General features: G+C 38.5%; 13 protein-coding genes and 2 long non-coding RNA genes across 39 annotated transcripts; 6 read left to right on the top strand and 9 right to left on the bottom strand.

The window, feature by feature from the left end:
• The first annotated feature begins 18,218 nt into the window (after positions 1-18,218).
• Positions 18,219-19,986, top strand: LOC109147708 (putative GATA transcription factor 22). Its single transcript, XM_019295349.1, has 3 exons — positions 18,219-18,539; positions 18,835-19,254; positions 19,428-19,986. Exons 1-3 carry the CDS (start codon positions 18,312-18,314, stop codon positions 19,797-19,799), a joined length of 1,020 nt encoding a protein of 339 aa, XP_019150894.1. The 5' UTR covers positions 18,219-18,311; the 3' UTR covers positions 19,800-19,986.
• Positions 19,987-30,033: 10,047 nt separating this feature from the next.
• Positions 30,034-32,185, top strand: LOC109147683 (thioredoxin-like 2, chloroplastic). Its single transcript, XM_019295310.1, has 4 exons — positions 30,034-30,444; positions 31,128-31,310; positions 31,460-31,624; positions 31,866-32,185. The coding sequence occupies exons 1-4, from the start codon at positions 30,250-30,252 to the stop codon at positions 32,004-32,006; spliced, it is 684 nt and encodes a 227-aa protein (XP_019150855.1). The 5' UTR covers positions 30,034-30,249; the 3' UTR covers positions 32,007-32,185.
• A 3,498-nt stretch (positions 32,186-35,683) lies between these two features.
• LOC109148080 (cytidine deaminase 1-like) lies at positions 35,684-37,466 on the bottom strand. Of its 4 annotated transcripts, XR_002048759.1 has the most exons (3): positions 36,372-37,466; positions 35,866-35,982; positions 35,684-35,818 (listed from the first exon to the last, which is right to left on the bottom strand). XR_002048759.1 is itself a non-coding variant. In XM_019295843.1 (2 exons), exon 1 carries the CDS (start codon positions 37,357-37,359, stop codon positions 36,373-36,375), a length of 987 nt encoding a protein of 328 aa, XP_019151388.1. In that variant the 5' UTR covers positions 37,360-37,466; the 3' UTR covers positions 35,684-35,982; position 36,372. The 4 variants fall into 4 exon arrangements, 3 of the variants coding, with proteins under 3 accessions (XP_019151388.1, XP_019151389.1, XP_019151390.1); XM_019295843.1 differs by having other exon boundaries at positions 35,684-35,982; XM_019295844.1 differs by having other exon boundaries at positions 35,684-35,985.
• A 5,993-nt stretch (positions 37,467-43,459) lies between these two features.
• On the top strand, positions 43,460-59,738 carry LOC109148081. The gene is made up of 10 exons (XM_019295846.1): positions 43,460-43,897; positions 44,253-44,320; positions 44,494-44,641; positions 44,731-44,811; positions 44,947-45,033; positions 45,237-45,322; positions 45,465-45,585; positions 45,985-46,058; positions 50,109-50,114; positions 59,726-59,738. Exons 1-9 carry the CDS (start codon positions 43,613-43,615, stop codon positions 50,110-50,112), a joined length of 954 nt encoding a protein of 317 aa, XP_019151391.1. The 5' UTR covers positions 43,460-43,612; the 3' UTR covers positions 50,113-50,114; positions 59,726-59,738.
• LOC109148079 (K(+) efflux antiporter 4-like) lies at positions 51,133-57,650 on the top strand. 6 transcript variants are annotated; one of them, XM_019295837.1, is made up of 22 exons: positions 51,135-51,324; positions 51,362-51,639; positions 52,032-52,075; positions 52,236-52,294; positions 52,466-52,541; positions 52,719-52,780; positions 52,915-52,990; positions 53,196-53,270; positions 53,633-53,704; positions 53,789-53,872; positions 54,069-54,137; positions 54,786-54,863; positions 55,125-55,213; positions 55,347-55,443; positions 55,520-55,573; positions 55,834-55,929; positions 56,176-56,364; positions 56,482-56,559; positions 56,743-56,787; positions 56,877-56,966; positions 57,076-57,184; positions 57,226-57,650. In XM_019295837.1, exons 2-21 carry the CDS (start codon positions 51,417-51,419, stop codon positions 57,154-57,156), a joined length of 1,737 nt encoding a protein of 578 aa, XP_019151382.1. In that variant the 5' UTR covers positions 51,135-51,324; positions 51,362-51,416; the 3' UTR covers positions 57,157-57,184; positions 57,226-57,650. The 6 variants fall into 6 exon arrangements, 5 of the variants coding, with proteins under 5 accessions (XP_019151387.1, XP_019151386.1, XP_019151382.1 ...); XM_019295840.1 differs by having other exon boundaries at positions 51,135-51,639; positions 57,076-57,187; XM_019295839.1 differs by having other exon boundaries at positions 51,135-51,639; positions 57,076-57,187; positions 57,229-57,650.
• Positions 58,730-62,695, bottom strand: LOC109148078 (inactive protein kinase SELMODRAFT_444075). Its single transcript, XM_019295836.1, has 9 exons — positions 62,092-62,695; positions 61,554-61,708; positions 61,389-61,483; positions 60,214-61,229; positions 59,861-60,021; positions 59,628-59,704; positions 59,409-59,556; positions 59,162-59,314; positions 58,730-59,060 (listed from the first exon to the last, which is right to left on the bottom strand). Exons 1-9 carry the CDS (start codon positions 62,273-62,275, stop codon positions 59,031-59,033), a joined length of 2,019 nt encoding a protein of 672 aa, XP_019151381.1. The 5' UTR covers positions 62,276-62,695; the 3' UTR covers positions 58,730-59,030.
• Positions 62,696-69,085: 6,390 nt separating this feature from the next.
• Positions 69,086-72,390, top strand: LOC109148047 (protein EFFECTOR OF TRANSCRIPTION 2). 2 transcript variants are annotated; one of them, XM_019295786.1, is made up of 4 exons: positions 69,086-69,319; positions 69,567-69,938; positions 70,843-71,889; positions 72,044-72,390. In XM_019295786.1, exons 1-3 carry the CDS (start codon positions 69,197-69,199, stop codon positions 71,887-71,889), a joined length of 1,542 nt encoding a protein of 513 aa, XP_019151331.1. In that variant the 5' UTR covers positions 69,086-69,196; the 3' UTR covers positions 72,044-72,390. The 2 variants fall into 2 exon arrangements, with proteins under 2 accessions (XP_019151331.1, XP_019151329.1); XM_019295784.1 differs by having other exon boundaries at positions 70,843-72,390.
• Positions 72,391-72,857: 467 nt separating this feature from the next.
• On the bottom strand, positions 72,858-91,165 carry LOC109148054. The gene is made up of 3 exons (XR_002048755.1): positions 91,154-91,165; positions 82,792-82,793; positions 72,858-73,098 (listed from the first exon to the last, which is right to left on the bottom strand). It is a non-coding gene; the product is annotated as an uncharacterized LOC109148054 (long non-coding RNA).
• Positions 73,318-79,278, bottom strand: LOC109148053. The gene is made up of 3 exons (XR_002048754.1): positions 79,264-79,278; positions 77,374-77,377; positions 73,318-73,441 (listed from the first exon to the last, which is right to left on the bottom strand). It is a non-coding gene; the product is annotated as an uncharacterized LOC109148053 (long non-coding RNA).
• LOC109148052 (inorganic pyrophosphatase 3) lies at positions 73,447-75,816 on the bottom strand. The gene is made up of 4 exons (XM_019295804.1): positions 75,535-75,816; positions 74,687-74,808; positions 74,376-74,574; positions 73,447-74,015 (listed from the first exon to the last, which is right to left on the bottom strand). The coding sequence occupies exons 1-4, from the start codon at positions 75,673-75,675 to the stop codon at positions 73,743-73,745; spliced, it is 735 nt and encodes a 244-aa protein (XP_019151349.1). The 5' UTR covers positions 75,676-75,816; the 3' UTR covers positions 73,447-73,742.
• Positions 85,253-88,641, bottom strand: LOC109148046. Its single transcript, XM_019295783.1, has 5 exons — positions 87,787-88,641; positions 87,365-87,417; positions 86,900-87,066; positions 86,665-86,816; positions 85,253-85,936 (listed from the first exon to the last, which is right to left on the bottom strand). The coding sequence occupies exons 1-5, from the start codon at positions 88,589-88,591 to the stop codon at positions 85,482-85,484; spliced, it is 1,632 nt and encodes a 543-aa protein (XP_019151328.1). The 5' UTR covers positions 88,592-88,641; the 3' UTR covers positions 85,253-85,481.
• On the top strand, positions 88,872-91,588 carry LOC109148051. Its single transcript, XM_019295803.1, has 7 exons — positions 88,872-89,169; positions 89,633-89,743; positions 89,986-90,054; positions 90,575-90,706; positions 90,820-90,897; positions 90,982-91,113; positions 91,199-91,588. The coding sequence occupies exons 1-7, from the start codon at positions 88,960-88,962 to the stop codon at positions 91,382-91,384; spliced, it is 918 nt and encodes a 305-aa protein (XP_019151348.1). The 5' UTR covers positions 88,872-88,959; the 3' UTR covers positions 91,385-91,588.
• Positions 91,541-101,622, bottom strand: LOC109148049. Of its 16 annotated transcripts, none has more exons than XM_019295799.1 (12): positions 100,575-101,622; positions 95,378-95,766; positions 95,159-95,247; positions 94,970-95,072; positions 93,887-94,283; positions 93,457-93,752; positions 93,259-93,335; positions 92,919-93,110; positions 92,295-92,418; positions 92,094-92,183; positions 91,906-91,985; positions 91,541-91,783 (listed from the first exon to the last, which is right to left on the bottom strand). In XM_019295799.1, exons 1-2 carry the CDS (start codon positions 101,374-101,376, stop codon positions 95,396-95,398), a joined length of 1,173 nt encoding a protein of 390 aa, XP_019151344.1. In that variant the 5' UTR covers positions 101,377-101,622; the 3' UTR covers positions 91,541-91,783; positions 91,906-91,985; positions 92,094-92,183; positions 92,295-92,418; positions 92,919-93,110; positions 93,259-93,335; positions 93,457-93,752; positions 93,887-94,283; positions 94,970-95,072; positions 95,159-95,247; positions 95,378-95,395. The 16 variants fall into 16 exon arrangements, 15 of the variants coding, with proteins under 15 accessions (XP_019151344.1, XP_019151343.1, XP_019151333.1 ...); XM_019295798.1 differs by having other exon boundaries at positions 92,295-92,455; XM_019295788.1 differs by having other exon boundaries at positions 92,295-92,786.
• Positions 101,623-103,357: 1,735 nt separating this feature from the next.
• LOC109147872 lies at positions 103,358-104,743 on the bottom strand. The gene has a single exon (XM_019295531.1). The coding sequence runs from the start codon at positions 104,741-104,743 to the stop codon at positions 103,358-103,360; it is 1,386 nt and encodes a 461-aa protein (XP_019151076.1).
• Positions 104,744-130,307: 25,564 nt separating this feature from the next.
• Positions 130,308-132,071, bottom strand: LOC109147873. Its single transcript, XM_019295532.1, has one exon. It carries the CDS (start codon positions 132,069-132,071, stop codon positions 130,308-130,310), a length of 1,764 nt encoding a protein of 587 aa, XP_019151077.1.
• Between the last annotated feature and the right edge of the window lie 10,209 nt (positions 132,072-142,280).

Here is a 142,280-nt window from a genome sequence, read left to right on the forward strand (position 1 = left end):
TCGAAGGACACTGGTAGCAAAGTAGTGGGGTGAAAGATAGGATACATGTATAGCTAAGGTGAAAGGCTAATGAAGACCGCACACTTGAAGAGGAATATTCGGACACTAAATAAAGGTTTCAGGTCTCCCTTTAGACATCATTCCTATGTTTAGTACATCCTAGCTAGATTAGTGGTGTCTTGTCCTAACTTTCTACACAAGGACCATGGTTTGGTTCCTAGCAACTAGATATATATGGTATTAATACTCCTAGTCCATTACTTAGGTTATAATAGTTATTATTTATTTATTCTTTGGGTCCCTAGTGTGAGTCCTTATCACGGTTCACGGGTATTATATATATTCTTTTGAGCCTAGCGTTCGAACAATAATATTATTATTTTTTTACTCATATTTTATACATTTATACCGTTTTAGGATAGATCCGGATCCTATAAAACCATCAAAGAGCATTACTGAGAAATCCAAAGTTGACTGCACAAGCATAGTTAAAACTAATCAAAATGAATCATGAGATTAATATATATATATATATATATATATATATATTAATAGTAAAACTTTTATAATTTTAGTCAGCAAAAATTTATAAATTATCAAATCAAATTGTCCAATTACTCAGCTGAGTTGTACATCTTTGTTGCTTGAATACTTGTTAGTTGTTACCAATCATTAGTGCTGCCGCGGATTGGCTCAAGGCGAAATAATGAAGCAAATGTGTTGCTTTTGCTTAGCTTGGGCATTTTATCACAGAATTCTTGCATGAAAAGAAAACATGGCCTTATTTCATGGCTATGGAAGGTATAAAGAAAATGCTCATAAGTTTAAAGCAAAATTCTATCAATTGGTATGACAACTCTTTATACCTAGTACCAACCCAAGCAAAAGGTAAATGCAATGGGTTTGTGTCGAGTAATTCTAGGTACAAACTCAAAACTTTAAGACTTTATACTAAATACAAAGAGGCATGATGCTGGTCGACATTATAGTCCTTAATTTAAATTCTAAATTAAAAATTTTGTACATACAAAATAAATATTTAGTTTGATTTTAAACCCTATTAATGCGAGGATTTAGTATAGTTAACATGAACTCATGAACAATTAGGTTAGAGTTTAATGTGAACAAGGTTGCACTCCTATATGGGAGAATGTGGATTCGAAGTTTAGTAGAGGCAGTATTGGTTCTTTGTGTTTCAGTAGGTTGAGAAACTAGTTATGAATAAATATTATATTGTAATAGAGTCAATAGCATTCAAAAAAAGGTTAGAGGTTAGAGTTTAATGTTAACAATAGTACATTAAAGTAAACAATGGAAAATGAGAAGAAGAAAAAAATGTATTCCTTATTTTCTTGGGCTACTGAAAGAAGCCCAACAGAGCATCCAGAGCAGCCCATCAGAGATTGGAATCGGCCCACATATGTTACTATGCAGACGTTATGCCATGGAACCGTGTTCATCATTCATGGTGAACACGGTTCCAACGGTGTTAGTACACCGTTATCTTTTTTTTTTTCTTAATTAATTGTGTGACTTTTTTTCTTTATTTTCACATTTTGCGGTTTCACTTTAATTTGAGGTGAACAAAGATTTCAGACATTCATAAATTATGAATTCATGCCTGCACATTTACTTTGGAACCATGCCTACACATTCCCGTCCGAAATTACGGACATTTATAAATTATGAATCTATGCCTGCACATTCACTTTGGAACCATGCCTACACATTCACTTTGGAACCATGAGATTATGAATTTTCAGTTATGAGATTATGAATTTTCAGTTATGAGATTATGAATTTTCTGTTATGCGATTATGAATTTTCTGTTATGAGATTATGAATTTTCATTACATTCATAATTTCGGACATTCATAAATTATGAATTCATGCCTGCACATTCACTTTGGAACCATGCCTACATATTCCCGTCCGAAATCACGGACATTCATAAATTATGAATCCATGCCTGCACATTCACTTTGGAACCATGCCTACACATTCACTTTGGAACCATGAGATTATGAATTTTCTGTTATGAGATTATGAATTTTCTGTTATGAGATTATGAATTTTCAGTTGTGAGATTATGAATTTTCTGTTATGAGATTATGAATTTTCATAAAATTCATAATCTCATAACAGAAAATTCATAATTTGATCAAACGCGCGCTGGTAACTTCACATCCGCGAAAATTTTTTTTTTTTTGCCTAAAAACGACGTCGTTTTGCCTTGTGTTCACCATTCTCGGTGAACACGATTCCATGGCATAATTTGCGGTTACTATGCAATCCGTTCAGTTCCGCCGTTTTCATGTCAGGAGTCTAAGACCCAAATTTCCAAAATAGGAAGTTTCTCAATAGCATAATAATAAAATCATTATTCTATGGAATATACTTCGCACAACTGTATAAACTATGAATAAAATGTACATTTATAATATATTAAAAATATATTATTTATATATTGAATTTAAATTATTTAAAAATAAATTATTTAAGTACTGAAGATACATTATTTTATATATTATCAAATAATATACATTCAATATATAAATAATATATTTTTAATATATTGAAAATATATTTTTTATTCATGATTCACAGAAAAATTTGTACCTACCAATCGACCAATAAGTAAATTATTCTGTGTACTCGAATTTAAAATACACAATTTACATACTAAATGCTCACAATCTACATACTAAATGTTCACAATTTTGTAAAAAGTAAATTGTGTATGTAAATTATGAATATTTAATATGTAAATTATATATTTTGGACTCGAATCCACTTTACAAGGTGGATGTAGTCTATGGTATAACAAATTAACAACTCAACTAATACTACTCCAATAGTTATGCTGTGCAACCATGTGCACCATGCATGGTGCACACGGTTGCAAAACGACGTCGTTTTGACTACTCTATATCCACCAAGGACGCAAAGAGTAGTCCCACACTCAAATACTCAAATTGATGGCCTAGATCTCTTATTTTAAATTGAGAATATCATATTTGATTTTCGAACTTTAATATATATTTTTTGTTTGATCACAGATTTTTTTGATTAGTCTAATTACTTGATAAGTTTATTTGGTGAATTGAAATATTGAGTTTGACGAATTTATAGATTTGTGGATAAATATTGATTAGTTGTAGAAAACCATCATAGTACGTGATCCATTCACTCTATTAATGGACTAACAATACCATATATATCTTTCTTTTAAAAAAAATCCCAAAATGTAGCTTTGATGAATTCTAACTAATCAAACTGCCGTATACTATCTAAAATCTAAAATCTTTATAGGTGTGAATGCATGTTATGTATTTGGTTTATGCTCGTTTGTTGTGCTGGGAGGTTTGTACACTGCTCATAAAAAGTTATACTATATATTTTCTTGAACAAATATATCATCAATGTTATAACTTCTATTATATCTTCAATTATTGTTGATTATGTTAGAAATTTTGAATTAAAATTGTGAAGTTTTGGAAGAAAGAATTTGGGAGAAAAAGTGTCTTGTATCTGTATATTCTATCAACCTTACAAAGAGAAGAGGAAGAAGCTATATACATGAAGCTAGTAGTCTGTTAACAGAGGAAGAACAAACTAAACAAACTAACTGTGATGTTTAACTGACTTTGCTGACTTGGCTATTCTGATTCATCTCTTCTAATATCCCCCCGCAAGCTGGATCATACATATTATGGAGACCAAGCTTGGATATGAAGGCATTGAAGGTGACTGGAGTGTGTGGCTTAGTAAAGACATCAGCCAATTGATTGGTGGAGGAAACATACAGTAGTTTAAGTACCCCTTTTTGCAGTTTCTCTCTAATTAAGTGGCAGTCCAGCTCGATATGCTTGGTTCTCTCGTGGAAAACTGGATTCTCAGCGATGGCCATGGCTGATTTACTGTCAGTGAATAGAGCAGCAGGTGATTCAAGTTTCACTTCCAGAGAGTCAAGCAAATAATGCAACCATTGAATCTCACATGATGCAGCAGCAATGGCTCTATATTCAACTTCAGAGGAGGACCTAGACACTGTTGGCTGTTTCTTGGATTTCCAGGAGATGATAGCTGATCCCAAGAACATACAGAAGCCAGACACAGAACGTCTAGTATCTGGGCATGCAGCCCAATCTGAGTCAGTAAATCCCTTCAACCTGAGCTGGTTATCTGCTGGAAAAAATAAGCCCTGAGCAGGAGCACTCTTAATATACCTTAAGACTCTATGAGCAGCCTGTAGGTGAATGTCTGTGGGGCAATCCAAGAATTGTGATAACTGTTGGGTTGCAAAACTGATGTCCGGTCTTGTGATGGTGAGGTATAACATCTTGCCAACCAACCTTCTGTACTGAGTTATGTCAGCTAGGATTGTGCCACTCCCTTTTGTCAGTTTTGTTGAGGTGATCATAGGGGATTTAACTGGTTTGCTATGCATGAATCCAGTGTTATCCAACAACTCCAGTGCATATTTCCTTTGGTTTACTGAGATCCCTTTCTTGCTTCTAGCAATTTCCAGGCCTAAGAAAAATCTGAGAGGACCTAGATCTTTTATTTGAAAGACATTGTGGAGGTGCTCCTTAATTCTCTGTATTTGTAACTTATCTGGGCTGGCTAGAACCACATCATCCACATAGACTAGAAGAGCAATGAAGGTGTCACCTGTCCCTCTGATGAATAAGGAGGAATCTGCCATAGTTTGTTTGAAACCAAGCTGAATCAACTCTGCAGTAAGCTTGGCATTCCACTGCCTGCTGGCCTGCTTGAGGCCATAAAGGGATTTAGTTAATCTACACACCATTCCTGGTTTTGGAGCAACAAAGCCTGGTGGTAATGTCATGTACACTTCTTCATGTAGATCTCCATGAAGAAAAGCATTGTTTACATCTAATTGATGTAAATTCCATCCTTTGGCAGTAGCAACAGCTAGTAAAGTCCTAATGGTTGTGACTTTAGCAACTGGACTGAAAGTGTCAAGGTAGTCCAATCCAGCTGTTTGTGTATAACATTTGGCTACCAATCTAGCCTTATATCTCTCAATGGTGCCATCAGATTTTTGCTTTACTTTATACACCCATTTGCACCCAATAGCTTGCTTGGTGGGTGGAAGGTCAGTAAGTGTCCAAGTTTTGTTGGCTTGTAATGCCTCAATTTCAGCAGCCATAGCTTGTTTCCAGCACTCATGTCTTATTGCTTCATTGTAAGTTTTTGGTTCCTTGATGCAGGTGATATTCATGACAAAGGTTTGATAAGTGGGAGACAGCTTATCATGAGATATAACTGCAGCTATGCTATATGGAGAAGTTCTGCCATGCTGACAGTCATAATCTGCCAAGTAAGCTGGTACAGCCCTTTGCCTTGATGACCTTCTCAAATCTGGAGGTGGAGGCAGTGAAGGAGCTTCAATGGCAGTGTCAGGTTCCCTTACTTCTTCCATGATATTATCAAGCTGACTTGGCTCTCTCTGATTATTCTGACTGACCATAGGCTCATAACCAATGTTAGCAGCATGCTCAGTAGGCATAATTGGCTGATCCAAAATCTCCTTAGCCACATTATCTGTTAGAAAAGGGAAAGAATTTTCATAGAACATTACATCCCTAGAGATGATGACCTCTTTGGTTTGCATATCATAAAGCTTGTAACCCTTAGTTCCATTTGTGTAGCCAATAAAGACACACTTCCTTGCCCTGGGTGAGAATTTTGTTCTATGACCCCCATGTATTGAGGCATAAGCAAGACAACCAAAAACCTTAAGGTGTTGGTACTGGGGCATTTTACTGAATAGGATCTCATAGGGTATCTTATTACCAAGAGCTGCTGATGGTAATCTATTAATGATGTAGACTGCTTGCATTACACACTCTCCCCATAAATAGTCAGGTACTCCAGATTGGAACTTAAGAGCCCTTGCCACTGACAGGATATGCACATGCTTCCTCTCAACCACACTGTTCTGTTGGGGGGTATACACACATGAGGTTTGGTGTATTATTCCTTTCTGCATATAGTAATCAGGCATTGAAAATTCCTTCCCATTATCTGTTCTGATGCATTTTACTGTTTTCCCAAATTAAGTGTGAATTAGAACACAAAAACCTTGCACCAGCTGTCTCACTTCATCTTTGCCCTTCATAAGATACAGCCAAGTAGCTCTGCTAAAATCATCTACAATTGTAAGGAAATATTGATGTCCAGACAATGTTTTAACATGATATGGTCCCCAGATATCCATGTGCACTAAGTGAAAACAATCAGTAGTAGAAGATTTACTAGGAATGAAAGGCAGTCTTTTTTGTTTAGCCAAATGGCAACAATCACAAACATTCTCTTTTCCAGCATCTACATTTACATTCAGAGATTGTAAGAATCTTATCTTTGCATGGGAGGCATGCCCTAATCTAGCATGCCAAATATTACTACTCACAGAATTCACTACAGGAATGCAACTTAAAGTTGAGCATGTTGACACATCAAGGTGATATAGGCCATCTCTTAGTTCAGCTGTACCAATCATCCTCCCAAGGTGTGGATCCTGTATTACACACTTATTAGAATGCATCACCACATGATAATTTAATGTCTTGGTCAGTTCCCCTACTGAGATCAGATTATAACAAAAAACTGGAACACATAAGACTCCTTTCAGCACAAGCCTACTAGACAGATGAACAGAGCCAAAGTGTGTAGGGGTGGGAATAGGCCAGGCCCCTTGTAGGGGCCTATGTCATGGCTTAATTAAAGCCTAGTTAGGCCTAGCTCGTTTAGTAAAAAGGCCAGGCTTAAGCCAATTTCAAAGCCTATTAAACTAAACAGGCCAGGCATATATATACCAGGCTCGGCCTTCAGGCCTACAAGCCTGGCCTATATATGTATATATTCTATTCTATACCTAATATTTTTATATTTACAATATAACCCCAAGTATATATAATTACCAAACCATAACCCTCCACCTCCAAAATCACATCCTAAATTATGATTCAACTATAAACATTGATGTTAATCCTGCTATAAGTGTTCTTATTGTGTAATTTTTTTATTAACTGTTCTTACTATCATAATATTTAATGAAATGTCGCAACTTAATTATGTGAGTTGATTGTTAATTATTTATGATACTATATAGGATAACAAACAATAATACAATTGAATTTATTTCTAATCAAGTTAACAAGCATGCTGAAATCGTGACTTGTTTTATTTTATTTTATATTTATTTGCTATTATGTTTGCATTGTAGTGATATACTTATGTAATTATGTATTAGTTTTGTATTAGATACATTTCTTATATTATTTAGATATACTAAAGTTTTTAAAAAGCCTTAACATGTAGGCTTTAATAGGCTCAAGGTAGGACTTACTTTGAAGCATTATTAATGACCTAAATATTAAACAGGCTTTTAATAAGGCTTCAGGCCAGGCCAGGCTAATTGCAGGCTCAGGCTTGAGCCTAACAAAAAGCCTACATATAGGCTCAGGCCCAGGCCTAGGCTTTAGATTTTCGTAACAGGCCCAGGCCTAATTTTCCAAAGCTCGGCTCGGCTCGGCCTATTTCCACCCCTAAAAGTGTGTGATTGCAGCCTTATTTCCATTTGGTAAGGCCACATATTTTCCATTTACCTTTGTGGGATTAGTCAGAAGTTTTTTGTCACATACTATATGGTGTGTGGCACCACTATCAAGAATCCATATGCTTTTATATTCACTGAAGATCTTAGGGATAGCATTACCTTCTGTTTCATTGTTAGGAACAAAATTTGCTGCTATAATGTTGGCCTGAGGGGTTGTTCCATTGCATCCAATGTCCAGAGGAGTACTTCTTTCCCTTTTCATGTATTCAAGAAATTCAAGGTACTTCTTGTACCCATCTTGGTTGACTGTCAAACTGCTTTCCTGTACACTGCCTTGGACCTGATTTGCTGATCCCACATTTTTTCCTCTTGGTTTCCATCCGGGGGGGTACCCATGCTTCTTGTAGCATTTCTCTATGGTGTGGCCTGTGTAGCCACAATAACTGCATACTAACTTGGATTTGTTATTAGGATAGTGTTTATCACTCCTAGCAAGCATTGCACTCCCAGCCAGGTTATCATTCTGATTTATAAACTGATTTATAGGGTTGTTGAACCCAATTGAGAACTGTCTTTCCTGTTGAGAGATCATGGAGAAAGCTTCACCTGCATCTGGCAAGGGTCTCATCAACATAATCTGATTCCTTGCTCCAGTATACTTCTCATCCAATCCAATGAGGAAGGCACATAACATGTCATTATCAAGGTTAGTTCTGGCTAGATTCAAGAAATTTTCACTACATCTACATTTTTGAGTGCAAATGCAGGCAGGTGCAGGTCTCAATATGAGGTACTCATCCCACAGCAACTTCAACTTGGTGAAATAGTCATTCACACTGTTGTTACCTTGCTTAGTTTGGAAAATTTCAGCCTGAATTTCGGCTATTCTGAACACATCTTGTTTGCTGAATCTCTTCTTGAGATCATTCCAGATTCCTTCTGCCGTGTCGATCCACAGGACGCTCCTTGCTATGCTTGACGACAGAACACGGATTATCCAAGTCACAACTATGTTATTGCAGCGTTCCCAGAAGAAGAACCTTTGATCTTCTGTGTTTGGCATCTTGATGGATCCATTGACGAATCCAAATTTATTCTTCGAAGACAAAGCTACTTTCATCGCCCTTGCCCATTCATGATAGTTGCTACCATCCAGCTTGCACGATACCAATTCTAATGCCGGACTTTCATTCATATGCAGATAGTACGGACTAGTGTTGTCATTTGGATCAAAGTTGATTTGATTTCTTGTGTTCGATGTGTTCCCTGGAATTGTGGAAGCTGGAATCGGAGCAGGATCTGCAGCAATTGGATGAGGTATTGTGTTGGGACCTGTTTGCGGTCTGATGGTGTTAACGGAAGGCATATTCCACGCCATTGATGAGCGTTAAAGCTCTGATACCATGTGAAGTTTTGGAAGAAAGAATTTGGGAGAAAAAGTGTCTTGTATCTGTATATTCTATCAACCTTACAAAGAGAAGAGGAAGAAGCTATATACATGAAGCTAGTAGTCTGTTAACAGAGGAAGAACAAACTAAACAAACTAACTGTGATGTTTAACTGACTTTGCTGACTTGGCTATTCTGATTCATCTCTTCTAATAAAAATGGCATTTAAAGTGATCATTTTGTAGCATAATTTTTAATGGGATCCACTTCATATATGATTTGGGTAGGGTCAAAGTTGATTTGAGTTCTCATAATTAATTTGCTATATTATATGCACAAAATGGATAGTGAATGAATTAGAATTGATTTTCAAAGTGTACCCATTTAATTTGTGAAGAGTTATAAAGAACTATTGTCCCACATTGAAAAAAAAAAAAAAGATTTTGGTTTGTACTAGTATATATTTCTCGCGCGTAGGAGGGTATCTAGACTTACATATATGACCAACGAAACAATTAATTTTAATTTTTTACCTACAAATTAACTTTATTTCTCCTATAAATACATGTCTTAACTATATTGTCAGTAATTTATTTTATCATGAGAACTGACGGCCTGACGCTATAGGCTCCTAACATCCTTGGAGATAGCGAATAAGTTATAATAAAAATGTTTGAATTTAATTCCTCGAATCTGACCGTTACGTTCTATTTGTTTGTATATATATATATATATATATATATATATATATATATATATATATATATATATAAACCCTACTTACACATTCAAATGGCAATTTTCACGAAATGGACTTGAAAACATTTCAAAATCAAATTCAAGAAAACTAAAACAAGATTCATGTATGAAAAGTTTTGACCATATATAGTTGTATACATTATACAACACCAACTTTTATGTTAATTAGATTGCTAAGCGCGTGCAGTGCGCATGAGCGTGTGGCGTGGTGGTTAAGACTTTTGACTCAATCAACAAATTTGATTTAACATCATGATAATGTCCTATTTAGTAACATAGTTTGTTCATTAATCTATTTTAATTTATTTGACGACCGTTAGTTGTTTGATTTGGTTAAACGGTTAATATGTTTATTTGATTAATTAATTTTTGTAACAACTTATTGTCTTAAAACGTTGAAATTTAAAAATGTGCTCAAAATAATTTTTTAAGAAAATCATTTTACAGGTAATTAACTATAAGCTAACAACTAATTTATCAAACATCTCTTTACAATCAGCTAATATTACCAACTAGTCAAACTTACTATCCAATTAGCTAACAATTATTTACCAAACATCCAAAGTTGTTAAAAGACCCATCCGAACGAACTCATTAAAAATGAAATTTGTATTTTATAAGCATTCAAAAATCATGAAATTAAAAATGCCCATAGATCTTGTGGATAAGATTTGTAATTTGTTGTCTGGTCTGCAGATAAGATTGAGTTAAGATGGACTAACTAGCAAGATTGATGGCCACTGCGCATTTCTTCTCCCAACGTTCTTGTGTACGTAGCTTATTATCATCTTTAATATGGATAATGATGATTGGATTGGGAACCTTTAGCTCGAACTTGTGTTAATGCACGCCTAGGGTTGACTACAACCTTTGCATTAAATTTGCTGTCAATTCACATTTAATTCACATGATTACATATACTTGATCTTGCAATAATATTATTATTATTTTATACAAGTATAGCGAATTTTTTAGGTGGATGACACCCACTATTGTTGTACGTACTGGATTATTTTTATCAATACAATTTTTTAAAAAAATTATAAATTTTTTCTGAGACTAGAACAGAAATTAAAGTGCAATTAGATATGACAACAAGATAAACAGCTCTAGCCCTGATGGTTATGGTGATTTGATGGTGTAGGACCCTAAGTTTTGGAGGTCTAATTTTTTCTCATTTTTAGAAGCTTAATTTTATGTGGCTTCCATACTGATCATATAATAACATATGTTGTACGTTATTTAAGTTGTAAATATACAGTTCTTTGCATTACCAAGTTCTAATAGTGACATTACTAATCAAATTTGAGTCAATTAGTGTTAAATGGGGATACTAAGTTTAATTATCATCCTTAAATATTTGATACTTAAAAATGAATATATTACAAATAGCATGATGAACTTGACTGATGATATATACAAATTGGTAGTGATAGCTGCCCCTCACCAATACCATACTTTTAAATCAAATGAGATAATATACATATATATATATATATATATATATATATATATATATATGCCCATGGAGTGGCTGCTCTGCCTGTAACTCCATAGCTTATTATCTTGAAGATCAGAAAGGTGTTGGGTATTGGGTGGGGGTGGGGGCGGGGGGGGGGGTGTGGGGAGGGATGGGACCTTTTTGACATTGAAAATTAATGTCACGTAGTAGAAAGGACATGGACCCTAAGATTATGAAGCACAGTCACATGAAAACTACATCATAATTTTCTTCCCAAATGTCCTTGTCCAATGTCTCCATCTCCTATACAATTACAGGACTGATTCTTAAGCCTCATACGTAGCCCCTTTTTCCATCTTATAAATTCTCATAATTAATCCATTACCTTTACTCTTTTAATTTTTTTTTTCTTGTTTCTTTTTTATTTTTTAAATATATTCTCATGTATTAATAATGCCCATTTATATTTTTTTTTATTAGTTAGTCATTATATATATTGAATTCAGGAAAAACTAACTAGCAAAAGTAGTTATATAAATTGAGTTAAACCGTGTAGTGCAACTCTCTTAGAGTCTATAACTGGGGAGGACATATAATCAAACATCGTTTTGAGGACCAAGAAACTCATATGGGATCTGGATGACGAGTCTTGGGCTAAAAGAGGTCATCCAATCACACAAAAATTCGCTTTAAGATAAAAATTGACATTTGATTAAGGATGAATTATTTTCTTCCATTCGTCCACACCTAGGTTGCTATTTCTTGATCTAAATATGTTAATTTTGTGGTTATGTTTTGGATATTTTTGGCAAGCTAGCTAAGGGCTATTCCAGCAGTTACTCATCAAGTATGCATTGATTACAAAAATTTGTTATACATTACATGCACAAGCAGTTTTCACGAAAGAATGAAGAATATTTTCATCAATGTTGATAAGGACATATCTTTTACTCTATTTTGTTGACTCCCAAAATAACAATACATGCAGTACAAGGAATCCTAGGGCTTTGTGTATATGTATATACATATATAGAAGCTATTATATATAGTATGAAACCAAGTAAATAAAAATAGCTTTAAAAAAAAAAGTAAATAAAAACAATATTATAGGTGCATAAAAATGCCACAAATAGTAGAGCATTTATGTACTTACATAGTAACTTTTATGAACTAAATTTATGTACCTAAAATAATAATTTAATGTACCAGTAAATTTATTTTTAAAAAATCAATAATGTATCATTTAAAATATCTCAAATGATATTTTTTAATATTAATTTTATTTTATAAAAAGAAAACCAAAAAGAAAATAAAAAATTAAGGAGGTAAATTTTTTGTACCAGGATTCACTTTGCAAAATGGATTATGATTACGATATAACTACTAATGTATAGACGTTCACACACGAAATTCCACCTACAAAAATGTTATATATAGGAAGCAAGTGGTTAACAAAAAAATAATTTCTTTTCAATCCTATAGGTTAGTTCAGTTGGTTCGACCAATCACTTTATTAAAGTCTTACTTTAACAGTAGTGTGACTTGACTAGGCAACTCATGAATTACCTCCTCCAGAGGCTCTAGAGACTTAGGATTAGTTTAACATAGCTTGTCTCACATGTTTCAGATAGTCTAACCATCATTCATCACTTTTTACAGTTTTACTAACCACCGAACCCGTCAAGAGATTAGGGTGGTTATTAGTAACACTGACCATTAAAACTTGATTAATTAGATTAGCATGTATGTTGATAATAAGCTAATTTGATGATCCAACATTTTCAAACAACCATGAGCATCGGCCAATAATGTTTTTGCCCTTGGGCAGAACCCAGAAACTAAAAATGGAGTTAGAATTTACTTATTCCTTTACAGAAACTTAGAAAATATAATTTGATGTAGAAATTACATAGTGACGTTAACAAGAATAATGACATTAACGTGGGAGTGGGGAGGGAAGGCTGTCCTTAGCCTGCAATGCATTGAATGCAAAATTTGGCAATACTAAGGTGGCGAAGGATATGATATCTCATCTTTAATTTATATTATTGCCATGCATATATCTCAATGCACAGCTAGGATAGCCCATCCCATTTGCTTTAAATTTAATTTTCATATATATTTATCTCCGGCCAATACTAAATCCAAATTCCATTAATTTCATCTTAGGTGGAGCTAACATATAATGCACACTGCCTCTGCTTGCTAGCTACATCACTGCAGCAGCGATGTGCAGTGGTACCAACTCATTTCTTCCTAGCTAGTAGTGGAGCCCGGCCTGTAGTACTGTACTGATGATCCACGACCCAACTTGCATGGCGTATATATGTGTTCGTGATCAAATCATATATAGTATCTAGTTGTGTTAGGAATAACCGCTTACCGCTACGCCAAAAAAGTTATAGTTCGTAGTGGAAACATGGCTTTTTTTTCTTGTACTATCACATTTTCGAGAAGCATGGTGTTGAACTGAGCTATTCAGGCTCCACCCAACAATCTTTAACCACCCATTGTTGAATTTGGTCCTTCACTAGTCTCTGCCCAACAAGTTGCCACCACAGAATATATCACTCAAAACTACTATAGCTAAAAAAACACTCATATGTTGTGTAAAGATTTGTATATACCTAATATTAATTTTTGTCAATTTCAAAACTAATCTTTTAATTTAAACCAGCAAATATACATCTCAAAAGTGTAAATAAATAATAAAAACACACAATAAATCATTAATTAATTAGTCAATGGAACTAATAAAACTAAAGCATGCATATATCTCAAATTTGGAGATTTTTTAAATTAAATTGGATACTTGATGCCCTCCATTATTAAAATATTGATAAAAGAAATAAGCTACATATACAAACTACTACATCAGATAGTACCATAATCTAAGCCCCTAGGGCTCAAACCCACCACCTCCCACATAAGGGAGCAACTTGGTACCAATGGACCACAAGGTCTTTGGTTACTTTGAGTTCATTTAATATAAACATAATAGATTAAAATTAAAAAGACATGGAGGGGGCAAAAAGTGTATTTTATCCCTATTATATTAATATATATACATACATATTTACTAAAAATTTTGGGGTTGAAGGGGCCAAGACCCCCTGATAAGGAATATTCCCCAAGTATACTGTATACCTCCCTCTACGTACTGTGTACCTGCTCGGTATTCGGTCAAGTCACCGAGAGGAATCATTCCTGACATTGACCGATCATTACCTTGATATTCCCGACCTAAATGGTACAACCGAGCTAAAATCACGGTCGTAGTAGTACTTCGTTGTCTTGGGACCATAGGTCGGGAAGGTTATCCCGAGTAGGGTTGCTTGAGGATTTGGGCCTAGGCTCCTAACTTTAACCCGACCACTTCATTCCGTGGGTGGTCAGAAATATCGCTATACGTGGCTAACAGGGCACTGTTCCCGAACCAACCGATTGCATGTGTGACACATGGCGGGAGCCCAACATGCATGTGTCGCCCTTTCTTAGCTATAAATACTGCATTTAATGCTAGAAGGGAGACTTTTTTAGCCCGTCTACCTACTACGATATAGCTCGGGACCCTCTTGTTGGATATCCGTTGGTGAAAAACAAATAATAATCCCATAAAATAAGATTATTATTTTTCTGGAAAAAAAAAGGGAAGGAAAGATGGAGAATTTGGCTAGTGTTTGGTGTTGGGTTGTTAGCAAGAGTCAAGCGATCACTCTTTCCTTAAAACCTGATTTGCCACCTCCCAAAAGTGCTAGGAGCGTGTTAGCCTAGGCTTCCCAGGATAAAACTTACTGTGATTCAATGTTTGAGCACCAAAACAAGGAATCCGGCGAACAAAGCAAGATTATGAACACACTATGGCTAAGAAAGAGTAGGAGCATAGAGTTTTGAGGCTGAAAAAAAAGAACTTTCTTGTTGTGTATAAATCTCTACTGCCCAACTCCTTCTTATATAGGGGTGGGAGATTAAATAGCTTTTAATAGGCACTTAAGGACACCCATCCACCTTCCTGTAACAGCAACCATTAACCTGGGTTTCAATTCAAAAAATTAAAATTGGAATTAATTCAAAGAATTAACTCCGTAACAGCTGAATTGACCACCCAACGGTCACAACAGGACAGGTTCGTGCAGGCCGAAACTTTCAGTTTCCACCACCCGGGCGAAACTGGAAGTTTCGGCCATGGGCCCTATCCAGTCTCGGCCTCCAAAGCCCAGCAAAGCCGAAACCACATAAGTTTCGGCCACATCCAGTGGCGTGTGTTGGAAAAATGATACCGAAGTTTGGCATAACTTATGCCCGCAGGTGCCGACGCACACGAGCTCGGGCTTGAATCAATGTGGGACAAAAGCTCACTTTTTCCCTTCATTTTTCCAACTCAAATGGGTCTACTTTGAGAATCAATATCTCATTCACCCATTATCCGTTTTGAGCGTACAATATATCAATCTCTTCGTCTCACTACGAAGAATCCGAATCCACTTTGACCCGATCCAAATCGGAAGTGGATCCCACTGATAATTGTACTACAAAATAGCCACATAACATGCCATTTTAAGCTATTTTTTCCAACACCTCTGACCTCACGTCTTAACTCGAGCTCGAGACTTAAATCAACAAGCAGACTATAACAAAACCTGAATACGATCCGACCTATCATTCGTACTTATTTGGGACTTCACAACGTATTTATGTTATCACCCCTACCCCCAAATGTAACTCCACCCCTGGTAATATATATCATATATGATAGATCGAGAGTAAATTAGACTAGGGTAGAGGTTTAGAGTTACGTTATGTTACATGATAAAGAACAGGAGATGAGAGAACGAGTATTAATAGGTTAAATAAGAGGTGATTGGTTGCTAGCTCGATCAGGAACTTGGAGTTGTCCTATCAATCTATAGTACGAGTGCTACTATATATAAGTGATAGTATGAAGTAGGAGATGATCAGAGTATATTAATTCCTATATATGGTAAGAAAGTTATGATCTGACACTATAATTACTGTAAGAAAATTAGTTCCTAGCTACTACATTTTGCACAACCATAATGGTATATCTGATGCAGATCATCATCCCCAAGCTGATGATCTACCAATCCCATATATATTAACTAGAGGTGGATAAAACGTGATTATCGTATCTATCTAAAGATCATGAATTTGATTATTGTCAACATCTTTTCGGTCAAGTTTATTGTGCAAAGTTTTCATAGTGTGATATGATTTACCTTTAATGTATGATTTGTGGGCCATAACACAATAGTAAGGTTTATCCGCTGTACACCATTGATTAATAGTCGTAGTTCTCCTTATCACGCACCCAAAAAGGCGAAGAATATTATATACATACACTTCTCAATTCATGACTAGGAAAACAACAACCATTCGAAAACGAAGAATATTATATACATATATACACTTCTCAATTCACAATTGAGAAAAAATCTTATCAACTTGTAGTCCCAATTTGGATGAAGAGTGCCTTATAATCTTAGTTCACAAAGGTCCAACTTACCAAAAAGCAATCGTTATGCCATGGAACCGTGTTCACCATGTCCCAACAGTGTTAGTGCACCGTTACCTTCTTCTTCTTTTTTTTCCTTAATTAATCGCGTGACTTTTCTTCTTCATTTTCACATTTCGCGGTTTCATTTTAATTTGAGGTGAGCAATGATTTCGGACATTCATAAATTATGAATCCATGCCTACACATTCACTTTGGAACCATGCCTACACATTCCCGTCCGAAACCATGGCTGCTCCTCTGTAGCGCAAGCTTCTTCAACATTCATAAATTATGAATTTTCTGTTATGAAATTATGAATTTTCTGTTATGAGATTAGAATTTTCTGTTATGAGATTATGAATTTACCGTAAATTCATAATCTCATAACAGAAAATTCATAATTTAATAAATGTTTTTCTTTTATGCGATTATGAATTTACCGTAAATTCATAATCTCATAATAGAAAATTCATAATTTAATAAATGTTTTTCTTTTATGCGATTATGAATTTTCTGTTATGAGATTATGAATTTACAGTACATTCATAATCTCATAACAGAAAATTCATAATCTGACCAAACGCGCGCCGTTAACACCACATTAGCATTTTTTTTTAACGTAAAAACGACGCCGTTTGGACCCGTGTTCACCATTCATGGTGAACACGTTTCCAGGGCATAATTTGCGACCAAAAAGCTAATTAAGATGTTTGGTAAATAATTTTGTTAGTTAATAGTTGTTAGCTAATTGGGTTAGTTGGTTTGACTAGTTGATATTATTAGGTGATTGTAGAAAAATGTTTGATAAATTAATGGTTAGCTGACAGATGATTACATGCAAAATGACTTATTTAAAAAACTACTTTTAGCAGCTTTTTAAATTTTAGCATTTGAAGCAATAAGTTGTTACATAAAGTTAATTAATTAAACACTTATATTGGTTGTTTAACCAAGTCAAACAGCTAATAGTAGTCAACTAGTCGCTAACTATGTTACCAAACAGAGCCATAAATAGTCCGATCTTATCCATAGTTAAACTTAGAATCTAGCTTGTGATTATTTAGCTAATTGTTTGATGAACGTAATTTAATTTGGATTATATATATATATATATATATATATATATATATATATATATATATATGTTTCTGTTTGTATGCTGTGTGGCTGACACAATGGGAGATGAGGCTAGCTAATCCAAGAATTATACTACACTGTTCTACAATCTCATAATAATTTTGTAGAATTTGTATACATATATAAATAATATTTAAAAAATGCGGGATGGAAAAACTGAAACGTTTGAAGATAGGGTTGTGTACATTTGGTTCTGATCTGCTCTTCTCCTTTTTCTTCTCTTGTCTCTTTTATTTCGTTTCTTTGGTTGTCATGAAGTCACGTGAACATCTAGCCCCCACACTCTCCACAAAAGACTAATTTTACAACTGTATCTCTGTCTCTGTGTATATATACACACTCATTACCCCCCCTTTAAAACACTACTTTTATTTGCAACTATCCTGCACCCATATATCTTCCTTCAATTCAATTCTCTGATCATAAACCCAAATCTCTGAATTCTATTGGTCTCTCTTCCCCATGATCCCTACTTACATGACTTCTTCTTCATCTTCTCCTTTCCCTTTTGACCTCAATTACACCACTGCAGATCAGTATGATGATGATCAAAACCCCAATCTTTTCTTTACTTCATCATCAAACTATCAAGCTGCAGCTTCTTCATCTTCCAATAATAATCACCCTTCATCTTCCCATCTTTTCTTGAACTATGATCCTCAATTTTACCAGCCACCGGCCCCAAACGCGGTATACTAATTACTCGATCTCTTTAATTTGTCTCTTTTGTGTTGTCGCTGGTTAGGATAAGCGCTTATGGCTAGTAGCTAGCAAAGGAGAAATTTTATTTTCTTGTACTTGCATAACAGATTAATTGGATGCTGGACTTGGCTGTCTGAGTTGTAGTAGTGTCCAGCATCACTTTAGTTTTGATTTTTGAGAAAGCTAGCTAGGTTTATATGATCATATTATTAAATAGTTATGTTGTTTTTAATTTGATTTGTAGTATTGATGTTTTAATTGGTTTCTTGGATCATGTGTACAGAATGATAATTGGGGATCATATGATAATATGGAGGCCAAGAAAGGGCAGGCAGAAAGTGGGCATAATAAGTGGAGGAAAGAAGAGGAGAAATATGAGAATGAAGGTGAGAAAAGTCCAGAGAAAGTGATGATGATGCCTGCAAAGATGAAGTTGGTGAAGAAGGTGAGGAGTAGTTCAGATCGCGCAAACATGGAAGTGGTGAAAATTAATGTTAGTGCAACGAAGATTGAAGATCATCATCAAAAGGGGCCATCATTATCTTCTTCCTTGGAAACTGATCACAGCAGCCACAGCTCCTCCTCCAACAATGGCGGAAATGGAAATAATAATAATAATAATAATGTCCTCATAGTTAGGGTTTGTGCGGATTGTAACACCACCAAGACCCCTCTTTGGCGAAGTGGTCCTAAAGGCCCCAAGGTATAGTAACAACAATCATCTCATCCAAACCTCATCAATATAAACAATTCTTCATTTCTGAGTGATCGTCACAACCTAATCTTCATTTTTATTTTGTTCTTGTTCTCTTAATAATTAGTCACTCAATCTATAATAAGAGAAACTCATCTTCGTTTTTGTTTGGTAATAATTAGTCGCTCTGCAACGCGTGTGGAATAAGGCAAAGGAAGGCGAGACGAGCCATGGCGGCGGCAAATGGCGGCGCAAACGGAACCGCCCCATCTTCACCGTCAACGTTAAAGCTGAAGGTGCAAAAGACGACGGTGGCGAAGAGCAATAATAACTACCCAAGTCATCATCAACAACCATTGAAGAAACGGTGCAAATTCGTGACGGCGGCGGAAGCGTCAGCAGCGCCGTCGTCAAGCGACGCCGCAAAGAACGGCGTGGAGGATTTCTTGAAGAAGCTAAGCAACAGCTTGGCGCTCCACCGCGTGTTCCCGCAAGATGAGAAGGACGCCGCCATCCTGCTAATGGCCATATCCTGCGGCCTTGTTCATGGCTAGCTACTTCTTAGCTTTTCAATTTTCTGCTTTTATTTCCATTCAGCAAATTATTAGTGAGTTAATTATTATTATTATGATGAATTAGTGATCGAGTTTGAGCGTGCAATTAAGGAACAGCAAAACATTATTAATCCCAGGTTTTAGTTGTTCATGAATAATATAATTATTTTAAGTTTAATTTGTGTAATTGTTAACTGTAATGATTTTGGAACATGATTATGAGGACAAGTCTTCTTTTTGTGTTGCTATTTTCAGTAATACTCTAATTATGTTAATAATAACTTTATTTAATTGGTACGTAGAGTCTAATATGTATTTAATTTATATTTAATATGAAACTAAAATCAATTGCATAAATCATAATGTGAGATTACAATATATAATCAATTGTGATTTGTGAGTACGTAGAGGTCCAAGTGTCCACAACATTCACCATTTAAAGAAACATTAAATTAATGAAGTTTAAAATAAGTTAATAATGACTTAATAATTTTTTACGTTAGTTATTAATCAAGTTTTTAGATGTTTGTTCTAAAGGCAACGTTATAAATTTAAGGCTGTTATGCTTTATATCTAAAGTTAAGGATTGAATCCTTAAGATATATTAGGTTAAGGATGAATGAATCTATCTCTCCCACTCAACCACACTCCAAATTAAATATTCTCGAGTTAATACAGTAACACTTTTACTGTTTTTTACGGTTTGATTAATTTGATCCTTTGTGAGTTGTTTGTTTCTCATCAGATTTGTCTCAGTTTCTTCCAAATCAGTCCCTTTCTCAATCTTTTTCTCTTCCCATATATAGTTACCTCCCCACAATATATATCTACCACGGTACCATTACCTCTTTTCTTTTTATAACTTTTTTTAGTTATAAGAGAAAATTTACAATCACTATTCGAAAATGTACATTCATTTTTTGTGTAACAGTTCGCAAAGTACATAAGAACATTAAAAAGGCCCTATATAACGAGTATAAGCTCAATTGATAGGGTATTGATTAAAATTGTACATATTTGATTTTGACCATCATGCTCTTTCCCTTCCCGCCACCACTTTCGAAGCATTTCTCTGGTGCTTTTCCGACTTCAATTCGTGAAACAATATCCTGGACCTCATGGACCCACCTAAAGCATATGAGGAGATAAATCAATAGCGAATTGTACTCTAGCTAGCTTATGCACAAAAGAGCAAGAAGCGAACCCCAACCTGTCCATCGAAATAAATTTTAAGTGAAGTTTTTCATCCACTAGACCAATGCCTTGAGGCACTGGTGCTTTTATCATTAGCTTTGCGATCTACAAGTTTTAGCACTTTTAATTTGAATAATAAAACATGATGGAGAAAATTGATTTCTCTATAGATAAAAATGAATGATATAGAGTACGTGTTTGCAGGGAATAAGAGAATAAGTATGACACAAAGATATAACGTGGAAATCATATAACAATAAAAATCACAGCCGCCAAGATCCACTACATATAATGTATAATATATGTACATAGGTAGCCATGGTGCATGGAGTGAAAGGGAGAGAAAATTAAAATACTTAGAATAAAGATTATTTGGAACTAAAGTGAGCCTCTCCTCCTACTTTGTTTGATTCCTGAGTCATTATATAAAGTCTTGCTAACTTCCACTAACACTAGGTCATCACATAATAATCTTTTCTTTTTTTTTTTTGTTGACTCCATCTTCTTTGACTATCCCATTCTTAATAAATAATGAAATATAATATAATGTAATATTATTCCATCAAAACCTATGGCCAAACTTTTGATTTGAATATATGTTTCTTCCTAACTAAATCATATTCTTAATAAATAATGAAATATAATATAATGTAATATTATTCCATCAAAACCTATGGCCAAACTTTTGATTTGAATATATGTTTCTTCCTAACTAAATCATAAATTAAATACAATTGTCTTACTGTCTATGTGCATGCACACACATTAAATACAGTTTCTCACTCAAATCGATCTACGAATGCATTTTTCCGTACACATATTAATTGAGAAAACAATCATTATTCAATTATTGCACTGTCATACAAATTAGCATGAGGTACAATTATCTACAGAACACCATCACGCATGTAAAACTTGTGCACTCTACTAAACTAAAATTAGGCAAAAATGTTAAATATGCTACTGAACTTTTACATATTGTGTAATTGAATTATTGAATAAAAAAATGTACAATTGGATCATTAAAAACTTAAAAATTATACAAATAATATTTTTTACATATTACTTTTAAGTTTCCCTTAAATATGATGTCATAATGTCAAATTATATATATATATATATATATATATATATACAAAATATTTTAATTATTATTTTTAAAAATCAAAAGAAAAAAAATTAAAAAAATTTCAAAAGAAGGTGGAAGTAGCCATGACTATCTCCCCCTTCATTCACATGAGACAAAGATGGCTGCTTCCACCTAGCTTCTTCTGAAATTCAAAATTGAATTCAGTCATTGTAATTTGTAAAAGATTCGTAAGTCTTGAATGCAAGAATTACCTAAATGGTTCTTACTCAATTTTAATTGAATTACTTATTTGGCTTATGTTCTGTGTCGGACACAGAGACAGATTGCCGACATAGGGGCAAATTATGCTGTGCATCCGTATGCATCATGCATGGTGCATACGGATGCAAAAACAACGTTGTTTTATTAAAAACGCGCGTCACCCCTTAAAATAAAAAATTTAGGTTCGATTCTCAGCAACAACATATGAACTAAAATTCCAGAATCGATGAACTATAATTCCATAATCTTATCTATGAACTAAAAATTCCAGAATATGAATGAACTAAAATTCCAGAATCTATGAACTAAAATTTCAGAATCGATGAACTACAATTCCAGAATCAATGAACTAAAATTCTATAATCTATGAACTAAAATTCTAGAATGAATGAACAAAATAATGCTGTTGCTGGGAATCGAACCTGAATTTTTTTTAAGGGAAAACGCGCATTTTTTATAAAACGACGTCGTTTTTGCATCTGTATACACCATGCATGGTGCATACGGATGCACAGCATAACTACTCCGACATAGGGACACAGCAAATTGTTAACGCAGTTCAGAAAAATCCTCCTAAGTATGCGAGGCCACCCAACGTAAGCCCAAATTCACTAGATGATCACCAAGATTACAGGCTTACAGGTGTTGAAAAGATCTATTCATACACACTATATATGGCATTAATCTTTCACACCAACTCAATCTTCATCATCTACTAGAGTTGGTACAAACGTGCAAACCAATAAACACTTCAACCTTCAATCACCATGATCACGTTATGTGATAGTCTTGTAGAGCCTTTAGAATAAATCGTAGATAAGAGATAATAATAAAGTAAATAGTTTTGGATAATAATCAGATTTAGTGCAACTCGATTGTTGAATTCCAGGAGGCTTTACGCCACCTTTTATAGGATATTGAATTCTTGTAACCATCATATCTGTTGAATGTTTTTATTGCATCGATCGATCTCTACTTTAAAACCTCGTCAAATATAATACTTAGCTTGTATGTATAATGATGTTCACATACAACAAAATTAATTTCATATCTCATCACCTGATGATCTGATATGAATCAAACCTTAATAATTACATCCTACGGCTAAGAATGGTTGAAAGAACGTGATGAAGGGTGTAGGGCATCTGATCTGATCTGATCTACAGCATGCAGGTGTACTAGTTGATTGTCATGGGATGGAAGAAAGTTTTGAAATTTGTAGTGTATTGTCAACCCCTGGGTGATGGGGTAGCCCTTTGAATTTGAGCAATAATTGGGCTGGCCTGCCTGGGGACTGGGGCGTGTCATTATACGCGACAACGGCTCATGATGTCGTGGTCCACACCTTCTGTTCACCGCCATTCTGCGTACGCCATTGTTTCAGATCAGACCACCCCAGGTTAGCTTTCAAAACTTATACTGTTCGTTTCCGGTAAACTTTCACGCTTCCCGGAGTACTGTATATATTCTATATTCTAATTTCGGTATATATATATATATATGCAATGCTCTACCGCTAGCTGAATCCAGATTCTTATCATTATTTTGGGATCATTGACTATGTTAAATAACTTAGTTGGCCTGAGTTACCATGCACTCTCATTCTTTAAGATAGGTTAAGACTTCAAAACCTTATATAAATAAAAAAAATTAATACGTTCAACAATCGTTATGCCATGGAACCGTATTCACCATTCATTGTGAAGTCCCAAACGGTAAGGGTGTTTACGACACCGTTATCTTCCACCAATCTTTTTTTTGTTTTTTAATTAACAGCGCCACTTTTCTTCTTCATATTCACATTTTGCGGTTTCACTTCCTCTTCGCGCAAGTTTCTTCAACACTCATAAATTATGAATGTGCAGGCATGAGGCATGGATTTATGAATGTGCAGTTATGGAATTATGAATTTTCTTTTATGAGATTACAAATTTTCTGTTATAAAATTATGAATTTCTGTTATGAGATTATAAATTTTCTGTTATGAGATTATGAATATACAGAAAATTCATAATTACATAACTGTAAATTCGTAATCTCATAACAGAAAATTCATAATTTAATACGGAGTAAATGTTTGAGATTATGAATTTTTTGTTATGAGATTATGAATTTTCTGTTATGAAATTATGAATTTTCTGTTATGTGATTATGAATGTACAGAAAATTTATAATTACACAACTATAAATTCATAATCTCATAACAGAAAATTCATAATTTAATTAATGTAAATTCATAATCTGAACATATAATGCAAAACGCCATTAACAACACATTAACTATTTTTTTTTCGATAAAAATGATGCCGTTTAGGACTGTGTTCATAAAGCATGGTGAACACGTTTCCACGGCATAATTTGCCTACGTTCAAGTGTCAAGTCATGGGCTAACCAAAAAAAATTTACAATATTCGGTGACTATATTTAATGCATAGTACTTATCTGTCGAGAGATGAAAATAATAATGAGTTATTGCTTTTGTTCATTCATTTTTCTTTACCTAATAAAATGTGTATACATGATGAAAATTATATTACATAAGAGTACATATATCATTTTCCACACTGATAAGATATTGAGTAAGGGTATTAGAAAATTGAGCATCATAGGCTTGGCGGTCCAGCAAGGGGGCCGTGGACATGGCATGCTAATGGAGGTGTCCAAGTCATATTGGATCACGAGAAAAATTTGGATATAACAAGTAGAAAAATATCATTTTGGACTTACAAAATTTACTCATAGATTTTACTCTCTTACAAATTTTTGTTATAGACATTTTTATTGAGACCCACAAAATATAATAAAAGATAATCAATCAATGTTTGCCAGGAAGTAAAAGTGAGGGAGTATGTAGAATTTCGGAGTCTATGTAATAGAACTCGAGCAAGTAATAGTAGTATCACAAGATTGCATTTTTTTAATTATTGAAATGATCCATTGATTATAGTGAAATTATAAATTTGATTCTTGATAATATTTTTGCCTAATTAAGTCCTCAACTTTACAAATTTTAACCAATTTAGTCATATGTTTGTATAGTCGTCAGATTTTAGTTTACTCGGGATTAATTGGAAATTTTGTTATAGTTAAGGAATCATTTCGGTCATCACATGTACTATTTCCTCTCCTATTAAATCAAAGAGTTAATTATTGAAATGGTCCATTGACTATATCAAAATTATCAATTTAGTCCCTAGTAAACGAAAGTCTAACAACTAAACAAACGGATGACCAAATTGATTAAGATTTTTAAAATTGATGACTTAACTAGACAAAAAAATAATCAAGTATCAAATTTATAATTTCACTATAATCAATGGATCATTTCGATAATTAACTCTTAATTTTATTTTGGAGAAAATTTCAATTTTGGTCTTATAACTATAGGAGCTTTGTTAATTTCGGCACTTAACTTTCAAAAGTGTCAATTTAGTACCTTGAGTATGTAATTTTTGTCAATTTTGGTCACTCCGGCCAAATTTCGCCGAAAAATTTTAATAGGTAAAATAATGAGGGTATTTTAGTCATTTTACCATTTTTCCTTTCTTCTCGACCAAAGAGAGGGATTAACAAGACCGCGGTGAGGACGGCGGCCACGGTGAGGACGACATCTCTTTCTTCTCTGACGAGTGGAATAGCATTGGCCGGCCGCACGGAGTCCGCCGAACACCTTCGTGGTCCTTGGAGTGCACCGGGGCTAATATCACCGATATGCCGGCCACCTCGTACTTCTTCGGTTGCCTGGTCGGCGAACTCGCACTCACCACGTTCGCCGACACCTCCATTGGCCGAAAGAAAATGCTAGAATGGCTGCAGAACCTTCGATTTGGTCCTCCACGATGGTTCCCCCAACGTCGGTGGTGCTTGGTCTAAGGAGGCTACCAATCAAAATGCTTTGGTCATTGATTCCGTTAAGCTTGCAAAAGTGGCGTTTAGATTTGTTTTGGTTTTAAAAGTGGCCTTGAGCCGCTTCGTCTGTACTTTTGAAGCCGGTAGAACTCGCCGGAAAAAATTGAAACATGATAGACTCGTCGGAGAAGAAGAAAATAGATGTGAAATGACTAAAATACCCTCATTATTCAACTATTAAAATTTTTCGACGAAATTTGACCAGAGTAACCAAAATTGACAAAAATTACATACTCAAAGTACTAAATTGACACTTTTAAAAGTTAAGTGCTGAAATTAACAAAATCCCTATAATCATATGTCCAAAATTGAAATTTTCTCTTTTATTCTGTTTAATTTTTACTTTTTTAGTGTGATGAATCGGGCCACGTTGTGACGAAATGAATGATAATAACCGTATCTCAATCGTTATACCCTACACCACGGCGCACATAGTATTGTGCGCCGCGCGCCTCCCAAAACAACGTCGTTTTGGGAGGCGCGGTAAGAAGTTGCTGGGATTATGTGTATTTGTTCACACAGTTATGTGTATTTGTTCATACAGTTATGTGTATTGGTTCATACAGTTATGTGTATTGGTTCATACAGTTATGTATATTTTTTATACAATTATGTACATTCTTTTTATACAATTATGTACATCCGAATCAGAAAATTTGTGTGTATTATGTTAATAGTTGATGTGTATTATGTTAAAAGTTTATGTTTATTATGTATTATGTTAGATTATGTGTATTATCTTTTAAAAAGAGTATGTATATTGTGTTATATAATTATGTACATTCATGTATACAATTATGTGTATTCTAGTATAACATTATGTACATTCTTGAACAGCGGGTTTTTTTTTTAAGGAAAACTACTGCCATTCATTGGGGCGGAAAATTTCAAAAAAAAAAAAAAATTAAAACGACGTCGTTTTGCATCTGGGCGCATATTGCAACGCACACCGTGGTGTAGGATATAAATTACCACCGTATCTCTTAATCCGAATATGGGCCTAGAGTCGAATCCATTTTGAGACATTTGGGTATGGCCCAATTTGTGAATTTCTCATTCTAAATATTAAATTCACCTGAGTGCACACGTAAGTTTATTAAAAAATTAAATTCTAGCGTCAAGTACATTTAAGTTTGTCAAATTATTTTTTATTAGAGTCAACCAGTTATTAGCAATTTAGGTTGATTTATATCTTTATAAATTTTTACTAGCTAGAGACCTAGAGTCACATTCTTAAATAATGATTTTAGGTTTTCTTCGGCACTTACATGAGCGAGCTATTAATAAAGTCTACACGTTTTCATAGAGTAACTAGTTCTCATATAATCTCGATTATATATAGGTTTAGGATCAGGTGTAAAGAGAGGCTCAAGTAAAACATGCGGATAAATTTGAACTGTTGATATATCCAGATCAACGACTCTAAAAAACATTACGCTTAATTCTAATCTATTGTATTTACATTCTGTTCACATTTGGAAGGATCGCTCAACAATATAATATGCACTGGAAGGTACAAAATGTTCATTAATCTTCACGGGGTTATTAATCCCGTTTCTTTCCCTCTTTCACGGGACTTAACAATGGGTCGGTTGAACATGTTAAACCAACATGTTAACAATGTGCACTGGAAGACACAACAATGTGCACTCGAAGGCAAAAAAATATGCACTTAGCAACGGGTATATATATATATATATATATATATATATATATATATATATATATATATATATATATAGAGAGAGAGAGAGAGAGAGAGAGAGAGAGAGAGAGAGAGAGAGAGAGAACCGTAATATTCAATATCTTGATTCTTGTATGCGAACAAAGGTATGGGAAGAGCTGCAGTATGGCCATTCTGCTCATTGGCCTGTCTTGCTCGATGTCATGCCTTTTATTAGACAATAAAAAATTAAAAATAAAAAAATAAAAAGACATGTATTTGCTTACTTTATTAAATTAGTGGACTGTTTAAAATATATTATTATTTTTGTTGTATTAAATTTAATATTAAAATAGTAATTTTGTATACAATGAATGGGTTCTAAAACATCAATGTTATATATGCGTACACATCTAAATCCATACGAGGAAGAATCGTCTTTCTATTATCACTCCTTAATTATGACAATGGCTCCATTCTTCTTTATTTTTGGACCAATTGCATTTTTCTAAAAGTATGATGTGTATTATTAAAATAACGTTACAAATTTGACCTAAAAATGACTTATTAGTCTTCTTAATTGAGTAAATACCCAAAATGGTCCCTCGACTATAGCCAAATTCACAAATTGGTCCTCAACTTTCAATTTTAACCAATTAAGTCCTTAACTTTGCAATTTTAACACGATTTGGTCCTCCGTCTATTTGACCGTTTGTTGACTGTGATTTTTGAGGATATATATGTAATTTCATGGTCCATCGACGATTTTTTAAGGTTCCGGTTGTTTTTTCATACCACACTGTTACAGTTGGATCCACCGCTGAAAGCAATCTGCCAAATCCTGTCGCATTTCTTCATCCTCCCTTTGGATTCAATGTAGTTGAGTTCGTACCAGAGTGAAGAAGACAACATGTTTCCGAACCGGTGCAACGTCATCCTTTAGGCCTCCATGTGCTCCGATGAGAGTTGCAGGTTCTTCTGGAGATCGTCGATGACGGCGCGGGCGCGGGCGTTAATGCAGAAGTGTTCGAAGGACCAAATCGTGTTAAAATTGCAAAGTTAAGGACTTAATTGGTTAAAACTGAAAGTTGAGGACCAATTTGTGAATTTAGCTATAGTTGAGGGACCATTTTAAGTATTTACTCTTCTTAATTTGAGCTAATTAATAGTCTTTTAATTTTGAACCGATCCGTTATAAACAACCTAAGCTAATTTCCCTTCTTATAATTTTTTTGTCAATTAAGATCACAATGCAAAGTTATCATGTGCATACTCACAATAGTAACTACCGGGTTCTTTTAGGGACGACTCAAAATAAAAATTACTAAAAAACAAATTTAAATATAAATCGTAATTTAATTTAATGTTAAAAACATATATATTATTTTTAGTCGCTCGACTATAATACATGTATCAATTTCAGTCCTTAACTATTTAAATTTTCAAATTACGTGCATGAGTATTCAATTTGTATTACATTTGGTCACTATTAACATTTTTAAATTAAGTGCATGACTATTCAATTTGTATCACATTTGATCTTGCAGTTAAATTTTCCGACCAAATTTTCAACAAAGTCACCGTTGACCGTCTATTTTTTTTAATTTTTTTTTAAATTTTAAATAAAAAAATTAAAAAATTAAAAAAAAAAAATGATAGCTGCCCCCACCCTCCTCCTTCGTCCCCGCCAAGGACGAAGGAGGGGGGCAAAGAGAACGCTGATCACCCCCCTCTTCCTTTGTCTCCGGTGGAGACGAAGGAGGAAGGGGTGGGGTGACCGGTGTTTTTATTATTATTATTTTTTTAAGGTTTTTAATTTAAAAATTACTAAAATAAATTTTAAAATAAAAATTAAATAAATTAGTCGGTCATTTGAAAAATTTAACGATAAAATCAAATGTAATACAAATTGTCAAATTGAATAGTCATGTACCTAATTTAAAAATTTTAATAATGAAAGACTAAAATTAATATATTATAATCGAAGGACTAAATTAAAAAAACTTATTAATTGGTATCAAAGTCGAATGTTAGTATTGTCTTTTAAAAAAAATCGCGATTTTATTATTCTTAATTGATCAAAAAATATCTTGAACTTTTTCTCCAACCTTCGCGCACCTCTACTGTTCTGGTACAATATGGTTCACACAAATATTTCGCAAACTCTTCTGGTGAAGCATTTGAAAGCTATTACACTCACAGCAGTCTTCTGGTGAAGCCTTTGCAGGAAATCAATGGGTTTCATTGTGGGAGTGGGAAATAACTGAAGAAGAGAGAAGTTCAGAGAAAGAAGAAGGCTCACTCTCTCTCTGTGTTTCTTCTTTCTCTGTTCCATGGCTGATGCACTTGGATTTTCTTTCAAAACCTCTTTCTGTTCTGCTGCGAGAATCGCCAAACCGAGGCTTGCTTTTTTATCCAACAGGAGTTTTCGGAGAAGGGTTGGCTTTGCTGCGGATTCTCCTCGTGCTTCCGTTGATTTTGTTTCCAGAATATCCTTCAGACCCACCAAGAAAGTTCCTTCGTTTAAGGTAAAGACTTCAACTTTATTCTGCTAGTTTTCCAATTTTGTATATATACTCGATGTTGGCTGAGGGAGAATTCATAGGAAGGTAGGATAAAAGAACTTTTTTTCCCTTTATTTTTCATTTCAATTTGCTGTGTTCCTTTTTCTTGAAAAAATTAAATAATTATATCTAGAGTTCTTAGAGCAGGTGATCTCTTATGAGTGTGTTGGTGTTCTTCAATTTCCTGTTTGATTCAATGTTCTATGGACTGAGGTATCTTTTCAGTGTGGATTTTGCCCTTATAGCCTTATAGAATCATTACTTATGATTGGTATGTATGCCCTTGCCCTTTTAAGGTGGTCTGTAACTCTTATAAAACATGAAACCTTTGTGGGGGAAAAAGCATTTTAGATAATGTTTTGTTCCTACTATTAGTATACTACTATGTAAAACTGATATCAATAGTTGTAATGAACTTTGCGCTTCAAATTTGACTTCTGTGAAGCAAAGGTCTGAAATTTATATAATTTTTCGTTATATGGATTGAACAACAAGTTGTCACCTCTCAGGCTCTCAAACGAATGGGTGTTTGATTTATGCTAAATGCATTAACATATGCTTGTTTCCTGAGAAGTACTTACGCATGTTCCGTATCTATGTATTTGCTGAAGAGCAATGCTCATGACTTTTTTCTGCATATTGCTCAGGTTCACGCAACCATTGATCAAACTGAGGCTCCAAAGTGGTGGGAGAAAAATGCAGGGCCGAACATGATTGATATTCATTCTACAAAAGAATTGTTGGATGCATTAAGTGAAGCTGGAGATAGACTAGTTATTGTTGAATTTTATGGGACGTGGTGTGCTTCTTGTAGAGCATTATTTCCCAAGGTAACTTTTGTCTCTTTGCCAAATATTGAACTTCGTATAGTGCTTTTTTTTTTTGAAAATTTATGTTGGTAAAGTTCATAAAAGGGTATCAAGTCAACGTCCAATGGTTTTGTTTTTATTGACATTTAATTTGATATTGGTTTTGTCAGCTTTGTAGAACTGCGACGGAGCACCCTGAAATTTTGTTCCTAAAAGTCAATTTCGATGAAAACAAGCCAATGTGCAAAAGTTTGAATGTAAAAGTCCTTCCGAATTTCCATTTCTATCGCGGAGCTGATGGACAACTGGAGTCCTTCTCTTGCTCACTTGCCAAAGTAAGTAAAAGCTCTCAAAAATCATAATTCGTTTATTTTTCGTTGCTTGCACCTTTAAAATCCCGCTTAGACCTGAATTGGTAGGAAATTTGTGGTTATAACTTGGGACAGAACTTGTGGGAACTTTTTCTATTGTTCCATTTTGGCATCTAAGAGAAGTTGCAGCAACATCTTAACATAGAGTCTCCAATGATACATACTAAGTTGTTAATGGCCACTTGTCTTGCTTAACCGATTGCAGTTCCAGAAAATTAAGGATGCTATTGAATTACACAACACGGCTCGTTGCAGCATTGGTCCTCCTAGAGGTTTGGGAGATCTCAAACTCGAAACGCTTTTGACTGCCAAGGATGTCCCGGCAGGATCCTCTTCCCCATCGTAGTTTCTTGGTTCAGTGATCTCTGCAGCATTATATGAGAACATATTTTTTTTTTCTGTATTATAGAATCAGTCATTGAGTGTATAGTTCACTTGAGATAGTCTATTCTTATGTAGTTTATTGTTCTTTTCTGTCAGTAATAATTTACATGCACTAAATTAAACAAAATCCTTTCATGGTCACTGTTAGTCCTTTGTCTTTTGCCAGGGTAAATTGGTATCTTACCGAATTTGTCTATTCTAACTTATTATGGAGTAAACTGACTAGATTAGCTCCTGGGTACAATTCAATTGATTGACCAATTTAAAGCAAAGTTAATAGTTTGCATCGTAATCACATTTGCAATTTCAAATCCTATCAAGGGTGGAAGTGCAACTTGAGATATTGCAATTTGTTCTTTCGCCAAAGTTTTAGGTCAAGGGCATGTGAGGACTCTTGTTTCTCTCAGTGTGTGGACTTGAATCTTAATCGAGGCAGAAAGTATGGATAGATTGCATTGTTTTTTTTGGTAAAAGGGAGGGACCGATTCCCGATCGCATTGTTAATACTAGTGTACAAATATTTGTACATTTCATTAAAAAAAATGATTTTTTTATATCAAAAAATGAGGACCGTTGAAAGTGTGCACAATTGAATCTTAACAGGGAGAATAGTACGGATATGCTCCATTGTTAATATTAGTGTACAAATATTTGTACATTCCATAGAAAAATATGATTCTTTTTATTGAAAAAATGAGGACGGTTGAAAGTGTGAATTCGAAAAGCCGATTTTACATTTTTACACATTCTACACGTTGGGAGGAAGAAAGATGAGATTTGATCTGAAAGTGAAAGTTTGGTGGGACCTTAAATAATTTTACCAAACAATGAAAGCAACCCAGTTTGACAGCATAAGGAAATGACAGTGGGACAAAATCACAAAATGCATGAAATTGAAGGGTTAAAACTCAAAACCTGTAGATGCTGTACAGATCATGCATCAAGATTCCATGTCTCTTTCTTTCACCAAACACCCATTTACCAATTGGACTCAAAGTTACTCAAATTGAAAAGGTTAAGTAAATAGCCCTTCAAAGAAAGGTAGCCAAGAATATATATTTTTTGAAACAAGCCAATAATATATATATATATATATATATATATATATATATATATATATAGTAGAGTCCAGGTACGGTCACGCCTTAACGTGCGGTCGCACCAATAGTTATGCAAATATGCACCAACAATGATTGACAATGCACAATAAAAAAAATGTACAAATTAGGTATACATCACCAAAAACGCACCATTTGGTATGCATAAAAACATCACACAGTGTTCGAAAATGTACAATTAGGGATGAGGAGTTATGATACATTTTTTAAAAAAAATTAGTGTTGTGCATTTTTTTGTGTATTTGTGCATTTCATTGATGTGTACTTTCCTAACAGTATTGGTGTCTTTTGTTAACACTATTGATGCTTTTTTTCAGCGGCTGCATTAATTGCACGGAAAGGCATGATCGCATTTGAGTAAAAGTCTATATATATATATATATATATATATATATATATATAGAGAGAGAGAGAGAGAGAGAGAGAGAGGGGGGGGGGGGGGTTGATGGTAGAGGTTAAGGAAGTGAGTTTCAACCATAGATTGGACAATGTAGAGTCATATCAAGAATCTTGAAGAGCTAATGGATTATTTTAATTGAAAGTTGAGAGAATTGCACGCAACAGAGGAAGTTCCGTAGGATCAATACATTGCACACAAAGTCTATCATGAAGTTCCATGTATCTTTCATTGCTTTAAAGAGCAATCATAATATGATTTTTGCTCAATTTTTTAAAAAGAAAAAACTAGAAATTGAATTTTATCTAATGGAAAAAGAATTTATTGACTAAAAAATTTTATCCTGTAAATATAATTTTTGGGTAGAGTCTACTTTTAGGGGAAAGAGAAAAACTTGTGCAGATTATTGCGCGCTTAGAAAGCGTGTGCATTGTATGCGCCTTTGGGGCATAATGCATTTAGTTTTTATTTTATTTTATTTTTTGTTGAAATTTATTATTTGTCTTTTTTGTCCCATTTTTTCCTTTTCTCACTTGCTTCTCTCTCCTACATGACTTGCAAAAAACTTACAAAACCTACCACTATTGAGATTGGTCTAAAATTCATTAGCATTTAAACGCGATTTTATTAACTATTTTTATGCAATTGGTTTACATTGGGAATTTCTAAGGTGCCAAGGTGTCATTTTTAACGGCACAACCACTCATGATATCACAAATTCACAATATCATCGGTTTGCACCATGTATTGTAGAGAGTAGAGATAAGTATTGACAATTGACAATACTTAGTACAGTACAAATAGTATACATGATTGTAGATGGTGCGGGGTAACCCAAGTCAAATTGACTAAAAATACAAACTTGTAATCATAAGGTTGCGGGTTCGAATCCAAGCTTTTTTTGTTTGAGCCGATTAGCTATAGACAACCTATGCTAATTTACCTTTTATGAGCCAACTAAAGTCACAAACGAGATTTACTCAATGCACACATCCTTAGTAGTGACTGCTGGTTTCGCTAGTCAGCATAGGGATTCCCGTTTTACATATTCAAATGTTGATAACGAATTGTTAATTTTATCAAGCATATATGTACAAACAACTTTACAATCAGCTAATTAGAGAAGCGTAGGGGATAATCACCAAACAAGCTCAAAGATATCTTCACACACATTGGCAAAAGCTGAAAAGCAGGATGCAGAAAAGATAAATTAGAGCCCCTCAAGCCACAATTTATTTAAAGTTTAACCTCAAATTCTTTGTCATCAAATGAGCAATTATTAGCCATTTGAAACATTAAAATACTCAAAAGAGCCACAAAGTAAAGGCAAACCTAAACAGCCCCCATAAAGAGAGGTAATAGGGGCAAAGCACTGGGCATTGGTGGAGTAGTGCTGTAGTGGTCCATGAGATTCATAAGACAACAGTTTCTGCAACTCAAGAAAAGCAAAAATGATGGGACTGTCTTTTATAAAGTCTTGATAAGAATTGGAGTTCCATCTCAGAATGCTCCATCCTCGAACCATTTATAGCACAGAAATGCATGAATGCTGTATCAAGAAAGGTGATTATGCTTTTTTCCTCTGCCTTTCTGACTCAAAAAAGTTAAAATATGGAAGACAACAGGAGAAAGCAATGCCAAAAATGAAAAAGGAAAAGAAGAATCCAGCAAGTATAACAAAGTAGCAATAGTTGCCCGCACGGACATCTCAGTTAGTTCTTGGGTTGTAGATTGTGGGCAAAGAATACATTATCGAATTCTGACAACCACCTAATGGACCACCATAATGAGCCGTTGAGTCATCCTGATTTACCCCTCCATTATCCTATCAGACCGGGGTGTAGTCTGTAGGGCCCTGGGAGCGAGAAAATTTCACCTTTATGGGCAAAGTAGCAATAGTTATCCAATCCACATGTGGTGGGCACCAAACACTGGTCCTCCTACCTAATGGACGACTTTAATGAGTCACTGAGGATTTACCATTATCCTGTGAGACTGGGGTGTGAGAGCCTTAGAGGCGAGGGAATTTCACCTTTATGGGCAAAGTAGCAGTAGTTATCCAATCCACATCACCCAAAGTGCATGTGCTAACAACAACTATACAGGCAATAAACTACAAAAGGATGCACAATAAATGTACCATTCATTCTGAATATAAATTTGGTTCATCCAGAAGATGGCAGAGGTCTTAATTAAACAACAAATTAACAGCATGCTTCTTTTCTCCCATACCTTGTTCAACAGCCAGTATGCATGGCCCTGGGAATTTTATATTCATGAATTAGGTGTTGACTCTAATTTAAAACACCATTGCTATTCCAATTCATAGAATCTAATTGATCGCTTAATCCCAATCTAGCTCTTGTCGGCCATATGCGTTATGCAGTACATTTCTCTGTTCATCTCCTGTCCAGATTCTTGAGCTGCTAAAATATGCACCATATATAAGTCAATATAGGACAAAAGTTTAGATATACACATGCTTAATAAATATGAGAATCTTGCCACCCTCATCTAAGCGGTCCCACAAAATTTGACTCTGGTGCCCACAAGGACTACATCGGGTGTAACTTTGATCTCAATCTTGAGTTGTTGCCCACAATCTAACACTCATAAACTAACCGAAATAATTAAGGTCATGCAATTATTTAGTGCAATGTAAGACAAACAAAGAGAAACCCAAAGAACAAACTGGATTTATTTCTCTTTTTTTTTTTAGTCATTGATTCACAATTCTGATTGGTACTTGTACAATGTGAAGTCTAGAATAGCAGAATATTGAACAGAGGAAGCTAGTGGCAATCAAACTCACATCAATTTGGAGCCTTTTTACAGAAATTTGCAGTGGAAGAAGAGCAGTGGAACACCTTGAGTTCACACTTTGGGGAAACAGCCTTCAACAGCAGCCTGGCAGTGTCTTCTTGCTTCACTTTTGCCTCTTCCTTTTCCACCAGAGCCGCCGCCACAATCTGGTCATATCCACCTCCCCCTCCGGCCACAAAGGCAATCAATGCCGCCTGAAATGGGCCCAGTGTCGGATTATATGCCGCCGATTCAGCATAAGAGCCCTTGTAGACTTTCCCTTCACAGTCCATCAATGCCATCCCTGAAGGGCAATTTGTGTACGGCGCGTGTGATTCATTGGCAGCCTCCATAGCTGCGGCCTTCAAAAGGGCTGAATTGTTGCTAAACCCATTGCATAGATTATGGTGATCGTTCTCGGAGAACCCATTGCAATTGCTGAGATTTTGATGGTTTTCTCGATTATCATCGGAAATGATGGGAGTTAAAGACAAGGCATTGTGGTGAGGCTCGAGAAGGAGGGGGGTTTGGTCGTCGAGGAGATCATAGGGCCCGAACTGGTTGGGGAGGAATTGGGATAAGGGTTTGAAAGTGACATCAGAGATTTGTTTGTTTTGGGATGTGACGAGGATTTGGATGGCGGAGGAGTTCCGAAGCTCTTGGAAGAACTGGCGGCAGTGGCCGCAGGGGGCGGCGGAGACAGCGAGCGCGAGCAGGCGGGGACAGCCGTGGGCTTTGAGGCTGGTAACGAGGAACTGCTCGGCGTGGACGGAGTGGTGAAGAGGGAGGCCGGGGAACTCGAGGTTGACGCCGACGAAGACGCGGCCGTCGGAGCCCAATCCCACGGCGGCGACGTGGTAGTTGGAGATTGGCGGCCTGGCCAAGGCCTGGGCCGGACGCACAAGCGCCGGGAGGAGGTGGCGGACGGAGGGGAGGGCTAGTGATTGGGCCATGGACTCAGCCTCAGCTGCTTCAATCACAAATCTGGGCTGATCCATTTACACAAACTATGATATGATTGTAGTGATTAAGATTTAAGAAGAAGATCAGAATTTCTCAAAAGAAGAAGAATATCAGAAGATGGAGCAAGGGAGGTTATATACATGGAGGGACTGGAGAATATATAGAGTTGGTTGCACATGAAGGAAGTTCTACTTTTCCTGTTACATTATTTAATAATTATTATTCAATTATGGGGACTATATTTTTGGTGTGAATGAAATCGGGTCAATAATAGGTATTCTTTATTGGATCGGATACCTATATCTATATAATAATAAAAAACTTATTGTCCAAATTTATGATCCAAACTCAAAGACATGATAAATTATTATGTGAATCCGGATCCTGCAAGTTAGATATTTTATAAAATGTTTATAATTTACATATTAAATATTCACAATTCAAATTGTGAACATTCAATATATAAATTGTATATTTTCGATTCGAGCCTATCTTACACAATGGACCTAAATCTATGATATAAATGGACATTTTAGTGAAAACACTTATTTCATTAATTAATCATATATATATAATTTTTTATTATTTTCAAGTCTCCATTAACACAAAAAATCAGCACAAACTTAACCATTGATTTCATTAATTAACACACACCCCTCCCTCTCTCCTCCCCTCTCTATATATATATATAAGGAGAAGTACAAGTATATAATTGTGTTCAATATTACTTACACATATATTATTAAAAGTTCTTATTTTATTGACTAATCAAACAAATTTTAATGTTTTTTTATTAGGAGTACAATGTACTTGTACTTCTCCAATAATGATGGAAAAATAATAATTGCCTTGTCCGTTATGGGCTCCTTGTGAATCATAATTCTTTTCAGAATCCCAACTCTAAGACCCTCACACTCCGACCCAATAAAGTATTTGGAAGAATGTAAATCATGGTAACTCAATTGAACATGAACCACAAAGGTTAGACCTTTGTCTACTGCGCACAAGGAGTCTCCCTCACTTTGAAAGGTTGCTCCTACATTGTCATTGGTGAAACTTGATCCCTTGTGAATTATAATTCTAATTATAAAAAGAGTTAATTACTGAAATAGTCCCTTGAATATAGCGAAATTACTAATTTGGTCCTTGAATATTTTTTTAACCAATTAAGTTCCTCAACTTTAAAAATCTTAACCAATTTGGTTCTTCGTTTGTTTGACTATTAGTCAACCGTTAACTTGGGACCGAATTGGTAATTTTGCTATAGTTAAAGGACTATTTTGGTAATTAACTTTAGGGGTGGTCAATTCGGTTTAGTTTTCTCGAATCGAACCGTACCAAACCGAACCGAACTAGTTTGGTTCGGTAATATACCGAACAACCGAGCGGTATTGAATTTTTTTATACCAAATGGTTTGATAAAAAATCGATCCGAATTGTTCGGTAAAAAATTGAACTGAACCGAATACCGTTTGATTTAATAATAATAATAATAATAATAATAATAATAATAATAATAATAATAATAAATAAATAAATAAATAAATAAATAAAAAGTAAATCCAAGTCCCTTACTGCTTGCTCTGCCGTTTAGCTCATATTTTCACGGTTTCTCTCGTAAATGTTTTATTTGATTTCTTTATGGGTTGTTATCAAAAGTTCTATATTATGTGTTATGATGTTTATATAGTCCATATTCAAAGTCTAATATATAACAAAATAACAATCCAAAGTTCAAACGGTATTCGGTTCGGTTCGATTTTTACCAAACAATTCAGTTTGGTTCGAGTTTTCATTGAACCGTTTGGTATACAATAATCTATTATCGTTCGGTTGTTCGGTATATTACTGAATCTAACTAGTTTGTGTTGGAAAATTAGCTTAAAATGACATAAAATGGCATTATAAGTGGCTACCTTGTGGTACAATTATCAGTGGGGTCCACTTCCGATTTGGGTCGGGTCAAAGTGGATTCGTGTTCTTCGTAGTGAGACGAAGAGATTGATATATTGTACGCTCAAAACGGATAATGGGTGAATGAGATATTGATTCTCAAAGTAGACCCATTTAAGTTGGGAAATGAAGGGAAAATGTAGGACTTTGTCCCACATTGGTTTGGAAACAAGATTTGCCCCCCTTATATACATGAGCTCTTTTCAAGCTTGTAGAATTGTATAGCATAGAGGCTCTCTCGCGCGGGGGGGGGGGGGGGGTGCAAATCAAAATCCAACTAGAGGACATTAAAAAGGCTTGAAATCAAGCCCGAGCTCGCGTGCGCCGGCACCTGCGGGCACGAGAGGTTGTGGTGCACCGAGAGCACAACTCCGTGTTGCTGGTCCGTGTGAACCTGCACCCCAACGGTCTGAAACCCGAAAGTTCAGCCCGTTGTACAGATTAAACTCATCTGTTACGGAATTAATACTATTTTAAATTCTGAGTTTAATCCTACTTAGTGGGTGACCGTTACAGGTGTTACACAATTGGTTTTAATCCCAATTTACTGCCATGTTGAATGCTATCCCTTCCAACGAGCCCTATATAAAGAAGAGGTTGGGCAGAAGCATTTTACACACACACAGTGAGAAAAACGAAGGAATTCCAGTATAGTTTTCAGCTTCAAAACTTCTGCTTCTACTCTCTTCTTTCCCCAGCTGTGTTCCAGCTTTGTTTTGTTCGCCGGACTCTTTGTTTAGGTGCTTAAACAAAGAGTCATAGCACGTTTTATCCTGGGAAACCTAGGCTACAACGCTCCTAGCACTTGTGGGAGGTAGCAAATAAGGTTTTAAGGAAAAGAACCTTGTGTTCGAACTCGTGCTAAAGCCTTCACCCAAACACTCAACTCTTTTCCTTTCCGGTTTTTCTGTTTTCCCTAAGTTATAATAATTTTCTGTAGAATTATTATATTTGGGGATTTTTCACCTTTTTACCCAACAGTTTGGTACGGTTCGATTCTAGAAAACTAAACCGAATTGCCACCCTTAAAATTAATTACCAAAATGGTCCCTTGACTATAGCGAATTACCAATTTGGTCCCAAGTTAACGGTTGACTAACGGTCAAACAAACGGATGACCAAATTGGTTAAGATTTTTAAAGTTGAGAGACTTAATTGGTCAAAAAAATAATCAAGGATCAAATTGATAATTTCGCTATAGTCAAAGGACCATTTCGATAATTAACTCTTATAGAAATATATCATCAAATTTTCCACGGTGCCATAAATTTTGTATTCTCATTTAAAAAATAATGTAAATAAAATAATTTTAATTACATTTTTTTATTTTTTATTTTTGAAGTACAACATGACACCATAAAAAATGGTGTGGGTACACATTCAGATTTCAGAATATATAATTATATACTATGGTGATCATGATAAGGGTTAAAGTTAATTGAATACTTGAATTCCAATGTTAGGAGAAACTTTTCTTCTAAATCGTCCAATGGGATTGATTAAATTGAAAGAATTTGCATATTTAATAAATTTATCTTTTTTAGTCACAAGTTAACAATTTTCATATGATTTCGTTATTTTAAATTAAATAATAACAATATATTATATTAAGAGTTGCCATCTTAGTTCGAGTGGATGATTATGATAATATTTTTTTGAATACATAGAGAGGACTAAAAATTAAAAGTTAAAAATATATAAAACGATACTTATCATACCAAGTCAATACCGTCTTCACTAAGGCTCAAATTCATAACCTCCCACTTAAAAAAAGTCACTTTATATTGTTGAGCATATAACCATTAATGTGCAATCCAACTAACAGCTTAGACTTTTAGTTGAGAAGGAGCACATGCTTCAATTTGATATCAGAGCCAGAGATTAAGATCTACGTGCTGTTTGGAACTGATCAAAAGTAATCGATCTGTACATGGTTAATGTGCAATCCAACTATCAGCTTGACATATCAATTAAGGATCTAAGAACTCATTGATGGTAATGATAATTTATAATTGAGTTAATACCCAAAATGGTCCCTCGACTATGCCATAATTACCAATTTGGTCCTCAACTACTATTCTTACCCAATTAAGTCCTCAACTATGTAACTTTTACTCAATTAAGTCCTCAACTATACAATTCTTACCCAATTTAGTCCTCTGTATTAATTTGACTGTTTGTTGACTGTCAAAAGTCGGGATGAAATTATAATTTTACAAGATTTCTCCTTCCTCTCCATTTAGCAGCGCCAAACCATGCAGCAATACACTCCGATCAGATTTCGATCGTCAAAAAATCATTGGAAATCAAATTCATGGGTTATCCGATGCATAACCACTACTTCGATACTGACAGGTTTAGAACCCAACCGGAGCTTATTGCTACATGGTTTGGCGCTGCTAAATGAGGAGGAAGGAGAAAACTTGTAAAATTACAACTTTATTTCCACTTTTGACAGTCAACAAACAGTCAAATTGACAAAGGACTAAATTGAGTAAAAATTGTATAGTTGAGGATTTAATTGGGTAAGAATGATAGTCGAGGACCAAATTGGTAATTACGACATAGTCGAGGGACTATTTTGGATATTAACTCTTTATAATTCAACAACGTGATACAAATAAAATACAACATTAAGGATATAATTTCAACTAGAGTAAATACCCAAAATGGTCCCTCGACTATAGCTAAATTCACAAATTGGTCCCCGAGTTTCAATTTCAACCAATTAAGTCCTTAACTTTGCAATTTTGACAGGATTTGGTCATCCATTATTTGACTGTTTGTTGACCGCGATCTTCGAGGATATATATGTAGTTTCACGTGCAAAGCTCAAGAGAACGCTCTTGGAAGTGACATAATTGTTTCGGAGGGGGAAGTGCTTCTCCGCTTGCTGCTTGGGGATCACGAGCCGGTTCAGCTTAGAGAACGCTCTTGGAGGTGACAGCGCCGTTTCGGAGGGGGGAAGTGCTTCTCCGCTTGTTGCTTGGGGATCCCGAGCCGGTTCAGCTTGCCTACATCGCTTGGAGTCATGGCTTTCTCGAAGAGCCACTCCAGGGACTTCGGCGATCTATCTATCAAAAGCTATAATCTCTCCGGCATGGGATGCATCGCCGTCAATGGATTTAAATGTAACAGTGCGGTCTAGAAATGCAACCGGAATCTTAAAAAACCGACGATGGACCATGAAATTACATATATATCCTAAAAAGCCCAGTCAACAAATGGTCAAATAGACAAAGGATCAAATTGTGTTAACATTGCAAAGTTAAGGACTTAATTGGTTGAAATTAAAAGTCAAAGACTAATTTGTGAATTTAGCTATAGCCGAGGGACCATTTTGGGTATTTACTCTTTCAACTATATATCTTGCCATTCTACTATTCATCGCTGATGGTCAAGGTGCAGGCGTTTAATTAGACTATTAACTTGTCAATTGCTTTAAGGTGGAATGTAATGCTAGGAATGAGAACATTAATAATTTTTAGAATCTCATGTTTTTGACCGTCATCTTAAAATATATAATATTTTTTCAAAGTAATAAGAGAAACGCAAAGTTATTATTCGAGAATATATATTATATTGAATAAATTATTGAGAATGTATACTATTGTGTAATAACTCGCTAATAAAAAAGATAATCACACTACAAAGAAATCGTGTGACAGATCTAAATAAGAGCGTAAATTTTAATTATAATATTTATATCGTTGTAATTATTTTAGAATAAACAAACAAAATGCCGACGACTTCGATCTGCAAAGTTTGATAGAAATACTATAATAATTGTGTAGATCACAGTCTATACAGTGCAATATGAACCATAAAAAAATACATTATTTGTGTATTAAATTTACAATATACAAAATAATATATTTTTAGTACTTGAATATAATGTACAATTTTAATATATTAAAAATATATTATTTGTGTACAGATTATTTGATACTAGTTGTGAGGACAAATGATGATTGTTACTCGATCTTTCTACTACTCGTCTACTCACATTCATTGATCCTCTTTTCACACAGCTGTTCATCGTGTTGTCGATCTATCAATGTTTCTGCGTTTTTTATCGCAATATTTTCTTTCAAACATTTGCACTAAACGAGAATTAATTCAGTTTGTATACACTGAGACAATTAAAACCATCAACTTGAAGTTGAAGTCAATAGGTTGGGTTCATCTATGGTGGCAGACTGGCAGGTGAATTTGACAAAGATTTTGCCACGTAACGTAAACGCGCACCACAAATGAAATGAGTAATGACCCAAAACGGCACACAAGAAATGTTGGCATAAAATCCATACGAATATATTTTCAAAAACCAAGAAAATGGCCAACCGATTTGGTCTCAGATTACAAAGCAAGATACCCAATTTGGGCGGCGTTTACCCTTCTTTACCTGCGACAACTGCCATTTCAGTTAATTTCGCTTCTGAGAATCATGTTCTTCGACCATCAGGAGTAGTTGTCGGGAAAAGAAGAGTCTTTGGGTACAACACTACTCGCAGGGTGGTTTTAGGAACCGGGTTGTCGTTTTGGTCTCAGTTCATGGCTGCAAATCTCGGAGGGAAATCTTTCATGGCTTATGCTCGACAGAAAGGCGCAATTGAGCAGGTAAATGGAGCTCTTATTTGTTACAGCTTAGGATTGAAAGGGTAGAATTCATTTGTTTAAATCCTAGGAAACCTTACTCACTAATTAAGAGTAAACCCCACACTCTAACCTGCAATAGATCACAAGAATATAAATTTGTTATGCATTGAGTAAACCCCACACTCTAACCGATAAAGAATCATAATAAGGTAAATCAGCTTAGATTGTTGTAGTTTACCGACTCAAACCAAGAAGGCTAATAAGTCATTGTTGCTCTTGTAATTTTGTGGTTATTACAGTTTGACTAACTTGGGTGGGTTGCCCCGTTCTATCTTCTATTTGTTCAAGCATTGATTTTAACCTTGTTACTTTATAGGTGCTGAAGAATGTGGATTGGCCTGAGCAATTCCCTTTCAAGGAAGAGGATTTCCAGCGATTTGATGAGTAAATTCCCTCAAAATTTACTATTCAGTTTGTCCAAAACAAAACCATTGATCAGAAATGTTTTGAGTAACAGTGCCTCAAAATGATGTCTTTGATGAGAACTTTAGATTAAGAATACCACCCTGAAGTTTGGAGAAGTAATTATGTTAGTTGGGTTAAATTGAAACTTCCAGGTCATCGGATTCGTTATTCTATGAAGCGCCACGTTTTGTGACACACATTGATGATCCTGCCATTGCTGCACTTACTAGATATTACTCAGAGGCTTTGCCTCCTGCTAATACCCCAGGAGTAGCAATCCTTGATATGTGTAGCAGTTGGGTAAGATTTTTGTTTTTCTCGCTTTGAGATTGTCTTCGTTAAAACACTTAGTTGATCTTAACCTGTTACGCTTCTTTCGTTTTATCTAGGTCAGTCACTACCCTGCAGGGTATAAGCAAGAAAAAATCGTTGGAATGGGCATGAATGGAGACGAGCTAAAGCGAAATCCAGTAAGATTATACTCAAAAATTTTTGAAATGGGCGCTGTGAGATTGGTTCTCATTTGTGTTTCTTTTCTGGCTAGTAATGATAGTTGTTTAACTTTTGTTCTTTATGAGTATCACTTCCATTTGTCAACTCTGCAGGTACTAACGGAATATGTTGTGCAAGATTTGAATGTCGATCCTAAGCTCCCGTTTGAAGATAACACTTTTGATGCCATTACCAATGTGGTATGTTCGTTTAACAAAATATATATTCAACTTCAAGTGCATATATATTTTTCTCTCTGCTATGGAGGGTTTCAAGACGAGACCTCATTGATTTACATGGCACAAATGAAATAGGATAGTTTAATTTTCTCCTTGTGATCTTTTGGTTTTGAGATTGTGCTATTGGGAATTGTATTGCCTAAAATGAGTGTTATACCTTGCAGGTTAGCGTCGATTATCTAACAAAGCCTATTGATATTTTCAAAGAGATGTCTCGGGTTCTTAAACCTGGAGGAGTTGCGATTATGAGGTAGAAATTTCCCGCCTTGTCACTAGTTGACGAAGAATATAATATATTTTCTCTTTAGACGTAGATTTCAATATATGTTTTACCTTGCATTACACTGTAGTGGAAACCCCGTATTTAGTTGTGGGACGTTTATGTGTACTAGTTTCTCAAACCGATGCTTTTGGACTAAGGCAATATCAATATGGACCTCAACCGGAGATGCTGATCATGTTTTGATAGTAGGGTCATATTTCCATTATGCTGGAGGGTTTGAACCTCCCGAGGTAACTACTTCAATTCTCATCTTCTCTAATATTTTCACAAAGTTTCACGTACAGTTTGATTAGCGTTCTTTGCCTTTAAATGGCTTTTGCAAAATGTCAGTCGTTAAGAATGGCCTGATATAGGACAAGCTAAGTTTGATGTAAAAGTAGTCTTTATGATTGATTCAGAAGGACGATTTTAATTAGGATTTGTATAAAACTTGTGACACCATAAAGAATCAAAGAAACAAAGCAATCCTAGCCAGAGGTCGGATGAAGTTCAAGAAAAACACAATGCAGGGCAGGTGTAGATATAAGAATCGGTTTGATATACTTGCCAAATGTGTTGATTCAGGCCTAGAAATAACAATCTTTTGGGTTTTACAGAAATGATTATTAGCCTGTTGTGTTTTCTGTTAGGGTGTGGATATATCTCCGAACCCCGGGCGTTCAGACCCCATGTACATTGTGTATTCGAGAAAGCTAGCAACAGCGGGCAGGTGAAGCAATGTGTAATTGCATGTTTTAGTGTTCCATCTCCCTGGAGACATGTTTATGTCTATATATGCATCTGTTTCTGTATTCTTTTTTTTTTTGTAATACAAAAGAAAATGACATCATTTTTGACCAATATGAATAGCTTATTAGCTTCTGTTCTGAAAACCATTCATCTAGACCAACCACAATCACCGTTGCTACCTACCACCATTTATATTATTAATATAAATAAATGTTATTATGTTCTAAATAAACAAAACAATTCAAATGTTTAATTATACAATTTTGTATATTTATCAAAAAATGAACTAAACACATCAAAGTCAATTTTTAAAATTGCAACTAAACAATGAAAATTAAAATATTTTATATAAAAAAAGAAATCATTTTTCAGAAGTTATTTTTCAAATTTTCAAACACACCTGATAAGACGGTGTAGAAAATCAAACAAGTGTAGATCCAAAAATGAAGCCATTATCATATGACATCTCAATTTCAGCACCACGGAGCATTGCGTAATTGCGAAATGGCTGAAATTTGCATCTGAAGTCGGCAATTTCGATGAAGAAATTAAAAAAAAAAAAAATTTAAAACTTAAAGAACAAATAAAAATCGATGGGGAGTATAACTGAAAATTTTTGAGTTTAAGCGAAAAATGAACCTCCATGTTACAATTTTGAGTTTAAGAGACTTTTACTCCGTTAATGGAGACCAACGTGTCGTCGAAGTGAAAAATTGTAACATAGAGAATCGGAGAATGACAAAGTCGGGATTTTGGAGCTGTAAGGGAGGAAGCGTGGGGAGGTAGAAGAGAAGGAGATAGATGTGAAGTGGAGTAAGGGGTGTGGCAAATATGGTTGTCCAAAAGCGAAGGCCAAGTCCGGTAGAGAGAAGATTGTGAGGGTGGAGATACCAAAGAAAATTGTGGAAGTGTTTGAGACGGAATGAAAGATACCAATATAAGCTATAAGCTGGATAGTGAGTGACATAGGCCATGTTTGGTAAATGATGGATCTACTATTAACGCTGAAAATTGTGTTTAGACACTGCATTTAGCTGGAGTTTGTGAGCTTCTTGGATGTATTGAGATGAAATTGATGCGACGACGGTGAAGGCGATAGTGAAGAATAGTGGTGTTTTGCAACGAATAAAGAAAAGACACGTGAAGAATATTGGTGTTTTGCAGCGAATAAAGAAAAGACACGTGAATGTCTAGGTGGAATGCTAACTGGTTGAAAAGAGTTCTACTATGTATACTCCCAAATTCGAGCCTTTACTTTTACTTTCTGAAGTGACAAACAACGATAAACTATTTTCATCATGTGAGTCTCCATAAAGTGTTGGCATCAAGAATTTGAGAGTGGGAGTAGAAGTTGAAAGTAAAAAATCGGAGTTTGCATAGTATTTTCGGCCCAAAAAATGATAAAATTGGCAAATTGGTAAGATTACATGAAATGGAATTGTTTGATGGGTCAATTGTAGCTTTCTTTGAGTTGGGTGACCTAATTACAATTTCAGGTATAATTTGATGACCTATTTGACCTTAATTCTAAAAAGAAAAAATTTTACTTTTGATCCTATGACTATTGGAGTATTGTTAATTATAGTCCACAAGTTTCAAAACTTTCAATTTAGAAAGACTAATTGTCCTTGTTATTTTACTATTAAAATTTTCAGGCTACTTTTCACCACTAATTTGACCGAAGGAACTGAAAATCTGAAATTAAAAAAAAAAATTGAATAATTACGATACTAAATTGACAGTTTTAAAATTCATAAACTGCAATTAACAACACCTCAATAATCATAGGATCAAAAATAAAATTTTCTCATTCTAAAAATTATCACAAGGTCACTACTATAATGCTCTAACCTAGAGATAGATGGACATTTATTAAATTGTATTTAAAAAGTTGACAAAATGTAACGAAATTAAAGAGTTAATTTCATTTTTGGTCCTATATTTATAGGTGACAGTCCACTTTTAGTCCTTTTTTTTTTTTTTTTTTTTTTTTTTTATCAAAACATCATCTTTTGGTCATAGTATTATTGTGACATGGCCAATTTTGGTCCTCTATCAACAAAATCGTTGAAATTTCGTTAAATAGAATGACATTTTGATCTTTTTAATGCAAAGTGCGTTGACCCGTTATATATTTTAGGAATAAGATTCAAATTGACCACTGAACGTAACCTGAAAATGCAATTAGGCCACTGAACTAAAAAAAAGTGCAATTAGGCCATTGAACACTCAAAAAATGTGCAATTAGGCCACTGAACTCTCCAAACGTATGCAATTTTACCGGATAGCAGGTTACCATCAATTTTAGCAGGTTACCTGCTTACGTGGCAGCTTAGTTGGCATTTTTAATAATTTTTAAATAATTGTTAATAATTAATTTTAATAATAAATTTTATAAAAAATTGGAAAAAATTAAATAAAAAATAAAATAAAGTCGTTTTTATTTGTTAAAAATTTTTTTTAATAAAAAGTTATTATTAAAATTTATTAAAAATTAATTAAAATTTATTAAAAATGCCAACTCAGCTGCCACGTAAGCAGATAACCTGCTAAAATTGAGGGTAACCTGCTATCAGGTGAAATTGCACATTTTTGGAGTGTTCAGTGGCCTAATTGCAGTTTTTTTTCGTTCAGTGGCCTAATTGCATTTTCAGGTTACGTTCAGTGGCCAATTTGAACCTTATTCCTATATTTTATGTTTATTTTTTGAAAAAAAATCTATAATTGAAGAGCGAAATGCTCTTGTATTTAACGCAATTTCAATGATTTTTTTTTTGATAGAGGATCAAAATTGTTTATGTCACAATAATACTGTGACAAAAATGAATGTTCTAATAATAAAAAAAAAAGACTAAAATTTGATTATCACCTATAAATCTATGACCAAAACTGGAATTAACTCCGAAATTAAATATTGAGGGCGTGAAAGTTGAAACTTAACTGTCATATTTGCAATCCTTGATTTGAATGGGATTTTTCAAATGGTTTGGTGGATCTCAACCTCCAGACAAAGTACACAAACAATAGAAAATTTTTCAATAGAAAACTAGTTCTAGTCTGCTTGCCCGCACCCCTTTGACCAGACCACCTAATTGATAATCTAACTACCTCAAACCTCCGTATTCCGTACACTAATAGCTGACCATACTCCGTAATACCGTAAAACTATGTTGCGTGTATCGCGTGGTCGCACCGTTTTCATTATCAATCAATTTATGCCAATCAAAATTTGTTATTACGGAGTAAAACATAAAATTAGGAGAAATTTTACACTGTCAATGATTAAAAAAAGATTATTATTATTATTTAAAAAGATATAGGAGGTGTTTGATAAATAGTTGTTAGCTTATTGAATTAACGAGTGTAACTAGTTCATAGCATTACCCGATTGTAGAAAGATGTTTGAAAAATTGGATATTAGCTGATGGCTAATTACATGCAAATGACTTTTAAAAAAAGTTGTTTGAAATTTTTTTTTTTTTTTGAGTAGCTTTTTAAATTTTAGCATTTTGAAACAATAAGTTGTTACAAAAAAACTAATTAATCAAAACACTTATATTGATTGTTTAACTAAGGCAAACATGGTAAAATAAACTAAAATTAGTTGATAGGCTAACTATTTTACCAAACAAGCCAAATATTTTCTAAATATAATAATATTTTTAATTTCACTATTTATAAAAATATTATCATCACTTGTTATTTATAGAATTTTTTGTAAATTTATATATGACATGATTTTAAGATTTATTTACCTTTTCAATCATTTAGACTAAAATTATCCCAGTCAATTATCCATTTGCAAGATAAATTGGCATGCCTTATAATTTTATTATTATTATTTATTTAATCCTAAGTATATACCAAACTTGCAAGAATAACAAGCTTGCTAAGTATAAAAAAGGTTGTCATTCGTTAGCCTTTTTGTACTTTAGTTTTGCAACAGCAAAGGCAACAAAAGCTGTCGTAAAACCATATTTTTTTTATTTCTTTTTTATTATTTTATTATTATATATAATATAAACTGAAAGTGAAATCTATTTTAGAAGGTGTGATAGATTTGCAGGGATAATGATAGTCTTATAAGTTAATTGATTTATATTGAATTAATTAAATGCAGTGATATATATACATATATATATATATATATTTATTTATTTATTTGTGTGTGTGTGTATTTAAAATTATTGGTTTCAAATAAAAACTAGTTATTGTTGTACATGTGATAATATCTTTTTCAATAAAAAAGTGTAAAATAATATAAATATTATTTTAAAAATTATATTTTTAAAAGTAAGACACATAATTATTCTAATGTAATCGGACAAAAAAAAGAGATGAATGATTAACCAAGTAGAATGCAAGATGGATAAAAGCATGGTGTTAAACTATATATATGTACTAGATATATTATCGATAAGCTCTCGATCAAGTAGATAAGCTGAACTTAACTAATTATACTATCAAGCTTTCATAATAATGTTATAATGACCACTGGCAGTGGTAATATATTAGATATATGCTTATTAGGCTTCATTATTTGGACAACTTAAATTACTATTTAAAAAATATACCACAATTATATCATCAACGTAATATAAAAATTCATAATTTGTATACTTGCATTAAAATTTACGTCACTTAACTTTATTTATTTCATAATTAGATATTTGTTACAAGTGATTTTATTTAATTATTTAATATAACATTTGATGTGAAGTTCATTTTTAAATTTTTTTAAATGCAAAATTTTCTGATTAAAATTGCTATATTCATTTAATATGACATCATTTACAAAATTTTATTATAGAAAAAAGTATGATAAACTTATAATAGTGAAATATATATAAAAAACAATAATATAATGAATATTAGTTTGGCTTTACCCGTTACTCTTCATTTTATAATAAAGTTTTTTTTTTAAAAAAAAAAATTTATGTAATTAATGCTGAGTTTTAATGTTGTGATTAAATTAAAAAAAATAATTGCATGAGGGACAAAAGTCGCGCGTTTTGCTGCTTTTGGAGCAACTGACTGAGATCGCAAGTAGCGTATCGAAATTGGAGGGGTAAAAGATAGGTGGACTTTTTTGTCATTTTACTCAACCGCACCACCGTCATCATCCTCCTCATCGTGAAACGTAAAGCCCTCCACGGCGGTTGCTTCGCTGCCTTTAACCGGCTGCTGCTGCACTACGCACCTACTCCAGCCGAATAACGAATCTCTCGTTTTCTCTCTCTATATATCTCTCTCTCTCTCTCTCTCTCTCTCTCTCTCTCTCTCTCTCTCTTAAGCCCTGAAGGTCACAAAATTATCCCTCTAAAAATTCGCAATGCGAATGCGGAGAGCGCTCTTCGTGCTCCTCACACTCCTTTGCTCGCTCTCTCTCGTCTTCTCCGCCGCAGATTCTGAGTTCCCAGGAGGAAACGACGGCTTTAATGGAAGAGCGGGGTTGAACACTTCGTTGGCAGCGAGATCTAAGGAGGATAGCTTCGCGGACATTCTTGATCGAGCTCTGGAGAAGGAATTCAACGAGACAAATGACCAGACCGATGGTTAGTGAAATTTCCCAAGCTTAATTTTTCTGCATTTTCGTGATCTCTGCATTTTCCTTGCTTGGGCTTGTACAATTCGTATCCTTTGCATGCAATGCTGATTCTCGAATTGCTGAAATTTGGTAATTTGGGTGAGCTGCTTTGTTTCAAAAATTCGTCGAATTTAACCTTTTGCTTTGCTGTCGCTGGCTGAAAATGTTCGCAAAAAGTCCTTCATACTTTAGTTCTAGTGTTTAATTTAATTCTGATATGAATTGAAATGTTTCCATAAATAGTTGAACAATTTGTGCCCACAGTGTATCTATCTTCTACTTCTTGTTTCTACTACTTTATTATTCTTATTATTTTAATTTTTTGATTTAAGTCATTTACTCACAGTTCTTTTGATTCAGTAACTGATCATGGGAGTTTCAACAATAGTGTGGCAGAGCAGCAGGTCTGTCGATTCACTTATTACATTTTTAGCAAATTAGGCTTAGTTTATTTGTTTTCTTCAACAAGACTTTAAGCTTAAAGAATTATATTTATGATTCTTTTGCCTTTTAGTCTACTGTGTTCAGTAAAATACTTGTTTCTGAAATGCTCTATCTTTTCAGGCAGTTCTGGAAACCGTTGCTAGGGTCAAGTCCAAAAAGAATGACACAAAAGAAGAAAAGTATGCACTACTATCCTGCCATTAATCTTTGGATATTACAACTTTCCCTTACTAGAGCATAATTCTGGTTTACTACTATGCTACTATAGAAAATTTGAAGTTCTTGTCTTCTAAGTAAGATAAAAGATTAAAGATCCAAGTATAGCTGATGCCTTTGGAATCTTGTATTAGGTCCTTTCAGTTTCATGATGTTTTCATCTTGGAGGATACTGGAGCAGAAGATACACCGACACTGATAGATCAAAAGGCACTTCCATATTCATTTATATAACATAATTAACATTGTTACTTGTGTTTTTCAATTTTTATTTTTGTGGTTTTTTGCTTGTGCAATTGTTCCTGGCAGTAGTGGGTAGAGATGATTATGTACTCTAATATTTTTGAAAGGCATCAAACATGAATCAGTGTTGAAATTTGTTTTCAGGACAATGTCTTTATCATGTCCAATCCGAAGTCAAAATTTCCTGTTTTGCAGCTAGATCTAAGGTTAGTTTCCTCACTTAGCCCTTTTAACCTATCTTGCTGATGAGTCAAAAGAGGAACAATAAAAGTTACTTATTGTATGTAGTAACTCATCTTCTAATCTGTTTTTTTTTTTTTTTTTTGGATGCCCTTGACAGATTAATATCAGATCTTGTTGTTGTGATTGTTTCTGCAACTTGTGGCGGCATTGCCTTTGCTTGTGCTGGACAACCGGTCTGATCTCTATTATTCTGTGTTATCCAGACATTTGAAGCATGCTTTCTTGTTCAATTTTCATTTATAATTTCTTTTTTTTTTTTTTTTTTTTTTTTTTTTTTTTTTTTTTTTTTTTTGCATTTTGATGATTGGCTACCTTTTTCAAAAAATCAATAATTACCATCTTATGTCTAAGAAGTGTGCTTTATGTGCTTTCCTGCAGGTAATCACTGGGTATTTGCTGGCTGGATCCATTATTGGACCTGGAGGGTTTAACTTTGTTAGTGAAATCGTTCAAGTATGTTTTTTGTTTGTTATTTTCTTTTTAACAATTGGTAGAAAAATTGTCTGCAAAACATGATCAATCACATTAAATCATGGTATTTTTTGGGTGAATTTGTGAGAATTGAATAAGTACTTTGAATTGAGTTCTCCATTGTCAGATTTTTCTGTGAACCACTTTGCAATATTTGTTTCTTCTTTGGGGTCTATTAGATAGGTATTATTGTCTGCAAGGACATATAGAACTTCTCTAATGTCTAACTTTTTTCAACTTATCTCCTAATATTCTCTGTTTAAGTTGTTTGCTTCAGTGTGTGGTATTACAATATGCTTTACATCCTAGTTCTATTTCTAGTGCCTGATAGTTTTGTCATTCAGGTAGAAACGGTTGCCCAGTTTGGTGTTATTTTCCTTCTTTTTGCATTGGGATTAGAGTTTTCCACAGCAAAGGTTGGGTTTGCTTTTCAAACTGTGAGATTTTGTTATTATACAAATTGAGATGGAATATTAATTTATTGAATTTTGTAAGTGCAGCTTCGTGTTGTTCGAGCTGTTGCATTGTTAGGTGGCTTACTCCAGATATGTCTCTTCATGTGTTTGTGCGGGATAACGGCCTTGGTATATACCTTCTTTTTGTCCTGATGTCTTGTCTGTTTGTGCTGAATCTTCATAGTTTCAAATGATGCTAAAATACTATAACTGGTGTTCATCTGTGTGCTGTTTTATATTCCTGAAAACATTGTTTGAATATTGTTGCTATATTTTGGTTCCTAATTAGTTCAGATATCCTAATGATGTTTTCTGATACTTGCAGTTATGTGGTGGAGAAGCATCTGAGGGTGTTTTTGTTGGTGTCTTCCTGTCAATGTCTTCAACAGCAGTGGCAAGTTCATTGATTTACTATATTTCTTTTCAATTGCCTTTATAAATCTATGGAAGCTTGTAATATCAAATCTGGTTCGGTATAATGTATTAATGTCCTTGAATGAGGTTTGATAAAAGGAGAGGGCTCAATATTATTGTGACATAGTGAACCTTTAATTATTGACGATTTTTTGAAAAAGATGTATTGTTTCAGTGGATTTAGATGTCTGGTATATATGTTTACAATTTTAACATTTGTTTGATTCTAGAAGAAACCTTAAGATACTTCTGTTTTAAATGTCACTATGCTTCTTAATTTTCTCAAAGATTCTCAGCTTTGAGACATCTACAAAAGGAAAAAAATTCTCAGCTTTATGATCCCTATAACATTAATAACTGTCTTAGTACAAGTCTGCATGTATTCTTTCTCTTGTTATGCTATAGTTGCTTTTGTTATTAACCTATTGAGGCAAACATTAATAACTGTCTTAGTACAAGTCTGCATGTATTCTTTCTCTTGTTATGCTATAGTTGCTTTTGTTATTAACCTATTGAGGCAAACATTAATAACTGTCTTAGTACAAGTCTGCATGTATTCTTTCTCTTGTTATGCTATAGTTGCTTTTGTTATTAACCTATTGAGGCATTATGTGCCTTTTAATTATAGGTATTGAAATTTTTGATGGAAAGAAAAAATATCAGTACGCTTTACGGACAAGTTACCATTGGAACCCTTGTTCTACAGGTTTGCATTAACCATCATCTTTCCTTATTACTTTTGCTTCTCTATAAGTTACCATTGGAACCCTTATTCTACAGGTTTGCATCAACCATCATCTTTCCTTGCTACTTTTGCTTCTATCTCATTTATTGTTATTATTTAAAAAAAAAAACTGTTTGTATCTAAATTTTTACCAACAAATACACTAAATTTGAAATGTTTTAGGTTATTTTACATGCTGACATTTTGTTGCTTATAAAAAGTTAAAGTGGACTCTTCTGTCAGGATTGTACGGTAGGTTTGCTATTTGCATTGCTTCCAATTCTGGGTGGTACTTCTGGTGTTCTTCCTGGATTGATGTCCATGGGAAAAATGTAAGAACTAAGAAATAGTTGTTGAAGTTTGACTTCGAAAAAAACACACAGTGAAAACATTAGGTGTTTTGCTGCTCTCAAATTATTTAGGCCTATGATGTCCTTGACTTGACCAATGTCTTTTTGGTTACAGATTGGTCACTTTGGCTGCATTTTTTAGCATTTTGTCAATATTCTGCCGGACATTGGTACCTAGGTTTCTTAAGCTGATGATAGGCCTATCATCACAGGTAATTCATTATCTACCTAATAATCCTTGGGCTGCAACTAATAGTTTACTTGACCTTTTTACTGAAATATTTGCAGACTCATGAACTATATCAGTTGGCATCTGTTGCTTTCTGCTTGATTGTTGCCTGGGTTTGTCTCTTTTCCTACTTCTAATCAGTTCATCATCAGATTTTACATCCTTTACATTCTTTTTGTGATTGCCGGTCTCTTTTCGCTATTATGTTTAAATTTTAATCCTATTCATCAACACATGCTGTTTGAACAGTATGCTGAGCTAGACCTAAATACTCTTCAATGAATGATTTTACTCAGATTTCATATTGAATTTCGTAGTGTCTTAAATGGACATGGGTTACATATGTATAAAATGGATTTGTTTATCATGTCAGTGTAGTGATAAGCTGGGTCTTAGCCTTGAATTGGGTTCTTTTGCTGCTGGAGTGATGATATCAACAACGGAACTTGCTCAACATACACTTGATCAGGTGTTGCCTTTATTTTCCAGTTTTTGCTGTTCATTTCTTTATTCAACAACCCATGGAATGGTCAAACTTTTTCAGTGATGACCAAACAGGAAGAGAGAGAGATGCAATTCACACAAATATTGTCCAATAACCCATTCAAAACACTACATATATTGAAAAGATTCCTACATTAATACCAAATCTATATATTTATCTAAGAGCTTCCTGCTACCCTTTTATCTTAATTATGCCATCATTTTGTTGTAGGTTGAGCCAATTCGGAATTTCTTTGCTGCTCTTTTCCTATCCAGTATTGGAATGCTTATCCATGTTCATTTTCTGTGGAATCACATTGATATTTTACTGGCTTCTGTTATTATGGTAATCGTGTTTAAAACTATTGTGGTTGCAACAGTAGTCAAATGTTTTGGTTACAACAACAAGACTTCACTTCTTGTAAGTGTTTTTATTGACTACTTGACTTGATGCCTTATTTTCTTGATCCTCACTAAATATGAAAGCTAAAGTGTTTGTGTTTTAGGTGTGTTAAAGAGTATGTTGCTTGACTTATAGGTTGGAATGTCTCTGGCTCAAATTGGGGAGTTTGCATTTGTTCTTCTGAGCCGTGCTTCCAATTTTCATCTGGTTGAGGTACTTCTTTTGGCTGACCTCCTCCAGTCTGTTTGTGGGCTCAAACTAAAGTTTTAAAAAATGTATGTAATATTGTTGCTATTATTCCTAAGCAGTATCAGGGAGGAATATTCTATGTTAGGCTTGTGCATATTCTGTTAAAATGAACTTTAGATGTGTGGTTAAATTTGGTTACGGTTGCAGGGTAAATTGTACATGCTGCTTCTAGGCACAACAGCTCTTAGCCTGGTATATAAACTGTTCTCTTTTCTATTCTTTTATGCATGTTATGAGAATATGAGATATTATGATGTGTAGCTCACAAAATAATTATACAGGTGACAACTCCATTACTGTTCAAACTGATTCCTGCTGTTGTGCATCTTGGAGTTCAGCTACGGTGGTTTTCAGCTGATTCCCCAAATGAGGTAAAATCTGTTTTCAACTACCAATTCTTAGTGTTTTCATTATATTGTCCCAGAATCATTTGGGTGAGTAAAAAGATTTTGGTATCTTGGATATGATTTTTCCATCCAGATTGGATCAAAAGGAGATCTCCTGCATGCTGACAGTGCTAAGCGTATTACAGTCTTGGTCCAAGGCTACCATGATTCGTGATATAATTCAAGTAGTAAGAAATTAAAAAAAAAAAAAAAAAAAAAAAAAACAAAAACAAAACAAAAAACTAAACTACTGAGTTTCAGCAAATCTCAGATTTTGGGTGTTGGCATTGTTATGCAATGGTGGGCGTGAGGTGCCCAAGTGTGAACCACACTTTTGTGAATATACAAGCTCCCGAGCTGAGGACACAGTTGACACATCTAAATTCGAACTTAGAGTGCATAGAAATTGTATACATCTCTAACTCTCTTAGTGTACGCGGTTTGTAGGATTTTGTTTCAGGTGATAGCCTTTATTGACAATGGACAAACTCACTAACCCTCCCTCCCTACCCCATCTAAGTTGCAATTGTCAATATTTTTCCCATTTTTCATCACTTTGTTTCATTAGTTTCTCCTCTATATATGTCTCAAACCTATTGTCAACAATTCCCTATTGATGTAAATAACTGGTGTTTTGTTTTACCATTATGTGGATTCAATTAGTTTCATTCAATGAAAACCCCCATCATTTTTGCATTTCAAGTTTCTCTCTCTCTCTCTTTTTTTTTTTCGTACTATGTTGACAGCAATCTATCTAGGCTTGAAATTTATTCAATGTGTAACTTTTGAAAATGAACACTCAATACCTCTACTGCATAAGAACATGTGAACTTACAAGAATAATACCCACAAGTGTACTATTTTCTCCAGACACAATGATTATTCTTTTAATACAGCTCATTGATAGTCACAGTTATTAAACGAGAATTGGAAGTTTGCTGAATCATTAGTCACCATCTCTTGAATACTGTACCATCTTAAAAACTAAAAAGGCTTCTCTCTCAGGAGGTTGAAAGAAACAACTGATATTTTAAATTGATTCTCCTCTCCATCACAAATTCAACTCATCAAAATTTAAATACACTGTAATTGCCAAGTATCATGTAGTGTGATGACATCTTGTTTACCCATTCAAATTGATAGTCATAAGTTTGAACCCCAGTCGTGGGGCATGCAAAATTATACTGAGTCACTAATGACTAAACAATTCAAGAGTCTTCATCTCCAACCTGGGGATACTTTTTTTTTTTTTTTTTTTGAATGCTACTAATGACTGTATTACAATGTAGTATATGTTCATAACTACATAAGAGTGCAACCTTGGTGCCATTAGACCACAAGGTCTTGGCAACCTGGGGATACTTAGTTTTAGTTTAATTGCATAATTTTAGATTGTTCAATGAATCAATGGTATTAGATGACCAAATTATGATTTTGCGTGTAATTCAGTGGTCTATTTGAATCTTATTCCAATGGTAAAATTGTTTTGGATTAGATGACCAAATTATAATTTTGCGTGTACTTCAATGGTCTATTTGAATCTTATTCCAATGGTAAAATATAAGTAAACGCATAAATTCATAATCTTCCAAATGGAAGTCCAACCCGGATACCATTAGACCACATAGTCCTGGTGGGGGCGTTATTGGTTCTTTGTGTTTCAGTAGGTTGAGAAAGTATATGAACAGATACTACAATGTAATAGGGCCAGTAACTTTAAAAAAAAAAAAAAAAAGTAAACGCATAAATTCTACACCACAAAAATTCACATTAAACTAATGTAAGTTCAACACCTCTAACCATATACTAACATATACTACAGTTCATCGCTGCATGAAAATACCAGATTAACATTTTCTACAAAAATTAAAGAGCTAAAATAACCCCCATACTAGAATTTACACAACTATACAACAAAGGGATTAAGATTGTTTTTATCCATTTCATTGGATTCCCATTCCATTGTCTCATAGGAGAATATATATTCCTGCAGCATAGACAGTGGAGCATCCATCCTGACTCCTGAGCATAAATTCTTCTTGAATGCCACTAAATGTCACACTCCAGCATCCGAAGTACCTAAATGCGCAAAGGTCAAATGCATCGGTTATTATATATGTGTTCTGAATGTCAAGTTTAGTTAACGTAACGTTCCCGGTTCCCGGTTCCCGGTTCCCTACCTGAGACATCCGAGGCCTTGAAAGAGGGTCTCGTTGAATGCACAATGCTGCACACCGCATCATGGAATAAACCTGTTTCTCTAAATAGCGGTGGTTCCTTAAGAACGGGTCTACAAGATCAACAATGGCATGCTTTTCCAGTAAAGGCCGTGCCTGGGGGAAGTAAAGATGGAATCAATGCTTAATTGCTTTAACAGAAGAATCAGATATGTATGAACATAGCAGAGCTAAGAGCATTCGATCATACCCACTCGGTCAGGCACTGTTGGCCCTTGGGACGGTTAATATCCATAGCTTTTCTTCCTGTGATGAGTTCCACCAGCACCACGCCAAACGAGTACACATCCGCCTTTTCAGTTATTTGCCCGCTTTGAGCATACTCTGGAGCTAAGTACCTATAAAATGAGGATATGATATTACTGCTAATAGTTTTAACACGCAGCTAGGCTGATTATAGGAATCTTACCCGAATGTTCCAATTATTCTTGTTTCCACACCCAAGTCTCCATCTGGTTGCCATCGTGCTAGTCCAAAGTCTCCAACCTATTTACATTTCATACGAAGAAAATTAACAGCGACAGCAAGAATTGATGGGATGATATACAAATAGTATTTTCACTTTATCAATCTTGATTCAGAATAACTGTAAAAAAATATGTCAAGAAAATGCTCCAAAAGTATAGAAAGAGGAAGAGATACCAATGGCTCAAAATCATGAGTAAGAAGAATGTTGTTAGGCCGCATGTCACGATGAACAATACACCCCACTCTGCACTCCTCGTGAAGGTATCTCAGTCCTCGAGCAGCTCCAGCTGCAATTTTTTGTCTTGCGGACCAGCTTAATGGATCTTTGTTACGCCCTGCATTAAATAATCGAAACAACATGCATTAGACAAAATTTTAACTATTGCTCGTTTCCCAAACTAAATCATAAACTTCACAAAAATTTTAACCTATAGAAGACAGTTTAGATAGGAGCTATTGGCAGTAAAAATCCCTAGTCATGCATATGGAGAAGTACTAGGAACATGTTCGAGTAGAGAAGGACGTACCATAAAGATGAGAATCCAGGGATCCGTTACAAATGTACTCATAAACAAGCAACCTTCTTCCGTCCTCTATACAGAATCCAATCAACAACACAACATTCCGGTGCTGAGCACAACTCAGGACTTCCACTTCTGAGCAAAATTCACGGTCACCCTGAGAACTAGCAGATTTGTATTGCTTCACAGCTACAACTTGGCCATCTGGTAAGACTCCACGATGTACAGAACCGTATCCACCTTCAGCCAAAAAATTAGTTCGAGAAAACCCACGGGTAGCAGTTTCAAGCTCAGCAAATGTAAACCACCTCGGGGGCTTTCCAAATACGGGTGCCTTGTGCTGGCATATTGAACATAGTGGAGGAGGCTCTGGAGGAGCGTTTTTTGATAACGATACCAGTTTTCTCACATTCTTGCTTAGTTCCATGGCGAGTCTGCCTTTTGCTCCTACTTCAAATTCTTGATCAAGTTTAAAGAATTTCTCTTGTAAATCCTCTTCAACTGTAAAATTTAGAATATTATTTTTGGATCTTTGTGAACCTTTCTTCAAGGACTTTGAATGTTCACTGGGTGAACTGAAAGTATCTGCCGTCCATTGCTTGGAAGATATACTTGTCGAAGGAGAACTCAGATTTTCACTGTCTGTGTCGGAGTCAGATTCATCAAACAGATAACAAGGAGAAAAGCCCTCTTTCTTTAGACCCCAATTGATTTCGGAGATAGCAAGTGGAGAGGCTCCCAGGTCTGCACTTGAAATCGAGGATGTCCTAGCATCACTCGTTGTAAACGATATATGCTCCGGGCTGCTAGCTGGAGTCACATTCGGTACCCGAATATGATTGCAGGTACCAGAGCTTTCAGCCACACTTTTCCTGGATATTTGTGATCCAGAGATAATCTCAGCATCAGTGCTCGGTGATCCAATGAAATTCAAACGAAGCACCTTTGGACGAGACTTTTTCATCATAACTACATTGCATTCCAGTTCCTGCATGCAACTTTTCGCCTCTTTTTTCATTCTCCTGCCAAATCATTTTGGAATATGAATATTATATTGACACTGAAGATATAAGCTATCAGCTGTCGTCATGATCTAGCATCATTTTCATTCCAGATGCATCTAAGGATCAAAACGGTACGAGTATGAAATTATAAATAAATAGATAAATTCTCGGTATTACTTGTCCAACACCACCCAATGAACTTGAGTTTTTTTGGCTTCAGCAGCTACTACCCCATAGTCTAATCCAGAAACGACTTTAATCTTCATTCTTATCTGTAAATAAAATTGAAGGTATGAGTACTCTATGGCAAGAACATGTAGAGATTAGGATGGAAGTACGCACTTTATCTGGATCAAAAAGATTACTAAGTTGAAGCATTATTTGGGTGCATGAATCTGTAATGTAATCCTTCTGATCTAGACGTGTTCCAGAGAATGATTTCCAGTGAGCAGCCGTGCAATCACTCCCAAATCTTTGGAAACCCCATAGTCTTTTACCTGCAAAGTGTAAATTCTGGAAATCATGAATGCCATCACAGGCACAGTGACTAGACAAATACAACATGTTGGGAACAACCAAATCTGTGGAAAAAGAAACAAATAACAACTATGTTCTTCTGTAAACATAGGAACACTTGAATAGAAAGGCATTTATTGCTACCTAATTTTGTTCCCCAGTAACAGTTCAAATCTAGAAACAGTAATCAAATAGTTATGTGTATGATGATGTTGCATCCACCTTTAAATTTCAAGAACCACTGGGGGTATACACAAGCATTCATTTAATATGGTAACAGATTCTTAGCAAAAGCTAACAACTATATGTGTATAAACATCACTGTTAAGAAAAATATAGCAGTTCTAAAGGCAAGAAAGGATACTTGAAGAACTATGATTTGGAATGACCACCAAAAGCTTCACACAATCTCCAGGCTGAACAACATGAGTGAGAGCCCAAATCAGAGCAGCTCTTGGGATATCTTTGGAGACTTTAACAGCAACAAGCACAAGCCTCTTTCCCGCATCCAAACTCCTATCTTTCCCACTCTTTTGTCTCATATTCATCTTAACTCTCAAGCCACCCAACAGACAATCTGCCACCTCTCAAATCAGCACTGTGAATTCATCAAACACCTTGTACCCATTTCGCCAAACTTCATTTTCTTTGCCACCCCATCAACAACAAAAGAAAAAGTCTTCACCTTTTGACCTCCTCGTTGAAGAAAAGCTCAGAAATGTCCAAACAGCTACAATGGTTGAGAACTAACCATTGATTTCAAAGTAATTTCCACTAAAGGCAGACTAAAAGTCTAAAACATTGCGATCAAGATTGGGATTTGCACAGTTCATAACTGAAAGCTGTTTCCAGGCAAGAAAAAACAGTGTGGGAAGTGTGACCCAAACCTGAAAGTGAAGGGACGTGATTTTTTGGCTAAAGGGAAGGACAAATGTCAGCAATGCCTGCAAATTTACAGTCCTGCCTCCTAATTGAATTTCAGGTCAGTTTTTTGTTTTATTTTTATCTTCTTCTGAGGTGTGGGGTTCAGTAAATACTAATAATTCAAACACATATTAACAATAGAGAGGTGCCAAATATTGAAATGGATTTAAAAAGTTATAAAAATTGTATCACGAGATTGACTGAGAGGATGTTAACAATAATCAGAAAAGAATTAAACTTGTGATCCAGCTTAAGTACGAGAATCATCTTTCATCAACTTCATCACTCGTTTTTGGTTACTATTCACAACTCTAGAGGGTGGTTCTAAGTGGTATGAAGATAACCTTCTTGTTGGTATTTAGTAGCCTCAACTTTCACTTCAAGAATATACAGACAGTAACTTTATTTTTATTTATTTATTTATTTTTTTTAACTACAGATTTTATACATATTAGCTTTGAGTTAATTATAGATTGTGAAGTTTATCTATACATTGATACTCAATAAGTGAACAGATAAATACTCTAGACATTGAAATTATTAAAAGAGAAAACAAATTAAACAATAATAATCAAATAAAAACATTCCAAGTGAGAAACAACAAAATTGAGTGTTAACAGAATATATTCCTACAATAATATATATATATATATATATATATATATATATATACCTCCACCAGCCAAATCAAGTATCAACATATTTTTGGACACTAGTGATGTTAGTTGTACAATGAAGTTCTTTTTCTAGCACTCCATATTTTATTAATTGGTTCGTCCATTTTCATACTTTCACATTTATAAATTTACGGAATGTAAAATCACCTAAGGTAATAATCTTGAGAGGTGATGTAAGATAATAAAAATTTAAAATTACCTGTTGTGTTTAGTTGGTATGAGACTATGAGTAATATTATTGTTTGAAGTTATATAATTACTCAAAAATTGTCCAATATATATAATACACAAGTGTCCATATTTTTTCCCCCTTATACTATTTAATATTTTCACTGTTATAAGATTAATCTTAATTCAACTCTAGTTATACTCCTAAGATTTGACTTGACTTATATATCTTTAATATGCCAAACCTGTAAGTGAATAATTTCTAAAGAGGTCAAGAATGAAAAGTTTATACCACTTAGCGTACTTGCAAGCCATATTCACCTAATCATCTATCTTTTTAGAATGTTCTAACTAATACTCGTATATATGATGTTGAGACCTTTTCAACTGATAGTGAAAGAACGAAATCGGGGTACATACCAATACCTATGACAGGTAACAAAATGGAGATAGAAAGAAATAACTCTCGCGGTCCAGAATCCAAAAAAGAAGAGTTGGGGGCATTAAATAGCTTGTATCCATAAAACATATGGCGTAACATAGATAATGAATAAATAGGAGTTAATATAATTCCAATTGCCATTACAAAAGAAATGAGTATTTTGGACATGAAAAGATATTTTTTGGCGCTAATTATTCCAAAAAATACTAGTAATTCGGCAACAAAACCGCTCATACCTGGTAATGCAAGGGAAGCCATTGAAAAGCTACTGAACATCGTGAATATTTTTGGCATTTGAATAGCTATTCCCCCCATTTCGTCAAGATAAACAAGCCATATTCTATCATAAGTCGTTCCCGCCAAGAAAAAAAGTGCAGCACCAATAAATCCATGAGAAATTATTTGTAAAAGAGCTCCATTAAGTCCCGTATCGGTCATTTTGGGAGAATGAAGGAAATCCACAACTACTATTTAAAAATATGTATGGATAAATTTCACTCCTATATAATAGTTCCTAAATTACACACAAAAAAAAAGAAAAAAAGAGAGAAGATAAATCACATCAGGAGTCAGCAATTATACTATGGACCACGGTCCACAAAGTTTTGTGGACCATGGTCCAAAAACGACGACATTTCTTTAAGTAAAGAAACGGCAGCCGTTACAGCTTAACAGAGCGCGTATTTTTTGTGTGTTAATTACCGAAAGAAACTACAGTGTATCTAAATTGACATTGTCTCACGTATTATTTTTATATTATCAAATGAAACTGCAATTGAATTGAACTGAAATTGTAGTTGTGTTGAAATGAAATTGCAGTATATACAAAATGACATTGAATAACAATTTCACATATTTGAGTGTATAATATCGAATGAAACTGTAGTTATATCGAAATGAAATTGTAGTTGTGTTGAAATAAAATTGAATAACAGAATTACTTTTTGCGGAACGATGCAAAACGGGTATCGTTTCTTTTCATTAAACAAAACGACATCGTTTTGATGCCTGGACTACAATACATTATGGACTGTGGTCCACAGTAAAATTTGCCCATGAGGAGTACTAAATATTTTTTTAATTATCAAAGGTATAATAATAAACGTGTTAATAAAGACAAGTTAGGGGTACATTTTCCCTATTAAGATAAGGGCAAGCACAAACTTTAGTAATAATTGAAGAGAGTTTAATTGTTTTAGTGTTTTACAACCAACAAAAACAAAAAGGGTAACCCACAATTTGGCTTGATCGGACCTTCAAAAAGGAGTTACCTTTAAGTTGCTTAAATCCACCCAAAGCAAACACACAAAGGCAACCCCTATCAAACAAGCTTCTACTATGTGGGACCCTGCCTAAAGAATATGTATAATATAATGCACACAAACATATATATATATATATATATATATATATATATATATATATATTTGTGTGTATGAAAACAATGCATGCATTTGGACTTTAGTAAAAGCTATGAATCATACAAAATTATGGCCATCTTTGGTAAAGACATGAATTATATAATTTTCCTTTTGGTCCGTTCTTTAGCTTTATGTCATTCATACAAAAAAGTCGAGTGTTTTATATGATCTTGAGCATCTCGGATAATCATATCCTTTTCGTGTCATCCCACACGCACTAAAATATTATAATTCTAAAAAAAAAAAAAACACAATAAATAAGGTAAAACGATTGTTATATTCTATGATTTTATTGAAGACAATTTAAAAAATCTCAATTAAACTTTAATTTTTCATGAAATAAAAACTTTGTTCAATAGATTGAAGACGTAATAATTAAATTAAAATACAAAAAAAAAAAATCTTAAACAAAACAATATCGAGTTCAAAATTAAATTAGCATATAGTTTGATCTGTTATTTACATCCTTCCAAATGCTTTGTCGGATTGGAATGTTAGAAGCCATTGAGGTTAGAGATTCAACCTTAGAAGAAAAAATGACAAATTATGTTGTGGAACCGTGTCCACCTTGCTCCAAAACTGTTCATAATTGTGAATATAGAGTTTAAAAATTATGAACATAGAGTTATGAACATAGGATTCTATAATTATGAACATAGAGTTCTGTAATTATGAATATAGAGTTCAATAATTGTGAATATGAAGTTCAAAAATTATGAACATGAAGTTCAAAAATTATGAACATAGAGTTTTATAATTATGAACATAGAGTTTAGTAATTATGAATTAAAGTCCTGTAATTGTGAATATAGAGTTCAATAATTGTGAATATAAAATTTAAAAATTATGAACATAGAGTTTAGTAATTATGAATTTGGAACCGTATCCAGTTATCCACTTTGCAAGGTGGACACAGTTCCATGGCGTAAGTCAGAAAATATTATTTTAGGTGCTCATTGATGGTTTTTGGACATGTTTTTGAGGCCCAATTTGTTTTGGGCGAGTGGCCCGGTATGTAACCCAAGTTGAAATTGCCTGGTCTTTTTTTTTTTTTTTTTTCAAATAAGCGGTAGCCTGGTCTCAAAATTACAATTTAAGGATGGATAATTTTACTTGAACCCTTAGAATTACTGTAGTATCAATATGGAGCCCTATTGTTTTAAAAGGAGTGTGTAAACATTTAAGGACTTGTAGGTTTGAGAATGCATATTTCGTGATTTATCTCATCCATTCGTTTTTAAATAAGAGTGACGATAAAGGGCACTTTAAATTTATAATAAAAAAAAACAATATAATTGAGCATTTTGATTATAAGAAGAAAGTAGAAAAATAATAATACAAGAATTCAATATAAAATTAAAGATTATTGGAAGGATTTTTACATAAAGTTGGTGCTATTTTATCATAATTTATTAATTTTTTTGGACAAACATAATAAAATTCTTTTTATGACCACACATTATGTTTAAAAAAAAATCCCTGTGACATGATCATATATCTTTTTATTTATTTATTATTAATTATAATCCACATTTTTACATCTCAATATATTCTAATTTTTCAATTTTAATTTACAAAAGGGAGCTTTTTTTTTTTTTTTTTGAAGCATACAAAAGGGGAGCTTAAATAGTTAAATTCCCAAATAATTTACAGTGATGTAAATTGTAATCATGTAAATGGGCTCGATTCATAAACGGCGCATGCAACTGTCAAACGCAAAAATTATACCTTGCAAAAGTTATACTGGCCCAAAACGACGTCGTTTTGGATCTTTTTGTGTGTTTGTTGTTAATTCTTAAAAAAAAAATCATATTTGAATGTACAGAATTGTATAATAGAATACACAGAATTTTATACCTGAAAACACAGAATTTTATAACTGAAAATTCCCATGTTTTGAATGTACAGAATTATATAATAGAATGCACAGAATTTTATATCTGAAAACACAATTTTATAACTAAAAATTTTCATATTTTAAATGTACAAAATTATATAATAGAATGCACATAATTTTATACTTGAAAATATAGAACTTATCAAAACAACATCGTTTTGGGAGGCGGGACACACATTGCTATGTGAGCTGTGCACAATATAATGATTGGTCAAACGCTCAACAGCTCCCAGGCTCCGCCACGCCAAACCAGATTCAGTTCCGCACAAAACTCGGCGCCTCCGCCTCCTCCTCATTAGCTTGTATATAAAATACTAGTATTTTTTGTGCGCGATGCGTAAAAAAATAGGTGCCCAATATTAATATATTATATTAAAATTTTAAATTTATTTAGATTTTAGATATTTAAATTATTCTAAATAATAATAATAATAATAATAATAATAATAATGTAAATTATTTTTATAAATTTGATATTTATATTTATTTAATAATTAATATATAACTCAAATATTTAATGTGTATATATTATTATTAATAAAGAATATAAGAAAATATATTGTGGACGCATGTGCATGGTAACAATAGTGGAAAAGATAACGGAAGTTATAACGATAGGAGTATGTTTGTCCAAAATATTTTAATGTACAACCTTTATAACATAATGTACAAAAAAACTTAACGGAAAAATCGGACATAAATCAGGGGTATAACTTTCATTCACACTTATTATGTTTTTAGATTAGATATAAATATAATGCCTTATTAGCTTGCTTCATTATATTATATTATTCTTTCTTTCTTCCTTGGATATGATCTGCGTTAACAATAATGATAGTGAACACGTTTCCGGATAGTTATGCTATGGTGCATACGGATGCCAAAACGACGTCGTTTTATTAAAAAATGCGCGTCTCCCCTTTTAAACAAATTCAGGTTCGATTCCCAGCAATAACATTATATTGTTCATTCATTCTGGAATTTTAGTTCATAGATTATGGAATTATAGTTCATTGATTATGGAATTATAGTTCATCGATTATGGAATTGTAGTTCATCGATTCTGAAATTTTAGTTTATAGATTATGGAATTTTAGTTCATTCATTCTGGAATTTTTAATTCATAGATTAGATTATGGAATTTTAGTTCATATGTTGCTGCTGAGAATCGAACCTGATTTTTTTTTTAAGGGGAGACACGCGTTTTATTAAAACGACATTGTTTTTGCATCCGTATGCACCATGCATGGTGCATACGGATGCACAACATAATTTGCCCACGTTTCCAGGGCATAATTTACGGGGTGGTTATAGGTTAGGCCCTCTCGTAGGGACTTAACGGTAGTTTTTTGACCGGGGTAGTTTTTTTTTTGTTTTTAAATTTTGTTGTCGTCAGAATTTTTTGACCGGTTATTCCAGGTGAAAAACATGTTATTAGACTTATTTGACTCAAGATAACAAGTTGAAAGGCCTAATTGCACTTTTTTTAAAATTAAAGGGTCTAATTACTCTTTTGCTTATAGTTCAAGGGTCTATTTGATTTTTTTTTTTTAATATATATATATATATATATACACGGTGCCAAATCGGAACCGGTGATTTCAATTATCAAAACTTTAGAGTTCCAGTTCTTTAACCGGAATCGAAACTATACGTACAATTCCGATTTTGGTTCGGTTCGAACCGAACTTAAGGAACCTTGGTCATGCTTTAGAAGGTATTATTGCTTAAGAATAATATAAAAATTTAGAAAGTATCTAACTTTTTCAATTTTAATTTACAAAAGGGAGCCTAAATTCCCAAATAATTTTGACAGTTATAATCATGTAAATGGGCTCGATTCATAAACGGCGCAAGCAACGGTCAAACGCTCAACAGCTCCCAGGGTCGGCCACGACAAACCAGATCCAGTTCAGCGCGAGAGCGCAGAGCTCCGCTCAATGCCGGCAGCCGCCGCTGCCGCCTCTTCTCCCGTACCGGCAGCTGCCGCCTCCGCCGGGGATAGGCTGAAGAGAGAAGACTGCAAACGCACCAAGCATGACTCTGCTTTCTCCGAGTGGAAGGTCCAATTCACCCCCCTTGCTATGAATTTTAGTCTCTTGTTGAATATCCACACTTTGTTTTGGGGTAAAGGTTGAATCTTTGGGTGAAAAACAACCGAGAATTCCTAAACGGAACTCTGCATAAACACTGTTTCATTGCTTCCTTTGATCTCTTTGAAAGTTTTCATATATATTACTGTGTGCTCAGACTAGTTTTCTGTTCTTATGTGACAAGTAATTACAACAATTTGTAACTGTTTCTTGCCAGATTTTGGTTGGGCCTTCTGATTGGCAAGACTATCTGTTAGGGAATGATGGGGCTGAGAGATACAGAACTCAGAACCTTCCAAATTGTGCTTCTTGCCCTGGAATTTATGAGCTTGGCATTGCAGTATCAAATCCCAGATCCAGGCTAGATACTAACAAAATTGATACTGCTAAGATTGTTCCAGTTTATGTTGGACAAGCTGACAATGTTAGGACTAGATTGCAGCAGTATGGCCGTGATGGATCACATTTAGAGAATGGTTGCTCAAAAAGTGAATTTTCCCGGGACAAAAATGGTTGCTGCCAGAAGGGACTTGCATTCTTTACAAGTGCATTCTCAAGAGGCTTCTCCATTGTTTATAGATGGGCTCCAGTAAGTATAAATTGCTTCTAACTCTTTGATTTATGGAAAAATCCACAGCCTCAACTTGAAAGTACGCCAAGGTAAAGCCCGCCTTGTGACCGTAAAGGACCACAAGGGAGGTAAACCAACCTAGGACTGACCGACTCAAATCAAGAAGGCCAATAGACAGCTTCCATGAGGAGTGGAAGGTGAAGCCCGCCTTGTGACCGTAAAGGACCACAAGGGAGATAAACCAACCTAGGTTGTCCAGGACTGACCGACTCAAATCAAGAAGGCCAATAGACAGCTTCCATGAGGAGTGGAAGGTGAAGCTCGCTTTGTGACCGTAAAGGACCACAAGGGAGATAAACCAACCTAGGTTGTCCAGGACTGATCGACTCAAATCAAGAAGGCCAATAGACTCCTTCCATGAGGAGTGGAAGGTGAAGCCCGCCTTGTGACCGTAAAGGACCACAAGGGAGGTAAACCAGCCTAGGTTGTTCAGGACTGACCGACTCAAATCAAGAAGGCCAATAGAGAGCTTCCATGAGGAGTGGAAGGTGAAGCCCGCCTTGTGACCGTAAAGGACCACAAGGGAGGTAAACCAGCCTAGGTTGTTCAGGACTGACCGATTCAAATCAAGAAGGCCAATAGACAGCTTCCATGAGGAGTGGAAGGTGAAGCCCGCCTTGTGACCGTAAAGGACCACAAGGGAGGTAAACCAGCCTAAGTTGCCCAGGCTGACTAACTTGAATCAAAAAGGCCAATAGACAGCTTCCATGAGGAGTGGAACTTGGAACCTTGTGGTTATCGAGCTAACGGTCTAACCAACTTGGCCTTCAACTCTGAACTGCATGTTATGCCTGTATTACTCTCTGTATATGAGTCCTAATGCAATTTAACATTTTCCATCGATTTCTTAATTTTTCAACAGATGAAAAGCAAGAAAGATGCTGAGAAGGCTGAAGCTCAGCTGCTTGGTAAATTTGATTATGCTTGGAACACAGATAGTAATGGTGCAAGGCGGCATAATGATGTCTTCTGCAAACTTGAGCGGATCTCAAGAGCTTCCCTTCTTCCTGCTATTATCAGGAGGTTTAAGTTAAAACTTCAAAAACCAAAGGGTGTCAAAATCGAAGTTTGCGAGCCACTGCCCTTGGAGAATGGATCTTATTTCTATGGTAACACCAAGAGAACTCATTCCCTTCCCCAGATTTTAAAATTTGGGAGATCCCGGCCAAGAGTAGTTTCAGTTAACTTTGGCATAAATGAGAATCCCGGGACTATATGTGGAGTTGCCCTTGGCCATGGATCAGTCTGTATAAGGTCACCAGTTAGGGGAAATAAAAGATGTTTTGAACACAGGGGGATGAAGGTTAATGGATTGACTTCAAAGTTAATTGCAGAGGGAAATTCACATCTGCCTGCTGAGAGTTTATCTGGGATTTCAGACACTCTCATTTGTGGCTTTATCCTAGAAGATGGTTCCTCTTGTATGACTAAACCATTTGGGAAAAATAAAAGGTGCATTGAGCATAAGGGAAGGAGAGTTCCCGGTTCCCATCTTCATAAAGAGCATAATATGTGCAGTCCAATTGCAGAATCTCAAAATGTCTTCAGTTCGTCTGATACTGATTTAGATCAAGAAGGGAATATGAAAGAAGGCTGGAATGAAAGCAGAACTGAACAAGATGATTCTCAATCAGTTATGCATAGAGATTGCATTACTATTTGTGGAGTAAATCTACATGATGGAAATTTTTGCACGAGGCAACCTTCAGCCGGAAGAAAGAGGTGTGAGGAACATAAAGGTATGAGGATTAAAAATCCTAATACTCAGCATCTTAATCCTCCCAAAACCAGTGACGAAAGAAGCGATTCCATCACAACTTGTGGGGCAACTTTGAGCAATGGTTCCTCTTGCAGAAGGAAACTTGCTGAAGGTAATAAGCAATGTTGGCAGCATAGAAGCATTAGCTGAATCAAGGTCAGGGAATGAATGCAAATTACTATTCAATCTGTTCAAAACTTGTCTTGTAGTTGTGCCTATGGGGAAGGCAGCCAAAAATGTGGGCAAGAATGGAGGATTGGGTATAATTCTTTGCCTATATCTAGGTAGCTATCTCCAGAGCTCCATCATAATCTCCATTAACATACCCATATCTACAATGAAATACAACAGCATGATAGACAACATAGGACTTTTGTGGCAGTACAAGGCCACAGTTTTATTTATTTATTTATTTATTTTTATACAAGCAAAATGATGGATGTTTTTGTTTGTCCAATGACTTTAGTAGAACAGATTATTTATTCTGTAGTCAGGTTTCTTGTTGTGGAGCTAAATTATCCCAGTTGTTTCTGTAATATACAGGTATCAGTGTATCATGTTTTATTGTAAGAGCAAAGGATTCTCAAGCTGTAATTCATGTTTTCTTACTGCATAAAATGCATTATTTAAAAGAAAAATCTTTTTTTTTTTTTTTCATGAAATATTTCTGATGTATTCTTGTGTTTATACACTATTGTCTATCATTTCCAGTATATACAGTGAGAACCAAGATCCTATTAATTTCCTTGTTATGCCAACTGCCAAGTCAAGAATTCCTACAATAATCCAGTCATCTGTATGCTATATCATAAAGAATGCAATATACATAATACATGTACTATAAATAAAGAATGCAATATACATGTCTGCATGAGTAGCTCAGTTAGTTTGACCGATAATATTAAAGTCTTGTTTTAACTCAGTTAGTTCGACCGATAATATTAAAGTCTTGCTTCAGCAGTAGTGTAGGGAATAAGGATACCTAAATTCCAAGGGCTAATTCAGTATTTATAAAGAGAAAAAAAAAAAAAGAAGAAAAAGATGAAAAGATAAACACAATTTTCAATGGTAGTTTCAGGAGTTATCTAGGCGTCGCCTAGTCGACGCCTAGGCGTCTGGTCGGTGAAGACCGAACGCTTAATATGCTCGCCTCGCCTAAGTGTAGAATACAACCCAAAACTCCACAAAACATACATGGGCAGAACCTACACACTAAGGCGAGTTGACCGGTGTAATTTTCAGTCGGAGAGGTCGCCGGAATCTGCCTCACGCGCCGGCGCGTGGAGGCGCGTGGTGGCTCTGATGGCGGCGCGGTTCAAGCTCCGGCGTCGTCCTCCTGTTCCGAGCAAAACCTACTCCCTCACTCTGGCATGTTATCAATATATACTAGACTTCTCACCACCTTAGGAAAAACTATTCATCTTCTCAAGACAACTTTAAGTAAATAGGGTTGTGAAAAGGCTGCCCAAGACAAGATATTTTCAATATACAATAAATACTAGACTTTTCACTACTCTAGGAAAAACTATTCATCTACTTGAAGTAAATATGCCAGCAAAAAGGCTGCCCAAGACAAGATATTTTCAATATATATATATACTTTTTATTTATTTAATACTCATCGCCTAGGCGGTCGCCTAGTCGACTAGTCGACTAGGCAGTCGGTGGCATCTCGCCTAGAAAGTCCGCCTTGATAACCTTGCTGGCGGTAGTTTAAACATCAAACTGTATAGGTAAACAAAATATGTCCTTAGAATTAACAATGTACAATACTACAATGTTTTAATAAGGAAAAATAAAAATAATAGCAATAATTAGCGTGCACTTTCTATGTCCTCTCTCTGACCCATTCATTTCCAAACTTTATTAGCAGGTTAAAAGCCATACACCATATTTTGTATAAATGTATACTGGGTTCAGAATTTGTAAAGATTATTAACCTTTTCATTTGTCAGCTACTCTTTTTTTTTTTTTTTTTTTTCTCAGTCCACTGGTACTGAGGATTAGATATTGTTTTCCTTGGAGATTTTGTGGATAAGCTGGAGTAGGATCATTTCTAGTTCTTCACCATTGCTCCATTCATGAACTTCAGCTTTGATAAGCCCTGGGTTGTTAAATATACACTCCCATAAAGGAAATCCCTTTCTCGGCATGATATGATCACGGCTGTCAAGCTTCAAGGTGGGGCAGTAATCGCCTCTGCCATCTCCAAGATAAATGAATCTTGCATACGCTTTCTCTGGAATAGAATCTCGGATATGCTTCATTACAAGACCCTGGAATCAGAAACCTAACAATTTTACAAGTCATAATGACAAAAACTGAGAGCATCAGCATCACTAATGGAGTAATGATATGCTCAATTATCAGCAGTGGTCAGGAAATTGGAATGAATGCAACAATTCAATCCTTCAGATGCAGTATCAGCTTTCAATGCAAAACAAAAAGTTTGTGTACAAATATCCACTTGTTCACTATAAATCCAACGAAAAAAACTCAATCTTTATCAAGAAATTCTCAAAGTTAAGATCATTACATGCATCCAAATGCTTTTGAAAGAAAAATGTCAAAGATCATATGATGATACGAATGGAAAAATATAAAACAGGAAACTGAAATGAACACAAATAGAATACCTTGCACAAGTTGGGAGGGCAGAGATTACAACTGTGCGGTGATGCCAAATCATGGTAAGGAAAAATCCGCAGCCTACCTTCTCCATCTATGGTAGTCGGGTTACTTATAATGTCTGAGAAACAATCATATAATCCATGATGCTTCAATATAGTAGCAATGTAATATTGATTTGCATCACTAACTACTTTTAAGTCACATCTGAAACAACCGCTCACTGTCAGCCCAGGAAACAGCAAAAGCTATCAACAACAATTCACATAAAAAAAAAACATTAGACAACAAAGATGACTGCTGAGATAAACATATATACCCAAGTGCATGAGCTGACTTAATGGCTGAAATGGTTTGTGGATGCAATGGGACATGCTTCAAACACTCAGCTATATCTTCAACAGTCTTCCCCTGTGAATGTATTTCCTCCACCATTCTATCCTGGATAGAAGTAGCTCCATGTCATGAGTCCAAAAGAAATCAGAGCAGTATGTAAACATAATTTTTTATGGGAACAAGTGTCAAATAGGCCACTGAACTTATTGTTTTTGTGCAATTAGATCACCGAACGTAAAAAGTGTGCAATCAAATCATCAAACAACCAACATATATGCAATTGAGACATTTTTATGATTTCTTTTAATGCAATTTAAGTTGAAAACATTTCAATCTTTCATCCCAACTAGTATGACAGAAAAAATTGCTATTCTTAGTACATGCCAGTAAGTAATATGATCAGATTCCACCAGGAAAAATTGAAAAAATGTTCTAATTGTACATATTTTTACTTGTTTAATTACACACTTAATGGAAGAAGCATAAGTTTAATGGTCTATTTGGCACTTTTTCCTTTTTATATAATACTCCGTATAACAACTTTTTATTATTATTAGCAAAGCCTTAATATAAGTTTCCATATGAACACCAGAAAAAAAATGCATTTCAGACTAGAAAACAAAAGTCAAATTCAAGCATAACAATACTCTACTCCGTAAGATATACTTTCAACAAATAATCTTTCCCTTCAATTATGGTTTTTTTTTTTCGTTAAAGAGAAATCGAAACTTAAATGTTTGCTCCAAAGATCATAACTTTCTAGCAATGGATCAAACCGTAAGCAAAAATACTGCTGCAAAACATTGAAGCATTAACTAAAGAAGCACTAACCATTAGAGAGGTCCAAGGTAATGTGAGGCGGAGCTGATTGAACAATTGGGTGAGACCCATATGCTCAATGACCCATCTATCGGAGTCGTCGTTGATTAGCGTCCGATCGAAGTCGAATATTACGACGATTTTGACTGCCATTGCTCTCCAGACTAAAATGAAGACTAACTGTGTTGTGTAACGATCGAAAAGGCAGAAGGCCGACGATGAATCCTGAAAGCTTCAAGCTCCTCTCAAGTCTTGTCTCACCAATACACATAAGAGAGTAAGAGTTAAAGCTTCACTGATTGATTGATTGATTCCTCTTATACAGTGAAGCAATTTTGTAAATTTTTAATCGGAGAACCGAATCTTTAGAGTATTATTAAAGTGAGTTTTTTGCACTTTTGGTCCCACGACTATAGTGGCACTATCAGAATTGATCCACGACTTTCAGGCCTTGCAATTTTAGTCCATGACTATTGTTTTTTTTGTAAAAATGGTCCTTCCGACCATTTTTCCGTCAGAATGTCACCGGAGGAAAAATTCTCCATTTTTAACAGGGGTAAAATTGACATTTGACTTGTCTCCAAAAAATAAAAAAATAAATAAATTGGCGTTTGACTCTTGCGAGACTTACGACTCCTCTTATTCACCAGTCACGAACCCTACCTGTGAAGTAGAGAAAAACACTGATTTGCAGTGCGATAGGTTGAGATTAACAAAACTACTACTGTTGAAACCATTGCTAATCTCTTGCATGTACTGTAGAGCTCTCTCCATTTGATTCATTCTGTCAATTTCGTTTTCTGAAGAACTTGGTGTCTGTGTTGTTCATTTGGTCAAAGTGGATGGATATAAGACTGTTTATAAAAGGAACAGTAACAAGAAAGCGATTCGTTGGATTCAAAGAAGAGAGATGTTGCGATTTTCACGTACATATGGTTCCATCTTGTTTACTAAAAGGGGATGGCACCAACACACCAGAAGGATGCTGGGATCTTGACCCTGCTGCTACTCCAGATGAACTTCTCCATGGAGTAGATAACATATAGCATGAAAGATCTGCACTTTTACAGTTTACTGGGCTTTAAGATGATATGAAGAATTCCTTGTACTATTGAATTGCAGCAGGTTTACATACATGTTCAGAATTGGTGATTTTGATGTTTGAAATATGATTTTCTGACTGCATATTCAGTCTTCACCTTCTTAAGTAGAAATGATCATTACTTTTTCTTAATTATTATATCTTCTTTTTTATAAACATTTGAATGAATTGATGTGAGGATTTGGAAGCAAAAATGTTATGGTGTAGGTCTGTTTTTCAATTATGTGTAATGGAATATATTTTGCTATTGAATGAAATGGTTTGCTGCTAATCTGATATATTCTACTGTATATGGTATGCAACATTATCTTCTGCATGTTGTCCTTGTTGTGATGTTTTAGATTACCCACAATCAATTCTCTGTTGTGTTTTTGAAACAAAAAATAAGCCATTCATATTAATCAACCAAAATGTCCAGACCAACAATACAAGAAATAAATATGGGAATGCAATCAGTGTAGACCACCCTGCCCATCATAGGATATTCTAGTGCCTTCCTAGCAATGTCATGCCCAAAAATAAGCCATTCATATTAATCACCCAAAATGTCCAGACCAGCAATACAAGAAATAAATATGGGAATTCTCTGTTGTGTTATGCTCATCAATAGCCAAAAATCCATCAACCATAGACAAAGAAACCATAAATAGTCTGTTATATTAACCATAATCAATGTTTACAATTTTAAGACAACAAAACTGCATTGGCAGTATAACAACAGTTTTGGCATCATAATTTGACAAAATAACATGCCTAAATTTTGGCATTACCAAAAAAACCATTACCATTACAGTTTTGGCATTATCAAAAAAACCATAAACCATTACATCAGTCAATTTTACTTGGAACTAGATTTGGTAGAACACTTTCTCTTAACTGGAAGTTTCACTCTAAAATTAGTTTTGTTCTTGGCTTTAATTAGTGGGGCTTGAACTTGGGCTTGAAGTGTTTCTACATGTGCTTGAACTGGTGGGGCTTGATCTGAATCTCCTTGGGGTTGAACTGAATCTGATTGGGATTCTTCTGCTTGGGCTTGTTCTTGCATTCGCAGTATAAGATCATCCAAATTGAATGAACTTAAAGCAATATCAAAATCATATTCTTCTTGTGTTAAAACATCACGGGCTCCCATTGCCTGAAACCATAAACCATAAAACATAGACATTAAACTATAAACCATAGACAATAAACCATAAACCATAAACCACTGCTTACCATTGGAGCTGGAATGTAAACATTAGGCTCAGTGGTGTTTTCAACAATTGGCTCTGAAGTGTTCTCAACAGTTGGTTGTGTTCTGTTATGAACTTGTGGTTGCTTTTTCCTCAATAATCTTAACTTTCTCCACAATCCTAGGGCAAATACTGCCAGTCCACTTACTCACTTTTTCCCTATTGGCAAATAGCTTGGTCATTAGCTGCTTTCTGATTAATTCAAGGCACAAAATTATAGGTTGTTTACGTGCATCAATAATTACAGCATTAAAACTTTCACAAATATTGTTCACCAACATATCACAATGAGAAACACTTGTGAAATGTGACCTACTCCATTCTGTTGGACTCTTATTAGATAGCCAAACATATGCATCCTCATCCAATTGTCTAAGTTTTCCAAGTGCAGTTGTATATTTGGGCACAGTTGTTGCTTTGGCACAGTCCCATAGTGCATCCTTCAATGCTTTTCCTAGAAATCCCGCAACCTTCATATTCCCATGGAGGTGCCTAACACAAAATCGGTGCTCAACTCTGGGTAAAACCACTTCAAATGCTTCTATTAAACCCTTTTGTTTATCTGACATGAAGGTAAAGTCATGTTCATTCCCCTCACTGATTTCTAAGTCTTTTTTTAAGAATTCTAAAAACCACACCCAAGACTGTTTTGTTTCACCCTCAACAATGGCATATGCAACAGGGAAGATTGAGTCATTAGCATCAAGTCCAACTGCAGTCAGAATTACCCCCCCAATTCCAGACTTCAAATGAGTTCCATCCACTCCCAAGATTGGCCTACAAAATTTGAAACCCTGCCTATATCCATCCCAACACATGTACAGTCTAAGGAATCTGTTTCCCCCACAAATTTCAACATTGTCACTGAGTTTCACCTCACAGATTGTCATAGGATTAGTCCTGATAATTTCTTCGCGGTAACTCCAAATCTTTTTGAAATTATCATCTAGATTACCCCTAATTTGAATTTTAGCTTTCTTCATTGCTCTATAAGCTTGATGTGTACTAATATGAAACTTTTCATCTTTACACACCTTTTGCCTAAATTTTTCCATTTTCCAGTCATCATGATGTGCAATCTCCTTACTCCACCTCTTTGCAACTACAGTTGACGTTGCTCTTGAATTCTCAGAAGTCCAACAACATCCATCATGTTTATCTGTCAATCTAAGGATGCTCCAATTCAAAGAATTCTGTTGCTTTCTTAGAGTTACTGTCCAAGGACAACTACTATGCCTACATTTAACAACTAGTCTGACTTTGTCATTCTTAACAATTTTTACATCTTTTCCATTATTAAAGGCATAATTGGTCACAGCTTCCTTAAACTCTTCTTTGCTAGAAAAAGTCAATCCTAGGATAAAATGAGGCTCTTTCATATCAGTAGCTGCCCTAAAAACAGGCCACTTACCACCCTCTACATCACTATCTGAGTCTTTTAATGATGCATCATCAGATAGATTAGGTTCGTCGAAATTTCTCTCCCAACTATTCACACCAACTGGTTCACTAGAAATACCTTCTACCCCACCAAACTCAACTGTAGAATCCACATTCTGATCAAATTCAAAGTCATCAATATTTGATATGTTACCATCTATTTCATACTCACTATTAGTATCATCACTTTCTACATCACCGTCACTACCATTATCACCTAAATTATAAAAACAATAATCAAATTGTTAGAATAAGAAATGAATAATTAGCTGCAATTGCTGCAATTATGCACAACAAAACACAAAAACAATATGTTCACTTGTAATCAAATTCACTAGGCAATTTTAAATATTTATCACAATTTTTTAGGACAATGTCTGTGGGTACTGAAATAACATATGGTAACTCAATAGTGCCAGATTTAGATTTAAGCCATTTGTTCCAGTTTTCCAACTCCAAGATCTATTGCCTAATTTAAGCCATTTGTTCTAGTTTTCCAACTCCAAGGTCTGTTGACACTGGAGTGTGGTCCCCATTCACAGAACACATGCCACATGTTACAAGTAAACATTATAAATTGATTACTGGTCCCCAGAACACATGGTCCCCATCTATAATACTCCAGGTTTGCAATACACTTAATATAAAAGCATATTCTGCACTTTTCGTACTAGGCAAAAAGTATATAATGCACTGTAAACTAGTATAGACATATCAACAAAAATTCATGGCAATAACATCATACAAACACCCACAAATATAGACACAAATATTTTACAAACTAAAAGTTTGGACATTGAAAACTTACCAGATTGCAGCGAATCACTCCTCAACCTACGCGAAATCATTCTTGAATTTTTCGCACTGGAGAATCAAGCCACGAAATCCAAGCGTCTCTGCCGCCTCCTCCGGAGGTCTTCGACTGCTGTTGTATGGGTAAAGCCAAGGTCAAGGTATTTGTGACTGTTGCAGGTAGGGTTCGGGAAATTGGGGGGGGGGGGGGGGGTTATTTTGTTTGTTGTTTTGGTGAATAAGATAGAGGAGTAGTAATATTTTTAAGTCAAACGCTTAATTTATTTATTTTTTGGAGACAAGTCAAATGTCAATTTTACCCCTGTTAAAAATGGATAATTTTTCCTCCGGTGACATTTTGACGGAAAAGTGGTCGGAAGGACCATTTTTACAAAAAAAACAATAGTCGTGGACTAAAATTGCAAGGCCTGAAAGTCGTGGATTTATTCTGATAGTGCCACTATAGTCGTGGGACCAAAAGTGCAAAAAAACTCTTATTAAAGTAAATGGTGACTATTGATGTAGTATTTCTTTTAGTTCATGACTTTCAATTTGATTAAAATATATATCTAAATTTTTATTTTTGATCACAAATAATCTCTCGTTAATTTTTCTGTTAAGAAAATGTTAAATTTAAAAATATTATCGTCAAATTAAAGATAAAAAATAAAATAATTAACAATGGAAGAAGAATTGCTATGCTCCGATCATACCCCTTCGAATTTGGGACCATCCATATCTCTCCTTACAATTACGGAGCGTTTTGTTGGAAAGAAGGAATTAGGAAAGAAAGAAATTGTAATTCGGTGAAAAAAAAAAAGGTGGAATAAAATAGAAATTCAAATTACGTTGTTTGATAGGAAGAAATAGAATTATTGGAATTGAGAAGGAAATGAATGTTATAGAGACTAAAATACCCTTGTGTAATAATAATAGTAATAACAACCAAGGGTAGTAATGTCATTTCATATGTCTTTCCTTTCTCAAATTCATTGAATTGCAATTCATAGGGATACCCCATAAATTGCAATTTAACAAAAAGAGGGAATTGAAATTATGTGGAATTGCAATTCCCTCCAACCAAACAATGTAATTGACGCATTCACTGAATTACAATTCAACTACAGCTAAATTACAGTGAACCAAACGCCCTGTAACTGCATAACGTTTGTACAAGTTCGATCATTATCATTATCGATACCAGATAACGTATAACCATGATTGTTAACTATTTTATTTTTTATTTTTAATTTGACGATAATACTCTTAAATTGAACACTTACTTAACAGAAAAACTAACGGAGGACTATTTGTGGTCAAAAATAAAAGTTGAAGTATGTGTTTTGGTCGAATTGAAAGTCGATGACTAAAATGAGTACTACCCCAATAATCAGAGGACCATTTAAACATAGTGTTAATTGTGACAAGAAAATAAAAATCAATGATATAATATGAAAAAATTTTAAAAATAAGACTAAATATAACATATAACAATAACATAATAGTCGATGATTAAAAGTGAAATTTTCTTTAATGAACTAATTTGCATGTTAACATAGTTTTGTTTTGTTGTTTTTTTTGTTTTTTTTTTTGTTTTTTTTTGTTTTTGTTTTTGTTTTTGTTTTTTTTTGTTTTTTTTTTTGTTTTTTTTTTTTATCTACTCCAAAATGGTTCTAAGTTTAACTTTTTGTGAATACTTGTTTGAGCCGGTCAACTTAATGTGAACAACTTAAATTGATTAATTTTATTGTGAGCTATGTGTCTTTATTGACTAAGGTTACAAGACGAACTTCACTTGAAGTGCAATTTCTGATAATGATTGTGGGCTTTTGAAAGAAAAATTGTGTCTTTTTATGGTTAAATCAACTCAAATGTTTTACTTTTCTTTAGTTGTACCTGTACAACAATCATTTATACCCCTATAAATACCATGCAAACACATAGGTCCTATTTGGTAAAAAATTGGTCTATAGGTCAATTTGGCTTATTTGACCACTATTAATTGTTTGATTTAATTAAAATATCAATATAAATGTTTGGTTAATTAGCTTTTTGCAACTCCAAAATGCTAAAATTCAAAAAATTACTCAAACAACTTTTTCAATTAACTTTTTGAGAAAAGAAATTATACCAAACAGCTAATTTACCAAATATTTTTCTACAATCAACTAATGTTATCAACTATTTATACCATTTAATTAACACAATCAGCTAACAACTAACAGCTATCAGCTAACAGTCATTTTACCAAACAGGGCCATAGAAAACAAGCAATCCTCGTTACTTGTAAGCGAAGCTCCCGTAATAAAGGAACTATACAGGTGACCTCGGCACATACATCGGCCAACCCTTTGTATTCGGCTTCAGTGGACGATCGGGCTACTGTTCGCTGCTTCCTTGAAACCCATGAGACCAGGTTAGACCCCAAAAACACAGCATAACCACTAGTGGACTTCCGGTCAACCGGACAGCCGGCCCAGTCCGAATCCGAGTAAGCATGTATATCAGATGATACGGAAGGTGAAATGCGGAGACCGTAGTCAAGGGTGCCCTTAATATAGCGAAGCACACGTTTTAGCAGCCCCCAATGCTCCTCTGTGTGTGTATGCATGAACTGGCATAAACGGTTGACGGCATAGGACTGGCCGATGATGGTGAGATACTGCAAGGTCCTCGACCAAGTGTTGCGCACGACCCAGGTACTCCTCCGTGGAACTGTCACCTTGACGCAACGTTTGAATCTGCCCAAGCAGATTAAGGCTCCGTACCTCCGTCGACGATCCGAGAGCTGTCTCTGCCGCCATCCACACGCCACGTGAGGTCGCCTGGCCGAGAGCAAGGTACATGACTTCCTCCGAGAGGGAGGAAATCAGCAACGAGAGGATGGAGGCGTCTTGCTGCACCCACATGCCATACGCCGGATTTTCAGTGGAGGAGGCGGCATCGTTTGGATTGTCGCCGGTAGAAATTTCCAGTTGGGGATGGACATGGCCGCGTACCATCTACAAAGCCGAGGAGTCCTTGGCCTCGTAGGAATGGTATAACCTGCGTTCGCCAATATAAGTAATTCCGGTGCGTTAATTTGAGCGACACAAAATGATGTGCACTCGTGAGGGTATTGTAATCGGCGTTTGGGGAGGAAATGGTGGTGGCCGTGAGGGTGCGCTCGGAACTGCCGTTCGACATAGTCGACGTGAAGAGAGAGAAGGGTGGGAGGGGGATTATGACTGGCTCACTGATACCAGATGAGAGTGAAAGCGATTGATTATTGAATAACTGAATCAAGAATACAAATATACTCTCAAGAGAGACCTAACTAATAGGCTAAAGACTAGGACATTTATTCTATGCTACACATTATACAATAGAACATATAACATAATTAATAACATAGTCTAACAGTGTTCAACACTCTGTTTCTTCCTTTCCTTCCTTTCGTCGTCTGTTTCTCCTCTATAAATTTGGGCGAGGTAAAACATGATTACCTTTCTCCTAAATAACTGAGACATTAATTAGCACATATTTGTATCTTATTATGTGGTATGGATTGTGGTGTTCAAATGGCTTTGTTCAAGCTCTTGCTCTGTATGTCCCATTGCTTTTGACTCAAAATCAAATACCCGTTCCTTGATATGGAATAAATATTTATCTTAAGAACGTATATAAATATATACGCCTTTTAGTTTTTCCTATTTTTGGTTTATTTCGTAACTGAAGAGTGTGCTTTTTCTTCTAATCTGTTTATGTTAATGTTAACAAAGAACAAAATGATTAGTCCAAAAGATGTGCCAACAATTCAGTAAAGGGATTAATCACCGTGTCACACTGTGAAAATCTTGGGTATACAAAAAAAAAAAAAAAAAAAAGACTAGCACTAGCAAGAATGTGGAGGTGCCGGAGCCGGATATAGATGAGAGATACTGTGAGCAACGTAGCAAAACATTTCTCCACAGCCATAGTGAGTGGCAGGTGCACAGAAAAGGTATTTTTTTCCCTTAAAAAAATTCTATTATTTTTAGTTTTTTTTAATGATTATTTCATTAATATTCTTAAACATAAATTTCTGGTATATGGCTTTGTGGAACTGCCTCAATTGTATTATGCCGGTAGTCATGGGATGGACATCATGGGTTAAAAGTCATACCCCATATTTTGCATAAATGTATACTGGGTTCAGAATTTGTAAAGATTATTAACCTTTTCATTTGTCAGCTATGTTAATTGGGGAGACAAGGAAAAGCATCTGATGGGCCGACCGTTCTCTCTGTCCCTCATGTCTGTTTCTTAATTGCCTCTTAGCGGTTGACAATCTCTGTTAATAAAGGCGCACTCAGATAAAGCTTTCCTTCTACCTTTGATGGTTAAAGCTTTGGTTTTCTGCTTGGCTAAGTTATATGTAGTTACGTACTCTTACTCTTTATGCTTGCAGGTAGTTCCTATCCCATCAGCCATTGCATCTTCTGTTCAAACATTATGCTTGTTTGTGAAGACTATTCTAATGTTATCATTGCTTGAATTCAAGCAAATAATTGCTCAATATTACTCGTGCGATGTGCGTGTAATACATGAATAATTTTTTTTTTTTTTTTTTATATACTTTCTGAAATGTTTGGTGGAGTGGAAAGCAAGATATTAGACTAGGATAAATTATTTTGTCTTCTCCAAGATCTTATAGTAATTATAGGAAGATCTTCAACAGTCATGCATTCCTCTTAAATGAATGCAACAATTCAATCCTTGAGATGTAGTACAGATTAGCTTTCTATGCAAAACAAAAAGTTTTTGTACAAATATCCACTTGTTTACAATGAATCCAACGAAAACAAAAACCGTAAGCAAAAATAGTGCTGCAAAACATAGAAGCGTTGACTAAAGAAACACTAACCATTAGAGAGGTTCAAGGTAATGTGACGCGGAGCTGGTTGAACAATTGGGTGAGACCCATATGCGCAATGACCCATCTATCGGAGTCGTCGGTCGTTGATTTCCGATCGAAGTCGAATATTACGACAATTTTGACTGCCATTGCTCAAAAGACACATTAACATGCATCATGGTTCACACATTGCACTGTGAACCCAGTCTGGTATGAAGATTGTACGTGCTTGAAGAAAGAGAAAGTCCATCATAAATTATCTTGCTACGTCGCACGAAGATCCCGTAATAAAGGTAACATTTCTTAATTTCGAAAATGGTTTAGGTCCGAAGAGAACTTTTTTTGGGGTACATATGAAGAACATGAATTTAAAATGCGTTTATGCTACTAGACTATAATGTCTTAGACAATATAAGCCTAAGATTTGAGCAGCCTATATAATTGCTACAACCTCAAACAAACAAACAAACAAAAAGGTTGGCTTTGAAAAACACCAGCTTCACTCTGCTCCCTATCATCAATCATCATCAGAGGATGGGTTCTCGACCTCACTCCCACTCTCTGAATCGTCTTTCTGTAGGATCGTAGACTCACCACCCGATAATTGGGAGTCGTTGTAGAGGTTGTGCTTCACAAACTTCACTTTCTTCCTCTCCGCTTCTCTCCCTTTCCGCTTTTTCTGTTTGGGTTCTGCGCTCTGCATTGTGTGGGCAGCAGCAACAAAGGCGGCACTCATGGATTCCTTCATCTCTTCATCATCCTCATTCTCGTTATCCTCTTCATCGCTCTCATCTTCTTCTCCCTTGTTATCGATGTAAAAGAGAAGATCTTCATCCGATTTTTTACTGCTACTCTTGCGAACAGGTTGCTTCGTGTCTTCATTAGCATTATCTATCACAAGTTTGGCACAGATTTTTGACATATTGTCATCGAAAATTCTTGTCCCGTGGCTTTCTATATCAAGGATCCACCCTGGATATGTGAGAAAACAGACATTTTATTAACACTATATATGTTTATTAAACTAGTAGAATAACGAGTCTGCCAAAACTAGGGGCGTTACGTACTGCACTAACACTCATCAATTCAAATAATAAACGCAAAATCTATATTCTTAAGGGAAAATGGTGAAATAGGCCCGCGGACTTTAGCTGAAAAGTCAATTAGCCCCATCAACTTTTTAAAAGTGCAATTACACCCATCAACAATTCATTTTGATGCAATGAAGTCCAAAAATCGGTAAATGACCTGCTAGGGAACCGGCCATCCGGCAAAAATTTCAGTCAAAAAAGTGATCGGCGATCGGCGAACCGTTGCCGATCACGGAGAAGGAGACCAAGGTCACCTTCTCAACTGGAGAAGGCAACCCAGATCTGGGTCGCCTTCTCCTTCTCCGTGACCGGTGACCGTTCACTGGTCACTTTTTTGCCTGAAATTTTCGCAGGAAGGTGGCCGAATCCCTAATGACCTGTGATAGCATGTCATTTACCTGTTTTTGGGCTTCATTGCATCAAAATGAATTGTTGATTACAAATTTATGTAAGTTATTTTACTTATTGTCATCCACATTATATCATTGTGCACCACACAGGATACAATCTAGTATAGTAAGTAACATCTTTGTATATTTTGTAAGGTAGCAATCTTGGATTGAGCTTATACTCAACTAGAAACAACGATTATGCATCAGAAATACTTACTCAACAGTGCAGCTGGGGATGCACCGTTGGGTTCATTAGCGTTGCCCTCCTTGTCTATCTCATTTCTGACCAATTTAATTATTTGAGAAGGTAAACTCGAAGCAGAAAAGGCGCTGGAATACGAGACCGCTTTCTTATGGTTCCCTCGTTTCCTGCAGCCAGCCAAGCAACGAGAAAATTCAGCAATGTGCATTATGCAAAAAAATTTAGAGACGAGAAATCTGAATATTCATACCTATACAACTGTATCGCTTCAGTGGTGACGATCAATCTTGCCATGGAAATACCTCGAACGAACATGTCTGGTAGCTCTGTCATTCGCTTAGGCTCAAGGAAAGAATAATCCACTAATATCAAGGCATCAAATAAAAGCTCCCTAAGAAACATCTCGCCCTCGGCAGTCTGTTTGAGACAAAATATATTGAGTTAAAGATCAAAAGTCCTTGGAATTTTATTTTAAGAGAAGTAAACTTGGGTCGTCTTCTTCCAAAATATCTTTAAATTCCCATGACTAACTAGCAACTTTTACAGGTGGATTAAGAGACAACAAACTGAACTATCATAATGGCAATACTCAACTAGGAAAACAAAATAAGAGACATCAGTACATAGAATTTCTGCATTTAAAATAAAAAGTTGAAAAGCTGATTCATTTGAAGGAGAGAAGTAGAAAAACATGGAATTGAAAAGAACATCTGACCAGTAGGGAGGCCGTTGGTAAAGATGGCTCCAGCAGCATCATTAGAAGCGTCCCTGAACACGTGTGTAAAAGAACTTAAAGTTCATCTTACAACCAGCATAAAATGTAGTGCTAGATCACATCAACTTACAAACACAAAATTTATGAAAATGTGACTGATAAGTGAATGAATTGTTCTTGTGTAGCTTACAGCAAAATAGTGCATAATGAGATTTCACGGGGGGCGTAAATCTTGCTGACTCACACAATTAGATGATTACCATTTCCAATCAAATAAACCAAACTACATGAATTGAATAAGTTTATCTAGCATTCTAACATAAACGGCTGGCACTTATTCCGAATTTCAACAAATATTCAGCCACAAGGAAAAGATCCAAATGTGTAAATGAACTATAAACAATACGAATATCAATACTAACCATAAAAGAAGGGATTCTGAAGCCTGCTAATAGAACACACAATCCAGGACCTCATCTCACTCTGCAACTTCTTTTTCGAACCACCTTCATTAAATTCGAAGCACAACTTAAACAAAAACGCTTCTGCAATCACAAAACCAGCCAACTCATTCAGTTCTAGCTCTCCACCACTAATCCTTCCAACAGCTTGATGGCTCAAAAGCGGAAAAAATTCTCTCAAACTAGCATTCCCATCTCCCTTCCCCTTATCCCCAATCCAAACATCAACTAAATCCCCTACCGGCTTAATAAGACCCTCCATATCATCAAAGTTACTGCCCAGCCCCTCACAGCATACATTAACATACCCAAGAATTGAACCAACCAAATCCTTAACCTCTTCTACCAGTTTCTTCTTCTTTTTCGGTTTCATCTCAAGAGCCTTGAAATCAACCATAAACCGAAACAACTCATACATAACTGGCGCAATCAACACAATGTTTTTCCATGAATTAAATGAAGCGGAACGAGCAACAATAAGCTGAAACAAATCTTTTATGGACGCAAACCAATTCGAAGGCCGACCATTTTCCGTTGAACAAGAACTCCGAAAAGCTAAACCCGAATAAAACCAGATTGTTTCTAGAGGGGGGTTGGGTTTAGACAGCAGTAATTCTCGAAAGTTTGAGCTCAAAGATGAAAACTTTTCGGAATTGGGATCCCAGGGAGTGTCCAAAACTTCTTGGATTAATCTGTTTAGCGCAGTTTGATAATTTTCTCCAAGAAAGCAGTCAAATTCGTGGCATTCGATCAGTGTTGAAGCCATGGTTGCTCCAGAGTTAGAACTCCGGGATGAGGCTAAATCCCTAGGGTTTTAGAAGATCCTCTAGTGTTTCAGCTGAGCTGTCTACGCAATTCTGTATGTGCTACGTGGTAGTTTCTTATTGGTAGATAAAGTGGGGTCCGTGGCACGTGGATCAAGCCTGGCCAATCAGACACTGCAAAACACGCACGTAGAAATAGAAGCAATAGAACCTTCGGAACGACGTCGAATTGGCACAGTTTTTTCCACCAGATGCTTCATAGTAGAACATGAACACTGATCAGTATAAACGGTGATTCGTTTCTAATTGAGATCTCCGAAATTTCGGTAGAGAGAGAGAGAAAGAGAGAGAAAAGTTTTATTAGACAAAAATGCTTAAATTCAATAATTTGGTATTGTTAGTATTCTTGTCTCTGGTAGTGCTATCATCATGGCTACCAATTTCACAGTGTGCAAAGAAGCCAGTTGGCGTGGCAAGAAAAGAAGACATTCCATATATTAAATGCCAGGTCTGTGAGAAGCTGGCATATCAGCTATACCACCAAGTTCAGAGCAAACAAGCTGAGATCTCACCCAAGAAGGTAACTTTCGTATCTGGGTCTCCATCCTTTTGCTCATGGTTTACTCCCCAATATATTAACCATGGCTAAAAGGGGCTTTTTCATATTCAATTGGACATCTCAAGATATAGGTTGGGTTTTTTCCCTAATGAAAAATTGATTTTTTTTTTTTAAAAAAAAAAAAATGATAATATGCTGTATCATTAGTTCTGCTTTCTATAATGTAATTCTAGTTGCTATATGTTTAGCAAAGGCTTTATTTAATCCAATTATCAGAGTACATAGTCACAGTGCATGATCATAAGCTTTACCAGACAGGGCCAGTGTGTATTTTGTTTTATATTGGTTTGGTTTGTTTAGGGACTATGGTTCTAGGAAGATGTTTTCTTGAAGGATAAGGATTGGTGCATTTGTTTAGTTACTTGTCTTTCCCCTGGGTATGTAATGCAATGTATGATGATTAGGATAAAATGATTGGTTGCAGATCTCAGAGTATCAGATAATAGAGATTTCAGAGAATCTTTGTAATCTAAAGAAGCAGGAAGCTGATTGGATTCTCAAAATTGATATTGTAGAACAAGGGGATAAATTGGAGGTAAGGTTCATGTTTGGCTTTCCTTTCTAATCCTGTTGATTTTGGTGTATGAAAATTGTAGTTCTTCTGGTTTCTGTTCAAATCTTTTGTGTTCTCCATTCATTAAGGAAAATTCAGATTGATTGCAAATTGGTTCCTTAGAGGTAGAATTGGTACTGTACTACTGTCGGGTGCAGGGAGTCATTTTGTTAAGTACAATGTAATTCTTTACAAGTTATTTGTTTTCAATTTTATTTGTTCAGCTTGTGGAACAAGATGCAGAAGGACAATGCAATTCAGAATGCAAAACTATTGAAAAAGCTTGTCAAGAGGTAGATTTCTCGCCAATTTCTGTTCTTTGGTCTTATTTTGTTCAAAGTAAGAAATAAGTCCAGATAATTGTATAAATATGTGCATGCATGCTGTAAAAAAATTTGGCCACCATAATTTCTTGTGCCAAAGCCCATGAGACAATTTAAGTTGTTCATTCAATTAGGAAGAATTTACATTCAGTAACTGCAATACTGAAAATCTCTCCAAAAGGTACATCTGACCATTTGTTTTCTGTGGATTCATGAAGAGATTTGGTGTTTGGTAAACAGCTGTTAGCTGATTGGGTTAGTGGGTTTGATTAGTTGATAGCATTAGCTGATTGTAGAAAAGTGTTTGGTAAACCTTTGAGAATTGAGATATTGTCCAATGTGGCAAATCTAGTTTTTCTGCAGTAGTTTTTAGTATTGGCTTTTCCTTCTGGATTTAGAACTTAAACTTCCTGAAACGAGTAGAGTTATAATTTTGACCATTTCTTCTCTTGAAATAAACAGATATTAAACTTGATGTTGAATTTTGCAGGTTATGGGCTTCTCCGACACTGATGTGGCAGAATATTTGTACACACACAAGCCCAAGCTTGATTCTCTGGTTAATTTCCTTTGCAAAGATGTTACCAACGCATGTAGTAGGAAACCACCACCAGTCCCCAAGGTGATATATATGTTTCTTTAATTGTTATTCTGTCATTACTTTCTCACATGTAGTAGGAAACTCTTAGTTTTGCCCATTGGCCATTGCTAACTCTTTCCTCTTCTTCTATACAGGATAGAACACCGGGGGAACCATTTGTTCCAAAATCCTCAAAAGAGGCAGAAATGGAGAAGCTATTGAGATCCATGGAGGTAATTGTTGTTGCCTAACTCGTATCACATTCTTCATTGCTCCATTAAGCCTATGAATGCTCTATATCAATATTGTTCCTTCAGGGTATGCCGGGAGCACCTGGCATGAAAATGTACTCCAGGGAAGATCTGATGAACCAAAACTTCGGTGGTGATGAAGATGCAGACGAAGATGATGATGATGATGAGGCTGAGGCTGACTTCCCAAAAAATTTGGTAAATACAAATCTCTTTTATTCTTATTATTAATCAAAACTTTGCAGAAAGAACAAAAAACTGAGAATTCAGAATTTTGTTGCAGGGTAAAGTTCTTAAAGGAAAAGAAACTACGGAGACGGATTGGAAGCAGAGGATTACCAAAGGAATTAAAGATGCAACCAAGACTGTGAAAGAACATAGTACCAGGTTGTCTTACAGATTAAGGAAGTGGTTGAAATCAAAGAAGGAACAATTACAGAAGCCTAAGTCCAGTAAAGCTGAACTCTGATCTAGTGGCCAACAATATAATTGATGATAGGATGTGTGAGATTGGTAGTAGTTAGTGAAGGCTTTTCTCATTTCTCCTTTCCTATTTGTAACTTTTGAGTTTTGATACCAATTCAATCAACACTGCCCATATAGGAACTGCATGTTTTTTTTTTTTGGCTCAACACGAAAATATATAAAGTGGGAGCACCCTTAGCTTTTTCCATTTCTTGAATCAATCTACAGTTGAATGTTTACAAACACATTTGCATATTCCTTAATTACAAATTTCAAAAAAAGAAGAAGATTATGAATGACTGCAAATTGCACCAGCAAATACTGTGTAATCCTTGATCATTGTTCAAAGGAGCAGTGAAGCTAAGGATGCATCTCTTGCACCCATCTTACAGTTGTACATTGTCTGTATCAGTGAAAAATATGAAAAATTATATATAGACATGCAAGAGATGAACAAAAACTCGATCACAACTCAAGATATATCTGAGATTAGCTTTTATAATCAACATGAATAATGGGTCTTACCACCTTGATTAATTGCAGTTCATAATAATTTGTTGACAACAAGCTAAGAGGTTCCACATTGCCTACTTCCTTCTTCCAAACTGCAATTTCCAGTAAATGCACATAGTTTTAGATGTAGAAAGCTAAGCCCCATATATATCTTAAATATATAGATGCTAGTCAAGGACTCTTTACACACACCAACTTACATTCATTCTCGTCCTTCATAGTCAGCATCTTCAATTGCTGTCAAGTAAAGAAAAGTTTTATCCGGATGCTAGCACGACTTCATCTTATACCTTCAATACAAGCCAACAAGTTAAGATAGCAGTAGTACAGGAATCTTTATATGCGTGTGTGTGTGTGTTGGTAAATTAACAAGAGTAGAAATGAAGATTTGAACCCAAAACCTGATCCAAAACAGAGTAGTTTTTATTCCACCAAGTAGAAATCATCATTTGTCCTAACAATTCATTAGAAGCGTACTTGAAAACAGAGTAGTACAGTGCAGTGAATGATGCATCTCCAGTCCTCCTGCATCCATCTTATATTAGAGATGTCCATTGTCAATCTGAAAAAGCAAAAATGTTATAGACATGCAAAGATGAGATGAGCAAATTTAAAACTCAGATTGAAATCAAGAAATACAGGATAGAGAACACCGGGGGAACCATTTATTTGTTCCAAAATCCTCAAAAGAGGCAGAAATGGAGCCTAACTTGTATCACGTTCTTCATTGCTCCATTAAGCTTATGAATATGAATGCTCTATATCAATATGTTGTTCCTTCAGGGTATGCCGGGAGCACCTTAACTGGCATGAAAATGTACTCCGATCCAGGGAAGATTTGATAAACCAAAACTTCGGTGATGAAGATGCAGACGAAGATGATGATCATGAGGCTGACTTCCCACAAAATTTGGTAAATATTTAATTCTTATTAATCAAAACTTTGCATGCAGAACAAGAACAAAAACTGAGAATTCAGAATTTTGTTGCAGGGTAAAGGAGAAGAGACTACAGAGACGGATTACCGCATTCTGCAATGACAACCGCCATTTAACTAGTATGTGCTTCAGAAGTAATTATATCCAAGTGAGGATGATTCTTGTTGCTATGTGAAACGGTGAGAGAGCCGTTTGTTTCCCATGTGGTACCAGCCAGGCAAGCTTCAAAGGAGCAGTGAAGGATGCATCTCTTGCACCCATCTTAAAGTTGTACATTGTCTGTAAATGCAAAAATATTCGTTATCAGTGAGAATATGAAAAATTATATATAGACATGCAAGAGATGAGCAAAATCTCGATCACAACTCAAGATATAGCTAATATAAGATTAGGTTTTATAATCAACATGAGCAATGGGTCTTACCACCTTGATTAATTGCACTTCATAACAATTTGTTCACAACAAGTTAAGAGCTTCCACATTGCCTACTTCCTTCTTCCAAACTGCAATTTCCGGTAAATGCACATAGTTTTAGATGAAAGCAAACAATGTAGAAAGCTAAGCCCCATATATAACTTAAATATATAGATGCTAGTCAAGGATTCTTTGCGCACGCCATCTCACATTCATTCTTGTCCTTCATAGTCAGCATCTTCAATCGTTGTCAACTACTATAAAGATAAGCTTTATCTGGAAGCTAGTTAGCTAGCGCAACTCCATCTTATACAAGCCAACAAGTTAAGATAGCAGTACAAAAATCTTTAATTGTGTGTGTGTACGTAAATTAAGAAGAGTAGGAATGAAGACTTGAACCCAAATCCTGATCCGGAACAGAGTAGTTTTTGTTTGCCACTACCACAAGGACTCTATTTATTTTCACAATTTCTTGTGCCATATCAGCCAATGTTTGAGCTCTCAACCTAAAATGCAAAAATATCTGGTCATGTATATTGGTCAAGAAAGACCATCCTATGTTTCCTGTAGAATCATAGCTCACTAAAATACTCACTACAAATAGATAGGGGGATAAAATGATGGTTTAGTATGAACTTACCTTGAATAGTGCAAAAATTTATGGATTCCAAAATTCAGGACCAAACAACTGGCTTAAAGTGATCTCAGGGAAAAAATTGGGGAAATCCCTTTCCTTGGATAGCATCACACTAACTTGTTGCATAGTTTGGTGACATTGAGGATTGGAATTCATACAAGAGACTGCTATCTCTGCAACCAATACAAGTTGTTTCGCTTCGTGTCTTTGTGTAGTGGAGAGTCGAGGGTCCAACATATCCTTCAAAAGAATTCCATTGGTTGCTGAGAATGAGGATGAAGAAATGCATGTAACAAGGTCACCCAGATGTTTCCCCATAATCACTTCTAGTGTTACAACTCCGATTTGAAGCTATATACTACATCACATTTGCAGTTTACCTCCGCAGTGTAAGCTAATTCTGCAAATAAATGCCTAAAATATTAGAGCACATATAAGGTCAAAAGGTAAGAAAAGAGAATAACAAGAAAGAATAGTGTAGTAGACCTAGAGCTCTGTATCCCATGGTTCCAGCAAATGTAGTCCAATTTCATGAGCCTCGTTCTACAGTAAAAAAGGTCGAATGTACAGTACATGCATTTGAGTATGACCAATTACTTTTTTTTTTTTTAATAGGTAACAACCGGAAATTGCAACTTGTAACATTGAAATAAAAATTGACCTGAAATGCTATTTGCTGTTGTGCATGTAATAGTACACTCTCTTGATCGGGTTTAGGTTGTAATGCACCCTAGCTAGCACGTCTAACAGTAAGAGTTTTACCACCCATCTTAATCCCATTAAGAGCTGCACAAGCAATCTCAATAACTGAAACATCTTGATAAACACAGAAGCCATAGCCTTCTGAATTTCCGGTTTCCCTATCTTTAACAAGATTAAACCCTCTAAGTGGCCCAAAAGATTCAAGCAACTCCCGAATCTGATTTTTAGTGAAATAATAGGGAAGACGCAGTCAGGACCCTCAAGTCCACCAGAAGACCCTGGAGCTAACCCAACAGGGTAGCTGCAAGATTCATGTTTGGACATGGTTGACTAGGACCAAGAGTAGCAACGAGAGATGGATTATAATCAGTAGACTTGCCTTACTGTGATATCTTTCCTTGATATAGAAGCAACAGAAAAACTTGAAAACAGCAGTGCAGTGATTGATGCGTCTCTTGCATCCATCTTAGCGATGTCCATTGTCAATCTGTAAAAGCAAATATGTTTTAGACATGCAAGAGATCAGATGAGAAAAAACTGAGATCGAACTCAAGAGATAGCTAATATTTTTACCATTTGTTTCTGATCGATCTACGTACTGGTTCCAAGATTGCCTACTTCCTTATGCATCCTCATGTTAAAACCACATACATTGTTCCAAACTGCAATGTCCAGTAAATAGCCATAGTTTTAGACAAAAGTAACAAATGTAGGAAGCTAAGCCCTATATATAACTCAAAGAGATGCTAGTCAAATAGATAGGGATAAAATGACAGTTTAGTATGAACATACCTTGAATACTATAAAAATTTAAGGATTTGGAAATTCAAGACCAAACAACTGGCTTAAGGTGATATCAGGGGAAAATTTGGGAAAATCCTTTTCCTTGGATAGCAACATAGAAACTTGTTGCATAGTTGGCCGATATTGTGGATTGGAATTCATACAAGATATTGCTATCTTTGCAACCAACATGAGTTGTTGTGTGACATTCCTTTTTGGAGTAGGTAGTCGAGGATCTAACAAATCCTTAAAAAGCATGCCATCAATTGCTGAAAACGAGGATGAAGAAAGGAATGTAATGAGGTCTCCAGGATGTTTCCCCATAATCACTTCAAGTGTTACCACTCCAAAACTATACACATCAGATTTGCAGTTTACCTCTGCAGTGTAAGCAAACTCTGCAAATAAATATCAAATATATTAGAGCATATCTAAGGTCAAAAGGGAAAGAGAATAACAAGTAAAAAATATATAATGGTGCAGAGCTGGAGCTGTATATCCCATGGTTCCAGCAATTGAAGTCCAATTTGATGAATCAAGGCTCAAAAATCTTGCTGTCCCGAAATCGGATACATGAGCTTCATGCTCAGAATCGAACAGAATATTTTTTGCTTGATATGTCCCGATGAATAATAGGAGGTAAACAATCATGGTGCATGTACGATAAAGCTTTAGCCACAGCTTTGACCACATTTATCATTTCCAACCATCCTAACTGGAGTGCTTTATCATCATCACTCAAAATTTGTGCTAGACTCCCCCCTTGTAAATACTCATAAATCAAGAATGAATGTCTATTGTGAGCACAAAAGCCATAGAGCTTCACAATATTTCGATGCCTAAAATTTGTTAATGTGCTTATCTCATTTAAATAACTTATGAGATCATGCCACCTTTCATCATCTTGCATGCCTAATGTACGAAACTTCTTCACGGCAACTATCTGACCACTAGGAAGCTCAGCCCTAAACACACTTCCCTGCCCTCCTACACCAATGCAATAACTAGAGTCGAAGTTCCCTATTGCTTCAATTATGCTTTCATATGTCATCTTTCCATCAAAGCTCCATACTGTGAACAAATCTTTAGTAAAATCTCTTTCCTCCTCCACTGTATTTCTCTTCTGTCGTGGAAAAATAACAAAAATGATAATAACCACCATAAATAGAAAAAAACTTCCCAAGACTACTGATATGATTACAACCTAATTTCTATTTTTGTCGTCACTTTTGCTGAGCAAGGAGCAAGTCTTTAAGCCAGAATGATTGCCATATAAACCTTTGTTATTACTTAAGGCGGAATATGGTGCTTGTAAAAATGCTTTGGTGTTAGGGATAGGACCTTCCAAGTGATTGTAAGATATATCAACAGAAATTAAAGTTGCACATTGAACAATGCTTGACGGGACGGAGCCTGACAGATTATTGTGAGATAAGTCCAATGTCTGTAAGTTTGTTAATCCTCCAACTTGTGGAGGTATCTGAGAAGAGAGCATGTTGTGACTGAGACTGAGTTTTTCAAGGGATTTCAGGCTTAGCATATCAAGAGGAATCTTGCCCACAAGCATATTTCTGCTCAAATTCAATGTAATTAGGCGTTGGCATCTTCCAATTTGTGGGGGGGATTGAGTCAACAAACTTATTAGAAGCTAAATTTAGTTCTTCAAGCCAAGATAGTTCCCCAACTTCTAGTGGTTTGTTGCCCGTAAGTCTGTTGTTATCTAGCATATATAACAAACTCAACTTTCCCAAATTGACAGGAATCCTTCCAACCAGCTGATTTAATGAGAGATCAAGATACCGCAGTTGAGATGCATTGCCGAGTTGAAGTGGGATATTTCCAGAAATTCGATTGCCCGCCATCTTCAGAGCAGTAAGTTTTGGACAAAGAGCCCATTTTGATGACAGTCGACCGTAAAAGTTATTGTAGCTCAAAATCTATGTAATCTAGGTTCGGATAAATCCCAAAATCTTTTGATATGTCTCTGTAAAGCTCATTGCTTTCAAGCCTGACTCGGTAAAGGGTTGTACAATTCTTGAGGCTTTTAGGAAGTCTTCCACTAAATTTGTTGTTTTCAATAATTAATGTTTCTAGAGACTGGAGAAGACACAAATTCTCTGGCAAAGAACCAATGAGATGATTATCATTAACTTCAAAATTCTTCAAACTAGTGAGATTACTGAACTCAATTGGAATAGATCCATAGAGCTGATTCTCAAATAGGGATAAAGTTATCAACCCTGACAAGCTCCCTATTTCTGAAGGGATTTGACCATTAAGATTATTTGAAAATAACCATAACCTTTGAAGTGATTTTAATTTCTCCAACTCCTTAGGAATGGATCCATACAGTTGATTCCAATTAAGGGATACACTTATCATTTTTGACAAATTTTCTATCTCGAAAGGAATTTGACCACTAAAGTTATTTGAAAACAGCCATAGGTCTTGAAGATATTTTAATTTTCCCAACTCCTTAGGGATGGATCGTGAGAGCTGATTCTCTCCCCGGGATAAATTTATCAACTCTAGCGAGTTCCCTATTTCTGTAGGGATTTGACCACTAAGATTATTTAAATACAACCATTACTCTTGAAGAGATTTCAAGTTTCCCAACTCCCACTAGTACAAAACTGCAGATAGGCTACCATTGTAAAAGACAATAGGCGACCATTGTACAATGGTCGCCTATGAGAGGCTCGCGGAAAGTCATGGACTTTACGCGACCATTTTGAAATGGTCGCGCATTGTTAGTAATATGCGACCATTCTTGACAAAGAACGATCGCGTATTGTATTTATTTATTGGACAAGTGCTGCACATGAGATTGCAGGGCAGTCTCCCATTTTCCATTGACCACACACCTATCAAGCTTCATCCAAATTGCTTGTTCTTCCCTCCTGCCATTCCACCAAGTGAAGTTATTGCCATAGAAGCTTACTTCCCTTAAATCAGCCTCATCCAGACAGTTCTGGAACTCAGTGCTCTTGTTTCTGTCATATGCATTTCCCCCCTTTTTTTCTTCAGGCCTCAAGATACAATTAAAATCTCCCATCACTGCCCAGAGTTCACTTCTACACCATCCCTCAGCCATAACTTTCATCTTTTCCCAGAGTTCACCTCTCACCCTCTTACTGCAACTGGCATAAACAAAGGAGACCAAAGCTTTGCTATTGATTTCTGGAACCCCCATGCTTACAGTCACAATTTGCTCAGTTATCTCTTCAACTTTCACCTCACTTCCATTTCTCCAAAGTATCCAAATGTTATCATTGCCAGTACACTTGTCACTACTCCATCCTAGTTTGATGGACAAGTCCCTGATTTTCTCAACTGGCCTAAAAGGCTCCAGCACACATATCATACTTGGTTTATGGATTCTCACCAGGTTCTTCAATCTGTGAAGGGAGCCCTGGGAGGCAACTCCCCTCACATTCCAGCATATAAGCTTCATCTTTTCTTCCTTCCAGGGGTGCCTTTGCTACCCCCAACAGGAACCTCAAGGCCTCTTGCAACAGCCTTTTTCTTAGATTTGGTGAGCCTTCTTCCTGGTGATGCATTGATTTTCTTGAGGATTTGTTGGTTCTCCTCCTCAACTTCTTCCTTTCTAACATCCTCTTCTTCACTTTCCACACCCTCACTGAGCTCCCCCTCCTCCATATAGTCAGGATCTCCTATCTCATCATTCTCCAGCCTTGGACCTTGATCATTTTCCTCTCTTAAAACCCCCTCCCCACTCCTGTCCCTCAAAGTGTGGAAAGTATTATAGTTCCTTCCCACATTTTCCTTTCCTTTTTTCCCCACAGGTTCAGCCTGCCCCACATTCCCTTTTTTTGCCTTTAACTTTTGGCTTTTCCCACTCCTTTTTTTCCTTCTGAATTTCATGTCTTTTTTCTATGTTTTCTGAGACTTTTACCTCTCCTTCTTTTGATTCTTTCATAGCCTCCCCCCCTCCTTGACCCCTTATTTCAGCCTGTCTGCTGGTTTTAGCCTGCTGCTGAACCAGTGTCTCACTTTTTTTGATTTGGCTCCTTGCTTGATGGTGCCTTTTGTCTATTTCCAAGGGGTTGTGTTCTGGCTTGCCCCAGATTAGGGCCCTGACTAGTAGATGTCCTCCTGCTGTTCCTGCTACCACTTCTGTTTTTCCCTTGAGGGCCCATTCTGGTAGCAGGTCTTCCTCTATCTGGGAAATTTCTCCCATCATTTGAAGTACCTGCATTGTTAGCTGGAATACCCCTACACACTTCTACAGAGTGCCCTTGCTTGTAACAGTTGGAGCAATAGTAGGGTATTCTCTCATAAATCACTTTTTGGACATACCCCACATCCTCCTTGCCAGGGATTTTAGAGAAACCTATAAAGAACTCCTCCACTGTGGGTTCTAATAGGTCTATCTCAATTTTCACTCTTGCATAACTAGGCCTAGTGTAGTTCAAAGTTGCATGGTCAGCAGCTAAGAACTTCCCAATAAGCTTGCAGATTTGTTTCAAGACAGATAGGTTGAATAAATTTGCACTTAACATGGGTAGCCTTACCCAAACTGGGGCAAGGCTAGACTCTTTTTCTGTTGAGAACCCTAATGCCCATCTGAACAGTCTCATAGGGCACTGACCATTGAACAAGATTTGGTCCAGCATTAAAATCCTAATACAATCCTCCTCATGTGAAAATGTTAAGGTTATATGCCTTGCATCCAACCAACCTATCACAAGAGTGCCCTTTAGGATGTATTTAGAAGCAAAATGCTTCCTAATCTGTTCCATATGGGGCTTGCCCCTAGAAAATTTTCCAATTAGCAAATGATCTTCAATTTGGTTTAGTTGCTTAACTTCCTCATCATCTAACCTAATGGCAGTCATGCCCCTGTGCATTTCTGTGTCTTTTTCACCAATTACAGCCTGGGGGATTCCTGCAAAGTCTCCTCCCCCAGATTTGGTAATATTTTTAGCAACACATGAAGCAAAACTTTGCACCCCTTGACCCCCCAAATTACCTGCAGGTTTTGTATTATGGGTTATGCTAGGGCCAGCATTATTTGGTCCCCATGTGACATTACCCGCAGGCCTCTTGGCATTAACTCCTACTGTCTGAGTATCTCTGTTTGTGGGAATTGGCTTAGAAGCATTCCCACAAACAGTTGTCGGACAATTGGGGTCATTGCCAATTGGTTTTTTCATTGGGGCATTTTGACAAACATGTTGCATACCTGACTGAGCATTCTTTTTGTCCATTGCTTCTGACTTGTCTGTAGCTCCCTCCACCACCTGAGACCTTATCTCAGGCCTCTCCACAGAAACCTCCGCTTCTTTATTCAATTGAGGGGCATAGACATCCCCTTTCAGATTCCCAGGCGGATTAGTTTCCTCTTTCGATTCTTTATTCATCTGAGGAGCTTCGGATTTTGTCTCCCTCAAGCAATCGGAGACATCCTTCTCCCCACTCTCTGCCTCAGAGATATTGGCAGGGGTTTTTGCTTCATTCTCCAAAGGCTCTTTGCTCGCAATATCCGCAATTAGAAGCCCTTTGTACTTGGTTTTTAGTTTCTCCATAACCTTTCTCTCCAGATTGCAGCTTCCGGTGATTTTCATTTGGCATACCTTCTCAGCTTCCTCAAGAAATCGATCAGCGAGGAGGTCTTCCATCAAATCTTTGTTATCCGCAGCCTTCTCCATGATTTCTTCCAATTCATCAATGTCAAAGAAGATCTCATATTCGCCCACCCGCAGCAGGATTTTCCCCTTCTTCGATTCAGTCGAATCATTCGATTGTGTCAAAGAGATACTAAATTCTCTTCCAGAATCACGCTTCTGCTTCAATTTAGTCGATTCCGCAGAGCTTTCATCCTTCAATTGGTTCTCAGCTAGCACAGATCGTACCTCATTGACAAAAATTCCAGAGGTCACTTTTGACCTAACTTTCACACCTCCGATCTGCTCTGTAGCCTTCTCCGATTGATGATCCACCTCTGGATTCGGAGACTTCTCCTCAAGACGAGCACGCTGCTCCATTTTGTTCTTCTCCGGCGACGTAACCGTCGCCGGACCACCACCGGCCGGCGGCGGAGCGACCTGGTCTACTGGCTAAGCTGCCAGTCTAAACACAGGCCATACGGCCAATTAACCAAAAAATGATATTATTTGGCTTTTTTGTTATGAAATGTATGAGTTTAGAAAAAATTAAACCAAATGAACATTTAGTGTAATTGCAATGGTTAGTGGAATTCCTAGAGAGAGTTTTCCCTAGAGGGTTTAGGTTTTTTTTTTTTTTTTTTTTTTTTAAGTCATACTTTATTAATAAAAAAAGAGAGGCTGAAGCCAAAAACAAAGTTCGAAAGGACTTAGACCCCACATGACCTAAATCCAACTAACTAATCTAAAAAAGAGTAAAAAAGATTACAGACGAAGGCCCCCGGGGCTATAACATGCGCGGTCCCAAGTCCCATGCTAGCATAACACTAACACTAGACCAAATACTAGGCTAAGTAATAATAAATGAAAAATACAAAAATAAAAAATGCTACCAAGTAGTATGTAGTTTGTAGACTGCACGCCAGCTCGATGAATGAGAATCAAGTATAGTATGTCAGCATCACAGCCCATCATATAAATGTGTAGATGGGCGACAAGGGGAAAAGCCACCTTGCGTATCACGCGCCATAGCACTTCCCCGCCAGCTACACCATAGCGTCCCAGCACTATAATGCAATCTGACCGGGCTGCAACCACAACTGCAACATCTCCCGGGGTGCTATTGACTGCCCTGTTACAAAGCAATAATACACACCTCCCCATCTAAATATAAAGAAAATATCGGCACACAGGCCTAAGTCCAGAAATAGCATAAGTAGTAGAAGGCAGTTCACAGGCTAAAACTTCGGCACACAGACCGATATAAAAGAAAACAGAGCAGCCAATAGCATCAACCCTGATCAGCACCAGCAACGAACCAGAACCAACCCTAACGAGATTAGCTACTATGGGCCAGCAGCAAGCCTGGACTACCGCCAACGGATTTGAAAAACCCCTACCCGGCCACCGTTCAGCCCGGGCCAGGATGCAATTTCTTACCGCTTGCATCAACGTTGAGGCCTGGTCTATCTTAACAGATGCCTGCAAAGGCGGAACCAAAAAGCCTATAGACCAGTCAATGCCTCGGAGGCCAAAGAAACAAATACCTGCAAAGATAGAAAACAAGATAGAACATACAAGCATCCTGTTCCCTTGACCCCAACTATTTCAATCTTTTTCATAGGGTGAGTGTATATGTATTAACAGGCTGACGCGAACAAACAGCAGCCTCCAAATTAAGACCCGTCCCCCCCGGAGCCCAGAAGGGACTCAGCTACTATTTGCCAGCAGCAAGCCTGACCAGGTCAACGGATTTGACTAGTCCTGCCCGGTGCACCGTTCAGCCCGGACTAGGGTGCCATGTTGTACCGCCAACACCTTACGTTGAGACTCAGTCCCGACCAGCAGAACCTCATCGCCTCCAAGTCCCGTCCCCCCCGGAGCCCGGAAGCGACTCGGCTACTATTGGCCAGCAGCAAGCCTGACCAGGTCAACAGATTTGATTAGTCCTGCCCGGTGCACCGTTCAGCCCGGACTAGGGTGCCGTGTTGTACCGCCAACACCTTACGTTGAGACTTGGTCCCGGCCAGCAGGACTTCATAGCCTCCAGGAACACCTCCCACACTCTCTGTTTTTAGCTCACCTCAACTCTTTCTTTTCGTATCCATCCCTCATTTTACCACTCATTGTTTCTCTCATACTCTTTACCTCATTTCTTTTCTTTCTTTTCTCGTTTTCTCATATCCCTTTTCTTTTTTCGTTTCATTTTTTTTTTTCAATTCTCCTTCATTATTCATCTCTTTTTCATTTTTCTTTTCATTTCCAACATGAAGTAATAGTACATGAAAGAAAAATAAGGAACATAAAGAAGCGGCTCGCAGGCCAAAATACAGGCACGCAGGCCCACACAAAGTACAGGAGTTCAAGGCGGGTCAAAATCATCAAAAACCACCGATGGGACGTCATCATGAACAAGCAACGCACGCACCCTCGGTGGTAACTCAGACAAATTACAGAAAATAAACTCCCCATCCTTATCCCCAACCCAATCTGCCAATGCAGCCACCTGGAGATTACCCTGCGGCAAACACTGTAGAACCGAAACAGATGCGCAGGAATAAAGAAACCGGAGTCGTGACACTTCAGAGTCAAAGACCCATGGAGTAGGTGTAGTGGGGTCTACACATCCCTTAAGTTCAGGCAATACAGATTCTAGGACCAGGGACCTAAAACCCTCGGCTAAACACCATTCAAGAGAGCGGTGCATAACATGGAAAAAGTCCCGAAACCTGTCGACTGTCGAAATGGCTAGACCGTAGCAGAAACCACCCCCTCGATTACGTACCAAGGCAGCAGTCCCACCCAACGACTCAGAATGTGCAAAATTGAGCTTTATAGAACCATCCGGAGGAGGATCCCATCTAACAGCGCGAACCACGCGTCGCGATACAGTGGAATCTATGTAGGACAGGATGACCGGCCAATTTGGTGGCAAGATGTGTTCCTGCGGCCATCGCCTAAAGAGACATTCTGCCACCCCTTTGGCAACGGCATACACCACTCGAGGTACACTCGGTGGCCCTCTGCCATGTAAGCATGTGTTCCTGTGCTTCCATAACTCCCAAAGGATAAGATAAGGCAACCTGCAAACAACAAAAGCAACAAGACGGTTACGTGAAACCACCCGCTTCCACCCAGTCAAGAGCGTCCGTAGACCCCGATGACTGAACCGCAAGCCGAGTGATCCCATAAAAAATCCCCATACAGCCCTAGCAGTGTCCCCCACATAAAAGATGTGATCAATAGTTTCCCTAACAGGATTATTGCAGCACCAGCATCTGGAAACAATAAGGTGCCCAAATCTAGCCATGGCATCATCAGTGGGCAAGCGACCCCTTAACACACGCCAGGCAAGAAATGACACCTTAAAGGGCAAATGCTTATGCCAACATGCACTCAAAAGAGGATCTGAGTGGACCGGTTCAGGTCTCAATAAAGATTTTGCAGAGGAAAAAGAAAACAAATCGTCCGTAGCCACCCGCCAAATAGGGATGTCAGCTACTCTTTGACCAAGCCGAGACATGTCAGCCTCCAGTCCAGGCGGCAGAAGATCATCATACGGTGAAAGGTCCAACTCCCCGTTCTGAATGAAGTCAGGCAGTAGATCACCAGAGTACTCCACCCCCGGGAAGGGGTAAAGGCGCCCTAGTATGCCGAGGCCGGACCAGTTATCCCACCAGAGATTAACATCCCCGTGAGTCAGGCGCCAACCTAAGACTGCCTCTACCTCATTCCTGACGCTGAGCATTCGCTTCCAAGTGTGTGAATCGGAGCTTTGCACTAGTTTCGCCACCGGGTGAACTCAACTGCAGTACTTAGCAGTCATGAAACTCCCCCAAAGTGAATACACCCTGCGGAAATTCCACCAAAGCTTTGCACTAGATGCCCGCACCGTCAGGTCGAGATCAAGGAACCCCACACCACCCTCTTTTTTAGGTAGGGAGAGCGTTTTCCATGAAGCCCAATTATAGCGTGCACCTCCCGACTACCTCCAAAAGAAGGCGGCAAAACACCGCTCCAGGTCCCGAATAACCTGCTTAGGAGGAACACAAGCCGCAAAAAGATGTAAAGGAATAGCCTGCAAAACAGAAGTAATTAAAATTGCTTTCCCCCCTTAGATAGCAGCCGCTGCTGCCACCCAAGGCATTTGGCCTTTACCTTGTCCACAACAGATGAAAAATAAACACACTTCTTCCTCCCCACATAAATAGGGAACCCAAGATAAGTGAAAGGGAAGGATCTATGAATGCATCTAGTGATGTCCCCAATCCTACGAATTACCCGATCCGAGGTGTCAGGATGCATATAAAAAGCACTCTTAGGGAAGCTGACCATTTGGCCAGAAATCCCCTCATAATCTTTTAAAGCACGAATAACTTTGCAGATTGCCCCCTGTCTCCCAGTACTAAAAATAATAACATCGTCAGCGTATGCTGGAAAAACCAGGATACCCGGTCATAGGCCTTAGCCATATCTAGCTTCAGCACTACATCCTGGTTTCCTAGCGTAATACCATGGCACATCTCAGAGGCAAGTAAAATATTATCTGTGATTGACCGCCCCGAGACGAAACCACTTTGATGAGGAGACAACAATCTCGGGAGAACAGAAGCCAACCTGACTACCATTAACTTAGTGACAATTTTACTACTAAAATTGCACAAGCTAATTGGCCTATATTCAGCGAATGTCTCCGGGCTTGTTTTTTTGGGCAATAGCACAATAGAGGTGTGAGTAATAGACCTGGTGAATTCCCTACCAAGGAAGTAACTCCTGACCATATTAACCACATCCCCCTTAACAATTTCCCAACAAGATTTATAGAAGGCCCCAAAAAACCCGTCCGGGCCTGCGGCACTAACAGAATTCATGGCAAACACAACATTTTTAACCTCATCCTCCTCAGGGATAGCAATAAGCATAGCATTCTCATCATCTGTAACCAAACGCGGTACACAGTCTAGTTTAGACAAATCAAAGTTACCTGCCTCCGTAGTGAATAGACTTTCAAAAAAGGAGACAGCATTTTGTGCTATCCCCTGTCTATCCTCAATCCATTGTCCTGTGTCATCTTTTACCTTATGAATATAGAGTTTCCTTCTTCGCTCTTTTACCATCGAGTGAAAGAACTTGGAGTTCCTGTCACCCTCCTGAACGGCCACCATGCGGGCCTTCTGTTGCCAATATTCTTCTTTGATTGAAATCTGTTTTTGCAGAAGAGCAGCGCTCTCCTTATAGTCAATGAGTGCCCTATCATCATCTGGATTCTGTTGCAACACTTCTTCTAACGCCTGCACCTTATCTTCCAATTCCTGCAACTTAGAAAAAATATTACCAAAGGTGTCCCTACTCCAAGGAGCAAGGGCCTTCTTTAACCTGGACAGCTTAGTAGCCAAGACATACATTGGAGCACCCTCAACAGGCGCTTCCCAACTTTCTCTAACCACACGGTGAAAATCCTTGTGCTTGGTCCACACATTAAGAAAGCTAAAGTGTTTTGGAATAGGTTGGGCAGTTATAACCTCAGAAGTAACAAGTAACGGACAGTGGTCAGACGTGGTCCTAGACAAATGCATAACGGATGTCCTGAATATCGATTCCCACTTCGAAGTGTAAAGAAATCGATCCAAGCGCATCCATATGGCAGCGTCCTTACGCCTCCCATTCCACCAAGTGTAAGGGGAGCCATAGGCCGAAGAGTCAATCAGATCACATGCACTGACACACTCTCGAAAATCAGTGGTCTTCCTATGAGAATAAGGAAGCCCCCTTTTTTCTCGTCCACATTAAGCAAACAGTTAAAATCCCCCACCACAGACCAAGGGACCCCAGTAGGGATCCTATTTGAGACTGCGAGTAGCTCATCCCATAAAGGAACCCTTAGGCGATCCCTAGTCTTAGCATACACAAATGAAAGCCAGAAAGCAAAAGGAATAGTAGCATGACCACAAGAGACAGATACCGATTGATCAGAATCAGATTCAAAATTCAAAGCAAGGTCAGAGTTCCAAAAGAGCCATAACTTGTCATTAACCCCTGCAAAAGCAAAGTCAAAGCCAAGTCGCAGTCTAAAGCCATCCAACCTATCATTACTACAAAACGGTTCAAGGAGGCATAAAATATATGGCTTATGTTTTCTGAGCAGCAGATGCAATCTCTGAAACGAGCCCTGCGAGGCAATACCCCGCACGTTCCAAATAAGGAACTGCATCATCAAAAGGATGGGGACTGAGTAGAGCTAGGCGTGCCTAAGGCCGCACTACTCCGTTCCCGCTGTACTTGAGACGTAGTAAACTTGCCACCGAAGGGCGCACGAATGACCCTTGGAGGCGAGCCGTGACCTACCGGCTCCCTATTACGCCCCACAGACTCAAAGGTAGCAACTCTACCAGCGACGGAAGAATCAATATCATCATCATCAGACGCCTCGCGGTAAAACCCAGCAACGTTATTACGCTCCGACGCTGACCGAGTTCTCCGAGGGCGCCTAATTGGCTGAACACCTGGAGACACTGTGGGAATGGAGTTTTGGTTGGTGTTTAAATTACACAATCCAGTCCCCCCACCCCGAACTGGTGTCAGCAGGCCCTCAGAGTTAGGAGCAATCAAAGGAGTAGAACAAACTTGACCAGTAGAATTAGCAGTTCCTGGAGTAGAGAGAAGATTAGAAGAACCACCCCCATCATTCGGGGATTGATTACCTACCTGTGAGGAGACGCGGGCCAGGTCCTGAGCAAATGATAAAGGAGACTGTGTATTCAACCCCTCTAGAGAGTGAAGACCCTCCTGTGATCGAGTATCTACCTGACCAGATGGTAATGGAGACTGTGTGTTCAGCCCCTCTAGAGAGTGAAGACCCTCATGTGATCGAGTATCTACCTGACCAGATGGTAATGGAGACTGGGTGTTCAGCCCCTCTAGAGATTGAAAACCCTCCTGTGAGCGAGTATTTACATGTGGTGAATCATTGACAAGGCCCAGAGTAGATGGTATAGGCCCCATGTTTACTTGAGACTGTGTGTTATGCCTCTCAAGTAGTTGATTATTAGGGTCCTCGTGTGATTGAGCGTGAGGGTCCTAAGGAACCTCACTCTGACCAAGAACCGAGGCCAAGTGGTCATCTAAAGCAGTATCAAAATCCTGGGCGGTAGCCCCTTGGGCCAGCTCAGGTTCCTGGTCATTTTGAGTATGGGCCTCTTGAGCCTGTACTGTAACCTGTTCATCCTGCAAAAGATTAAAAGCATTGCCAGTAAAGATAGGGGCAGGAGCCGGGGGTTGGGAACGTGGCAAGCCCAGCTCAGGTGCAACACCTGAAGAGCCAGGCATATCCCCAACTTGGGGAACTAGGAAAGTCACATGATCCCGTCCCTGATCAACAACCGGGTCCTTGCCCTTATCTTGTCTCCGTCTTTTAGATGTATTTCTCCTTTGACGTTGATTCCAACCTGCATTTTCCTGAGGTGTACGGTTCTGAGTGACCGGGGGCCGACCACCCCCACCTCCTAACCCCTGATTGCCTCCACCTGATGGCGGGGGGACACGAGGGGCCGGAGGCGGATTAGAGGGGCCTCCGCCACCCCCACCGTCTGGTGGTGGTGGGCCTAGTGGTGGCTGGCCGCGTGGTGGCTGGCCATGACCACTAGCCTGACCAGTAGGCCTAACTCCAGAACGACATGACGGGGCCATATGCCCTTGTTTCCTGCAAGATAGACAATAAGGAGGAACTTTCTCATATTCAATACTCTGCCAAAATCCATCATCTTCCTTACCTGGTTTCTTACTACCCATTCTGATAAACATTCTAGTCCGAAGTGGCTGAAGGAGGTCAACCTCTACCTTAACCTTCGCCACATTAGGCCTAGAAAATTTGGCAGTTGCAGCATCAACGTGTAAAAAGCGGCCAATTGGCTTAACAATTTGTTTCAAGCATGGAATAGAAAAACAATTTGCTTTTAAATTAGGCAATAAAACCCACACAGGGGCTAGAGATGTTTCAAAATGAGTATCAAAATCTGCAGTCCACCTGAACAAACGCATAGGATTTGTACCATTAAAGGAAATTTGACCCTTAACTAGAATGTCCACACAATCATCCGGATGAGAAAAAGCCAAAAATACATGTCTAGGGTCCATTAGACCAATTTCAACTATACCACGAAGCACAAAAGTTTTATCAAAATAGGACCGTATTTCAGATAGGGGCGGTCTACCATGAGAAAATTTACCAACTAACATAATATTTTCAATTTTATTCATTTGTTGGATTTCACTATCCTCAAAGGTAATGCAAGGTTCACCACGATGCGTTTCAACAATTTTCTTAGAAATAATAGGCACGGAAATTGGACTCGAAATTGACACATTATGACCACCCGGGTTTGAAGCAGTAAACAATTGAGCAAAGGAGCGAGATTGCGTACCTGAAACGTGAGCATTGGATCGTGGAGCCTGGCCACCTTGAGCCATACGTACAGAGGGAGCAACCGTTCTCAAATTAGCATTGTTTGGACCTTGTACATTCATTTGTCCTCTAACACCAATATTAGAAACTTGATTATCAAAATTTACCTGCCTATTTGTGACAGCCTTAGCCCCACTACGTGTAGTAGTAACATCATCACTCACCGTCACGCCATTCGGTGGGATTTGGCCATTGAATGCAACATGATTAGTAATGGGACTAAGACTAAAAGAAGTATCATTGACAGTAGCCCTTGTATTAGCCACTGCCGTGGCATTTGTGTCACCCAATAAAGACACATTATTAGCATTAGTATTACCTCCCAATAAATTTGAACCCAAAACATTGGCAGTAGCATTATTCAAAAAGTGTGACTCATGTAAAATTGTGGCCTGATTAGAAACAAACACCTCATTACCCCTACTGCCACGTTGAGCAAGATTACTATCGGACTCATGCAAATTATTAAAATTACCCACATTAGCTAGAACTGGATTAGTGGTATTATCAACCAAAACATTACTACCCAAAGTGAAATGAGGAACCATATTTGAATTTGCATTGTGTAAGTCTAAGCCACTGTTGGCATTATTTAAATTACCCGAAGTAGACAAATTATTCGCACAAGCCACTGTATTAGCAGTATTAGTAATAGGACCTATGCTCAAATTTGTAGCCTGATTACCATCTAAATTATTATGCCTAACAGATTGTTGTGACCCCACGCCCAAAGGTGGGACCTCACTGGAGGTATTTGCATGTGTGGCTACTGCCATGGAGTTATGAAAATTACTAATTGTTGCTAAATTACTATTGCTACCAATAGAACGCCAATTTTGAGCTAGATTATTAGGGGGATTATCCATATTGCATTCAGTAGTGCCCAAGGGGTTTGTAGAAGACAAGACAGTGGCAGAAACATCACCTCCCATTAAATTCGAAACTATAGGCAGAGCACTAGCATTAGAGCCTCTATTATATGCCAAATTAGAAGTATAATAAGCCACTGTTGGCATTGTGCGTGGCATCCATAGCATCAACATGCAGTCCCATCTGTACATTGTCCATAGCATTCGAATTTCCCAATATTGCATGAGTAGCAGCGGTATTGTGCCGATCATTAGTGGTGTCCACACCACCATCTTGTACAGTACTTGGCCCCACCGTAGAATTCACCGGTCCCGATAGCTGACCAAGATTAGGAGTAGAAGCATTTGCTGGTTGTGCGAATGACGGAGGGCCAGCATCATGGGTGGAGGAAAAGACAAATGGTGGGGCGGTTGCCGTTGACGTACCAACGTAGCCTAATGGTGCAACTGCCGGTTGTAGACTCAATTCTTGAGTCCGAGTTCTCTGGAGGGGATCTTGCAGTGTAGCGGTGAGGGGAGAAGTGATTTGCGACTGGCTATGGCTGCGATCGGCAGAGGTAGGGCGATCGGAGTGTGAAGAAGCCTGGTCTCCGATGACCAAGCGTAGGATCTCCGGTGAGGAAGCGGAAATTCCCGCACGTCGTAAGTCTTCTAGAAAATTAGCGACAATATTTGTCGCCAAGTCAGGTGGTTCCGGAGGCGAGGCCTCCATCTCCGTTGCTCGCCGACTCAGTCCACCGAAGTGAGGAGTGCCGGCGTTGGGTAGATGATTGGATTTTTTACGAAAGAAAATTCGCGATAGTTTTCTCGCAAATCACCAATCGCCGGGTTTAGGGTTTAGGGTTTTTTTTTTTTGTTTTTTTTTTTGTTTTGTTTTTTTTTTTTTTAAGCAAAGATAACTTTATTAATAAGCACAAAGGCGTAAAGCCATTAAAAGGTCCAGGAGAGTTAGGCCCTACATGGCCTAAACCCCCAAAAAACAACAAGTAAATAAAATTACAAACGAAGGCCCCCGGGGCTATAACATGCATGGCCCCAAGTCCTATGCTAGTCATATAGCTAACACTAGATCATAGGCTAGGATAAAATACTAATAAAAGCTACTAAGTAAAAGGTAGACTGCACAGCTGCTCGAAAGGATATCAGCGCCACAGCCCACCATATAACCGTGTAGATGGATGACAAGGGGAACAACCACCTTGCTTGTCACGCGCCATAGCACCTCCCCGCCAGCTGCACCATAGCGTCCCAGCACTATGATGCAATCCGACCGGGCTGCAACCACAACCGCAACATCTCCTGGGGTGCTATTGACTGCCCTGTTAAAAGCAACAATACACATGTTCCCGGCTAAATATAAAGTTTTTTTTTTTATACAGAAATATCGGCACACAGGCCTCAGTCAAAGATAACATGACTACACGGATCACAGGCCTAAACTCCGGCACACAGGCCAATGCAACATAAAAGGCAGCCAATAGCATCAACCCCCGATCAGCACCAGCAACGAACCAGAACCAACCCTAACGGGATTAGCTACTATGGGCCAGCAGCAAGCCTGGACAACCGCCAACGGATTTGAAAAACCCCTACCCGGCCACCGTTCAGCCCGGGCCAGGGTGCAATTTCTTACCGCTTGCACCAACGTTGAGGCCTGGTCTATCTCAAAAGATGCCTGCAAAGGCAAAAGCAAAGAAGCCTATAGACCAGTCAAGTGCCTCGGAGGCCAAAGAAGCAACCTGCAGAAGATAGGAACATGATAGAACAAAAAACATCCTGCTCCCTTGACCACAGCTATTTCCAATAAATTTTACATAAGGTGAGTGTATAAGGTATTAATAGGCCGACGCGAACAAACAACAACCCCCCATATAAGACCCGTCCCCCTCGGAGTCCAGAAGGAACTCGGCTGCTATTGGCCAGCAGCAAGCCTGACCAGGTCAACGGATTTGATTAGTCCTGCCTGGTGCACCGTTCAGCCCAGACTAGGGTGCCATGTTGTACCGCCAACACCTTACGTTGAGGCTCAGTCCCGACCAGCAGAACCTCATCGCCTCCAAGTCCCGTCCCCCCCGGGGCCCGGAAGGGACTCGGCTACTATTGGCCAGCAGCAAGCCTGACCAGGTCAACGGATTTGATTAGTCCTGCCTGGTGCACCGTTCAGCCCAGACTAGGGTGCCATGTTGTACCGCCAACACCTTACGTTGAGACTCGGTCCCGACAAGAAAGACTTCATAGCCTCCAAGAACACCTCACACACTCTCTGTTTTTAGCTCACCTCAACTCTTTCTTTTCCTTTCTGTATTCCCTCATTTTACCACTCTTTCTTTCTCTCATCTTCTTTTCCCCTCATTTCTTTCATTCTTCATTTCTCTTTTTTCTCTTTTTTACTTTTTCATTTCTTTCTTCTTTTTTTTTTTTTTCTAATAAAATTTTCTTTTCTCTTTTTTCATTACAAAAAGTGATACAATTCATCAAAGCAAACCGTAGCTCAAGGCGGGTCGTAATCATAAAAAACCACCGATGGGATATCATCATGAACCAGCAACGCACGCACCCTCGGTGGTAAATCTGACAAATTATGGAAAATAAACTCCCCATCCTTGTCCCCAACCCAATCTGCCAATGCAGCCACCGGGAGATTACCCTGCGGCAAACACTGAAGAACAGAAACAGATGCACAGGAACAAAGAAACCGGAGTCGTGACACATCAGAGTCAAAGACCCATGGACTAGGTGTAGTGGGGTCTACATATCCCTTAAGTTCAGGCAATACAGACTCTAGGACCAGGGACCTAAAACCCTCGGCTAAACACCATTCAAGAGAGCGGTGCATAACATGGAAAAAGTCCCGAATGTGCAAAATTGAGCTTTATAGAACCATCCGGAGGGGGATCCCACCTAACAGCGCGAACCACCCGTCGCGGTACAGTGGAATCTATGTAGGACAGAATGACCGGCCAATTTGGTGGCAAGATGTGTTCCTGCGGCCATCGCCTAAAGAGACATTCTGCCACCCCTTTGGCAACGGCATACACCACTCGAGGTACACTCGGTGGCCCTCTGCCATGTAGGCATGTGTTCCTGTGCTTCCATAACTCCCAAAGGATAAGATAAGGCAACCTGCAAACAACAAAAGCAACAAGACGGTTATGTGAACTGTAGAACTTTATATCATCCCCAAAAGAGGCACAAGGCCTTTACAAGAAACGCCATAGGCCCGAAAGTGACATATGGCTCACAAGGCATAAAGCCTAACAAAACACAAGGACCATAATGGTCTAAAACATCACAAGGACCAAAAGGCCTAAAAACTACATAAACTAGTCTACTAAACATAAGGACCAAAATGGCCTAAAAGGACAAAGGCAACATGCCTAAAACAAACCAAACATCTCATGAGGTCCACCCATCTTGGTGGACCTCCCTTATTCCCCCAAATAACATGGAATATCATTTTCTATAGTAGAATCAATTCCATGGCATTATTAAGCTCCACATTAAAGCTTTGCAATAATAATGCACCATAAATCAAGACCAAGCAGCCCTACGGGAGTTAAATTCCCTTTTCCAGCAGATCGGCCCAGCAGATCGGCCCAGTCCATGCAGCCCAAGCCCAAGACAAACTGGCCCAACCAGCAACATTGGCCCAAGCATAAACCAATGCAAGATTAAATCCAAAGCTGCTTCCATATCTCACCCCCAGGCCCATCCGACCATTCTATTCAGCTCATCTCGTGAGGCTTTTCATCCGGCCCAACATTAAGCCCATGCTCTCGGCAAGCCCAATAAATTCCCAGCCCACAGCTTCAATTTAATGGCCCAGTCACATGCAGTCTAGAACCGGCCCAGCAACCCATGTCTCAAAAATGCAGAAGCCCAAAATCAACTTTATTAAGCTGCCTTAGAATCTCAGCACTCCCATCCGGCCAGTAGACCCAGAGGTCCACCAAGTTTGGTGGACCCTCCCTTATTCCTCCCAAAAAATTCTAAGAACTATGCTAAATTCCAAGCCCAAACATCAAATAAATTCGTCAAAGCTCCATTTTGCCATTTCCCGACTACCTCATACTTCAACAAGCCCATCAAAACAATGCACAAGCCCATCTGCCCAATCTGCCATCTCCTTATGCCTCCCCTTCTCTTTGAATCATAAAATATCATTTCCCATAATGAGATCAATTTCATAGCTTTGTTCTAATGATGCAAGATCCACAATACCCCATCCATTCTGCTGCCCAAAATCTGCCATCTCCCTGAGGCCACCTCACTGCTTATACCTCCCCAAGAATTCCATCAGATCTGCTTCTTAGCTAACTTACTCAGGTATGTGAAATCATTTCTCATAGAAAGATCATCCACATGGCAACCCTATCCTCCACTTAAAGCTTTAGATAGGGACTACAACCTGTAATTCCCACTTTTGTCCCCCTTTAACAGCTTCAGATTATGCTTTCATTCAGCTAATCAATCCAAGACCTGCAACCTCAGTCTTAGATCAACCTCTTCATCATCTCTAGGCATCATTTTCCATTAAAGAATCAGCCCCAAGCAGCTGCAACTCTCCACTATATAGCCTTGAGCTGCAGCACTGCCCAGAGACTCCTCCATACTTCTGCAAATCACTAATAAGTGATCCCATTTCCCATGAGCCATGTCCTCAGATCAAAACCACCACCATAGACCACCTTGCATGGTGGCCCTCCTTATTCCTCCACTGAAGCATCTGTGTCACTTCCCATATTAGTATCTTTAACAAGCTTCTTATCATACCAAAGCCATCAGAACAGCTTCTGCAGATCAAGCAGCAATCAGCTTCTGCATCAGGATCTAAGTTGTAGCAGAATCTGAGGCCATTCTACCATTCTGCTTCCCATCATTTCTTTTCCATCAAGAACCAGGACTATTCATCATCTCTTTTCCATCATCATCCAACAACATCAGACCTCAGATTCTGCTACAAGTTCTATCAAACTGCAGCAGTAACATATTCAATCTGCACCTCAGAGCCCTCAGGCTACCCAAGACTTCATCCCTCAGGGTGAGATCAGTCTTGTGGCAGTAACACCCTCCACCCAAAGGCTTTGATTGTTACTGCAAGCCAAAGCTAGAGGTCCACCAAGCTAGATGGACCTCCCTTATGCCTCCCAAACAACCACTCAGCTTTTGTTACTGAGATTGCAGATATCAGTGCGCCATTCTACATCAGCTCAAAGATTCACCCAGCATGGTGAACCCCCCCTTATACCTCCCCTTGCACAGACATATGCTTAAGATGTCATCTCCCAATGGGGGATCTATCCTAAGGCAACACCAAACTCCACTTTAATAAGCTTCATTTAGGTGCTGCAAAGAGGCCTCTTATATCCCCATTATCAGATCAAAGCCCTCCCCAATTCACAGCCAGAGGTTCACCATTACCAGGAGAACCCTGTAACACCCCTGATTTTCAAGACATTTAAAACTTAATAATAAAGGTAACATCTCATTAAATCCCAAAGCGTAACATAAGTGTACGGGGTGCTATGCCACACCTGGGCTAGAGAACCCAGGTGCACAGGCTGTCTAACTACTATCCTCCGAAATATAAATGCATAATATGGCACGCAGGCCGAAAGGGAAACTATACTACTTCTACGCTCCAGTTCTAGCGCGCTCCAGTGCTCTAATCCTCTGTGCCTGAAAGCCAAATATATCTGTTCAGCGAGAGATGCTGGTAACCCACTCCAACGCGTTGAAATACAATACATATAGAGATATATATAGATATACGAAAACCATTTTGAGCATGAAGATATATCCTACGAACACTAGCTTTAAAACCGGGAATGACTCGACAGATAAGGCCAGACACAAGCACAGTTATAACGAGCATATGCAGTTTACAACAGATAAGGCAAAGCATAAACAATAGTCATAACCCAATATGAACAATCCCCAATATAAATCCCATAGTCACACCCCAAGATACTCATAATAACAACTCATCCATATCTCATCACATAGCACAACTTTGTTGGCGCCACAGGACCAATCGCATGCCCATACATGAGGGTCAGCGCATATAGCTCTGACACGGCCCCGCAGCACCCTGCCCCGTATCCACACGGAGGAGTTGTTCGCTTTGGCTCCCAATGAACCGCAGCTCACAAGAATGTGTAATCTGACTGTAGCCAGGAAACCCATCTGACTACAGCCAGCTTCCGAGCCGCTGCTCGGGAGAATGTCATCTGATTGCAGCCAGGAATTCCCATCTGACTACAACCAGCTTCTGGGCCGCTGCCCAGGATAACGTCACCTGACTGCAGCCAGGAAACCCATCTGACTACAGCCAGCCTCCGAACCCTCTGTTCGGGATAACCAATCCGATCCTTTACCGAATTGGCCACACGCACACATAACACATAGCAAACACATGCAACCCACATTACACGTTGGGAAGGGGAATAAACGTATAACGAAACCTATGCGTGATCCATCACATACTAAGAATAGTCCTAAGGGGTTCATACTTCTTCCACCTAGGCCAACCGGGTACCAATTCAACTAGCATGCAATATAACAGACTCATAAACCTACGAACGGTACCCGAAACATCAAACTAGACATACGCACGATAAACGGGGTCCGTTGGGACACCACGGGGATCGGGGAAACATCAAACGGGGAAGCCGGGGTCCCAAGGGGGGGTTAATTCCAGCGGGTAGCCGGTGGGTGGGGGTCACCCGCCGGCTGCCCGCCGGAACAGTATTTCCGGGCAGCGGGTTGCCGGTGGGCAGCTGCCCGCCCGCCGGCTGCCCGCTGCCGGAACAGTAAAACCGGCCGTGGGTAGGTGGCGGGTCCCCTACCCCCCACCTACCCCCCACTGACTCCTTTCACAACTTTTTCGTCCCGGGAACCGATGTGGAACCCGAAACCATGCTTAGACACCGTACAACGCAATTAACGGCAACACGTAGACAATAAACGGATCGAATACGAGAAACGAGCAACACTTATCCTATCATGCTTTTCTGAACATAATCAACTCCCAAACATGCGATTTCCCACCCGATAATCCAAGAATAACATCATACGATATAACCTAGGGTTCTAATCACTTTTACGTTAACAAGAATACGATTCGTCTTCTAATTGCAAGATTCGGTAAAAACAACACCTAATCATCAAGGATACCAATTAATCATCAAGAACATCATAATTATCAAGAACAACACATACTCATCAAGAATACCAATTAATCATCAAGAACATCATAATTATCAAGAAACTCCCAACATCAAGATTATCAAGATTCCCCATGGAATCATCAATTCAACATCAATAATAATACTCATCATAATCACGCCATTCATAATCAATTGGGGAAACCCTAAGGGAAATCATAACTATAAAAATAGGTTTTGTTGAGACATGGGTTACCTCTTAGCCTTAATTAATTCCTTGGCTATGAAGGATCTTTCTTTAAGCTTTCTTGCTTTCTTGATTTCTTCTAAGGGAATTCTTGGAGCTCTCCTGGGGTGATGGGCGTTTATGCGTGTGGGGGTTCTGGGTGTCTCCTAAGTTCTCTATTTATATATTTAAGACTCCTAATTAGGGCCTGAATGGTATGGGTTTACTAATCCTATTCCTTATAGGACTCAGGGACTCGTTTTAGGGATAAGGGTCCATAATAATTAAAGTGGATCCTAATCATAATCTGAATAGTAAAAGGTTTACTATCTTTATTCCTAATAGGCTTAAGCCTCTAATTCAGGCAAGAGTCTACGGTTCATGGTGGACCCCATTAATTAATTAAAGGGGAACTTAACATAATTAATCATATTTAATTATTATTAGCGGGGTTAATTAAATAATTAATCCAGGATTAAAGGTCGTAACACGGGGTGTTACACTCTCCCCCCCTTACAAGGGGCTTCGCCCCCGAAGCCCGGTGTCATAGTCCACCCTTTCACCCCTAGACATCTCGTAGTTCGGCCTCCTGGGTAGGAGTGTGGCCCTACGTTTGTCTTAGTTTGGGGTAGGCTGTACTCTTGGTGGCGTTGTGATAGAGAGGTTATGGGTGTACCTCGATTTCCTGCGCTGGAACTGGTCGCCCCACGAGTGCCCAAGGCGGCCTCGATTGCTGCCACCCTCTGATCGAGTGCGCGTGTGGTGCGAATCAAGGATGAGAACCCTTCTTCCATGATTTGGTTTTGCCGGTTGAGCTGTGCGAGAATGCGCTCATTGACCGAGCTCTCGTTCTGATCCCTCGGGTCTCTTCTGGGTCGTGGTTGCACTATCGGGTCGGGCCCGTCATCCTCCTCCTGTTCCTCATTTCCCTCCGGGCCCCCACAGTCCTGCATGGCTCGCTTGAGCTTCTTGTTGGAGATGTCCAACCGGTCAACCAATTCCCTTCGTTCTTCCTCGGGCTTTTGGCAAATCTCTTCGAGGGTGAGGTAATGTCCTCCCTCGGTGTAGTAGATGTCGTTGCGGCGAAGGTTTTGGGCATTGAAAACCATACCATTGGGGGTCTTTACCTCGGTGTGGCTTAGATCCACCCCCTTTTTCTCCATGATCCAACTTAGGATCATCCCGTAGGGTAGGCTAAGCCGGTTGTTCGTTTTACAGAATTCCATGTGCTTGAGCATGAGGGCCGGCAAGTTGAATTTGATTTTGTGTTTTAGGAGGTACGCAAAGGCACACTCCAGGCTTCCCACATCCTTGCTCTTATTATTGGTGGGCAAGAGGCTATCGGTTACAATCATAACCAATATCTTTTGCTCCGCCGTTAGCCATTTCCGGTGTGGTCGGGTAGCCGAGGTGAATCCATCCTCCTTCCCGAGTAAGTACCCGAGATAGTCCTTGTATCCCGTAGTTTGGGTGTCAATCCACCCCTTCCGGTCATAGTCGGACACACCCGTGGTGGTCAATTTCAAGAGCTTGGCCAAACGGCCTTCGGAAAGCACAATTTCCTTGCCGCGGACTTTGGTGGTGATTTCTACCTTGTCGCCCCGTTTGATGGCTACAAGGTGTTGGTAGAATTCCTTCACCAATTCGGGGTACGTATCCCCTTTGATGGTGAGATATGTATCTAAAAGTCCTTGGTGTCTAAGCATATCAACCAATTCCGGAGAGAATTGGTCGGGTTCAAGTGCTTTACCTCCGATCACGGTGTAATCGGCATTGCTCCACTCCGGGGTGTGGATTCCGAGGGGTTTCTTCGGCATTGCGACGTTCGTTTGATGGCGACGTTTTCCGGCGGGACGGCGGCGATTTTTCCGACGATTTTCCGGCAAGCCTTTTCCGGCGACGCCCCCTTTTTCTGGCGAGGGCGGCGACGGTGGGAAGGGGTTTTGGTGGCGACTCGGGGGAAGGCGAGATGGCGTGGTGGTGGCGTCGCGTGGCGTGCGGCAGCGGGCGAGGCCCGGGCGGCTGGTGGGCTGGCGTCGCGGGTTGTCTCCGGCGGCTTGGTCTGGACGGCGGCGAGGCGAGCGGCTCCGCCGGGATGCGTTCGGGCGGTGGCGGCGTCGGTGGGAGGTGGTGGCTGTGGTGGGGCAGCGGGTATGCGAGAGGGAGGAGGAGAGGGTGTGGGGAGAGAGAGAGAGAGAAGAAGGAGAAGAAGAAGAAGAAGAAGAAGGGTTTTTGATTTGGGGATTTTGTGGGTTTTAGGGATTTAGAGGGGTTTAACAAGGGGGGGTTCCCTTGAGGTTTCAAGAAACACTCATGGCTTGGTGGTTAAGGCTTTAACTTGTAGATGAGAGGTCTAAGGTTCCATTCCCAATGGTAACATTAAGTAATTCTTGATGAGGTGATTTTTGTCCTTTTCCTTGTTTCGTCTTTTAGTGAGGAAGGGTTGGGTGGATGGCAATACTTGTGTTTTATTCTCGTAGTGGAATGAAAAGGGATCTTTATTCATAATACCATCTAAGTAGCTAAACTAAGTAGACATAATGCTCCCGAAGTAATTAAACTAAATAAGTGGTCTATACGGTACGGGGGCGGATACAAGGGGGTGATGGCTCATCCTAGGCAGAATTCGTTTTCGGGGTTTTCTTCGGCGGGGTCCGTATGGTCCTCGTCTTCAGGGATTGGGTTTTCCCCTTCTAAGCCTTCTTCGTTTCCGAGGTCGGCTTGTGTTTGGCTCATGACGAACACTTTTCCGGGAGCGCCGTAGCCCCCTTGGTGACCGGTACCCCCGAGTTGGCCCGTGGTGGTGGGACGCGGTCTTTGGGGCCGAGTGCATTGAAAGGCCCTGTGTCCTTCCTCCCCGCAGTTGAAGCATCGCCAGGGGTTGCCTGCGCAGTCCTTGCCTCTGTGACTTTTGTTGCACCTTGGGCAAGGAAAGTTTCTTGGGTTCGCTTCGTTGCTTCCCGGGGGCGGCCTTAGGTTAGCCGGGTTGTTTGACTTCGTACCGATGTCGTTCCTTGTTATTTTCCCTGGTGGTGCTCCACTTCCGGGGTTCCTTCTTCGCATCTGTTCCTGAACTCCGCGTTGGAGTAGTTGGATTCGATAGAGGTTCGCGGCACTGGAGTAAGCCTCGTTGAGGGTTCGGGGTCTGCTTACCACTAGCGCCTTTCGAGCTTCGAAGTTGAGGCCTGACACGAATCTCTCTATCTTGGTTGCTTCGGTGGGGACTAGCTCTGGCGCGAAGCGTGCCAGCTCTAGGAATCGCTTATGGTATTCCATGACGGTGGCCGTTCCTTGTTTTAGATGAAGGAACTCTTCGTACATGGATGCTTTTACGTGGGTTGGATAGAATCTCTCTCGTAGATGCGTCTTGAGGTCCTCCCAATTGAATCCCGGTTCCTGTTGATAAGTGGGCCCCTCGTGGATCCACCAGAGATCGGCCTCGTGTCCGAAGTAGAACGAGGCTATCTCTTCGCGGCGTTCCTCCGGGCATTCTACTACCCCAAAAATCTTATCAAGGGTTCGGATCCATTCTTCTAGAATCGCGGGATCCTCTTCTCCCGAAAACGTGGGTGGTCGGTGATTTGAAACTTGTCGGGCGACGTCTGAGTTTGCGTTTGGTGGGGGCCTGCTGTTGCGAAGGGCCGCGTCACTTAGTGCCTGCGCGACTTGTGTTAGCTGCTGTAGGGTTTGGGTCAAGGGGTCGCCCGTGGTGGGCTCTGGAGTTCTTGATTGCCTTCTGTTTGGTGCCATGTTATCGTCTTTCTGGTCAGTGTTCCATAAGGATGTTAAATTAGAGTCCGACGCAATTCTTATGAAGTGATAAGTGGGGAGGGGTTTTAGAATGTGAAAGAGTAAGGTGTAGGGGAGTTGTGTGCAGGTTTCACAATCTCACCGCGCGTCCTAAGATTCCTGAGTCCTATGTTCCTAGGTTCCTGGAGTTCAAGCCTAGTGTTCTAAAGTCCGGTCTTACGAGTCTTTCCCTAGGGTCAAACTTAGGCTCTGATACCAACTGTAACACCCCTGATTTTCAAGACATTTAAAACTTAATAATAAAGGTAACATCTCATTAAATCCCAAAGCGTAACATAAGTGTACGGGGTGCTATGCCACACCTGGGCTAGAGAACCCAGGTGCACAGGCTGTCTAACTACTATCCTCCGAAATATAAATGCATAATATGGCACGCAGGCCGAAAGGGAAACTATACTACTTCTACGCTCCAGTTCTAGCGCGCTCCAGTGCTCTAATCCTCTGTGCCTGAAAGCCAAATATATCTGTTCAGCGAGAGATGCTGGTAACCCACTCCAACGCGTTGAAATACAATACATATAGAGATATATATAGATATACGAAAACCATTTTGAGCATGAAGATATATCCTACGAACACTAGCTTTAAAACCGGGAATGACTCGACAGATAAGGCCAGACACAAGCACAGTTATAACGAGCATATGCAGTTTACAACAGATAAGGCAAAGCATAAACAATAGTCATAACCCAATATGAACAATCCCCAATATAAATCCCATAGTCACACCCCAAGATACTCATAATAACAACTCATCCATATCTCATCACATAGCACAACTTTGTTGGCGCCACAGGACCAATCGCATGCCCATACATGAGGGTCAGCGCATATAGCTCTGACACGGCCCCGCAGCACCCTGCCCCGTATCCACACGGAGGAGTTGTTCGCTTTGGCTCCCAATGAACCGCAGCTCACAAGAATGTGTAATCTGACTGTAGCCAGGAAACCCATCTGACTACAGCCAGCTTCCGAGCCGCTGCTCGGGAGAATGTCATCTGATTGCAGCCAGGAATTCCCATCTGACTACAACCAGCTTCTGGGCCGCTGCCCAGGATAACGTCACCTGACTGCAGCCAGGAAACCCATCTGACTACAGCCAGCCTCCGAACCCTCTGTTCGGGATAACCAATCCGATCCTTTACCGAATTGGCCACACGCACACATAACACATAGCAAACACATGCAACCCACATTACACGTTGGGAAGGGGAATAAACGTATAACGAAACCTATGCGTGATCCATCACATACTAAGAATAGTCCTAAGGGGTTCATACTTCTTCCACCTAGGCCAACCGGGTACCAATTCAACTAGCATGCAATATAACAGACTCATAAACCTACGAACGGTACCCGAAACATCAAACTAGACATACGCACGATAAACGGGGTCCGTTGGGACACCACGGGGATCGGGGAAACATCAAACGGGGAAGCCGGGGTCCCAAGGGGGGGTTAATTCCAGCGGGTAGCCGGTGGGTGGGGGTCACCCGCCGGCTGCCCGCCGGAACAGTATTTCCGGGCAGCGGGTTGCCGGTGGGCAGCTGCCCGCCCGCCGGCTGCCCGCTGCCGGAACAGTAAAACCGGCCGTGGGTAGGTGGCGGGTCCCCTACCCCCCACCTACCCCCCACTGACTCCTTTCACAACTTTTTCGTCCCGGGAACCGATGTGGAACCCGAAACCATGCTTAGACACCGTACAACGCAATTAACGGCAACACGTAGACAATAAACGGATCGAATACGAGAAACGAGCAACACTTATCCTATCATGCTTTTCTGAACATAATCAACTCCCAAACATGCGATTTCCCACCCGATAATCCAAGAATAACATCATACGATATAACCTAGGGTTCTAATCACTTTTACGTTAACAAGAATACGATTCGTCTTCTAATTGCAAGATTCGGTAAAAACAACACCTAATCATCAAGGATACCAATTAATCATCAAGAACATCATAATTATCAAGAACAACACATACTCATCAAGAATACCAATTAATCATCAAGAACATCATAATTATCAAGAAACTCCCAACATCAAGATTATCAAGATTCCCCATGGAATCATCAATTCAACATCAATAATAATACTCATCATAATCACGCCATTCATAATCAATTGGGGAAACCCTAAGGGAAATCATAACTATAAAAATAGGTTTTGTTGAGACATGGGTTACCTCTTAGCCTTAATTAATTCCTTGGCTATGAAGGATCTTTCTTTAAGCTTTCTTGCTTTCTTGATTTCTTCTAAGGGAATTCTTGGAGCTCTCCTGGGGTGATGGGCGTTTATGCGTGTGGGGGTTCTGGGTGTCTCCTAAGTTCTCTATTTATATATTTAAGACTCCTAATTAGGGCCTGAATGGTATGGGTTTACTAATCCTATTCCTTATAGGACTCAGGGACTCGTTTTAGGGATAAGGGTCCATAATAATTAAAGTGGATCCTAATCATAATCTGAATAGTAAAAGGTTTACTATCTTTATTCCTAATAGGCTTAAGCCTCTAATTTAGGCAAGGGTCTACGGTTCATGGTGGACCCCATTAATTAATTAAAGGGGAACTTAACATAATTAATCATATTTAATTATTATTAGCGGGGTTAATTAAATAATTAATCCAGGATTAAAGGTCGTAACACGGGGTGTTACAAACCCTCCTTTTTCCACCAAACCTGCAAGCCAAATAAAGAATACAAACTAAGGTCACAACCATGATACCTGAGTCCTTCCCCTCTGCTCCTTGTACCCAAGAAGATACTATTTGCTCAAAACTTCCCTCATGGCAGGACATGAGATTTCATCTTCCATTGTGGAATCAATCCCATGGCAGTAACAATTCTCCACATAAATGCTTAGAGTTGTTACTGCAAACCTGTTCTCAAAACATCTCAATGCCATCAAGCCAGCAAACATCCTCCTTTTACCCTTGTCTCTTCAGAAAATTGCTAGTCCACCAAGAGGGTGGACCTCCTTATCCCTCCTTCAAATTTGCAAGCCTGTGAATCAGCCATAGAGATCAGCAATACCTGCCAGGTTCCTTTTTCCTTCCAGAGCCAAAACCAGGGACTTCCTCTCTCATTGTGAGATCAGCCTCCTGGGAGCAGAAGCCCTCCACTATAGAAGCCTCAGGCTGCTGCTACAAACTCTTTTTGCCATGGACCAGCAACATGAAAATCCTTTGATCCAGCTCACATAAATTCACCAAGATGGTGACCCTCCCTTATGCCTCCCTTCTTCAAACTGAAATATAGGTGGTTTCCATCCCCCCCCACCCTTCTAAGGTTACAGCCCTCTCCTTTGTGCTTGCATCCAAACCAGCAGTCATCATTTCCCATGTTAGGATCAATCTACTGGGGTTGCAAATCTCCACTTTGCAGCTTCAATTTGCAGCTGCAAAACTCAGATTCTGCTTCTTATCTCTGTATACCTTCTGAACCTCTCCACCTGTTTCCAGTCCAGCACAGAACTTCCTTTCTTCAGCATGAGACCCACATAGAACCTGAGACCTCATTTCACAGGTGGTTGCAGGTTTTCCACCACAAAGTTTTCAACCTGCAGCACTTCAAAACAAACCTCTAGCCAGCACATGTCTCAGATTGAAAATCAATCACTGCATAGATGCTTCTGCAAATGTCTCCATTTCCCAGCATGAGATGACCACTGCCTCCTAACTTCAGAGGTTCACCAAGGTAGATGAACCTCCCTTATGCCTCCCCACAAACTCCTGCTCACATGAGAGCTTTTGATAGCTCCAGCTAGACCACCATTTTGTGGCCCTCCTTATGCTCCTAAATGCTGTCCTCATCAGATCCCCCATCACATTCTCCTTCACTCTCCTCATCAAAATACTGGCTAGCCCATTTACATAGCAGGAAACCAGTGGTAGTGTTTGACCTCAAACCTCTCCCAATTAAAGAAGATGGTCCATAACTTCCCCTCTTTGAGCTCTCATTAATGGCTTCCAACATGATGTTCATTGCCTCTATTTCATCCTTCACATCAAAAGTTCCCATGTTCTGCCCATGTTTCCCCTCCAAATAGGCCTGCAACCTTGTCATAGTATCATACATAACTATAGCAAAATCCTCATCAGAATCCCTACTATTTTTGACATCCTTGCACCAATCACCAATGTCTACTCTGTCAACTTTCCCCTTACCCTTTTCCTTGGACTTAGAACTAGTGGGGCCTGATTTTCCATGACAATCACCTATCCCATTAAAGGCTGCCTTGGCATCAAAACTAGTTTTGCAGATTATTGCATCTGAAAAACTCAAGGCCTTCCTTCCTCCTTCAGAGATCCCAGGGCTTTCTCTGGATGCTTTAACACCCTCAGATTCCAGAACCTGCCTTGCTGCTTGTGGACCAGGGTCATCAGAGCCTTTCCCAGGCTTTGAAACACTCATTGGGCTCCCTAAATCTTTCAACAAATTTCTGCAATTCTCACTAATGCTAGCCAGCTTTTTCAAGAAAATTCCATTTGCCCTATGCACAAGCTCCTCAGATTTCTCCTTATATCTTTCTTGTCCTAAATCATTATAGGCAAAATCAAAGTATTCTAGGACTTCCTGTCTAGCTTCTTCCACAACAGCTGCTTCATCTTGATCTAGACCTTCTCTCAACTTATCAATCCACACCTCAAGCTCTAGAATGGAATCATACAAAGTTGACTGTGCAGGGCTGGAACTGGGAGATCTCTGACTATCCCCATCCCCTTTTGCATCCTTTTCCTCATCCAAGCCAAGCTCATTCCCCATTCTCTTATTTTCAGCATTCGTAGCCTTTATTTCTTTCTTCTTCTCCCTTCTTATCTGATTTTTTGTTAGCCCTTTTTTCCTTTCCACAAAATGCTTCTGGGAGCTCAGACTATCCCCACTTGCAGCCTTGGTGAGTGTCTCTGCAACCAGTTTCTGAGCAGCACCATTTACAGCCTTTGTGCCCCCATTCTGAGCAGCATTTACAGCCATGGTGACCACCTTTTGAGCACCTTCCTCCTGATCCTGCAACTTTCCAGCCTTTTCCAAAGGCACACTGGGGCTATTCTTCTCAGATTTCCTGGCCTTAGCATTCCCACCTTGCTCCTCTTCCACAAGGTCTGCCCATGATATGTTCCCCTCCTTCAGAACATTCTCAGCTACTTCTTCCAGAATCCCATCTGCAGCCTCCATAATAACCTGCTGCACTAGCTGTTCTTGCTTTGAGTTATTCATCATTAAATTTTCAAAGCTCAATTGTTCATGAGATTTCCCACAACCATCTGTATCTTCTGCTCTTCCATTAAAACCAGTTTGTTTTTCTGTGGCTGCCTCAACAATGATTTCATCAGCAACCTTTTCCTCTTCCTTTTCCAAGGATTGATTTATGCCCTGAGCTTCCATTATGGCATTTCGACAAACAGTTGGTGGTTTATCCATTTCCTTGTGTTTAGCTTTCCATAGTTCTTTTGGCAGCCCTCCCGTTGGACCCTCAGGTCCTATCCACCTTCTACAATTGTCCCTCATGTATCCAAAACGACCACAAGAAGAACAATACCTCGGCACCCCCTCTGTTTCAACCTTCTACCAAAAGCCTACTGATCCATCCCCTTCTCCAATTCCAATCCAGATTTTATCTACCATTGGCTTAGATACATCGATCTCCAGTCTTACCTTCGCAACATTAGGCCGAGATCGGCGGATTGTTGCTGCGTCTAGTGTGACTACCTTCCCAATCGGAGCACAGATATACGATAACATTGCAAAATCGAAAAAATGTATGGGGAGAAAAGGCAATAGGATCCAAACCAGAGTGATTGGCGAATCTCTGTTGGGCTCGAGATGATGCTCCGGTCTCCAGCGTGAGAGCCACATATGGTTCCCATCCACTTTCAATTGATTTCTCATCCACGCCCTTCTACATTCATCTTTAGATGAGAATCGCAGTAGAATAGCTCTTCGATTCAACGATCCGATTTGCAGTTCCCCCTCTGGATTCAGAATCGTCTTTAGCGTTGACCGTAGCCCTTCTATTGGCGGCCGATCCTTCACAAATCTCCCAACGAGGGACAATTTCTCCTCCGCTCTCACTGCGATTGCCCAATCCCTTTGCGAAATTGATACTCTCAGCTCCTTATCTATCTTAGTCCCTGCACAAGGCCGATTCCCTCATTCAAACAGACCACTCGGCGGTCCCTTCTCGCAACTGCCAGAAAATTCGATCTCTGGGAATAGATCATCCTTAAGCCTCCGATCATTGATCAGGTCATCTCGATGGAATCGCGAGGCCGAGCTGATCTTCTTCGTCTTTTCCGATCGTGAAACCGCCGTCGGAAAATCGCCGGCGGCGGCGCTGCCACGGCTGCCGCCGCCGGGCCTCCGAGCTCCGCCAGTCTGGTCTTAGACAAACAGGCCTAAGAAATCAATGAATGCAAAATGTTATGTTTTATGAGTGGAAATTAATGAATATTAAATTAATATTCTATTAATTTTGGGGATTTTGGGTATTTTGGGATTTTAGAGAGAGAGGGGAAGTGTAGAGAGAAGGGAGAGCATTTTCCCTAGAGAGAGAAAGTAGAGAGAAAAAATTTGGGCAAATGGGTTTTTTTTTTTTTTTTTTTTTTTTTTTTTTTTTTTTAAACTGTATATTTATTCCATCAAAACCAAGAGTCTACAAGCATACGCCATAGCCCCAAAAGTGGACTATGGCTCAAATCAAGTCTTTGGCCTTTTCGGCCATATCAAAACAAAACAGCTAACTATATATATACAAGGGGTGACCCAAAAGTGACCACCCCCAATCAAAGTGTAGAGCTCCCAACCATCTAACTCTACAAAATCTACATCACAAGGCCACAAAATGGCTCACAAAGAGATCAATAGGTAAATTCAAGCCTTAAAAGCCCAAACCTCACCAACTCAACCACTATCCTAGTCTGTAATAGGCTCCCCGTCCCACACAAGTGATGGGAACGATGCCTAAGCTCATGGAGATCCAACTACCCTAGTCTATCCCTACTACCCTCAAGTCAAAGTCCCATCCCCACCGGCACGGCGTACCGTGTTTTAGTCCGGGGGGACTTTACGGGTCTCGGTTTGAGCAGTAGCGCTCACTTCCTTCCACCCTCATGCCCAAGACCAACCTCCCTCGGCATAGCGCACTATGTTTTGCCCGGGGAGGCTTTTGAGGTCCCGACAGGAGCAATGGCTCCCTCCCCCACCACCCTTAGGCCAAAGGCCATCTCCCACGGCACGGCGTACCGTGTTTTAGGCCCAGGGAGTCTTTGTGGCCCCGACCTAAGCAATGGTTATCAAACATCTCACCCCTCCCATTTTTCAACTCCCCAATTGCTTTTTTCCATCTTTTCTCTTTTCACTTCTTTTCTTTTCATTGTCCCTTATTTCACCCTCCTCCTAAATCCTTACTCTTTTCTCTCATTCAATTTTTTTTTTCTAAGCCTATGGATTCCCTCAAGCTAAAAGCACTCCCAACTCTAAGTGTATGCCATACTTGGAGCCTATCAAGACCCCCCATTCGTAGCACAAGCCAGAATGGGTTTCCAAGGCAAAAAACTACCTAAAAATCTCTTCTAAAGCCATTCTTTGCCTCAAAATACAAGATATGCACAAAATAGAGGTTGGGAGCTCTCATAGTAGCTAAAGGGCCTTCATCTTCAAGCTTACACCTTCCTGCAAAAAAGGAAATGGCTTCATCTCTACACAAGTGTAGATCCACCAAACAATATCTGCACAGCGCTCTACTGCCAGTACCTCAACAAGCTGAAGGGCCCTCAGAAACTGGCCAGCTAGCAGTCCTTCATTGGGCCAAAGGGAGAAAAGACCTCAGCTAATAGCTTCATAGATCAATTCTCCCATAAGGCTCAAGCTCCCTTAGCCATCCTCCACAACATAGAAGGCTTAAGGGAGCAAACTGCTACTGGACAGAATGTGCCTCGACAGTTAGCCTCATAGACACATTCCCCCAGATCTGACTCCCCCTCAGGACTGCTCAGATTGTGCAAGTCTATCATTGGGGTGGCTTTTCCATTCCAGATCAGCTACATAGCTTCATCTCTGCAGATAAGCTCCCCTAGGCAGAATAAGTCTCAGCAATGCTTCATGGACTTATTCCCCTAGAGTGTGCCTCTTTTGTTCAAAAATTGCCCCTTAGCCTTGTGCACCCCCCAGGACTGCCCAAACAAGCCAATCCATCATTGGGGTGGGTCATTAGTAAGACTGGACAGAACTGGCCTCATCTGTATAAGATCACAGACCAGTTTCTCCAGCACCTGCAAATTATATATTTAGCTGCAAAGGGCAGAGCTGGTCTCAGCATCCTTCATAAACCAGCTCCCCCTTCCACCTGATCTTCATAGAACACCCCTCAATTGCATACACAACAACATTAGGGTGTATCTTTCCACACTCTCAAACCCTTCCTTATACCTCCCTCAACATACTTAACCACCATACTCTCATTCTTTTTACAAAGGCCAGGAGATCAGACCCCAAAGGGCACAACCACCCTGGACTTAGAAGACCATTTCCAGTTCCTCCTTGCATTCATCTACCTCTCTTTTTTCAAAGACCAAGCTGGTCTTCCTCTTTTCACCATTTCAGGTCAGCACTAGCCTCACCTACTACCTTGCCAAGCAGGGATCATCAGCTATTCTCTCCTTATTTCTTTGGATGTGAAGGCAGCTCATGACCCCTCCAACAAAGCCCCTATCCCTTTATCCTCAAAAATGCCAGGATCCCACATCTGAGAACCCATACAGGACCATAGTGTAGCCATCATTTAATGTTGTCTATCCCAGGCAGAAAGACAAAGTGAGGGACCCCCTCTAAAGCAAGAAGATGATCCAGGCCTCTTGGGAGCCCCTCAACTTTGTTAAAGATTATATTCAGATCACAGCATCTGTTAGCCAGGCATGAAGCCACACAATTCACCCTCTCCAAGCATGTTTCTTTCCTAATCCATGAACCCTGGGCAGTGTCTAGACCATTCAGTTCAATCCCTCTCCAATTACTGGTCTCAAAGATGACCTTAGTGATCCTTTTGAACTTGCACCATTCCCAGCAGTATCCCAGCATACTTTGTATTAACTCCTCTAAGTTCTGCCCATTCTCTAAGGAGTAGACCCCTGCCAAGCAAAATCTTCCCCTAGAGTTTCTCACAAAGAATGCACATGACTTTTCCTCATTATCCAATGCCCAATTCACCTTAACTACTCCTGGCCATGGCCTACACCAATTTGACCTCTGAGTTATTCTTCCACAACCAAAGGAATCAACTTTTTTCATGATGAACTTCCAACATGGTGGGAGGGGATCCCAGTGTGGCCACTTCCTTTGAATGCACTCAGCCATGTCCTTCCCTACCTTGTATATAATTCTTGCCACAGAAGTCCTCCCATTCCCATATTTACAGTGAGAGTAGTTCACCCACAATTCCCATAATATGAGCACAGGAAGTCTTTGCACCATAAATTTCAGCATCCTATTGTCCACCTTATAAAGCCACCATTCATAACACACATGTCTCTCTGATCTAACATTGATAAGCAGCCCCAAAGATTTTGCAAAATAATCCCATACCTGCTTAGCTGTCTCTCCCATTCCAAACACATGATTTAAACTGTCACACCCATGCTGAACACAACAAGGGCACATAGAAACAGTGTGAAATCCCATTCTCCTTAGAGTGTCATCCATTGGGAGTTTCTTTTTAAAAACCCTCCATGCCAAAAAAGACATTTTCCATGGGATTCCTTTTGCCCAAATCTTCTTGCACCACAAACTTTCTTGCCCTTGATTGGCCTGCCCTTGCACCAGCTTCTTTGCTGCCTTAAATGTAAAATCTTCCCCAATAGCTCCCCAGCATATTTTGTCCTGGACTCCCTCTGAACTGCAAACCAGTGTGCCATCCCATCCTTGAGCTTGGTCAATCCCTAGCCTTTGCAGATCCACTCTATTCCCCACAAGGAAGTCTTTCAATATGTCTTTTGCTCTCCTTTTTCCCCTGATATTTAGAACACCAGCCATTGCACCCCTTCCTGACCAGTTGTCCCACCATAAATTCACCATCCCTTCACCAATCTTCCATATCAACTGAGGCTCAGCTTTTTCTCTAGCTTGGATCATCCTTCTCCACACATGTGAGTCCTTATACTGCCAGCCCCTTACCACAGGATGAATTTCCTTGCAGTACTTATTCATTAAAAACTCACTCCAAATTGTCCCACCTTTCCTAAAATTCCACCACAACTTCATTCCTGCAGCATCAACCAAGTCCTGCATTCCTAAAAATCCAACTCCACCATCTCCAGTTGGCTTTGCCAAAGTTTTCCAGGACCCCCAATGATATTTCTTCTTCCCATCTATCTCCCCCCAAAAGAAATCAGCAAAGAGTCTTTCTATCTGTTTAACAACAGCCTTGGGTGGGCTAAGTGCATAAAATATGTGAGTGGGAAGTGCTTGCAGCACAGTCTTAATCAACACAGCTTTCCCTCCCTGTGACAAGATTCTAGCCTGCCAACCCCTACACTTTTCTGTCATTCTCTCAATCAGTTCATTAAACAACCTGACTCTTTTCCTTCCTTGGTAGATAGGGCATCCCAAGTATGTAAAAGGGAAGGATCTATGTTAACACCCAGTGGCAATTCTCAACCTTTCTATTACTTCCAAAGTGGCTCTCTTATCAACATAGAATGCACTTTTCCTTTTGTTAATCAGTTGACCAGACTGTCCTTCATACTTCCCCAAAGTTTCCATCACTTCTTGAATACCCCCTCCCTTTCCAGAGGTAAAAATAACCATATCATCCGCAAAGGCTAGGTGATTGACCTTGGGTCCACCAGCTGGCTGTGTGAACATGCACCTTTTCTGACTAAGCAACCTGGACAAAAGCTCAGCAGCATGTATAAACAAACTTGGAGACAAAGGGTCTCCTTGCCTCAATCCCCTAGAGGAATGAAAGGAACCCTTTGCCTCACCATTAATAATAACTGAATACCAAATGTTATTGATGGAACTAGACACAAAGTCTCTCCACTTTTGGCAAAAGCCCAATCTTTTCAAGACAGTTTCCAAGCAACCCCAGTCCAGCCTATCATATGCCTTTGTCATATCAAGTTTCAAAATTAAATCGTCATTAGCCTCATTCATGCCATGGCAAACCTCTTGTGCCAACAAGATATTATCAGTTATGCTTCTATTTTTCACAAAACCAGCTTGGACTGGGGCAATGATCCTAGTTAGGATACCTGCCAGCCTTTGGACCATTATTTTAGTTATTATTTTGCTACAAAAGTTACTCAAACTGATAGGCCTATAGTCACTAAAGGTGGCAGGATTTGGGGTCTTAGGAATCAATGCAATGGATGTGCTGGTGATGGCCTTTGTTAGGCTTTTCCCAGCAAAAAAACTTCTTACCATTCTATGAAGATCCTCCTTGATGATTTCCCAGCAAATTTGGTAAAAGCCTCCCCCAAATCCATCCGGTCCAGGTGCACTATTAGCACTCATGCTAAACACACTGGACTTGATTTCATCAAGGGAAGGCTCTATGATCAAAGCCTTGTTTTCCTCCTCAGTGAACACTTCCTGCAAACATTAAAAAACAATGGGATCAAAGTCAATGTTCTCAGCAGAGAACAGCTGTTGATAGAAGTCAACTGCCATCTCTGCTATTTGATTTTGGTCCTCCACCCATACTCCCTCCTCATTCTTGATTTTGTGCATCACTTGTTTAACTCTCCTCTCTCTCACCAAACCCTGAAAGTATTTTGAGTTTCTCTCCCCCTCCACTACCCATTGAGAATGTGCCCTTTGTTGCCAAAATCTCTCTTCTATTCTCACTTGTTTTTATAGCAAAGCCTGGACTTTTTTGTATTCCAGAAGTCTCTCATCAGTTGTATTCTCCTGAAGTTTCTCCTCCAACTCCCTCATTCTACCCTCTAACTCTTTTACCTTCTCAAAGATATTCCCAAAGACCTCCCAATTCCACTTTTTCAACACCCCCTAACCCTCTTTAACTTAGTCACAAAAGTATACATTTCATTCCCATCAACCCTTTCCTGCCAGGGCTCTTTAACCACCCCCAGAAACATTTCATGTTCCCCCCAAGAATTGAGAAAAGTAAAAGGCCTTTTCCCCACTCTTATTTGGGGTTCCACACTCATTATTAAGGGGGCATGATCTGATGTCAGTTTTGCATAATGATGCACATGTGTCTTCAAATATTCCTCCCATTTTTCATTCACAAAACCTCTATCCAACCTTTTCCAAACAGCTTGTCCCCCTCTCCTTCCATTCCACCAAGTAAAAGGATTTCCATAGAATCTCACTTCCCTCAAGTTTGTGACATCAATACAATTTTGAAACTCCCTGCTTTTCCACATGCTATAAGGCTGGCCTCCCCTTTTCTCCTCACTCTTTAAAATGCAGTTAAAATCACCAATTAATGACCATTTCTGATCTCTCATTGGTCCTTCTGCCAGAAATTCCATCTGCTCCCACAATTCCTGCCTCATAACTCTGTCACATATTGCATACACAAATGAGATATTAATCTTTCCTACTTCTAGGAATACAGCCTCAAAATTAATCAGCTGACTCCCAATCTCCACAGAGGTCAAAGTCACCTCCCTTCCCCAGAAAACCCAGATTTTATCACTACCACAATATCTATTCTCAAAGCCAAGTGTTACTGCCCAGTGACCTAACTCAGAAAGCTCCTTGAAAGGTTCAATCAGGCACACAACTCCAGGCTTAAAGGTTCTCACCAAGTTTCTTATTCTATGAAGGGAGCCTTGGGAGCCCACCCCCCTCACATTCCAACAAAGAACCTTCATTTTTTCTTTTTAGGAGAGGCCCTCTTGCCCCTCTTGTTAGACTTCTGCTGTTGTTCCTGAGCCTGAGCCTGCTGCTGATTCAAGTGAGACCTTGTCCTAGTACCCACTGGTGAGACATGCAGCCTATCATACTCCTTTCCTGCCTCTATTTCCACCTCTTTTAGCTTCTGAACTTTCTCCTGCTCCTCACCAGTTGACTCCATAGATTCTGATATGGCCCTCCCCTCTGATGTATCCTTTTCATGACTATCACTTTCCTCTTCTTCAGAGTCCATTAATGGTCCAGGATCTATTTCATTTGCATTCACATGATTACCTTCCTCATCTATTTGCCCTAGGGCATAAAAGGAGCCCCCTTCTACCACCTGCACTTTCTCTTTCCCATCCCCTTTTACTTCAGAGCTTGCAGCTTGGGTTTTACTATCTTCCTCCCTCTCACCTCCTAAAGGCATACTCTCATTCTGTGTTTTATTCCCATTATCTCCTCCACTCAGAGCCCACTGTCCCCTTCCACCTCTAACAGAATAGGATTGACCTCTGCCACCCCCTCCCCTAACTAAACCTCCCCTTCCTCTTCCCATTCCATCTCCCACTCTTGCATAGCCTGCCTCCTGTTGACCCTTGACTCCTGATGTACTAGCAATATTGCTTGCCTCTTGTTTTTTCCCCAAATTCTGGTTTCCCATTTTCTTTTGTCCTTTCTCTATTTCATTCTCTTCTATTGTTTTTCCAGCTTTTTTCTCTTCTTTCCCAGGCTGTGCCTGTTTTGTCCCCTCACTCTCTCTATTTCTGCTAACACTCCTTCTTCTCCCTTCAGGGTTTCTACTCTCATTTCTTCCCCTCCCCACATATTGATTCTCATTATTTCTGTGGCTTCCAGGATTCCCAGCAGAATTTCCAAGTCTACACACTTCAGATGGATGCCCTTGCTTGTAAAAATTGGTGCAGTAATATGGAATTCTCTCATATTCCACCCTCTGAAAATATCCCAAGTCCTCTTCCCCATCATCCTCAGAAAATCCAATGAATATTTCATCAATTCTTGGTGCCAAAAATATCAATTTCCACCCTTACTCTTGCATAACTGGGCCTAGTAAAATTCAATGTAGCTTGATCAGGTGCCAAAAATTTCCCCAAAGGATTACAAATCTGCCTTAAAGCATTAGTCTTAAATAAGCTCATACACAGCTTAGGTAATCTAATCCATACTGGTGCCAAGCTTGTTTCCTTCTCAGTATTAAATCCTGCTGACCACCTAAACACTCTCATAGGGTATTTGTCCTCAACCATGATCTGGTCTTTCATCATAAAATTCAAGCAATCCACTTCCTGAGTAAAAGCAAGGGTGATATGTCTTTGATCCAACCACCCTATAACCAGAGTTCCTTTCAAAATGTATTTGGCAGTAAAAAATCTCCTAATTTCATCAAGTGATGGTCTTCCCCATGAGAATTTCCCCACCAACAAGTAGTCTTCTATCAGATTCAATTGTCTAAACTCCTCCTTCCCAAATCTGATTGCGGGCTTTCCGCTATGACTCCTAGTGATTTTTCCAGCAATTATAGGTTGAGGCAAGCCTCCAAATACATTCCCATTAGCTCCCCCTACATCCCCAGAAAATAGACCTGCATAGTTTTTTACTGGAGGCCTGTTCCAGGCCACATTCCCAGGTGGGATTCTGCTATTAACTCCCACTGGAGCTTTCTGATTTCCTTTTGCAACATTTTCTCGAACACTTGGAGGGTTCACTTTGCCTTGAGCATTTTTCACAGAGTTATGTATCTCAGGTTCCTTAACCTTATTTTCTGTGGCCAGCGGAGGGTTCTCAGCCTGAATTGGCTTCTTGCTAGCCTCCGGTGAAGGAGCAAATGAGACCCCCTTAGCCCCAATCTCAGTTTTTTCTCCTAAGTCCTTCAATTTTGCATTTTCGTTTACAATCACAGTTGTTGGAATAGAATCTGTACCTGATAGGTTTACAGCAGCTGTGGTTCTCTGATGATGAGCCCTCAGCTTCTCCATGTCTTCTCCATATTCCCGGTTAAACTGCTCCTCCGTGCGATTGGAGGATTCTCCTCTATATCGAACAAATCTGCCGGAGCCTTGTCAACGACTCCCGTCTGTTTAGACTCGCCCTCGAGTATCTCTTTGAGTATTTCCAAGCCTCCATTGCGTAGCTCTCCAATCGTTATCTCCTCCAAGCTCCGCGCTTGAAGAATCACCCTCAGATCACCCTTCGAGTCCGGAGGGGATTTTTCAATTTCCGATGGCTCAGTGGCCATCGGACCGTCCATAGTGGACATTGACAGTGGCGGAGGTCCCTTAGGACCCTCGCCTGGTCTCACGCTTCACGTCGCCGGTCAGCAATAGGCTATCGGACGGCTAGAATCTGATCGGTGGCGATTTCAGTAGAATACGGGTCGGGTCGGGTATAGAGAGAAGGGAGAGTGTTTTAGGCTAGAGAGAGAAGTGACCGGTGGGTTTGGGTTTGGGTTTTGGGTTTTTTTTTTTTTGTTTTTTTTAGGGTTTAGGGTTTTTTTTTTTAAATAAAACTGCGCATTTATTCTATTTCAAAACCAAAAGTCTACAAGCGTACGCCATAGCCCCAAAAGTGGACTATGGCTCAAATCAAGTCCTTGGCCATTTCGGCCATAACAAGCAAACCAACCAACTATATATGTACAAGAGGTGGCCCAAAAGTGACCACCCCTAATCAAAGTGTAGAGCTCCCAACCATCTAACTCTACTATGTCAAAATCATAAGGCCAAAATGGCTCACAAAGAGATCAATGGGTAGCTTCAAACCTTGAAAACCCAATCCTCACCAAACCAAACACCAACCTCATCTGTAATAGGCTCCCCGTCCCACACAAGTGATGGGAACGATGCCTAAGCTCATGGAGATCCAATCTATCCTAGTCTATCCCTACTACCCTCAAGTCAAGGTCCCATCCCCACCGGCATGGCGTACCGTGTTCTAGTCCGGGGGGACTTCACGGGTCCCGGCTTGAGCGGTAGCATTCACCTCCTTCCACCCTCGTGCCCAGGACCAACCTCCCTCGGCATAGCGTACTATGTTTTGCCCGGGGAGGCTTTTGAGGTCCCGACAGGAGCAATGGCTCCCTCCCCACCACCCTTAGGCCAAAGGCCAACTCCCACGGCACGACGTACCGTGTTTTAAGCCCGGGGAGCCTTTGTGGCCTCGACCTAAGCAATGGTTATCCACCCTCTCGCCCCTCCCAAAACATTCCCTCTTCTCTTTGCTTTTTTCATCATCCCTTTTATTCAAATTCTTTTTTCTTCATTTTCCTATCCTCCTTGTTTCACCCTCCTCCAATTCCTTACACTTTTCTCTCATTTCCTTATAAACAACCTATGGATCCCCTCAAGCTAAAGACACTCCCAACTCTGAGTGTATGCCATACTTGGAGCCTATTAAGACCCCCCATTCTTAGCACTTGCCAGAATGGGCTTTCAAGGCTAGAAACTACCTAAGAATCTCTTCTAAAGCAATTTTCACCTCAAGATCCAGATAAGCACTACACTAAGGGTCGGGAGCTCTAATATCAAAGTATAACAGCGTCTTCATCTTCATCTTTAGCTCTCCACCTACCTGCAAAAAGAGAGATAATGGCTTCATCTCCACACTAGTGTGGATCCACCAAACAAAATTTGCACAGCTCATTGCTGTCAGTACCCTCAACAAGCTGATGCCCTCAAAAACTGCCCAGCTTGCAGTCCATCATTGGGCCAAAGGGAGCATGAATCTCAGCTAACTAGCCTCATAGCTCCATGCCCCCGAAGACACTCATGCCCATGGAGAGTTGGCCTCAGCAGCTCACGGCTGCCTCATAAGCCAACTTCCCAAGCCTTTAGCCCCTCAAGCTCATTGGCCAAGTAGATCCATCATTGGGTGGTATATCAAAAGGCAAAGTTGGCATCAGCTATTGCTTCTTTTGCCTAATCCCCTCTTCTTATTCATAAAACTTGGTGGCTCCTTGCTAGCCACCATCACAAAGGGCAGAAGAGGCCTCAGCTTGCCAGCCTCACAGGCCCCTTCACCCAAGCTTTATATGCTTCTTTTCTGAGCCTCTAGGGGACTGAGTAGAACTGGTCTCAGCTAGCTAGCCTCACTGATCAGTTCCCTCTCCCCTTCTCCTTCATCATCTCTTTTTTCTGCTACACTCCCCATAAGCTCTTGGGCAGAACTGGTCTCAGCCTTGTTGCCTCATAAACCAGTTCCCTCAAGCCTGTATCCCTCAAGGTAACCCAGGCCAGCTATCCATCATTGGGTCCTAACTGCCATGCCTCACATCCACAATGCCTTGTAGAGATCCTTGGCTTTTTCTTTTTTTTTTTTTTTTTTTTTTTTTTTTTTTTTCTGATCACTCTTGTTCCTTCCTTATATCTCCCTCCCCCCATCTCTAAAAGTAGTAGATATCTCCTTCCTTATACTCCCTCAACTCCCTTTTATATTCCAAAACCCAGAATTACCATTGTCTGGCCAGTCCCAGGACTTTAAGTTCCCAATGGCAATGGGTAAGCCAAGCCCTTATCTTGTAACACTCCAGATGCAGCCAGTTAGCTACTGCATTTCAGATCTTATAAGGCCCAATCTGAGCAGAATGGATCTCAGCCTTGGCCTGCACCCTGGTTTTCCTAAAGCTGATTCCAAAACCTCTAAAGTTCTCTCAATCCTTCCTTATACTCCCTCTATCTTTACATTTTACCTATCTCTCTTTTTCTATCTTCACTCTTTTGCTCCCACTACTCTCTTTTTTGCTCATTTTTCCACTCAACTACCTCACCATCTACCACTCTCTTTTTCCAGAGATATCACAGAATCACAGTTCAACACATGCATTCCTCAGAAACATCATCCAGCCCCTTTTGACTCATTCTTCAGGCTGCCAGCTCAATCACAAGTCCCAGGGTCCCAAATTTTTGACCCTATCCACCACCAAAGAGCTCCCTTCATCTAATATGATCCACACCCGGCAGGAATATGAAATGAGGAACCCCTTCCAGAGCCAGAATTGTCTCTAAGCCCCTTGGAAGTCCCTCAATTCTACTAAAGATAACATCCAGGCCAAAACACATGTTAGCTAAGCAGGTGGCCACACAATTCACCCTATCTGAGCAAGTCTCCATTCTGACCAATAATCATTGTGGAGTATGGAGATTATCCAGGTTCAGACCTCTCCAATTGTTAGTCTCAAAGGTCACTTTAACCAGCTTTTTCAGGCCACACCAAGCCCAACAGTCCTTCAACATCTTTTCTATTAACCCCTTTATATCCTGCTTTCCCCATAGTGAATATACCCCAGCTAGACAGAAGCCCCCTCTAGAGTTCTTTATGAAAAATGAGCATGACTTCTCCTCATCATCCACAGCCCAATTAACCTTCACAGCCCCTGGTTCAGGCCTACACCAGCAAGATCTTTGCACTATCCTTCCACAGCTAAAAGAGTCAGCCTTCTTCATAATGATCATCCAATTGGGTGGCAAAGGATCCCAATATGGCCATTTTATCTGTATACACTCTGCCACCCCCTTTACCACCTTGTAGATAATTCTTGCCACTGATGGTGTCCCTCCCCCATACTTGCAATGAGTATAATTGACCCATAGTTCCCATAAGACCAAAATTGGGATTCTTTGTGCAATGAATTTGATCATCCTGTTCTTAAATTTAAATCTCCACCACTCATAACAAATGTGTCTCTCTGTCCACACCTTAATTTTTATGCCCAATGATCTTGCAAAGTATTCCCACACCTTCTTGGCAGTCTCTCCATTTCCAAAAACATGTAGCAAACTGTCACAGCCATGTTTAACACAACAAGGGCACCTTGCCACTGTTTGGAATCCCATCCTCCTCAGCATGTCATCCACAGGTAGTTTTTTCATGAATACCCTCCATGCCAGAAATGAGCATTTCCATGGTACTCATTTTGCCCACACCATCTTGGACCAAAGTCCTCCTCTCTGATCACCTGCAGTTTCCCTCACCAGTTCCTTAGCAGAACTGAAAGTAAAATCCTTTCCAGTTGGCTTCCACCTAATCTTATCCCTTCTTCCTTCAATCAGCTGCACTGGAATGTCCCAACCTTGGTCTTGCACACCCAGCCTTTGCAAATCCAGCCTATTACACCTTACAGATGCCTTCAAAGTCTCTTTAGCTTTCCTTTTTCCTCTCATATTTAACTCATTTGCCATAGCCCCTCTCCCTGACCAATTGTCCCACCACACATTTACCTTCCCTTCCCCAATTCTCCATTCAATCTGAGGCTCAATTCTCTCTCTAATTTGCACCATCCTTCTCCAAATATGTGAGTCATTATATTGCCAACCCCTTACTACAGGATGTGAGTCCTTGCAATACTTGTCTAGTAAAAACTGACTCCAAATTGAATCCCCTTTTCTAAAATTCCACCACAGTCTAGCACTTGCTGCATCAATAAGTTCTTGCAGTCTCAAAAATCCAACTCCCCCCTCCTTGATTGGTCTGGCCACTGTTTTCCATGAGCCCCAGTGGTACCTCTTCCTCCCCTCAGTATTCCCCCAGAAGAAATCAGCAAACAGTTTCTCAATTTGCTTAGTCACTACTTTGGGTGGGTTAATAGCATAGAATAAATGTGTTGGCATGGCTTGCAAAATTGTCTTAATTAACACAGCTTTTCCTCCCTGAGAAAGTATTCTGCCCTGCCATCCCTTGCATTTTGCAGCCACCCTCTCTATTAGGCCATCAAATAAGCTTACCCTTTTTCTTCCTTGGTATATGGGACAACCCAAATATGTGAAGGGGAAACTCTTGAATTGGCAGCCAGTTATCTCCCTCACCCTCTCAATTATCTCCAAAGAGGTTTTTGTATGCATATAAAATGCACTTTTATTCCTGTTTATCAGTTGCCCTGACTGCATCTCATACTCCTCCAACACCTCCATAATCTCCTCTATCCCTCCCCCTTTCCCTGAGGTAAAAATCACCATGTCATCTGCAAAGGCTAGGTGTCCAATCTGTGGTCCTCCAGATGGTTGTGAGAATAGTGCTCTCTTCTGGCATAGCAACCTGGAAAAAAAGCTCAGCAGCCAAGATAAACAAGCTAGGGGACAAAGGGTCTCCTTGTCTCAATCCCCTAGAGGAATGAAAGAAACCCTTTGCCTCCCCATTAACAATTACAGAGTACCAAATGTTATTTATGGTATTGGTAACCAAATCAACCCCTTTTTGACAAAATCCAAGTCTTTTCAAAACAGTTATTATACATCCCCAGTCCATCCTATCATAGGCTTTTTCCATGTCCAATTTTAGGATAATATCTTCATTCAAAACTTTCATACCATGGCAGACTTCTTGGGCAAGCAAGATATTATCTGTTATACTTCTGCCCTTCACAAAGCCTGCCTGGACTGGGGATATGATTCTAGATAGCACTCCTGCCAACCTTAGGACCAAAATCTTTGTTATTATCTTGCTACAGAAGTTACTCAGACTAATTGGTCTAAATTCACTAAAGTTTGCAGGATTTGGCACTTTTGGGATAAGGATTATAGAAGTGCTGGTAATTGCCTTGGTTAGGCTTTTACCAGCAAAGAAACTTCTTACCAACCTATGCAAGTCTTCTTTTATGATGTCCCAGCAAATTTGATAGAATCCCCCTCCAAATCCATCAGGCCCAGGAGCACTATTTGCATTCATGCTAAAGACACTGGACCTGATTTCATCCATGGAGGGTTCAGCAATCAGAGTCAGGTTTTCTTCTTCAGTCACCACTGCCTGCAAACAATCAAAAACAGAAGGTTCAAAGTTAATTGTTTCTGCAGTGAACAGCTGTTGGAAGAATTCCATAGCCATCCTTGCAATTTGCTCTTGATCTTCCACCCAAACTCCCTCCTCACTCATTATTTTATG

Source organism: Ipomoea nil, unplaced genomic scaffold, assembly GCF_001879475.1.
Source record: "Ipomoea nil cultivar Tokyo-kokei standard unplaced genomic scaffold, Asagao_1.1 scaffold2036, whole genome shotgun sequence".
In the NCBI taxonomy this organism is placed as follows: domain Eukaryota; kingdom Viridiplantae; phylum Streptophyta; class Magnoliopsida; order Solanales; family Convolvulaceae; genus Ipomoea; species Ipomoea nil.

Excerpts from the sequence above, each read along its gene's own strand:
- LOC109148080 (XM_019295843.1), bottom strand. The coding sequence starts at position 37,359 with ATGGATCAGCCCAGATTTGTGATTGAAGCAGCTGAGGCTGAGTCCATG.
- LOC109148078 (XM_019295836.1), bottom strand. The coding sequence starts at position 62,275 with ATGAATATGAGACAAAAGAGTGGGAAAGATAGGAGTTTGGATGCGGGA. Across the intron at positions 61,709-62,091 it reads TCCAAATCATAGTTCTTCAA|GTAAAAGACTATGGGGTTTC; the intron begins GTATCCTTTCTT and ends TACACTTTGCAG. Across the intron at positions 61,230-61,388 it reads CATTGGGTGGTGTTGGACAA|GAGAATGAAAAAAGAGGCGA; the intron begins GTAATACCGAGA and ends ATGATTTGGCAG.
- LOC109147872 (XM_019295531.1), bottom strand. The coding sequence starts at position 104,743 with ATGCTCAGCGTCAGGAATGAGGTAGAGGCAGTCTTAGGTTGGCGCCTG.
- LOC109148052 (XM_019295804.1), bottom strand. The coding sequence starts at position 75,675 with ATGGCAGTCAAAATCGTCGTAATATTCGACTTCGATCGGACGCTAATC. Across the intron at positions 74,809-75,534 it reads TACCTTGGACCTCTCTAATG|GATAGAATGGTGGAGGAAAT; the intron begins GTTAGTGCTTCT and ends ACTTCTATCCAG. Across the intron at positions 74,575-74,686 it reads AAGTCAGCTCATGCACTTGG|ATGTGACTTAAAAGTAGTTA; the intron begins GTATATATGTTT and ends CGGTTGTTTCAG.
- LOC109148079 (XM_019295840.1), top strand. The coding sequence starts at position 51,417 with ATGCGAATGCGGAGAGCGCTCTTCGTGCTCCTCACACTCCTTTGCTCG. Across the intron at positions 52,295-52,465 it reads AATGACACAAAAGAAGAAAA|GTCCTTTCAGTTTCATGATG; the intron begins GTATGCACTACT and ends ATCTTGTATTAG. Across the intron at positions 56,788-56,876 it reads GCACAACAGCTCTTAGCCTG|GTGACAACTCCATTACTGTT; the intron begins GTATATAAACTG and ends ATAATTATACAG.
- LOC109148049 (XM_019295799.1), bottom strand. The coding sequence starts at position 101,376 with ATGGAGCAGCGTGCTCGTCTTGAGGAGAAGTCTCCGAATCCAGAGGTG. Across the intron at positions 95,767-100,574 it reads CAAAAAGAATGCTCAGTCAG|AGTTTGCTTACACTGCAGAG; the intron begins GTATGCAACATG and ends ATTTATTTGCAG.
- LOC109147683 (XM_019295310.1), top strand. The coding sequence starts at position 30,250 with ATGGCTGATGCACTTGGATTTTCTTTCAAAACCTCTTTCTGTTCTGCT. Across the intron at positions 30,445-31,127 it reads AGAAAGTTCCTTCGTTTAAG|GTTCACGCAACCATTGATCA; the intron begins GTAAAGACTTCA and ends CATATTGCTCAG. Across the intron at positions 31,625-31,865 it reads TCTCTTGCTCACTTGCCAAA|TTCCAGAAAATTAAGGATGC; the intron begins GTAAGTAAAAGC and ends AACCGATTGCAG.
- LOC109148047 (XM_019295784.1), top strand. The coding sequence starts at position 69,197 with ATGCCGGCAGCCGCCGCTGCCGCCTCTTCTCCCGTACCGGCAGCTGCC. Across the intron at positions 69,320-69,566 it reads CTGCTTTCTCCGAGTGGAAG|ATTTTGGTTGGGCCTTCTGA; the intron begins GTCCAATTCACC and ends GTTTCTTGCCAG. Across the intron at positions 69,939-70,842 it reads TTGTTTATAGATGGGCTCCA|ATGAAAAGCAAGAAAGATGC; the intron begins GTAAGTATAAAT and ends ATTTTTCAACAG.
- LOC109148046 (XM_019295783.1), bottom strand. The coding sequence starts at position 88,591 with ATGGCTTCAACACTGATCGAATGCCACGAATTTGACTGCTTTCTTGGA. Across the intron at positions 86,817-86,899 it reads GAAGCGATACAGTTGTATAG|GAAACGAGGGAACCATAAGA; the intron begins GTATGAATATTC and ends GGCTGGCTGCAG. Across the intron at positions 85,937-86,664 it reads ATCCCCAGCTGCACTGTTGA|GGTGGATCCTTGATATAGAA; the intron begins GTAAGTATTTCT and ends TCACATATCCAG.
- LOC109148051 (XM_019295803.1), top strand. The coding sequence starts at position 88,960 with ATGCTTAAATTCAATAATTTGGTATTGTTAGTATTCTTGTCTCTGGTA. Across the intron at positions 90,707-90,819 it reads AACCACCACCAGTCCCCAAG|GATAGAACACCGGGGGAACC; the intron begins GTGATATATATG and ends TCTTCTATACAG. Across the intron at positions 91,114-91,198 it reads CTGACTTCCCAAAAAATTTG|GGTAAAGTTCTTAAAGGAAA; the intron begins GTAAATACAAAT and ends ATTTTGTTGCAG.
- LOC109147873 (XM_019295532.1), bottom strand. The coding sequence starts at position 132,071 with ATGACAGAAAAGTGTAGGGGTTGGCAGGCTAGAATCTTGTCACAGGGA.
- LOC109147708 (XM_019295349.1), top strand. The coding sequence starts at position 18,312 with ATGATCCCTACTTACATGACTTCTTCTTCATCTTCTCCTTTCCCTTTT. Across the intron at positions 18,540-18,834 it reads AGCCACCGGCCCCAAACGCG|AATGATAATTGGGGATCATA; the intron begins GTATACTAATTA and ends TCATGTGTACAG. Across the intron at positions 19,255-19,427 it reads GTGGTCCTAAAGGCCCCAAG|TCGCTCTGCAACGCGTGTGG; the intron begins GTATAGTAACAA and ends GGTAATAATTAG.
- LOC109148081 (XM_019295846.1), top strand. The coding sequence starts at position 43,613 with ATGGCCAACCGATTTGGTCTCAGATTACAAAGCAAGATACCCAATTTG. Across the intron at positions 43,898-44,252 it reads AGAAAGGCGCAATTGAGCAG|GTGCTGAAGAATGTGGATTG; the intron begins GTAAATGGAGCT and ends GTTACTTTATAG. Across the intron at positions 44,812-44,946 it reads ACGAGCTAAAGCGAAATCCA|GTACTAACGGAATATGTTGT; the intron begins GTAAGATTATAC and ends TCAACTCTGCAG.